This window comes from Sceloporus occidentalis, unplaced genomic scaffold (assembly GCF_023333645.1).
Source record: "Sceloporus occidentalis isolate IW3139 unplaced genomic scaffold, rSceOcc1.0.p SCAF_190, whole genome shotgun sequence".
NCBI lineage: Eukaryota > Metazoa > Chordata > Lepidosauria > Squamata > Phrynosomatidae > Sceloporus > Sceloporus occidentalis.
This window is the reverse complement of record NW_028317170.1, coordinates 1010839-1155017: the sequence shown is the minus strand read 5'-3', so window position 1 is coordinate 1155017 and position 144179 is coordinate 1010839. Positions and strand designations below refer to the sequence as shown.

Genomic DNA, 144179 nt, shown 5'->3' with positions numbered 1-144179 from the left:
ACTAATCCCGTCCTTATAACCCGTTATATCCCCTTATTTCCTCATATTATATATTATATACTCTCCGGCCGTATAACTAATCCCGTCCTTATAACCCGTTATATCCTGTATATTCCTCATATTATATATTATATACTCTCCCCCGTATAACTAATCCCGTCCTTATAACCCGTTATATCCCTGTATATTCCCCATATTATATACTCTCCCCCCCGTATAACTAATCCCGTCCTTATAACCCTTTATATCCTGTATATTCCTCATATTATATATTATATACTCTCCGGCCCGTATAACTAATCCCGTCCTTATAACCCGTTATATCCCTGTATATTCCTCATATTATATATTATATACTCTCCAGCCGTATAACTAATCCCGTCCTTATAACCCTTTATATCCTGTATATTCCTCATATTATATATTATATACTCTCCGGCCCGTATAACTAATCCCGTCCTTATAACCCGTTATATCCTGTATATTCCTCATATTATATATTATATACTCTCCGGCCCATATAACTAATCCCGTCCTTATAACCCGTTATATCCCTGTATATTCCTCATATTATATATTATATATTATGTACTCTCCGGCCGTATAACTAATCCCGTCCTTATAACCCGTTATATCCCTGTATATTCCTCATATTATATATTATATACTCTCCGGCTGTATAACTAATCTCTTATAACCCGTTATATCCTGTATATTCCTCATATTATATATTATATACTCTCCGCAAAGGCATCTGTTGGATCTGATAGCGCAGTCTCTGTGGGGAGCGGATTCCACATATTTACTGTTCTTTCTGTATGCACCTTTCTTCAAGTTTTTGTCAGTGGTTCCCATTATTAAGTGGGCGCCATTTTCTGCCCAGACCGTCTCAGGATAATTTCTGAGAAGAAATAGGGGAGAAACCCAGAAAAAGCAATAATAATAAACATTGTTCTTTTTAAAGAAATAAGATTTGAATAATCTCCCAAACATAAAATTGTATATAAAATAAAAAAAATCAGTGATCCGTTACTTTGTTTCCTGTAATAAGTATCCCTGTGAAAACTTTTTTTCGAAGTAGTTGTTTAAGTTCTGCTTTCAGATGTCTTATGATGGAGAATTTAAGGGAAAGAGGAGGTTCCTCTGTTCCCTTAATGCCCCCCCCCCGGATAGGACCTTCTATGGCAGGCGGGTTGACTTTTACCAAGAACGGCTGAGTTACTGGAAATTTTATTTCTTTCTAAAATGAACAAAGTTTTCTTGGACAACCCTTATGTGTTTTTCTCTCTTTCTGCCCCACGGGGCTCTAACCCAACGTTCAAAACAAAAATTGGTAAACTTGTGTCAGGTGGCACAGTTTATAATATTTTCTGCCTGCTGCTTTTTTTTCTTATCCTGCAGCTTTCTGGAAATTGCTTGCTTAAGTATTTGCTTACAGCTGCCTTCAAAAATGGCAAACATTCAGATAACAAAAAACGAGTGTTTGTTCTTTTTTACCCCAGTTGTAGTTTTTGCCCCATAATATAAAGTTTTCAGGCAGCTGCATATCAGCCGTTTGTATGATTCTCGCTCTGTTATCCGATCCCCGATCTACTAAACACCCCGACTCCTTATCATATAATATTTCAATTTAAAATTAAAATAAAAAAAAGAAACGTATATATATATATACTACACTTCTAGGGAGAAAGAGAGAAAATTGTGTTCAGTTAAAATAAAATTGATGTACATTTGGCTGCTATAGTGGTATCCGGGATTCACTATCACCCACTGGCTTGTTGTTTTGGGCCAAGTCCCTCTTTCTAAGTGAGAAAACAAACGCCTATCAAAGAGCTCTTGCCCTATACATGCCTGAGAGGGAGAGACAGATGTCTGATGAAATCATTTACATCTCATTACCCAGCATCCCTGGCAGCGGAGGAAGTCCTTCACGCTGAGTGATTCTAGAACTGGGCTCATTTTAGACTTTTGAGAGAGCTCATGGTCTACATTTTAGTTTTTTCTTTATTTAGTTTGTTTTTACTGCCTTTCGGGGGAAAAACATATTTTTCTGAATTTTGGTTTTCAGTGTTTATGTTTAACAATGTATCAGCTCCTTACTGCGTGTATTATTATTATTATTATTATTACTAATATTATTACTAATATTATTATTATTATCATTATTACTATTATTATTATTACTAATATTATTATTATCATTATGATTATTATTATTATTACTAATATTATTATTATTATCATTATTACTATTATTATTAATAATATTATTATTATCATTATGATTATTATTACTAATATTATTATTATTATCATTATTACTATTATTATTATTACTAATATTATTATTATCATTATTATTATTATTATTATTATTATTACTAATATTATTATTATTATTATTACTATTATTATTAATAATATTATTATTATCATTATGATTATTATTATTACTAATATTATTATTATTATCATTATTATTATTATTACTACTACCATTATTACTATTATTATTAATAATATTATTATTATCATTATGATTATTATTATTATTACTAATATTATAATTATAATTTTTATAATTATTATTATTCATTGCTTTATATAGCGCCATCAGATTCTGTAGTGCTGTACAGAGGGTAGACAGTAGATAACAAGTATTTTATAACATAACCAGGTGACTTACGGAAACAGGCAAGGAGGGCTCTGCTCAAATGAGCTTACAATCTAAGACACGGAGATGGATGCTAAGACTCACGAGTCGTGTAACAAGCAGGAGACACAAAAGAGGAGCCACGGTTATGACTTAGAAGAAGAGCAATCAAAGAAATTATCTGAATAAACGTCTTTCCAGGTAACTTCAAAACAACCAAAGAAAGTTTAACTCTCCTGAGAGGGTAATGGACACGTTGAATGGCCTTCCAGTAGAAGTGGCAGAACCTAATCCAATAACTAATAATTCTTTCCTTCTCTCAGTTAAATTTTATCCTTAAAGTCTGACGAAACCTGAGAATTGTTAACATCAGACCCCATCTATCGTCTAAAGAGTAGTAAGTAAGGGTAACAGCTTAACAGCAGAAGTGGTAGAGGGTAATACAGCGAGGGGATTAAACATGCATGGGATAGACATACGGCTCCTGAATCTAAGACGAGACCAACGACTGATTAAGGTTTGAGTCTTTACAGCAGGAGAAACGGGCGACTAGACGGGGGCCGAATGGGGCCAATCTGCCGACAGGTTCTAGGCTTCTATGATATTTGCTGGTTAACAAACACAGATAAGTACCGGCCGTGCTCCGTGTGATAAATCTGTAGAACATTCCGATGGCAGACAGTTGACTTCATTCCGTGAAGAGGGTGAGTAATTTAATTAACCTCGGTTTTCGCGGACCTGCCAGCTGTACTTGTGCCCGGTTAACGCATCTCTGTACCGCAGATATCACAATATACGCTCTCCTCCCGCTCCATATCCCCGGTCATTACTCTGCGCTGTGAGGCAGGAGTTTCAGTTTTTGTGACCTTAGACGCCAATGCCAGACGCCCCGCCGCCGTCCAAAAAGATGCCTAAAAACTCTAAGTTAGAAAAAATTATATCCGAGGCAAAGACATGGTGGCGAGATACGGATATGACGTGGATTCGCAGAACTTCTGACAATGGACCCCGAAAACACTGCAATGCGTAAACTGCTCCCCCACCTGTCGATCCGGGCCGGACTGGCGAGGAAGCTCTGGCCCTTTAAAGCCAGCGGCCCCTTGATGGAGTGGGGACCGATCAGGTAAATACGTGGCGCCAACGGCCAGCTGCCCCCTCCTGTCAATCATAAAATTTTGCATTCATTGGACTTTATCGCTCGTTTCCTAATTTTCAAGTAATTTTTGATAAAAGAAATTTTAACTACAACTTTCATGTTTTTCATTTAATTTACCCCAAAAAATTACACATTATGAAATATATATATATATATATATATACGCCAATGGATTAATTACAATATAAATAATGGGAGATATTTATTGTTTTTTATTTAGATTTTTACCATGATTTTTAATCAACTTTGCAGGTAACCCCCCAATCCTCCAACTAAACTCACAACATAACCTGCAAAAACTCCCTAATAAAAAAGTCTAAAAAAAACTGTAACTAAATTTAACGTTTTGTTGCTTTTTTTTTTTTTTTTTTAACCATTTTCTTTTTTCCCCCCTAAAATTTAATTCTGTTTTCAACAACATTTCTCTCACTGTAATCCGCCCGGAAAACACATATTAAAAAATGAAATGTTAAAAAAAAAAAAAATGAAATAAAAAAAAAAAAAATGAAATATAAAAAAATTCAAATGTAAAAAACATGAACTGTAAAAAAAATTCACAAGTAAAAAAAAATGTAAATGTAAAAAAAAAAAACTACATAAAAAAAAATCAAACGTGGAAAAAAAAACATTATATATATACGCATTATATAAGGCAGCATTATTTCGTCTGGATGCGCGCTGCGGCCCGATCTTTATTCAGAAGGAAAATCCGCACACAATGTATCATTTTTATAATTAGTATTACTTCCTTATAATTAGAAGTTGCTATAAAATTTTAATAACTGAAATAACTTTATCTGCTTTTTTTTGTTAACTGCTTTCCTCCAGATGAAGGAAATTTGAATAAAAAATGATCCACGGTGTATATTCCATAACGCAAGAATCATAAAAGCGATGCTAACGGCCTCTCCGCAAAATAAATAAACCGTAAAGCGAGTATTATGTGAAATTACATGGAAGGGATGGTTCGGGCGCCAGGCCATCGAGTGAGCAGCTCTAAGGGAAGGATTAAACCGTAACACAATGCATTCCAAAGTGTTACTCACCCCCTGGCACTCAAAGAGTTAACGATGCCCTCATATCCTGATAAGTACGTAATCCTAGGATTGTGTTTATGGATTAAAATGAGCAATGTGCAAAATATATATATATATATACGGTATATATGTATTAGAAACCCCTCCCCCTTATGTGTGTCCCGAGGGAGCAGTCGTATTAACCCCTAAACCCATTGAAAACAATGCATTTTGGGCCCGTACATGTACGGGCTTTGACATTAAGGGGTTAACCTCCTGTTCTCAGGATCTGCAGGATTATTCCTCCCCATTAGGTTATCTCTCTAGCTGATCGTTGCTGATCGTTTCTGATTGGCCCAGACAGCCTTTGGAAAAGGAAGGAGAAGAGAGAGAACTTCAGGAGAGGAAATTGATCAGCTAAGGCTGGCTCTGCCACAGGCTGCCATCAATCTCGAAAAACCCTGAGGTTTCAAAACGTTATGTAATTTTACATCTTTTTTTATGTTGGTCCAACGAAAGGTATGAGCTTCAACTAAGAGGGTGGTGGATAAGTGGAACAGTCTCCCGGTAGAAGTGGTAGAGGGTAATACAGTGAGGGGATTCAACATGCATGGGAAAACTGGCCAGCTAGATGGGCCGCAAGGGGTTAATCTGCATCCAGATTCTATGTCTCTATACAGTCTGTAGACATTATTTTTGACCTCATATTCACAGAGCAAAGCAGAGGAGGGATCTATAAAAATAATAATAATAACCTATTTATATATTATATATATTATATAATATTATTATTATTATATATTTTCCATTTATGAGCCTCCCACTGAGAAAGTGTTCAATAGTTGGATTGGCCTTCCAGCAGAGGTGGTGGAGGGTTAAAACAATGATCTTTAATGTGATAACGAAATTTAATTTTGATACATTTTCATTACAATCACTTTTTTTTCTCCTTAAATGTCATATAGCAGGGTTTACAGCTGGATTTAATATGTCTAAATTAATTTTAAATAAATACAGGTTTTCATTATATTATTCCCCCTTCTGTCAAATGTGCTTATTTTTTTTTAATTTATTTTTCTTCAAATCTAAAAGGAGCTTTGGCTCCCACACAGCAATTTATTGTCTCACATCCATTTGGTATTTACCAGTCTGAAGGTGGAGGATGTAACAGTGATATTTTATTTAGTTTGTTCCCGAGGTAAATTAACATTATTTGATTTTATGCCTATGAGCTAATCCCTGATTTTAAAAAAAAGGCACAAATCAGACTAAGGATTTATTTTTATTTAATTCCCAAATCCAGATACATATTAGATTCTCGTTACATGCTGCAAGAGATTATTTAAAGAACAAAAAAAAATAATAATTAAAAAATTATAAATTTCTGGCTACAAATTTACATTTCAAAAAATTTATTAAAAGTTCATTTAAATCCTAAAATTCCTTGGTTGGTAATAGATGAACCTAAAAGAAAAAAAAACCCAATTATTTTTAATTGTATTTTAAATACTGTCGGAGATTTTTAAAAAAAAGAAATTTTTACCTTTGTAACCAGCCTTCTGTGTAACGGTGAAAAAGAGAATTATAAAAATTCTCAAAAAGAAAAAAAAAAACAGAGAGAAATTATTTATGAAAGGTCAAGAGGTCAAGAGGTGTAGTTTGTATTACGGAAAAGCATAAAAAAAAATAAATAGGGAAAAGTTTCCAAATTCTAAATGTTATTATTATTATACTGTAAAATAAATCAATTTATCTATTTGTGCTTAGAAAATAAAATAAGAAAACTCCCCTTCCCATATGCAGCCGTCTTTACCTCCTGTTCTCAGGATCTCTCCCCTGTTGTTAAGTTGCTGCTTTTTGCTGATTGGTTCAGGCAGCCCTTTGTTAACGGGGGGGGGGACGGGGGGCGGTGAGAACTTTAATAGAAATAATGCTGGTTCTGCCACCGATCTCAGCTTCCTGAACAGGCCATGGTGATAAAAGAACCCTAAAATGTGCTATAAAAGCCTCATTAATGAGGGAATCGATCGGACCCCGTCCTGCTCAGTCGCTGATAGAAGCCCTGGTGTGAAGGAATAGGACCCCAGTGTGAAGAGGGGGGTAATTAAAGAACAGGAGGACCCCAGTGTGAATGGGGTGGGTAGGAAGGAGGAACACTCTGGGGTCAACAACGAGCTGGTAGGAAGGAGAACCTCGGGGTAAAAGGGTATTTGGAGCAGTTCTGGTTCTGGTTCTCTGTACAAGGTGGGTCACCACCAGCCCAGTCCGACCAGTTATGGAAGCTGACCCAGACCCGCCACCGAACACACCGGGAAAACTGCGCCAGTGCCTCCCACCTTTATTACCCCTCCTGGGGCAAATCCATCACTAGTGTGTGGCTGCCTGCTGGATACACGGCTGCCAAAGAGTAGAGCATCTTCCCGCTGGCCGATAATCATCCGCGGTCCGGTCCCACACGGAAGGGAAGATTGCAAGAGATTAAATCCATAGATTTGCAAAGTACTTAAAATAATTATATTTTCCTTATCAAATATTATTTATTTTGTATTATTTATTATTATGATTATTATGATTATTATTTATTATTATTATTATTATTTAGCTCAGTTTCTTATAAATTGCCAATTTTAAGAGTTTTGACATGAAATTAGTAACTCGGAGCTCAGGTTGGCAGATCTTTCTGAAACTTTGTAACCCGCGGGCTTCTGACAGGTAGACCATGCGCGGTCCCCGCCGCCAAATTCGCCCGACAGCTTTGAAATGTATGTGATATGTTGCGTTCGCCGCTCATGCTGAACTGAATACTCCAAAGGTAGGAGAGGCGGCTGCTTCCAGCGCACGCACGGAGCTCAGGTTTCCATGGTAACCATTTTTCTTCTCTCAATATGCTCGCAGAGGCTTATATAATTTAAGCAGAATTACTGTTATTGATCAAATGCTGATTTATAAAATGATTTGGACTTAAAGCAGGAATATCGGGTTACGCTTCGTACGGCTGGCTTCCTCTTGATACATTTTCTCTATTTTTTTTTTATTTCGGTGAAGCGTATTGTAATTTCTACGTATTTATTGTAAAAATGTTACTATTGTTTAATGTAAAAGGCTGAGTTACCGCCCCGTCTCTAGGAGGAAGTCCATTACTGGAAGAGAAAATTCCTTTCATTTTGTAACTTGCTAAAATTCAATTTTTATCGTCTTTATCACCACTGAGCTCTAAGGGCATTACTCGCTAAATAGTGCACTTGTAGGTGAGTTGAATCATTGCATCTACATTAACTTGCATTAAGGAGCGTTGGCTCTTGGGGGAAGCTTCTCCAGCAGGAACAACTAAGTCAACCCCTGTATAATGTAAAAATCAGTGAGATGCCCTGTATAATGTATAGTTAAATCAGTGAGCCGGCCCCCTGTATAATGTGTCGTTAGATCAGCGAGCCGGCCATGTATAACGTATAGTTAAATCAGTGAGGTGCCCTGTATAATGTATAGTTAAATCAGTGAGCCGGCCCCCTGTATAATGTATAGATAAATCAGTGACCGGTCCCCTGTATAATGTATAGATAAATCAGTGACCGTCCCCCTGTATAATGTATAGTTAAATCAGTGAGCTGGCCCTGTATAATGCATAGTTAAATCAGTGAGCCGGCCCCTGTATAATGTATAGATAAATCAGTGACCAGCCCCTGTATAATGTATAGATAAATCAGTGACCGTCCCCCTGTATAATGTATAGTTAAATCAGTGAGCTGGCCCTGTATAATGCATAGTTAAATCAGTGAGCCGGCCCCTGTATATGTATAGATAAATCACTGGACAGGGCTAAAAACTCACCTGAAAACTCCCAGTTTTAGGAAAAGACCTTTTCTTTCAAATTGTTCGGCTGTATTAAGCCTTCTATGTGCAAGACATATCATGGGGCAAATGGGGCAATTGCCCCAGTGTCCCTGATGCTTACATACTGTAGTGCAATTTCTGTATTAGCCTGCGCTGCACAGCATGCATACAGTGCTTGTTGCGCTGGGGGTCAGGTGGGGGCACTTGGTGCAGAGGACGCCGGAAGACTCCATTATGGCCCTCAGTGATGGCAAAGTCGGCAGGGAAAAAAAGGGAGCTGAACGGCTGTTGGCTTGTAAGGAAAAGGTAAGGGTTAATGTGAAAGAACCCCCCCACCCAGCAGCCTGCAGCCTGCAGCTACAGGAAGGGATACTCTGCAGGTAGGAGCTGGTATTTGTGTTAGTGGCAGCCGGTGTGTGTATACAGGTGTGTGTGTGTGTGTATACAGGTGTGTGTGTGTATACAGGTGTGTGTGTGTGTATACAGGTGTGTGTGTGTATACAGGTGTGTGTGCGTGTATACAGGTGTGTGTGCGTGTATACAGGTGTGTGTGCGTGTATACAGGTGTGTGTGCGTGCGTAGGTGCGCAGTATGCCTTTGTCTGTGTAACTCAGTGCAGCACAAGCACACAGATGTAGAGATATATTTTGATGGATAATCGGTTATCTGCGGACATTCAATTAGTTAAGTGAACTTTATGAAGTTTTGCCAGAAGTCTGGGGGTTAAAAAAGGCACCATGTTTGTAGAAGGGAAAATCAGTAATCCTGTTCAGCAGCCAATGGTTTGGTGATGCATATATTTACATAAATTTACATAAATAAAGTAAATAAATATCATATAATATAATATATAAATATAATAAATATAAAAAAAATATATATATAATGCATGAAATAACGCAAATACTTAAATATAATAAATATAATATAGTACATAAATATAATAAATATATTTAATACCGTAAATAAATATAATATAATATAGTAACTAAATATAATAAATATAATATAGTACATAAATATAATAAATATATTTAATACCATAAATAAATATAATATAATATAGTAACTAAATATAATAAATATAATATAGTACATAAATATAATAAATACATTAAATACAGCAAATAAATATAATAAATATAATATAGTACATAAATATAATAAATACATATAATACAGTAAATAAATATAATATAGTACATAAATATAACAAAGTAAATAAATATATTATAGTACATAAATATAATAAATAAAATAAACATCTTTATATTCAGCCGGGTAACACATTAACTTGTTATATCTGTTTATATACTCAGGACGCGGCACCTGGATACAGACACATCAGACGCATCTCTGCCAACAGCTTAGTCAACCAGCAAAGAATTCATTGGACTGAACATTGAAAACATGTCTGAATGATTGACTCCTCGCTCTGTTTGTGGCAGAATGGAGTCGACGTCCCGTAGTGTGCCATTTGCTTATTTACCTGTGACGTCCGGAGCGATTTGCTTTTCAGGCTGAAACACACAGATTCGGGCTCCCGGAATCGGCTCCTTTCATAACAAGTCGATGTGATCAATGGCTTCCGCTTATTATCTTTGTCTCTTTTGTATCGACGATTATTGAGCAGTTTCTTTGCTTAGATGGAACTGTCACTCGAGAAAAAACTTCCTGCTAATTAATAAAGCATTTTTTTGAAGGATCTCAGGTTTTTAAAAATATTTAATAGATTTAATTTCTCGTGTGCGTAGAACATCCCGGGCGCTCCTGCCCTTCAGTTCTCAATTAATTTCTTATTTTTTTAATAAAATAGGAAATAGTAAGACAAACACACGAGCATGGAGCAGTATTATCGCTTTAAAGGCACTGTTCCATTTAGACATAGAAAGATAGAATCTGCCGGCAGATCGGCCCCATCCGGCCCCCGTCTAGTCGCCCGTTTCTCCTGCTGTAAAGACTCAAACCTTAATCAGTCGTCGGTCTCGTCTTAGATTCAGGAGCCGTATGTCTATCCCATGCATGTTTAATACCCTCACTGTATTACCCTCTACCACTTCTGCTGGGAGGCTGTTCCACGTATCTACCACTCTAAAAGAACTCTTCAGTATGTTAAAGAAATTATCTAGGCCACATAAATCCCCATAGTTCCGTGGTAGATCAGGAGTTCTCAGTAGCCCTCCAGTTTAAGCCAATGGGAGCTAAGCAAGCTGTGGCAGCAACCAATCACATGTACTCAGCACAACATCCGCGTTCACATAGCATACCTATGATTGGAGGAGAAGCTTTTTTTCCAGTTTCCAGTTTCCAGGGCAACAACCTATCAGTGATTGCTTTACTGACACTCGACACACGATTTGTTATAGAGAGGGAACTAACGTTTCATTGGCCAGAGCATTCTTGAAATGATTAGAATATGGTGATGTAAAGGTTTATGGGCATGCACAGAAGAGGAGGAGCTACTGCTAGCCACTCCCATTTGCCTTATTTGGCTCTCTTGGATTTAGGTGTACTGTCACTTTAAATCACTACCTATCCGACAGTTTATTCGATACAAATGTATCTATTTTAACAAAACAGCTCCCACTTCTTTGCTTCCTACCCTTTAGCTTCCGTATTAATTATGTATTCTCTCCCCATCGGGTGCCTATCTTCCAATGATTTATTCCTCCCCTCATCCTGCGAGATACCCCGATATCTACGGAATTAATGCGGGGCTCGGTGAGAATTCTTTGCCACCGGCTTCCGCTATTACGTTTTTTTTTTCTTATTTCTGAAATGTCAGTAGATCAAGTGAGATGCAAATTGTACTTGACATAAAAGATGTGTTTCCTTGTAATATGCAATAAAAATGCAATGCCCGGCAACAGATGTAAATCACAGAAATAAGTTTTTCAAATAAGTATATCTGTGAAAGGCGGAATCAGTAAAGCTATAATATAATTCAGCCTTATAGTGATGAACCCTTATGAAAAATAATAAAAGGCGCTCATTCAAATTCCGGATAAATAACACCAAACAGATTGCGAGCGGCTTTATGGCTTCGCCCCGGTATTGTATCCCTGCCTGCCCAACGTTCGCCATTTTAATGATATTAGAATAAAGTTCATTACTTTATTCATCTGCTGAAAAAAAAATATATAAATATACGCTTTTCATTGGCCGCTAAAAGAAATCTCCCGTTAAGAAGCAAAACGGGGTCATCCCTGCGGCTTTAATAATAGAATAACCGGAATAAAGTTTTAGAATCTCCTGAGCGTTACGGGTGAAAAACGTGAATATTTTATAATCGTAAAAAAATCGTTTCTTTTGTATTTTCCCGATTTAAAAAAAATGGACGTTTAAAGATCATTAAGCGACTCTTTAAAAAACATAGACTATTTGTAAGAAATATATATATAATTTTTAAAATAATAAACATGGTATGGGGCCAACGACTGATTAAGGTTTTAGTCTTTCCTGCAGGAGAAACGGCGACTAGACGGGGGCCGGATGGGGGCCGATCTGCTGGCGGGTTCTATGTTTTTATGATACTCTTTTACAGTTGATCGCCACCATTGTTGGTACCGTTATTTCTTTTGGACCCTCACATTTTACGGACGAGTCCAGATTGATTCTTCTTTCTTCTCTGTTCCTGGAATCATAACTCGGCCATGCGATTAACGGAGGAACACGGAACGTGTTCTATGTTTTTGACACGTGACGTGCGCATAACACGGTGCCAGCCTAGCGTTGCCCGATCCTTTGGTCTCCATAGAATATGATAAATATAAATCATAAACCAATCACTTATCCAAAAAAAGCCCCGGTACCAATGGCAACTTGGACTACTATGCAGGAGGAATCAAGGTCCAATTAAAACTCATTAATTAAGACTTGATATATATATATATATTTTAACGGGAAACATCAAGTCTTCACATCAAGACCTCTAATCGTGGGTCATCAACTGATGCCTGAGTTGACGACGATGATGATGATGATGATGGTTGATTTATTTGTAACAGGTTACTTTCTCACCAACTCAAAATGGTTTAACCCCCCGGAGACTGGAAGATGAAACGTATTTGGTTTGCGCGGAAAACCCAGGACCTTCCTCGAGAGATTTATAAAGCCGTGCCCTTCCGTTATTATGAAGAAGCGTTAAAGTTCTCGCACTTCGAGCGAATCGAGGCCGACAACCCCAGCTTCTTGAGTTGCGGTCAACGTCTAAACTCCCGACAGCTTCCGTCCTGCCCGCCAGCTTGTCTAATCATCGCAAGACGCGGGCCTTTCTCCCGGTGAGTTATTTCAAGCTCCGAAGCAGCGAGAGCGGAGAGAAGGGAATGAAAAGTACTTGTAAAGCGTTTGAAAGAATTTATTGCCGAGAAGGTCTCCCGGAATATCGTGGCATTTAAGGTTTTTATCGAAGACATAGTTTACCGCCCCTTGTTTATAGAAAGTTCAGCGAAGACGTTGCTGCCTCTAAGTACTGAAAGAATACTTTTATCAGACATTTCTCTTGCAGCCGATCCCCACACATCTCTTTTAAAGTATTCGGCTTTCGGAAAAGCCAGCTTCCTTTATTGCTTTGCAGAAGAATTTCTGAGCGGTTTTTAATGGCGTTGGAGTGCGGATCGATACGCTTCTATCTGACGTCCATCTATCACTTTTAAATGACCGCTTCCCTTCGCTGCGCCTTGTTTGCAAAAAATAAAAATAAAATAATAATAATAATAATATGTTCTGGGAATGATTAGTAACTTTTTTGAAAAAAAAAATGCGTTTTCGTTTTTGCCAAAATAATAAAATAGGAAGAAGTCATCTTGTTTTAAAAGCAAATTCCTAACTCTTCATTTAATTTGAAGGAGCCTCGGTAGAACTGCATAAAAATAAATATTACACTAACGTTCCATTTACTTCCTATTTTTTTGTTACCTATGGTTGAATTTAACACTTAGTCCTTGATTTTAAACAAAGTGGTCGGCAGAGAAGGTAGGGGAATGTTTACAGAGTGTGTGAGAGAGTGAATGAGAGTCCAAGAGAGTGAGTGTGTGAGAGAGTGAATGAGAGTCCAAGAGAGTGAGTGTGTGAGAGAGAGTGAATGAGAGTCCGAGAGCGTGAGTGTGTGAGAGAGAGTGAATGAGAGTCCGAGAGAGTGAGTGTGAGAGAGAGTGAATGAGAGTCCGAGAGCGTGAGTGTGTGAGAGAGTGTGAATGGATGTGGACCAACACATTTCAGATGAAGAGTTTTTTTGCTTCATTTTCATCCAATTAGTGGGGGTCTGGTCTTGTTTTCAAGGCTTCGTATGAAACGACTAATTTACCAAAATTTGGTAAATTTATAATTCATACGAATCTGAAAAAATATAGAAAACAGTTGGAAAGTTTGATTCCCAGAAGTTGGACATCGGTCGAGATGCTTCTGGGAATTGTACAAAGGTGATTAGTTGGTAACGTGGATATAATACATATAAAAAAGTCCGCCTGGGATATAGAATCGATTCTCTGATGCTCTGGATAGAAAAGGAATATAAAATTCAGCATTTCTAAACTGCTACACTGAGTTATTCTAATACCCCTCTCCCCGCGCGCACGATTACAGAACTTAAATATTTTATGTTTTTATCAATGTGAAGCAGATTGGATGCTTATTTTGAGCCCAAATCTGATGAATAAATCAAATCATTTTTTGACTTTTTGTAAAGTTTGTGCTGAATACAAGATGATCTAAATCTGACATTTTGGTTTTTTCTAGGAAAATAAATAAATACCGGGATAATTATACATGTGAGAGCACGGCTGGGATGTCTGTCTGATATTATAGGGAGCTCATCAGCTTGTGAAGGAAGCTTCATAAAATAACTCTTTCTAATCGATTAAAAATTAAATAAGTAACATGTATTCCAAGTTGGATTGGAATTCGAAATTCCATCTGAAGAAGGGAGCTCTAGAGTCCCCAAAACTCAAGCGATTCAAGTATTTTTCAATGATGGCCCAATAAAGTATATGACACTAGAGGGTCAGAGGCTTAGATGGAATGGAAGGAAGTTTTACTTTATTGGGAGGGTGGTGGATAAGTTGAACAGCCTCCCAGCAGAGGTGGTAGAGGGTAATACAGCAAGGGGATTGAAACATGCATGGGATAAGAACCGAGTGATTAAGGTTTGAGTCTTTACAGCAGTTGTTGTGTAGGTTAATCTTTTTTACATTTCTCCAATCAAACCTCCGATGAATACGTTCTATGTGCCATAATGATGTCACTCTAAGTCTTATGAAGTATATAAGAAATCTGTGATGTCATACAGTGACAGAGTCTTTCAGCCAGGATGGTTGTTTTTTTTCTACGTTCTAGCCATTTTTGGAGCTTCCAGCTGGACATCATTAATTGTTGTAATTTTGTAGCACGTGTTTAGATGAAATCTGTTCTAGATGTTTGTGTAAATTGAAAATTCTCACCCCACGCCAAACGGGGCTTTCTACGCAGCCAAATAAAAATATTAATGCAAATATTTTCGCGAGCATTACCATAGTTAAGGATTTTCTTTTCTTCCAATCTCATTTCAATCTGTTCGGATTCATTCCCTTTTAATTTGATCGGCTGCGGGGGATTCTATCCGTTTTTAATGGATCGTTTTGTTATAATTAGCCATAACGCAGATTCCCGCAAACATTTCAAATTCTGTGAGTTATAGCTGGGTCTGGCCTCAATATGTATCAGATTCTACCAAATCACCTGACAATCGGTAATGCGAATGGTTCTGTAGCCCTGTCTACCCTAAATCTGTATATATTAATGGAGTTTTATTTAAAGCATGACTCCGACAATCCTCAGCCAGCCTTAGGTTTGTAGTATAATAATAGCCGGAAATATTTTTTCCACCCCTGTGATCTCCTGGGTAGGATAATAAAATATAAAAATCTGATTAACCTAAATTACCTACTTAAAAAAATGCAAATCTAATGAACCAATCAGAAGCAATGTTAAATCGGTTGCTATGAGGATTGGGCTACTTTTACCATTTTGGACCAAAATCTCTTTTCACATACAATCCTCTTAGGTGCAAAGTTGCACAATAACCATAGCAACCAATGTAATGTTTCCAATGTCACTCCATTAATCATTAGAATTGCCATTTATACATACTTCTCAAACTGATCAAAAAAATACGTAATAATTAACTCCTGTATCCAATTACATATTCATTTCTTTGTTTCATTAGGTTTGTAGTTAAGACAGATTTCTTAATAAGACTTAACCATCTGTAAGATCATTCAGCATTCGTTTTCTCTAATACTTCGTGGAACGTTATCCAACCTCATTCTATTCTCTCAAAATGTGACTTTTATGTTGAGGACGTCTCTCCGTCCAAGGCTTTTGGGGCTTGAGCTCTCTTTTAAGGGTTAATTGGGATATACGATGTATCCTTTCCTTATCATAGAGATTCTCTAGATATTTTATGTTGAACAAGTCATCGAACAATTGCAAAAGTCGAGACGCTTTGCCACGTATCGAGGGTCTTTCGAAAGAGATCTAATCGAGCCGATCACGTGTAATAATATAATAATAGTATCATTCGATATTCTATTAAAGAGCTTAAAGAAAGAATAAAGGGGAGATTTTGGGAGGTTATTCTGTAACATTATCCGGTATTCATCTCATCTGAGAGACCATCTGTTAGATGCAATAATGTAACTATAGGAATCTCCGTAAAAAGGGTCCTTCCGGAAACATTAAAAGAACAGAATATGTTTTCCTACTTTGATGGAAATGGAATTATGTGATGAATATTATCCTTTTATATCTTATAGGACAGGGAGCGCCGTTCGTTAATGGAGAGTCGTCTGATAACGAGAGATAACGAGACTGAATTACTCGGAACCAACAGTACTTGAATCGTTCAAGTCAAACCAGAAGTCGTGTCGCAAAAATCCAAGTTACTGACGAGTTGATGTCAAAAGGGAACCTAGTACCTGCTGGCAGATTGGCCCCATTCGGCCCCCGTCTAGTCGCCCGTTTCTCCTGCTGTAAAGACTCAAACCTTAATCAGTCGTTGGTCTCATCTTAGATTTAGGAGCCGTATGTCTATCCCATGCATGTTTAATACCCTCGCTGTATTACCCTCTACCACATCTGCTGGGAAGCTGCTCTACTTTTCCCCCCCAGTTTTATCGCTCACCAGTGACACCGGTTCTCCTTGTGCCATGAAATCATTTTTTCGTTTTCTTCTTTGTGATGTTGTTGCCAGCTCGTTCTGCAGGAGATCGCCGGCGGACGGAGGTGACGTTTATATCTGTGCCAGTTTATCCCAGGTGCAGGGCCTCCCATTAAACCTACTGGATGTAAAGGAAACAAATGTAGCAATTACACGAGTAAAAAGAAACAAAGGCCTGTGTCTAGTTGGCCCGCCACAGGTCTGTCTAACGACGATGCTGGGATTGGGGTAAAAACTTTGAGAATCTCCCCATTTACCCCAAAGAAAGAAAAAAAAACTCCTGGGCACGTCATGACAGTTTAGAATATTAATCGTGAAGCTTTCACGCGGATCTCTTTGATCAAATACTCATATTCTTGTGATTAAAATCTGAATTGTATCTATAGCTGTCTCCGGGATAACATTGCACTTGGTCTTTATAATTTGATGACTGTTAACCCTTCCTCTAAATATTAGAATTTTTTTTAGAAATTTGACCCTCAAGGGTCTTAATGCAGAGGATTTTACTCCATCATGCGTTGTCTGGGTCACCTCTACACATCTATTCCGTCAATCAATAGTGATATCATCTCATTTTCAGGGTTTGGCTAGATTCTGAGATGCAAGAACCCATCACCGTGACTCTAGGCTACTGTTTCTCCACATTAATCAGGAAATTCTCCAACGTACACATGAAGGATCCTCATAGACGGGAGGGAGCTGCCCATCAACATAAGCCCCAAGATCTCCCATCCTCGATGGAAACTCCAACTGTACGTGACAATATCATATATCAATATATATATATATATATATATATATATATATATATTTATATGAGACTTGTGCATTCGGATTGGTACAAATTGCAAATTTGCCAAATTTTAGCAAATTCCGCGATTCGTATGAAGCCAGGAAAATGAGGCCAGACCTCTCCCCCAACGTATCGGACGTAAATGAAGCGAACAGCTCAAAATTTTGGTCTGGAATACGTGGGCCCACAGTCACTCACATTCACTCACACTCTCATTCACGCTCACACTCTCTAAATGTTTCCCTATCTTCTCTGCTGACCACTTCAGCTTCCCCGACTGGAGGATCAGGGTGAGGACATCACCGCAAGAAAGAGAGAGAGAGAGAGAGAGAGAACAAAAATACGAGTGTAAGAGAATGACTGTTAGAGAGGGAGTGAATGTGGGCCCCCGGCAATGAATTAGTTCACACATTGAAAATTGTATCGCTATTCATTTTTATGTCAAGAATAAATGGTGTCCCGTGCCATTTGCCCATTGATGATGCTGTCTTGGGAGCAGCAAAGGTCTCAAACCTTGATATCCATGTTTAGTTAAAGTAACAGAATGCTACTTAGTATCTTTGCTTTTTCCCCTTCCTTTTTATTCAATACCCCTGAGCCGCTCTTCCTTTTCCATTTATATCCAAATGATTGCCTTTTTTCATTTAAAAATTAAAATTCATTGCAGGACGTTAATTACAGGACTTGTTTTTATACAAAATAGACGTTTACGGGCATGGCTTGGAAAGCTTGTCATTCATTATTTTGGCAATCTAGTGCCGCATATGTTCCTCTGCTGAAATATTTTAGAATAGATTTCTAAAACGTAATTATTCCTTTAGGCTCAATATCATTTAAAATAAAACTATTAGTTCCTCTTTCATCGTTTAAAATTATTCAGCTGCCAGGATTTGGAACGTTTGATGAAATAAATGAATTTGACGTTGCGGGGTTGTTGTACAAAAGACCAGTTTGGTGAAAAGGCATAGAATTCAGAAGTCGCCTATGGAATTCTATCCTCCATTTTTACCTCTTGGCACCGGCTGCATCTAAGACTTGGCCAGGGGGTGAAAGAAATTGGCACTATGGCAAATCGGAAGAATATTTAAAGAACAGAAACATTACACATTAATGAGACGATCAATGGCCAACAGGGAGGACAAGAAGTCTCTTAGGATTTATCTATCCCACCCTGTGGTTGAGTCCCAGCTGCTGTGTGAACGGTAGAAAGTTCTTCGTCAAAAACATGTAGGCAACATGACACGTGGGTCGCTGGCAGATAATAAGGTGACAAGAGTCGGTCAGAATCCAGTATTAAGTCCAGAGGCAGGAGATTGTGACTAGGACCAAGTCAAGAAAATGGAACCAGGAAACAATCCAACAGAATCCCAAGTGTATCCAAATATAAATGGTATCAAAACCACCATCATGTGGCAATTAAGTATCAGTTACAACAAGAAGTGTCAATTGCTACTCAAAGAGCGGCAAGTTCGGCTATTCGGAGGAAAGGAGGTAAGGTGGTGGGTTTTAAAAACACAAGGTGGAAGGAGAAGTAGGTTAAGTCATGTAAAGGGTTACACCATTCCATGATGGATCAAAGAATTGAGCAACATTAAAGGTTAAAGTTTTTAATCGAGTTCTCACAAGACGTTGATGAGTTTGTGGAATCGGCTCAGGAGCTCAAGTCAAGGAAACATCTTCCACAAGACGTTGAGGCTGACTTTGCTTCCACCTCTGCTGGATCTCACACACCGGTAGTCATCTGTAGGCATGGATTGAGTTCAACTTGCATATTGACTTTCTTTTGCTTGTTTTCTTTTCATTTGTTTTTATTCTTGTATGTTTTCTTACTTTTTGGCTTTTTTTTTATAGATGAGATCACAATTTTTTAAGACAGTGAGATCTCCCATGGTGACATTCTGTAGATGGTCCATGAGAGGTCACCTTAGAATGAAAATAAAGGCTACATCCTCACCAGACGTTCTCCTAACTAGGCATGAAGACTCTATCGAAAGGAATGATTTTAGACTATGACAGACGTATAAAACCTGAGTATAAAATGCCCTTCTGCCCCTTGAGCCTGGGGATCGACCGGTTCTGGTTTCTCTGTGACCTCCGGACTTGTAGGTGTCTGAATGTGTTGTTCCTGCAGGCGTCCCCTGGATCACACCTGAAGCAAAGATAATTTCACCTGCGCTGGTTCGCTCATTTATTTTACTGAAAACCAAGACATTGTTGCTGTATTTAGAGGCTGGTTAACTAGGTTATTTATTTAACCGTTCAAAGACCAGACCTGAAATATAAAATATTCACATGTAGGTACCATAACATGGACCGGGGCCACACTATATTGTTTCTTGGTGGAGCACGTTGGCCTCAGAGGATCCACATGATCCGGGTTTAGAGGAGGTCATGGTATAAGCCCAATTCCCAATACCGAACATACGAAGGAAGGGCAGACCCAATGCCCCGGATAATGGCATAAAGCTACAGGGCAAAATAACCTAAACATCTTAACAACATAAACATTTACTGAAATAAAAGGATTTTTATGTAATGGATTCATGTTAATATTAGAAACTTAACGCCGGGTGATCAACACGAACCTTCATTTGGTTTCCATGGGGATTATTCCTTTGTACTAGAATAGTAAATATAACATTGTCTTAACGTGTTACGCCCTAATGAAAATCTGTAGCGCAATCAATTCATGTAATTATAGAGTTATTAATTATAAACCATATTTTGATTTTAACACATTAACTAAATAGCAACACCTAATGTTTCAATCAATACACAAAAGCCTGCGATTCGACGAACCCCGAGTATAGCATGCATAATGGCAACTAATACTACAGTTAACTCATTCATTGCCAGCGGGCAAAAAGCACACAGGATCCGAAGGATACACGGGATACATCTATACAATATATTTATAGTATATATATATATATATATATATATATATATATATAATATATATTAAATTTAACAAAATTCATTAAAATTTGCATAAATTCCAAATGCACAAATCTAGATAAAGCGATTTACTAGATATTTACATGCAAAAGTGTCCACTAGATCCATATGTTACCGATAATCGCCGGCTATTGTCATTTCACATCCTGCCAAAACACCTCCATTCCCCCGCAGCTGTGATATTCCAAGCAGGTCTCATCTTGATAATTTAATGAAATTAGCTCAACACAACAGTAAATCCAATTTCGAATGAGACGGATGAATTATACACTGCAAGGAGATAAGATATCTAATCAATAAACATCAGTACTTTAGCCAAGGATCCTCAATGCTCATATTCTGATTACTGCTGGTATTGATTATCTCTAGTTTTTTTTTTTTAAAGTCCATTTTTAAGAAATATGTAATAATGAAACATTTGTCACCCTAATTAATCAAACATTAATCTCCTCCAGCCTAATTACCACCTCGACCTACGGCGCACAGGGCAGGGGAAAAATAGTAGTCATTCCTCCTTGGTTAATAGGCGGCTTGAGAACCCCCGTTTCATTTATCTAAAATGTATTCATTTATTTTATTCTTTTTTACTTAATATAGCGAGCGGCATTTCATTTTCCAATTTATAGGCGATGGCATGCAAGTTCATCCACAACTTGCATGTCCTCGTCTGTAACTACCAAAATTTAATGAGTGAATCTGCAACGGGAGTAGAGTCTGGAGAGTAAACCTTTAACTCAACAGACCACTCAACTTCTCCGTGAATAGGTCAAAAAAGTTGCTAAGAGTAGCATTCACTTGACAGCAACTTTAATGAATTTAATATCAGCTTGATTTAGAGTGCATGTATGGTTTAACTTGAGTTTCATCAGTCGAATTAACCCTTTAATGTGACTGACGGCTTCATGGGTTTGAATTAACGCACACTCTCTTTAACACACTTAGTCCCCCGCATTCTCATTCTCGTTCACCCTCTCTCACGCTTTCTCTTCCGCTTTTGCCAACCACTTCCACTCCTGCATCTACTTCATCTTCTATCTTCAACCTGATATCTTCTATCTTCGTTCGCATTTCCGTGGACATAACCCGGCGTGAAACTGTTTGTGGCGACGTCCTCTCCCCATTCCTTTAAGAGCGAGAAAGTGAGTGAATGTGGGCACCAATCAACAAATTTCATTCACGAATAATAAAATGCCCCCAAATTTCAAGCCAAACCAAACGGGGGGGGGGAATGAAATTTGTTGTCCAAAAATGAATGGGCCAAGAAATGTGAATAGTTTTTGGCCCATTTGCGCGTCTAATTTATATACATATATATATATAATATAGGATTAGGATCCGCCCTCCTCCTTCTATTGAGTCCCACTCCAGTTCTAATTTCTTTTTAATAAACAATGTGCTTTTGTCATCTTTTGTTGCATGCCTACTACTGTATTATGTGAGAATTTATTCCTAGCTCCTAGCATTTTGGGTTTAATTGGAAAAGCTGTAGTCATATTACATATTTCAGCATTTAACACAGATTAACAAAAAAATGAAAATGTTGATTTTTCCTCATGCATGTGATTAGAGTGAACTTCTGCCTCTATAATGTGCTCAGTAATTATAGGTTTGTGAAAATGTGGCTCTTGACTCTTTATGGAAAACACTTTCAAATTCTAGTACGGTTAGATGAATTAAAATAAAAAAATAATGCATCTTACTTTAGTTTATGGATTTTGATTTTTAGTCTAGCATTGACGAATTTTGCAAGTTTCATTATAATTAAGTTAAAATGCATTTCTTAAAATACTTGTAGTGCTTTCATTGTATTAATTCTAGGGCTCCTAACAGTTTAGAGAAATTACTTTATGGTACAAAAAAACGCTACGCTGTTTATATAAAATGTCTTGTAATAGTAATAATAAAACTATAACGGCTTCCAGTTTACTACTGGGAATTGGTGTACTATATGTAATTTCTGCAATGTCTAAAAAAAAAAAAAAGCTGAGTTTTCATGCTATGTTTTTTATAAGTTACGGTAACATTTTTGAAATTGTGTTATATTCAAAATATTTTATTTGAATGTATCTTTCTGGTGCGATTGGTTTCTAAGCATCTTCTGTCTGGCCCTTTAGGCAACAATTACTTTTTATCTAAAAGAAATTAGAAAAAAAATATTATTTCCTTAATATGCATTTAATTTTAAATTTATAGGCGATGACATACGAGTTCACCTTCAACTTGCATGTCCTCACCTGTTACTTGCAAAAGTCGCAGGCTCTAGCATGTCCTGGCAAACAAGTTACAGATCATGTATCTTTTCATGATTAAATGTATCTTTTCAGTGCATGCCATATGTATTGCACTTTTAAAGTGACACAATGTATCCCACAATAAAACACACAAAAGTAAAAGAAACCAACAACAGCTTAAGACAAATGTTCCGCTGCTACGGCATATGGGGGAAAAAAGGAGCAGGGAAACTCCATGCAGGTTTTCTAGAAGAGAAACTATGTGAGCTGCGTCCCAAGAAAGAGATTATTCAGATTGTGTTATTATAACCTCTTTTACTTTAAATGTAATTGCTATCATTTACAGTATCTCATCTACTAATATAGGTTTGGGGACTTATCTAGAATTCCACCAATTTCTGAGCCCTGCATCTGATGACAAGTTATAAAGATTAAGATGTTTCTTGGAGTAAAGTAACTATTTATATTGTCCGTCACATTCTTTGTCCTCTGTGAGGCTATCGCTAATAAAATCTAGCAATTTCATCATAACTGTCTCTATTTATACCGAGATTTAATGATCTGGAGCTCGCAGGCTACAAGTCCATTAAAGGTAAAAATCCCCCCTCCGCATGAGGCTCATTTTTAAATCATTTATCCCCAAAAAGATATAAACTTTTTTTTTTTCTTTTCTTGATGAAAAACGCCAGGAAAAACGCCAAGAAAACTCCCACTGCATTCTCCTGCGTTTTTTCTGGAGTTTTTTTCTGGCGTTTTAGCCTTTCCGTGGAAATTGCTTTTTTTGACCTTAGGCAGTTTTTCCAGCCTTTACACGTTGGAATTGTCACCCAGCTAAAAGGGATTTGGGTAAGTGGCGAGTATCTGCCCCCTCCTGATGTCATTTCCTTGGTAGAGTTCTACGCCCCGGCGGACCCTTTTGTCTCTTTTCTCTGGTTTGTAAGGCCTGCTTTATTCCGAATGTCTGCTCCTCGAGGAAGATTGGCCCCAAATGATGGCGCAAATTGTTGTTGCTTGTGGCAGGCAGGATCCAGTTGGTTTGTTTGTAATGGATGTTTGTTCTAAATGGGGTAAAATTCAATATGAACTTTGTTTTGTGTGAAACTGTTTGTTTCCCGCCTATTTCTCGTAGGACTCACAGATACCGGGTCCATCCTCTGCATTGTAACTGTGGAAAAAAAAGGCAAGATTTCCTTGCAAAAAACGCCAGAGCGTCAGCATGCTGCGATTCTGAAAAACTGCCACAGAGCCCAAAAAAGCAGAAAAACGCCACAGAGGACAGAAAAAAACGCCAAACAGAAAAATGCCGAGTGGATCTGGCATTGTGCGATTTCCTATTGAAGAACAGCTAACATCTGGCCGCAGCTGAATTGGCGTTTTTATGGGCGTTTTTAGCAAAAAAACCCAAGTGGAAACCTAGCCTAATTCTACTTTTTAGTGAATAGAATTCTATGGAATTTATTGACATACATTTTTTTATACTTTCTACATTTTTAAATATTTGCTTTGAATCAGTAGACCCTAGAATGCTTAATGTCTTAGTGCAAATTTCATTTTTGTTTTTAAAATAAATTATTAAAATTTTGCCTGGTCGCGTGGATTTTATTTGGCAGGAGAACCTTTAACACTTCAGCAAACGCATCCGCCAGCCGAGCAATTCTGCAAACACTATGGAGGCAATTCAGGTGTTTCTGGTCTTACTTAACATACCGAGCAGGTGTGAGAATTCTGATCCCTGGGTGAATTAGGCAGCCTTTCAGTACTACTGCAGTTTGTAATTGTTCAGGCTCTTTGTATGCTGGGTTGTGTGATGTTTTTTGTAAAGGTTTTTAAACGGTGGTTCGGTTATTTTTTAAAAACAAAACATAAAAAAGAGCAATTTTATGATATGGGGTCCCCGGTGGTCATATGAGGAATTACAAGAATAAAAAAATAAGTGTTCCAAATAATCAGCCTCTGTCGCTCACCAGGACACGTTGAGCTAAAAGCAGCTGAGTGTTCTGAGAGTTATAGTCCATCAGAGCTGGAACTTCATCTATAATCTGAATTAGAGAACACTATTTTTATGACTCAAAGAAACCCAGAACCTGTCGGCAGATCGGCCCCCATTCGGCCCCCGTCTAGTCGCCGTTTCTCCTGCTGCAAAGACTCAAACCTTAATCAGTCGTTGGTCTCGTTTTAGATTCAGGAGCCGTATGTCTATCCCATGCATGTTTAATCCCCTCACTGTATTACCCTCTACCACTTCTGCTGGGAGGCTGTTCCACTTATCTACCACCCTCTTAGCAAAGTAAAACTCCCTTCGATTCCACCTGAGCCTCGGACCCTGTAGTTTTAGATTGCGGCCTCTTGTTCTGTGGCGTTCCATGAGACTCCGCTCGGTGGAAAATCTTTATTCTTATTTTTTACATCACTCCCGATATCCGTCATTAACGTCTCATATGGTCCAATTCATGCACTCAGAGCACAATAATGTTTTATAAAAGTTTGGCTATCCTCAATAATTGATGCTTAATCGGTTCCTTATTCCTCGTCAGAGGCCGTATTGCGATGAATGGTTTTTAATTAGAAAATGAAATCCGTGACATGCGCGATGTCATAAACCACCGCTATCGCGTCCTCCGATTACTGTAAACGTTTGGAATAAAATACGCGTTGGTCTATTAGAATAACATCACAGGGTTTAATAGGTTGACCCAAACTACTTGGTATCTCATTGTAACCACAACACAATTATATCGTTTCGTCGGAAATTACCGCTGACATCTTATTAAAAATGTCGCAGGCGATGCCAACGGATCGAGTGGAGTTTGTATCATCAGCTTGATATGTGAGTTAATTTTTAATTTGTTGCGGAATCGAGCGCTCTGCTTGTTTTAATGGCTTGTCAGCTCGTACAACGATTCCGATAAAGAATTGTGATGGGGGGTCGGCGATTGGCGAAGACGCATGTTCCCACGGAATGATGTAAGGATTAGCGTGAGTGATCAGACGTTGTGTCGCCTGCAGACGAGCCATAAAGTCATTTTTTTAATTATTATTATTATTGTTGTGGCGAAATGCGAAACAAATCATACCTGTAATTTATTGGTTAATTAACTGTGTTTCTGGGGTGCGTTTAATATTCGGAATAATTATATTGGGAATTATTACCTTCTTCAAGGAGCCACCAATCAGCTCAGCAACGCAACCTTTAATGAGCACCAAAAAAAATCACCGAATCACCGGCAGGTTGGAGTCCCATGGAAGAAAATATCGCTTTATTCCTTGAGCAAAAACCCCAGCGCTGTATACAGTAATATACCCCCCCCAGCGCTGTATACAGTAATATAACCCCCAGCGCTGTATACAGTAATATAACCCCCAGCGCTGTATACAGTAATATAACCCCCCAGCGCTGTATACAGTAATATAACCCCCAGCGCTGTATACAGTAATATAACCCCCAGCGCTGTATACAGTAATATAACCCCCAGCGCTGTATACAGTAATATAACCCCCCAGCGCTGTATACAGTAATATAACCCCCCAGCGCTGTATACAGTAATATAACCCCCAGCGCTGTATACAGTAATAACCCCCAGCGCTGTATACAGTAACAACCCCGAGCGCTGTATACAGTAATATAACCCCCCAGCGCTGTATACAGTAATATAACCCCCAGCGCTGTATACAGTAATATAACCCCCCAGCTCTGTATACAGTAATATAACCCCCAGCGCTGTATACAGTAATATAACCCCCAGCGCTGTATACAGTAATATAACCCCCCAGCTCTGTATACAGTAATATAACCCCCAGCGCTGTATACAGTAATATAACCCCCAGTGCTGTATACAGTAATATAACCCCCAGCGCTGTATACAATAATAACCCCCAGCGCTGTATACAGTAATATAACCCCAGGCACTGTATACAGTAATATAACCCCCAGCGCTGTATACAGTAATATAACCCCCAGCGCTGTATACAGTAATATAACCCCCAGCTCTGTATACAGTAATATAACCCCCCAGCGCTGTATACAGTAATATAACCCCCAGCGCTGTATACAGTAATATAACCCCCCAGAGCTGTATACAGTAATATAACCCCCAGCACTGTATACAGTAATATAACCCCCAGTGCTGTATACAGTAATATAACCCCCAGTGCTGTATACAGTAATATAACCCCCAGCTCTGTATACAGTAATATAACCCCCCAGCGCTGTATACAGTAATATAACCCCCAGCGCTGTATACAGTAATATAACCCCCAGCTCTGTATACAGTAATATAACCCCCCAGCGCTGTATACAATAATATAACCCCCCAGCACTGTATACAGTAATATAACCCCCAGCGCTGTATACAGTAATATAACCCCCAGCGCTGTATACAGTAATAACCCCCAGCGCTGTATACAGTAATATAACCCCCAGCTCTGTATACAGTAATATAACCCCCCAGCGCTGTATACAGTAATATAACCCCCAGCGCTGTATACAGTAATATAACCCCCAGCTCTGTATACAGTAATATAACCCCCCAGCGCTGTATACAATAATATAACCCCCCAGCACTGTATACAGTAATATAACCCCCCAGCACTGTATACAGTAATATAACCCCCAGCGCTGTATACAGTAATATAACCCCCCAGCGCTGTATACAGTAATATAACCCCCCAGCACTGTATACAGTAATATAACCCCCAGCGCTGTATACAGTAATATAACCCCCAGCACTGTATACAGTAATATAACCTCCCAGCACTGTATACAGTAATATAACCTCCCAGCACTGTATACAGTAATATAACCCCCCAGCACTGTATACAGTAATATAACCCCCCAGCACTGTATACAGTAATATAACCCCCAGTGCTGTATACAGTAATATAACCCCCAGCACTGTATGCGGTAATATAACCCCCAGCGCTGTATACAGTAATATAACCCCCCAGCACTGTATACAGTAATATAACCCCCAGCGCTGTATACAGTAATATAACCCCCAGCACTGTATACAGTAATATAACCCCCCAGAGCTGTATACAGTAATATAACCCCCCAGCTCTGTATACAGTAATATAACCCCCAGTGCTGTATACAGTAATATAACCCCCAGTGCTGTATACAGTAATATAACCCCCAGCTCTGTATACAGTAATATAACCCCAGGCACTGTATACAGTAATATAACCCCCAGTGCTGTATACAGTAATATAACCCCCAGCTCTGTATACAGTAATATAACCCCAGGCACTGTATACAGTAATATAACCCCCAGTGCTGTATACAGTAATATAACCCCCAGCGCTGTATACAGTAATATAACCCCCCAGCGCTGTATACAGTAATACATGATTGTACATAACCTTGACTCTCACATCTGAAGGACATTTTTGAAATGACTTTGATAAACATAGAAACCGTTGGCTCCGTCTAAACTTTCTTTTTTTTCTTGTTGTATCAAACGAGTCGTCTTAGATTCGGGATTGTTTTTCAGAACTGGTGCGGGGGGGAGGGGGGGGATCAGAGATTTATTAAAGACCAGTGTTTGGAGGAAGTGAATGAGATCCAAACTTTGTATGAGAATATACATTTTTGTAGCAGTTATCAGGATAATCTGACTAAGCCCCCCCCCCCAATGTGCTTTCGGATCAATAAAGTCTCGTGAAACGCTCGAGCCGGGTTTTTTAAATAATCGCACAACTGGTGAAGAAAATCTATTTTTCAATTTCTTCATCTTCCATGTAGGAGCCGCCAGAACGCCCCCCCCCCCCCCCACACACACAAAGAGACCCGATCAGCTATCACAGTGGGCACATTCACCGCCGGAGTGTTGTTTTTTCGTCTATCATTTCGGACGACTGAAAGCTTCCGGTCGAGCTTGTAACCATACAAGTCAACGATATCACCGCGGCGCAAGTTATTTATTTTGGGGGAGGGGGATTTTATTCTGCTTTTCCGCTCGGAATTCTGAGACTTGAATTTCAGAAACCAAAAATGTATATTAACCAAAAATTAACCGTGTAAAATGTTTTAATTTTTTGTTTGTTTGTTTGTTTGTCCTTTTTTTCTTTTTTTTTTTTGTTCTTCGCCAAACAAAAGCAGAAGGCAAACTCCGGCGTTAAGCGATTCGAAGGCTGCAGCCGAGCGTATATGAACATGTTATACTTACATGATAAGAATCTTATTAGCTATACATGAACATCTGCTGTAAGGTTACGGGAACCTTTAAAACAGACGGACATGAAAGCAGAAGTTGCTATTAAGAAATCTATATGTTGATTAAGCCAGCATGTGGCTAATGGTTCTCATCGTCTCCATTCTTTTCTTTTGTACGAATTTTAAAAATAAGATCAGCGTCGGCATCTCAGTCGGAGAGAACGAAATAAATGATAGATATATATTTATTTATATATTATTTATTCATTTATATATTTATTTATTTATATATTTATTTATATATTTATTTATATATATTTATTTATATATTTATATATATATTTATTTATTTATATATTTTTATATTTATTTATTTATTTTGTTTACCGAGGCTGCTGCGAACCCGATGTTCAAAAATCCCGATTATTCCCAGCTATTGAAATTTCGCGTTCGAGTAGTTTTTTTTTTTAATGCGTGAATGGGTATGAATGGCGGAAAGAAATGAAATTCCCTAATAACAAACTCATTGCGAAGATGCTGTATGGCGGGGGGGGGGGGCTGCGTTTGCAAATGAATCCCAAAGCTCCTCGAGACCGACGCGTTTTGCATTTTTATTTTTAAGCGCCCTCTGGCGACCTGCGCAGAGCTTTTTGCAAGGTTTTCGGAGCGCAAAGTTGGTAGGAAATTCGCCTGGGTTCTAAAACGGGGAAAATTTCTACAAAGAGGGAACTTTTGCTAAAATTCCGTTTCAACCTAAAGCTTCCGGAGACATCTATGTGATGCGCATCGAGGCGATTGAGTCATGGAGGATGTAGAAGTGCGCGATGACATCATTGAGATGATAAATGAAGTTTTTCCTGTTCGGTTGGAGGAACACGAGGTTCCGAGAATCAACTATACAGGAAGTGACATCATATTCTCAACTACGTCCCGTGATGTTGACATCAGTGAGTGGTACAGCCAACATCGACATGTTATTGACCACAATGCATCAAGAAAAAGGTCACTCGGGAGATGTCATAACCCGGGGAGGTACGACAAGGCGGGGGTTAACCATTTAGATTCCTAACTCTGCTTCAATATAGATTTTGAAACAATTTAAAATAATATACTGTGAGAGGGTGGTTGATTAGTGGAACAGCCTCCCAGCAGAGGTGGTAGAGGGTAATACAGTGAGGGGATTAAACATGCATGGGATAGACATACAGCTCCTGAATCTAAGACGAGACCAACGACTGATTAAGGTTTGAGTCGTTACAGCAGGAGAAACGGGCGACTAGACGGGGGCCGGATGGGGCCGATCTGCTGTCATGTTCCAGGTTACTATCATAAAAGTTCCTTTTTCTCCTAAAAACAGAAGCTGTTTTTAACATGGAAAGATGACACATGAACTAAGAATCTGATGCCCCCCCCATTACTTAGGATTTTACCTCCCATCACACTCAGCCTGCCATACAGAGGTGCATCCAGCTGCAATGTCTTTCCTAAGTAGTAAAAATGCATAAAAAGAAACAAACAACTAAAACGCGCAGCACCAAGTACAGGTTACTGACGGGCGCTACCCGCTACACTCTAAGTATTTTGGGAAATTTCATGTAATTCTCCTATGTTCAGTTGCTTAGCAACCACAACAGAAACCGATACATAAAGCACAGAGATACACTTGTCCTAATTGGCTTAATATTAGTAGAATATACTTCAACTAAAGTAAAATCACCTGGATGATAAAGAGATAGACAGATAGATAGATAGATAGATAGATAGATAGATAGATAGATAGATGGATGGATGGATGGATGGATGGATGGATGGATAGATAGATAGATGGATGGATGGATGGATGGATGGATGGATGGATGGATAGATAGATAGATAGATAGATAGATAGATAGATAGATAGATAGATAGATAGATAGATAGATGGATGGATGGATGGATGGATGGATGGATGGATGGATGGATGGATGGATGGATAGATAGATAGATAGATAGATAGATAGATAGATAGATAGATAAATAGATGGATGGATGGATAGATAGATAGATAGATAGATAGATAGATAGATAGATAGATGGATGGATAGATAGATAGATAGATAGATAGATAGATAGATAGATAGATAGATAGATAGATAGATAGATAGAGAGAATAGATAGATAGATAGATAGATAGATAGATAGATAGATGGATAGATAGATGGATAGATAGATAGATAATGATAGATAGATAGATAGATAGATAGATAGATAGATAGATAGATAGATAGATGGATGGATAGATGGATAGATAGATAGATAGATAGATAGATATAGTCAGTTAAGGTATAACAGTAAAGCATTTGCAGGATACCTCCCAGATGTTTGCCCAGTCCCTTTCCCAAATCTCTGTTCCATTCTTTCCTCCCTAATGCCCCTCTTTGCTCTCCTGTTCCCCTCTTCCCTCCCCTGATGCCACTCCCCCCCCTTACACCCCTCTCTCCTCCCATGGCAATCTTTCCTCCCCTGATGCCACTCTGTCCCCTTTTCCAATGTCCCGCCTCTCCTCTCCTGATGCCCCCCTTTACCCCCCTGATGCCCCTCTCTAATCCCCTGGTGCCCCTCTCTCCTCCAGAATGTTTACTGGGTATGAGGGGATCGCAGGGTTCTACAGCCCTAAAAGCCCCGATAATGTGTATAGAAACAGCAGGAAACGGCTTTATACATTAAACGGGGTAAACGAAACCCTTTATTTATCTTCTAAATGCCCCACTGAGTGACACAAATACCCTTCAATAGGACACAAAGTCACATAAAAAGCCTGGCTAAAGATCCGCCCCATTGGAAGTTATGGGAGGTAATAAAACTTCTCGTCTTTCAGATTGGTTCCTTTGACAGAGGAGCAGAGAATGTCCCACCCAGGAAGATCCTCTGACTTCCTTGAAGGACCGTACTGCGTGTTTCTTCTATAATGAACATAAAATTATTTTTAGCTTGTAATTAGTTTACCCCCACCCCCCAAACAAATATATTTTTTGGGGGGGTTATTGCCCTCTCGCCGTTTAGCTGCAGTCTCTTTGCATATTGACCTAAGGTCAGATTGTCTCAAGGATGAGAAACAGTCTCTTTTTTATCTTTATGTTAACATCCAAGTTCACAGAGAGTATCGCGGCACTTAGTCGGCTGAGGGTTGGCGTAAACTGTATATTTTTAGAAAGAACTGATTTTTCATTAATTAAAAAGATAAATCATCAGTTCTGATTAAACAGAACCGTTTGTAAAGGTCTGGAGAGGGCGTCGAAATCCCCAGATGTTTCCACGACCGGCTCGTCAGCTAAACTGACGCTTAATAAAAGATTAATAATAATAAAATGAAGATATATGAACAGGGCAATTATGGGCAATATAAACCCCCCAGATGTGTAGGATATTATTTATATTTACCACCCCCCGGTGCATTTAAATGTACTGTAGGAATGATTTATATGCATTACTGTTATGTAACCTGATAAATCTCACGGAGTGCTCATTATCAGCAGGATCGGCGCATGCTTTCAGGACCACCTGGCAAGGGTTGCAGTTGAAGGGCATCATTGTCTGCCCCTCTTAGAGATCTCTAGAGACAGCCTGCATTAGACCGTATTACACACAGATCATAAGCAGCGACGGGTACCCCAAAATCAGAGGTTTTCGAAACCCTGCTGTGGTTAAAATTGTTTCAAAAATAAAATTTCGAGTAAATTGGGCTACCTGCATTTCTCCATTTCTTAATCTAGATGAATCGATTGAGTTAAAATTACGAGGAAGGATGAAGACTCCGCTGTTTCCTGATTTCATCTCCTGTTTAATGAAGTTGTTTAGTAAAATCATTAGGTTGTGGATTCCACATTTTTACTGCTCTTACTGTAAAGAACCCGTTTTTGCTGCAAGAATCGTCAGACCACAAGTTTTTTATTATTTTCTTATAAATTTGAAACAATAGATTCTAAACTAGTTTTAAAGTACTTTAAGACGCATTCTTCTTCTTTGGCGAGGCTGTCAAAGACAGTAAAGCGTCCCTTTCATAAAAAGAAACGAAAATATTTATTTTAAAATCTACAAAAATGGGTTAATGACAAAAAAAGGACCTGACGTAACTTCGACTCAAACCCTTTGACACCCCGACTGCCCTGGCGCAGGCACTTATTTCACGCGATAACACTTTTTTTTTTTCTTTCTTTCTATAGATTTATATTTTTTTAGTGCAAACAGATCAAACTTTTATATAACGGTTAATGAAACAATTAGCGCAGAGAGTAACGCGGGAACAGTAAGCACTCAATTAAAAGGCATTCATTCTCGGGAACAAAAGAAAGCAATTATCAGCCAAAAAAGAGAAGCAGCTCGTTGAGCGCCATCCGCAGATCTGTGAACTCCGACCTCTGCCCCCGCGGTCTGCCTCTCCGTATAATTAATCCTCGGAAGCCTCATTATTTATTTATCTAAAATGTTATAGTTTTATAACAAAACCGTACAATTAATCTGTCTGATACGGAGCGTGTTTTTGATAATTATATGGCGATAAACGGAGACTGCGCCGGGGAGACTGATTATACAAACAGAATACTTGTATCGCCGAGACTGTTCTGCCTGATTGTCTGACAGTCGGACTCTATTGTGATTATTATGCGGAGTAAAGGAAAGAACTAGATGGAGGACAGTAAGTGTCTTATCTGCTAAATGACTTTGGGTCTCTTTTTACTATATTGTTTCAAATGAGAAATGGAAGAACAAGAGGCCATAGATGAAATGGAAGGACGTTTTACTTTACCGAGAGGGTGGTGGATAAGTGGAACAGCCTCCCAGCAGAAGTGGTAGAGGGTAATACAGTGAGGGTATTAAACATGTATGGGATAGACATCCCATAGACGGCTCCTGAATCTAAGACGAGAACAATGACTGATTAAGGTTTGAGTCTTTACAGCAGGAGAAACCGCCATATTGCCCTAAATTCAAGTTAGGGCAAAATGACGTCTCTTTCGGTGATGTCCTCTCCCGCGATTTGGGGGAATTGGGATTTATGTTGGTGCTGCCCAGTCCTCACCCAGTACAGCAACCCCGGCCTTCCCCGGACAGTCCCTCCGTGCCACTGTCCTTATTGCCATGTCATGTCCTGAGGCTCGGTGTTAGCTACCGGCTGCTATGGAGGCTCTGCCGGTTTGGCACCTGCCAGGCTCTCCCTTGTAAACAGTCCATTGAGCAGCAGAGAATAGGGGAGCTTGATCACCCAGTAAGGCTACCTGCCCCAGCTTTTGAGGAAGAGGGCCTACAACCCCCCCACCCCCGATGGACCTTCTGCCCAGAATATGCTGCTGCAGGTTTCGCCGCTGGATACAATGTTTCGGTTCATGACCTCCGGTGTTTGTATCCATTCAATTATTTTAATTAGATGGTTTATTTGTTCCTATGCTTCTCCTGCCAAAGATGGCGTCACAAACACACGGACAGAGCTAATCATTCTTAAGCCTGTTTACCCTCGCAGTTGTGACTTAGATACATGGTCCTGCTTTCTGATAGAATTCCGTATTGATGTGCTCGATGTTTCATTTACTGTCTCATTGGTGCAAATATTTAAATACGTTGCTTTAGAATGCATTATGATGTCTTTAGAATTCCCCTGGATCTAGACTTCTCCCCGAGACCGACAGCGTTTGGACAAGAAGCATTTGCGAGCTGCCGTTCAGGATAATCACCCGAGCCGCTGATGTCAAAATGTCAGAATGCCGTATTTGCATCTCCCGACGGATCCCGGCGTTTAAAGAGAATGGCAACCCATTCCTCATCCCTTCAAACAGTTTAAAGTATGAAATCTCACATTTCACTTGTTTTAATCATTATAGGAGAAATAATGACTCCTGGAGGACACATAGTGCTCGCTGTTCAAACACGCAAGTCTTTGGATTTAGTTCACATTTCCCCGATAACGCCGCGCATGCCAGACAAGCGATCTCTGAATGTAAAGGGTTTAACCGTCTGGAAACCTACCGGTCCAAGAAAAATTAGATTCAAATAACTGCTGAAACAGAAAATAGAATAACTGTTAAATTTGTTAGCGATTTATGAAACTGCTGACAGTCGCTTAACAATTTTAAACTTCACGTGTTTTGATTTCAAATAACATATATTTTGGAACCGGCGCATTATGCCAAAGAATTTTCTTTTGGGAAATATGAAGACGTTTGACCTTGTCTTAAAGTGCCAGTAAAGTTTAAAAGAACTTTGAAGAAGCTGAAGTTATTCCGAGAAAGCAGCTTGCACTTTAGAAGTTACCAGCTGCTTTCTTAGGGTAACCGGCACAGTTACGGAAAACAAAGAAGGCTAGATATTACCGGCGGATCAGACCCATTCGGCCCATCTAGTCAGAGGTTTACTGAAGTGGAAATAGAATGTCCATAGGGGGTCCACGGAAATATTTCCATGGACACAAAAGCAAAGACAAGTGGTTTGTACTAGACATGTGCAAACGGGCCAAAAACAACTCAAATTTTCAGCTTGTTTTATGGGCCATTCAATTTCGGGCAAAAAAAAAAATACATTCCCTGCTCATTCAGCCGAAAATTCAGGTAAATTTTTTATTCAGGAGCGAAATGCGTTGCCCGGTTCACATTCACTCTCGCTCATTCCCGCGCCGCCTGACAGTGCTTTCGATAATGCCCCCCTATTGGAGGATCAGGTGACGTCACCAGAAGTTATGTCCACCCCAAGGACGTATTTGGGACAAAAAATTCTGAGATTTTTGCTTCGTTTTCATCTGATTCATGGGGGATCTGGCCTCGTTTTTGTGGCTTTGCACGAATCGATGAATTAACCAAAATTTGGTGAATATACGATTCGTACAAATCCAAATTCCCAAGTCTAGTTTAAACACCGGATGCAATATTCAATGTTAATGAGGCAATGTGTACGAGATGTGAGATGCATTGATCATTAAATATACAAAGTTGCATTTTAAGAGAATGGGATAGGAATTATCTTGTTTTTAAGTAACGTTTTCTATATTTTTATTATCAATTGGAAAAAAAAAATCATTTTCTTCTGCAGGGCTGTACAGTACAATCCGAGCTCTAACATTGTAATATATATGAATGTTATAGAAAATAAAATGTGATTACTTAGGTCCTTGCGACTCAGGGTTAACATGAAAAATCTGCCCTTGCATCCAAGGGGATTTCAATTGTGCCGAGATAATAATTATGCTTCATACCGCATCTGACATTTGCACGGCCCAAGCTTGGCTCTCGGCAGTGGCGTCGCCAGGGGGGGGCCAGAGGGGGCCATGGCCCCACCTACATTATGCTGTGCCCCCCAGTGTGCCCCAATTGAAACGCTATACCATTACACCATTACCATTACACTAAGCTCCAATTGCAGCCGAATCAGCTGACAGTTTCAAAGCGGCTGTAAAACCGCCTCCACTGGCCGCTTAATGGCTTGCCGGCATGCCGATCACTGACGTGTGTATATATATGTATATATATATATATATATATATATATATATATATATATACCATTTTATAATTGGCCCCCCTACTTTGGTCCCTGGCCCCCCATGTGCCCCCCCTAAATATGAAAGCTGGAGACGCCACTGGCTCTCGGGGACTGGTGACTCACTATTTCTCTACTAAAAAGCCTTTTACAAACAGAATTTAGAGATTGCAAGCTTCTAGGACCATTTAATTTTAAAGTGTTACTTCTGTATGGATTTTGTTGATGGGATCTCCGCAAACAGAAGGGTAACACACAATGCCCCAATCAGCTGTTTTGGGGGCCCTCGCTCTCTATGTATCCGACACGTCTCGGATCTATATAACTGTCAAAAGGACCAGTTGTGCGAAATACTTCTTAAGACCCCCCGGAGAGCTTTTACACATTGTTTGTACTTTGTAAACACAAGAACAGCAATAAATATTCTTAACAGTGTCGATTTTCTGCGTGCGTCCCTTTAAGTAAAGAGAATAAATGTATCTATTCTGATGTTTTGATTTCTTTGATAGAAACAAATGCAACATTCTATTGTATCTAATGGCCTAAAGCGGGAAACATTTCTTCGAACGATCCATTTGGGGGGGTTTTATTGACTGTTGTCCGAAGCATAGCTGTAACAAGTAGCAAGATTAGTAAAAAAAAAATAAAAAAAAAAATAAATACATTAAAAAAAACGCTCCAGGGTCGAAAAATAAGCCGGACCGAAAAATTCCTTAATTGGGTTGTCATAGGCTGCTTCTAGTGCGATGATTACACGAATAGCAAAGGTCAAGCTTATAGATTTTAATGATCAACAGAAAGCATCCACTCAGCTTTTCAACCTTGTTTGTGACACGGGAAACGTTCCGCTATGTTCCGTGATATATTAGGGGCTATTTGCACAGCTCGCTGGCTTTTAATGGGGTCCCATTGGTCTTAACAGATGATTTGTAGATTTAAAATAGGAAGGGTCTGGATTTACAGCCACAGTTTACAAGCTACTATAATGATTTGTCGAGGACACGCACAAAATGCAAATAGCCTTGGCAGGAAAAACAAATATAAAACGCATTTCGAGTGCATTATTTAATATCATATCTGACCTTGTTCACGGAAACATCTCTCTGCGGGAAGCGACATTTCATGTTCTTTTTGAATCCGGGTATTTTTTTTCCTGAATCATTTTTTTCTCCTTGAAAAGAAAAAAAAAGTTTTTATTTTTTTAATTTTTTTGGTTATATTTAGTAACGCGTATAAGGTGAGGTTTTTACAAGCCAACTTTGGAATGTGAAAGAAAATGAATACATTATAACGATTATACGGTTCTGTTTTATTGGACGCAATGAATACACCCCAGGGGCTGCCAAAAAAACCCTCTATTTATAAAGGGGCGATAAACTCACAATAAATCTCTTCTTATATTGCTAATAACTGTAAATAAGGGGATTCGCGTGGTTGTTTTTAGAAATAAAGTCAAATTAAAGTTTGTAGGTGGCTGAGATGTATGTTAAGACTTACGTTTTAATATTAATTTGGATCCATTCAATCTATTCTTCACAGTAAATGGTTCATTATTAGTAATTTTCTTATAATTGTAATAATTATCAAGAAGTGTGTCTGGCTACAAAGTAGGGGATCTTGAGAGCTTTTAGAGTCTGTCCCTCATCCATTCTTCTACCACAATCATTGGGGGTAATAGGAGTTCTTTTGAAACTTTACCCCAGAATCATTTTTATTCATAATATTCACTGAACCTAAGAGGGCTTAATTCATTCATGGATACAATCCCTGGTATCTCTGATTCATAACCTCATCCTTTCCCGTCTTGATCATTGCAGCTCTTGCGGAATGTCCAGCGTTTCTCACCTCGATCGTCCTCTGGTCATACTAAAGTCCGGTGGATAAATAACCAATTTTCCTACACATGGTAAGAGGTGGGCAGAAATTAAAAATGTCGCGAAAACCTCGTAACGTTTCTACTTTTCACAAAACAGAAACGTCACACCTGCAGAAGTGGTTGAAAATCCCGTTTCTGAGTTTTGCCCACCTCTACTCGAGACTCGAGGACCCCACGGTTGATTTTTTTCAACGTATCCAAGTAACTTCTGGGATTCAACTGAAAATACTTTTCTATCTCTACAGATTTCATTGGGGTCTGTCTCTGCTGGTCACCCCTCTCTTGGTGCTATAACTATGGCTTCTTCTTCTAACATGTTTCCTCCTTTGAAATCAACTCCCCCCCCTGTCATTTTTTAAATCTCTTTTATGTATGAGATCTCCCATCCCTTCTCTCTCTCTCTCTACTTTCCCCCAAGCCGGACATATTGAGATCCTTTAGTCTTTCTGTGACAGGGCCAGGCTAGCTGGCTCATATGTCATATGAAGTTTAGCCGGGTCACGGAGCGCTTTTGTGTCCGGTTCTGTATACCGTGACCCGGTAATATATTATATTGTGTTTATTGTGTAACCGGCCCAGAGACTGATGTGGCTTCAGCTCCAGCCTTCAAAGAGACGATCCTATAATCTGGCTGGGGCTCGTAATCAGCCAACACAGCCCTGTCTGCCCAGACGGCACCCGCACTACAGGGGGGATAACACAGGTGGGGGAACCCATTGTATTCTGTAATCCCCTCACCTGATACATCCCCTGTATACTGATGGGATTTGTGATGGGATGTGGCTGATGGGATTGGGGGTTGGGTACACATTGCATTGAGATTATATATAAATTCTGTGTGTTTGTAATAAAGAGAGTTCTTCTTGGTTTACTACGAATGGTGGTCTGGATGATCCGTGGATAGCTGAGTGCGATCCGTATGAGGGACTGACTGGTGATTCCTCAGCCCTCAAACAGGGGGACCCGGCCTTGGGTACGGTGACCCTGTAACACTTTCCTGATCATTTTCAAACAGGAAAATATAGGTTTGGTGGCTCCAGACCAACAAAACATCTACACTAATCATGTGTGGTCTAATAACATAAAAGTAGTGACTTGGGACAGAAATGTCTTTAATTAAACAATATATTGATTTGGTTATTATGTAGGAGGTGGAAAAATGTGGATATGCATATAAGCAAACCTAGTTCCTGAGCAGAATTGTCTAAAACAACATTTAACCCCTTATTGACAAAGCCTGTACATGTACGGGCTCCAAATGCATTGTTTTCAATGGGTTTAGGGACTGCCCATTGTCCTTAAGGGGTTAATATAGAGTTATCCCAATTCTATTCCCTGTTCCTCATTAGAAACATCAAAGGGGTCCATGTATCATGTTTAAATTAAAACACAAACCTATGGCATATGGCCAACATGGAAGCGGGTCTGATCGGGGGGGACATTTTCACGTTCGCCTGGCACTTAAAGTGTAAGCCCTGTCACTTTGTATCTCTTCCGACACAAGGTTAACACTCAATAACGTTATTTATGATAGATTCACGTTAAATAACATCAGTGATAACAAGGAGATACAATACGCCTTCACAATGCCGTGGGCTTTCATTATTTAGTATTCATTTATAACCCGAAAAGGTGAAAGTGCTAGAAAACACAATTTAATCTGTTGATATTTTTACATATATTTTTAGAAACCTTTACGTTATTAAAGTATCTGCGGGCATTTAATAAAAATAAAAATCTAATAGGATACGTCATAAGAAGACCGGTCGATGCTTGGCTCTGGATCTGGTCCTTCAGTCTGAAGACATCGGGGAAGAGGGGCAATCGCTCGCTACGAGACCCGATCTCCTTTGGCTTCTTTTATGAGGATCTTTCGATTGACACCCACAGTCTGTAGGTAGGTTTACTAATGAGAGTTTACTAATGCCAGAAACTTTGAAGGTGACCTTTCATTTCAGATACAAAATAACTAGAGCAAAAAACAAAGACAAAATATACCGGTATATATATATATATTTTTTTTTTAAGTTTAAAAAGCCAAAAATGGGTTAGCGGAAAGATCCCTGAAGAACGGCAGATGAATCAGCAGAGACTGGTATTGTGAGCCGTGACGATTAAAAATAAAAATACTAAATTAAAGGAAATGCAGACGGGAATTTATTTAAGTGAGCTGAGTGCCCAATGTCAAGAGTTCTTAATAACGTGGAGCTAAGACTTTTCTTCTTCGGATGACGTCCTTGTTTCTGCTTTTTATTTTTAGTTTATTTAAGAAACATCATTTGCAAAATAAATAAATCGAAAAAAAAATAAAATGTTGTCCTTGGGATAAAAAAAGAAAGCCGAGAAAAATATTGTTTAGAAAATGCATTTAAAGGAATTGCGGCAAAAAAATATATTAAAAAAAAAATAAATCCATGCTCTAAAAGTCAGTCAGTCAAGTGAAAAGGGGCACTTTGGGTTTAAATGATTACCCTAAACCAGGGGTGGACTTGGGGTGATGGGGCAGCCCTGCCACTTTAAGGCCAGAGGCCACATGATGACATAAGCATGGCTGACGGCCCTATTAAATAAATAAAGAAATAAATACATTTCCTTTTTATTATTATTAAATATGTAATAAAACAGCTAATATCTACTTTTTTTTATACCTTATTATACCAGTTACTATTTCCAAAAGTATCAGCAATTTAGCAAGGGGAGAAAAACAGTTGATAATTTAACCCATTTTTTTTACAAGAGTAAACTAAAAAATTTATTATTTAGTCTAAATTATTTACATGGTCATGCAAAAAAATGCAGTTTTTATTTTTTTGATTTCAAGAAATAAGAATTGCGCACACAGACAAACTCATTAGTATACATTAGCCGGAGGCGTAAGAACATTGATTAAATTACTCATTCACTGGCGGCAGAAAATTATTATTAAAAAAAAAAAAGAAGTTCATTTTGCAAATATATGCTGATCCATTAATAATAAAACCGTTAATTATACAGCCCTATACATTTGTTTCATTATTCCCTGTTGTCTTGTAGATGTTATGAGAATCGGTCCTGATTTCGATGTTTCCGACACTTGGAATGTGTAATTACTGGAACGTTCCAATATGGGAGGCCAATCACACGTTGACTTCCCGCTTATATTTTTAAATACGAAAAACATGTAATTTCTACATTTTTGGGTCTTTTGCTGCATTTGTGGTCTTGGCCTCCCTGGGCCGGTGAGGGAGGTCGGAGGGTCTTCACAACCCGTGCCTGCGAAAGCGAGACAATGCTCAAAAATCATGACTTGAAAACCGGGACTGTCGGGAGATATGATCTACGATGCCTCAGATTAACAGGTTGGCCGTGAAACATTTTCTCCTCTCAGAGGGATCCAAAGGGTTAATAACATCCATCTCCATCACATCCATCCATACAAAGAGCCTTTTATGAATATAATCTGTAATTTTATGTAAATAACGCTGAACGTTTGGGGGTTTAACCCTTTTGATATCACTGCCATCGTCAATTTTAAATCTGCTTTTTTTTAATTTCCGGTCAGAAAAATAATTTTCATATTTTTTAAAAATATATATAAAGTGTCGGGTGATGAACCTATTGTGAAAAATGTGGAAAAAAGTAATAAAAGCAATGGGGGGGAGGGGCGCCATTGGGGCAAATTGAAGGAGAAAAGTTAGACTTTACCCAGAAGAGCCCTGAGACCTGACAAGGATCTCGATTTATCGGCTGCTGTCAGCAAGAATTCTGAAGCAAAGTGAAAAAAAAAGATGGCAGAAGGTAATTGGCAATTAACTGTATAAACATAATTCAAGATAATTAAACTAGCTGAGGGGGACAGTAATTCTTATCATAAATAGTAAGCGCTTTGTAATTGTTTGGGTTTTTTACGGGGAACGTTATTCTTGATTGATGAATTGTGTCAGAGTTGAGCTTAAATTTGGCAATAAATTTCATTTTTGTTCAGAAGAAAGTTGTGTTCCATCTATTATCCCTTTTAACGCCACAACAGGATGGAGTGACTGCTTCTATGCATCTGACATCCACCAAAGGCCCCGCCGGGCAATTTCATGCAAATTCCCCTCCGTTTCCCATGATCCCTCAGTGCAGGCAGCGTCGGGATTCTCCCGTCAGCCCAAGCAGGAAGTTGGAAGCTGCTTCCTGTTCTCTCCCTCTCGTCAGCCCGGCAGGAAGTTAGAAGCCGCTTCCTGTTCTCTCCCTCCTGTCAGCCCGGCAGGAAGTTTGAAGCCGCTTCCTGTTCTCTCCCCGCGTTGTTTTAGCGGACGGCGCATGAGCCTCCAGCGCTACAGATTGTTTCCGGCCATGCAGGTCCCTCCGTAATGCTATTATCACAGATATCTCAGGGCGACGGGGAGATTTATACCCTGGGAGGGGGCAACAAGATGGCGGCTCCCGCATACAGCGCACAAAGCAGCATTTAAGAAGATTATATGATTTAATTATTGTATATATACATGAGGATTATCACCAGGAACATGCGCCGCTTCCCTTTTAAGTCACCTATAGAATGATGACATCTGGGGAAAAATATCAAGCGATGTTATTTAGGAAATACTGCCGATATATGTTATATGTTACGCTACGCGGATGCCAAAGGCAGGAATGTGGTCACCAAAGACCAAATAACACTATACACATTTATCGGGAGCCCCAAAGCTTTTGGGTTGCGACTCTCCTGTCCCTCCCCGTCGCCCTCCGAACCCAAAGGTGCGATGATTTACGGGACGAGACACCGAGCTGATACTGTATCATATTATCATTAACATAAAGAAACTTCTCCAAGCTACTCCTACACACATAAACTAACACAATCACACACATACTCACACACAATAACATATTAACACACATTGTACATACATACTCACACACACACTGTATAATACCTACACACTCATACTCACTCACACAGCCACATACACACACATACTCACACATACAATAACATACTTACACATACTCACACGCAGTAACATATTAACACGCATTATACATACAAACACACACACGCTGTATAATACTTACACACTCATACTCACTCACAAAGCCACATACACACATACTCACACACAAAAACATACTTACACATACTCACACGCAGTAACATATTAACACGCATTGCACATACATACTCACACACGCTGCATAATGCTTACACACTCATACTCACACACACACGCATACTCACACATACAATAACATACTCACATGCAGTAACATATTAACACGCATTGCACATACATACTCACACACACACACAATAACATACTTACACGCAGTAACATATTAACACGCTCAGTAACAGACTTACACACACTGAGTATGCTACAAGCCCTCACAACCTGCAATACCCATCTTCATGTTCCCCACAATCAACGGAAGCCCAAGCAAACCTCTAAAAACCCACTTCTTCAGAGAAGCCGCACCATCTTAGCTGCTAGAACTTCCACACCACCTCTCACCCTCTATCTACGCCTTATACCCCCCACACCACCTCTCACCCTTTCTCTACGCCTTACACCCCCCACACTACCTCTCACCCTTTCTCTCTCTATGCCTTATACCCCCCACACCACCTCTCACCCTTTCTCTATGCCTTATACCCCCCACACTACCTCTCACCCTTTCTCTCTCTATGCCTTATACCCCCCACACCACCTCTTACCCTTTCTCTACGCCTTATACCCCCCACACCACCTCTCACCCTTTCTCTATGCCTTATACCCCCCACACCACCTCTTACCCTTTTTCTACGCCTTATACCCCCCACACCACCTCTCACTCTTTCTCTACGCCTTATGTTTGTCACCCCATTTCCCTCTAGGTCCCATTCGGCCCCCGTCTAGTCGCCCGTTTGTCCTCCTGTAACGACTCAAACCTTAATCAGTCGTTGGTCTCGTCTTAGATTCAGGAGCCGTATGTCTATCACATGCATGTTTAAAACCCTCACTGTATTACCCTCTACCACTTCTGCTGGGAGGCTGCTCCACTTATCTACCACCCTCTCAGTAAAGTAAAATCGTTGTCCTGACTGTTCTTTTCAAGGAAATATGCAGATGTAGAATTAAAAATATATTTCGTTGGCTTTAACGCTCATCTCAATGAATGCAAATCCAATGCATTTTCTTTTAATTCTTAAATTAGACCCTAAAAGAGTTATTATCCCTAACAAAACATCCTAATGTACCCTGGAACTAATTCTACACTAAACGATAAACTTCCAAGATGTCTATATCAAATTATATTGGTAGCAGTAACATAAAGTAGTTTCATTAAGTGCAAAACTATCTGAAAAACACAGAGTTACGGCACCCGCTTCTCTTTGTGTTGCGCATGTACATAATTCAGGATAATTTCAGCAGCAAATAGAACAATATGTATCGTCGGCGCGGAATTAACCGATGTTTGTACGCGATACATTGTATCGGGAATCCTGAAAACGCAGGGAGATGAGATGTTTTTCACCAATCTGTGAAATATAGTTTACAAAATGAAATAAAATCACATTCAGAATCAAAGAGAAACACTTTTTTTTTTTGTTAGAATTTGGCATAATGAAATATTTCACATTAGATCCGCATCTGGAGGCTTTCATGAGCTAATTTACTATATATATATATAAAAAGCAAAAAGTGGAAAAAAAGTGGAAAATGATCATTTATTGTAGAAGACTGACTAAGATGTGATAAAGTAACACGATGTTGGATTAAAACATCCAAGAAAAAAACAAATTGAATGAAAATCCTTAAAAACATTATGTATTTTTATTTAAAGGGACACCAATAATTATATGAAATTTAATCCCATTTTAATGATCACTGTCTCCCCCTCCGCGCACGTGCAGCTCCAGATTTGGCCTGTGAAGGGGTTCCAGACCTCGCACTGATTTCAAAGGGAGCGCTTTCCTGCCACTAATTGCTTGCTGCAAGCAGCCAAAAGTGAAGTGGAAAAAGGACAACTAGTAATAAATATTGTGTGTTGATGGGCTGCGTCGGAGCATTAAGTTACACGCAGGGGGCTTGGGGTGTTACAGGAAAGTTACAAGAGGAGAAAGAAAGCATCAGCTCAGTGTGGGGTTTAAACAGGAAAATCATAGAAAATATCACATGACTGACAGCAACAGCGGCTCCAGGTCTGCAGAAAAAAGGAGTTTTTTAGGGCAAAATCAGAGAAAACCAGGTTTTCATCACCAATCGGCGTTACTGTATACAGCGCTGGGGGTTATATTACTGTATACAGCGCTGGGGGTTATATTACTGTATACAGCGCTGGGGGTTATATTACTGTATACAGCGCTGGGGGTTATATTACTGTATACAGCGCTGGGGGTTATTACTGTATACAGCGCTGGGGGTTATATTACTGTATACAGCGCTGGGGGTTATATTACTGTATACAGCGCTGGGGGTTATATTACTGTATACAGCGCTGGGGGGTTATATTACTGTATACAGCGCTGGGGGTTATTACTGTATACAGCGCTGAGGGTTATATTACTGTATACAGCGCTGGGGGGGTTATATTACTGTATACAGCGCTGGGGGGTTATATTACTGTATACAGCGCTGGGGGTTATATTACTGTATACAGCACTGGGGGGTTATATTACTGTATACAGCGCTGGGGGTTATATTACTGTATACAGTGCTGGGGGGGTTATATTACTGTATACAGCGCTGGGGGTTATATTACTGTATACAGCGCTGGGGGTTATATTACTGTATACAGCGCTGGGGGGGTTATATTACTGTATACAGCGCTGGGGGTTATATTACTGTATACAGTGCTGGGGGGTTATATTACTGTATAAAGCGCTGGGGGGTTATATTACTGTATACAGCGCTGGGGGGTTATATTACTGTATACAGCACTGGGGGGTTATATTACTGTATACAGTGCTGGGGGTTATATTACTGTATACAGCGCTGGGGGTTATATTACTGTTTACAGCGCTGGGGGTTATATTACTGTATACAGCGCTGGGGGTTATATTACTGTATACAGCGCTGGGGGTTATATTACTGTATACAGTGCTGGGGGGTTATATTACTGTATAAAGCGCTGGGGGGTTATATTACTGTATACAGCGCTGGGGGGTTATATTACTGTATACAGCACTGGGGGGTTATATTACTGTATACAGTGCTGGGGGTTATATTACTGTATACAGCGCTGGGGGTTATATTACTGTTTACAGCGCTGGGGGTTATATTACTGTATACAGCACTGGGGGGTTATATTACTGTATACAGTACATTGGTTTCAATCAGTCGTCTTATATTACACAAAACGTATGTATATAGTAGATATTATCCCTATATACAATACACTAAAATAGATACATTAGCCCATAATTGTCTCTAATGTTGCAATTAATTAACAAATACTAATTAAGCCTCATTGAGTCCTGATGGTGTCCAGGAGATTTCAGATTTGTCGTTTCTTTATTTACGTTTCTTAAGACGATTAATTTTTATTTAGTCTCCCTGGTACTTTTTAACCACATCCTCCAGCTATTTGATAAACGCTGATCTATAATTAATTCCTAATGTTTATTCATCTCGACAATTAGTGGACAGTAGGCTCCCCTGATTATATTGGCCATTTTTGATTAATCATACATCCTACCTTTCATGTTCCTCCTCCCAGGGGCTGTTATTTTGCATTTATTGGCTTTATAAGGAGAGTATTGTTCACATTTAAATTAACCTATTTAATTTTTACATGCGTCTCAACACAAACATTTGATTTCATGAAATAAAAGTTATTATTATACAGAATATTAGAATTTAGATTTATTTAACTGTTTTCAACCTGGGAAAACATAACAAATTGTGTTTTTTATTACCAAGATTTGGGAAAAAAAGGAGAGAATCATAGAATACTTTGTAAAACATCTGACGTAGCAGAGCCATAAGAACAGACTTGGCTGTAGGGTTTGGCAGGGGATAGACCGGCACAAGTCTTATTATTAGCTGAGCTTGTTTCTTGTTTCTTTCATATTGTTTTCTTTCCTATTTTTCCCCCAAAACACGTGCACTTTCCAAGGGGGGCAGTCTCTCTTGGGTCCCAAATCTCTGTGCCCCTCTTTCCTCCCCTAATGCCTCTCTTTCCCGGCCAGGTCCCCTCTTTTCCTCTTTATGCCTCTCTCTCCTTCCCTGATGCCCCTCCCTCTCCTTCTCTGATGCCCCTCTCTCTCCTTTCCTGATGCCTCTCTTTCTTCACCTGTGCCCCCTTTCCTCCCCTGATGCCCCTCTCTCCTTCCCTGATGCCTCTCTTTCCTCACCTGTACCCCCTTTTCTCCCCTGATGCCCCTCCTTCCTCTCTCTGATTCCTTGATGCCTTTCTGCTTCTTTGGTTCCTCTCTTTCCTTACCTGTGCCCCCTTTCCTTCCCTGATGCCCCTCTTTCTTCTCCTAATACCCATCTCTCCTCCCCTGATTGACATACATTAGTGGTTTGGATTTAATGTTTTATTTTTACTTCTTAAATAAAATATTTTGTTGTACTTCATATATATATTGGGTCAGATAATAATTATACTTGATGTCTGCATCTCCCCCTTCTCTAAAATCTTAGGGTTTTTTCACACCAGCCTCAGATCAAATAGTGCTTTATTTTGTGGCTTTTCACATAAAACTGACGATTTTTGTATTTTTACAGTTGCTATGGAAACGTGAAATGCTTTAGCCTGTTAACCCAGTTGTTTTTTTTTGTTGGCTTCAGCGGCTTTTCCTTTTGATAAAATTATCCTGATATTTCTAACCACCTACGACCCTTTATAAAATCTCACCTGGGTTCCAACTACCCTTGATTTCGTGCACCGCCTCGCAGGACAAAGCCAATAAAATCCAGCCTTTTGTGGCTTTCAATTATTTTGATTTTTGTGTAGACTCAATAAACTAAAAATAAATCGTCAAAAACAGGATACATAATGGGAGCGTTTTATTATTTCTTTTATTCGTTTGGATAAACACTTTTTAGAAAAATAAAGAAAATAATAATAAAAATAATAAAACAAATAAAAATAATAATACAAATAAAAATAATAAAACAAATAAAAATATTATTATTAATATTACCATTATTATTAATTTAAAAGTGAAACCTTTCATAAGATGAAAGGTTTCTGAAGTCAATATATTACCTTATTATTTTATATATAATTTACATATATTTTAATATATAGCATTAAACTTTATTTTCAATTGGTAGATAAACATAAAAAGGCTTTATCCTACTGCATTATGGTGCACAAAAGAACGCTCAGATCTTTGGTTTATTAAGACAGTCGAATCTGAGGGATCCCAACTGCCTTCATATTTTCAGATTATTCTACCATAAATATTTCTTCAATAATAAAGCAAAAACAGTTATTGTAATCCATGTATTATGAGATGATTAGTATTAAAATATTTCAAACGCTTATGACTCCCATCTACAGACATTTTTTCCGAGGCGGCGCATTTATATTCCAGTCTCGATTCTGAGAGGGTGCTGAGATCCCAAAAGAAACATCTGCTGATTTTGTTTCTCATCCAGCTGAATTTACTGTAAAAAAAACCTGCCATTAAATCTGAAATTTCTGAAACATTTAATCCGCCAGCCGAGTCATTAAAGTTATTTTTCTATTGATTTTCAACTATTATCCATAGAAAACAGCAGGATATATATATATATATATATATATATATATATAATGGCAGAAATAGTTACATTTTATACTAGAATACTTTAAAAACAAACTTTTTTTAACCTGCCAAAAAAAATGTAATTTTTTTTTTTTTTTTTTTTACTCAGATCTAATGTGAGTTTTAAATTTTGTATTTTATACGGCTTGGGATGAACCCCAATAAAATAAATCTGAGATGCTCACCAAGACCGGTCAGCCGCTTCACGGCCCGTCCTTGGGAGCGTCTCACGTTTTAGCTCTTTTGTGTCGTTACAGAGAAAAAAATCTCCATAAACAAATGAGTCTGATTCCACCCCAAGGGCAGCCCAGAACAAAACGTGCCAACAAACCTCGGACATACATTTTGGTCTTCAAGGGCCTCGTCGGTGGGGTCCATTTGGTTATCACTCCAGACACCAGAGAGCCAGGGGGTCTCAAATGTATTCTGTATGGTATTTCAGGGGAAAAAAACCCTCCAAACGAATAGGAAGTCTCTTACCCGTGTAGAGACAATAACCTTGTGGGACCCCAATTACATCGGCCATGTTTTCCAGGACACATAGAATTTTTTCATATTGCTGACCAGCCCGGATAAAATGCTGCCCTGCAGTATGGAGGATGTATAACCGAGTACTTGGTTCCCTTAGGGGGCCGCCATTTTGGTGGATGTTTATGCCAGGTTATATCCAATCCTCCAATCGGGTGAGTGGACGTTAACCAAAACCGCTGCAATTTTGCCCTAAGGTGAACTTCTGCCAAACTGGCGGTGCATTCGGTAATTTCCTTCCAACTGATCGGAGGATTTGGAGAGAGGACATCATTGGAAGCACCGCCATTTTGGCGGAGGTTCGCACCAGGCTATCTCCATGGTAATGCAGACGAAGAGACAAGATGAAGAAAAAGAAGGGGTAGGCGGAAGCGATCAGCAGAGAAGGTAGGGAAACCTTAAGAAAGTGTGAGAGAGAATGAACGAGAATGAGAGTGAGTAAGAGTGTAAGAGTGAGTGAGTAAATGGGGGTGCCAAATTTCTGTCCCCCCAAAATGCACCCCTACTTTGGCCAAAACGAACGGACAAGGAATTTAATTTGTTCACAGATCTAAAACAAAGATTGAATAATAATAATAATAATAATAATATAATAAAAGAATAATAATAATATTCTAAGATTACAGTATATAGATTAAAATTCCACCAAAGGCATGCGCGATAATTGATGTTTTTTGTATAGCTGGAATAAAAGTTCCGCAAATATCAGGATCCTTCAAAAGGGAAGAGGAAAACTTTTCTGCTGACGGAATGTTTTTAAATATTTTTTTGGGGGGGGATATTCTTACAAAGAATAGAAGAGGAAAGAAGTTGCTTTCATTGACAAACAGCTAAGTTTGTAAAGACTTGAAACGGATTTTATTTTTTATTTTATTTTTTTTCCCCCATAAATAATTTCAACCAGCTACACGTTCCGACTCGTGTTTTTTCGATAAGGAAACTCATTTCCAAGTGCGCTCGCGGTTCGCTTGTAGGATATTGCCGATGATTTAATCGATTATGATACAAGGAACGAGATGACACAGCGGAAGCGGGGCCCGGCGTCGTCTGCAGCTTACAAACAGAGACGGCCGAGGCTTTAAAGCCGCATTTCAGGGGAAAACGTTCACAAAGAGAGATGGTTTATAAGACAGCGGGAACCGTCTTCAAAACGCAGCAAAAAAAGGGAAAAAAAAGAAGCCGAGGAACGTCAAGGTTTTTCAAAATCCTCCTTCCAGACAAGAAGCGGCGGCGGTTATTCGCTGGGATCTTGGAAATACAGATACGGCTGATTTTAAAAGCAGAAACTCATTGAATTTAAAAAAAATTACGTGTTTCTAGCAGATTCTGGGCTAGAAAACCAGGAATTAAACACTTTGCGTTTTTATAAAAACCCGGTGGGACTGTTATTTCTGCTTCGGAGATGTTGTCCATATAGTGCGATGGAATCCCATCCGATCTTTATTGGAGGAGTCAGTGAACCCGGGGGGGGGGGGGGGGGGGGGAGACGGGGGTATAATATCCTCCTCAATCGCTCTACGTTCAGCCTCAGAGAGTTGACATCGAGGGTATGATGTCATATTCAAGCCCCAGAAGGTGGTGCAGCGGGGAGTTCCTCAGTCCCGCGCCACGTACAATTAAGATGCCAATTAAAATGCTCCCTGATTCCTTAGGCCGCCTGATGAGGAGTTGGCGGATGTTTCAGGAGTGAGTGATTTTTAGTTGACTTCGCTCCGCGGCGAGGCGGCCTCCACAGGAAGAGATAAATCTCCCCAGATGTTTATGGGCTACGAGGGTCATCAGCATAATATTTAAAGCGCCGGCGACGTGTCGGATACCTGCGTGCGGAGACTGATGTCTCACTGCCAGAAATAAATACTTCTCCCAGATCCTGTCCACAAAATACCGTATTTTCCCGATTATAAGACGAGGTTTTTTTCAGAAAAATACCCCTCGTCTTATAATCAGGGTCGTCTTATAATCAGACCTCAAATAGGTCTGACTATGAGACGACTAAGATCCAGATCCCCCGCAGCGATGCAGGGGACCTGGATCCTCCTATGTTCTGAGTCCCCGGTGCTTAGTCCAGGCAGCGCTTAGAGCTCTACGCGATTCACGTAGACAACTTCCGCTCAAGCGCGTAGAGCTCTACACGCTGCCCGGACTAAGCACCGGGGACTCAGAAGCACCGGTAAATTTGGAGGAGGGAGAGGGAGGGAGTGTTAAATGGGGGGGTGGGGGGCATAAGGCATTTCTGGAGGCAGAGTGCTCTGTGAAATGCCTTTTAACCCCCTTAATGCCACTCTGCCTCCAGAAATGCCTTTTAACCCTTTATGCTCCACTCTGCCTCCTGAAATGCCTTATACCTCCCTATATGCCACTCTGCCCCATAATATGCCTTTTAACCCCCTAAATTCCAGAGTGGCATATAGGGGTATAAGGCAATTCTGGAGGCAGAGTGGCACATAGGGGGGTCAAAAGGCATATCATGGGGCACAGTGGCATATAGGGGGTATAAGGCATTTCTGGGGCAGAGTGGCAAGCCTGGGGGCAGATGTGCATAACTGGGGGGGCAGGTTAAAAAAAAGAAAATAAAAACAAAAACAACATATTTTTCTCAATCATAGCTTTTATTAACAAACAATTGTTCACATAGTTTACAGGAATTAACATTTACCGGTAAAACGTTTTTCCTATAGGGTCGTCTTATATTCAGGCTTTTTCTTTTTTTCATTAATATTCAGATTTTGGGGGGGGGTCGTCTTATAATCAGGGTCGTCTTATAATCGAGCAAATACGGTAAATCCACAGATTAAAAAAAGTCACATATATATATAAGAACCCCCACCCCCTTCCGTGTACACCATGGAAGTGGCCATCTTAACTTCCTGTTTTCAGGATCTGTATTATTATTATTATTATTATTATTATCCCTCCCCATTATTGCTAAGTTGCTGATTGGTTCATTGTTATGGTGGGAGGAAGGAGAACTTTAGGACAGATTGTGCTGGTGTGGTGGTTGTGCCTGCAGGGGGCTCGTTGGGGTCACACCTTGACCCTGGGACCCCCATTTCTATAAGCAAACGGGCCCCCATTTTTTTTACTGCCAATATCTGCCCGCTCCTCTTTATTGCTGCCACACTCAGGGTATTTCCACCTAAAGCCACACCTGGGAACTTTCTAGACAAGCGGCCCCTGGGGGCCTTGAAATATTAACCCTTTAATAACCCATAGTGAAGGTTCTATGTTGTGTCTCTCAGAATGTGTCACTAAAATGCCTCTGATACCGGCCCTCATGGATACCTTGACACACTCAATTGATACACTTAATTGAGTCACCTGCATTCAAGCAGGGATATCAACTATAACTATATATGTTTTCACTCCACACAGAGGGTTAAATCTTCTAAGCCTCGCTAACTAGCCGTTCACTGAAATGAGAAGCTCCGGAGCCAAATTTCCAACGAGATCCGAAGCTTCTGTGTCGCTCAGACCCTTAAGAGCCATCCGCCCGCTCGGCTCAGTCCCCGCGACATTGTAATCATCTCTATAGATTCTTATTCTCAGGTTTTTACTTCCTTTGACGGGTCGGATCTGAAAGTCACCGAAGCAGAGAGAGAACGGAGAGAGGGTCTGAGACGCGTTTCGGTGTAACCTGGGAGACAAATCCTTTCCCTCCATTAGGAGACGCCAATGCCACATTCGCGCATGCAGTTATACTAACACCGGGTCGGCAGCTTCCGATGCTGAAGGGATTCCGCGGACGGAACTTTGCGAAACCTCTTATTATGCGGAGAGCAGCTGCAATGTTTTAGGGACCCCCCCCCCAAAAAAAACCACGACTTAGAGGGGCCCCATCATTAAACAATAATTTATGTAAACTCGCTATAAAGACTCATACCTTAATCAGTCGTTGGAATAGCCTCCCGGCAGAGGTGGTAGAGGGTAATACAGTGAGGGAATGTAAACATGCATGGGATAGACATACGGCTCCTGAATCTAAGACGAGACCAACGACTGATTAAGGTTTCAGTCTTTACAGCAGGAGAAATGGGCGACTAGACGGGGGCCGGATGGGGGCCGATGTGCCAGCGGATTCTATGTTTCTAACCTCAGACAAATAAGCAGACAAATAACTAACGTAACACCTGCTGAGTTTAAAATAAGCCGGAATCCCAATCTACTCCTCGGCTTAATGCGCCCCAAATACACATAACTGACAAGCCTGGAATGATGAATACGAGCAAGAAATACAAGCCGGGCTCACATCGGCCATAATGCCCCTCCGTGGGTCCTGAGCCTGCGCAGACCGCCTCTCCCCGCGTTACACCGACGTGGGTCTCGTTATTACTACAGCACTGAAGCCTCCAGGCCATCTGCACGTTGAGCAGTTTACATAAAATGCCCTTTGAAAATAATCTGAACAACTTAAAAGCTCCCAGGCATCCACTTATGTTTTTGTAAAATTATAAAGACCCAAAAACTGTAAAATTGTATGAAAATGATCAGAAAAGATTGATCAAAAACTCAAGTTTCTCTGCCGCCTTCCTAATAGATGTTACAAACACTTGTTACATAACATTAACATCTTCAGGGCTCTGCATCCACACTGAGCGTAATATGTATTAAATATATTCATATCTGTATAAATATGTATTAAATACCTGAAGAAGAGACCTCCGAGGTTCAGGAAGCTTCAACTTGACTTTTTAAGGCAACACTTAACCAAGTTTGGGGCTAAAAGAGGACAATATGGGGTTATACAGTAGATACATTTTTGAAAAGTTTATTGCTAAATATGCAAAACAATGATAATAGCACTTTTGCTTTAACAGGCTAAGTGAAAAAAATGCAATTTTTTTTCTTTTTATAATTTTTTTTGTGCTTTCTTGCTTTGCTAAATTCAAAATATTTAGACAATTTGAGCACAATTTAGCCGCTCAACTTCCGAGCCGAGAAACTCTCTAAATACGAGCCACGGAAACCTGAATCTAAGCCGCTACAAAAAGAACAAAAAAAAAACCAATCCAATATTTATTTCCAGCCATTGTTCCATTTATAAAATAAATAAACAAATAAATAAACAAATAAATAAAACCCTTCGCTGGTTTATCTGTCGGTCCTGAGAAACTCTTCTAATGTAACAATCAAAAAGCTCATCATGAAAAAACCAAGCCGGCACTAAAGCAGCGGCGGGAATCGGGGCCCCCGACGTACGAGCGGCCCCCGTAACGGCCTGCGCTTATAGCAACGCTCTGCGATTTACGGGGGGAAGACAATCAGCTCATCTTCTCCGTACCATAAACCAATATAACAAAATAAACATGATGGATACAAAGAGACAATACTTTTTATGTTCAGATATATTAGATGGAAGACAATAAAGCGGAGAGAGCGCGGCGCTCGATTGCCATCCATCTCCGCTAATGCGAATCGTTATTACTTGTAAAAATGCCTTTTTTTTTTCCATATTATTCTCCTTTCGTGACCCCAAAGTTTGAGCTTTCGCAGGGATACTCAGAATTTTATCCTTAGAGTTACTAGAACAGCCGCTTTGAGATCTCCGTCCCGCGCCGCGCGTGAGATCGGTAATTTATATATTATAATTACGGGGAATATGGCTGCCGGGGCGAGCGAAGGAATTTCGGCAGTAATAGAAGAACGACTATTTCCCACTTAACCGTATCCCCAGCTGGTCAATATTATTAAAGTTTATGGGGCAATTCGCTAATAATTTCAAGCGGAGGAGGAAAAAAACATCCCCGAACGCCAAATGACCTTTTGACTTGCTTAAAAAAACATAACGTTCGTTGGCGTCTTATTGGTTTGCGGGAGAATTTCAATTTATTATTCTGTTTTTTTGTTGTTGTGGGTTTTTTTTACGGCGTGAAGAAAATAATTAAAGCCATTCAACGGATACAAATAATCTACATTTTTATTTTCTTTCTTTCAAAAGATTTAACCCTTCAATAAATTGATTTTTTATTATTTTTTTTATTTTTTTGGGCTATGCAGTATTTCTGGGTTCCAAAAAAAATTGCATGTTATAAAGAGTGGAGAATTTACGGAAATTTGGAACATTTGAGGATTCAGGACAGTTTTTCGATAGGTAGGAAATGGTTAATTTGTACGGGTATAAAAATATTATACCATGCGCCAAACCATTGTAAACAAACTTAATTTAAAAAAAAATGAATTTTATATGGTTGCTGGGGTAACTGATCTCATCAAAAGTGTTTGTTTTTTGCGCATGCACAGAGTGGTTTGTGCTACTATTTAGCCACTTTCCTTTATTTAAAGGGTGGAAGATAAGTGGAACAGCCTCCCAGCAGAAGTGGTAGAGGGTGATACAGTGAGGGGATTTAAACATGCATGTGGTAGGCATATGGCTCCTGAATCTAGATAAGTGGAACAGCCTCCCAGCAGAAGTGGTAGAGGGTAATACAGCGAGATTTAATCATGCATGGGATAGGCATACGGCTCCTGAATCTAAGACGAGACCAACGGCTGATTAAGGGTTAAATGAGTCTGATCTGCCAGCAGGTTCCCCTTGTAGCCTCCAAAAAACACTATTTATCACGCATCTCCCAAAATGTGCCCCCATATCTTCCTTGAAACCACCCCTGTAGGGGAGCCGCTCATCTGTCCCCCAATATTCCCCATGAACTTCAGAGTTAGAGGTCAGCTGATCGTTCTGATGCTGAATTGCTGGATTTTACTTTTTATTTCTCTTTCTTTTTTTGATAAATGTGTTTTTGAGGATTAAATGATTTCATGGCTCGTAAATTGAACGCCAACTGGCAGAAGTCAAAAGAAATTAACTTTTTTTTGCCATTGTGTCGGAGTTTAGAACATAATTGTTCGCAAATTACTTCGCATTACAGACTCCGTAACTTAGTTGGACATTCAGCAGCATTAGAGGAGTTCAGGGCGAGGACAATAAAAGGGTTTGTTTCAAAGGATCTGTTTAATTTAAAAGGAAACATCACCCCGCTACTTTATCTTAACACTAAAAAGGTCATTTATTGCAGAAAAAAAACAAAGCTTTTCATGGTGTAACCACTCACACAATAAAATCTATGTTACAATCTATACCGAAAATTTATAAAATTAACAAAATATTCTGAGAAATTACTTTTTTTCTAGCAATAGCAACAAAGGTTTTCAACCTATCAGCGTTCTTCCCTACAGGATATAATTAAACCATCCCTGAATAAACGCAAAAAAAACCTCTGGCCATAATCCTATCCCAAACCCTAAATTTAACCCTATCCCTAACATCACTAACCCTATCCCTCTCACTAACCCTAATCCCTAAATTTATCCCTATCACTAACCCTTTTCCTTCTCACTAACCTTAATTCAAACCCTAACCCTACCCTTATCCGTAATTCTAAATTTAACCCGATCCCTGTCCTTAACCATAATCCTATCCCTATCCAATAACTTTAACCCTATCCTTATACCTATCATTTACCATATCGCTAACCCTATCCCCAACTCCAACCCTATCCCCAACTCCAACCCTATCCCTGTCCTTAACCCTCATCCTATCCCTATCCAGTAACCCTATCCCTAATCCTATACCTAACCCTAACCCTATCCCTACCCCTTAGCCTAACCCTATCCCCAACTCTAAGCCTATAACTAAGCCTAGTCCTGTGCCTAACTCAAACCCTATCCCTATCATTTACCCTATTCCTACCTCTATCCTTATCCCTATCCAATAACCCTATCCCTAATTCTAACCCTATCCCCAACTTTAAGCCTGTACCTATCCCTGTGCCTTACCTTATCCTTATCCTATACCCAATCTACACCTCTATCCCTAACCCTATCCGCACCTCTATCCCTAAACCTATCCAACATTTTTTTCCATACATATAAAATGTCCTAAAATTCTGCAATTGCAAGTTATGATATTGGCCAATACAAGTAGCAAGTTAATTTTGATAATAATTTTGATAATTGGAAATTAATTCGGGTTAACCCATCGGAAATGACAATTAGAAAATATGAATTTTGGAATTTAGCCTTAATCTGTCAAAATCCTTTATTAATCAGCAGCAGTTGAGCTCGGCGTGATGGGTGCACTTGCTGAAATGAATATTTTCTATTTAATCGTTTTTGTTGCGATTTGCACCTAATTTCTATTGTTTTGTTTGCTACAAACGTTACTAGGATACAGCGAGTAATAATAATGTAACAATGTGTCTGAATGTAGCCGCTTTAGCATTATCTGATCAATTTCCCGTCCTTAACGTCTTTCTCCCCCATCCAATTTTGCTAAAAGTGCCTGAACCAATCGGCATCTTAACAATAGGGATTAGATAACTCAATGGGGAGGAATAATCCTGCAGAATTTAAGATAGCTGTTCCCATGGTGTACACAGAAACTTGGGTTCTTGCATATATATATATATATATATATATATATATATATATATATATATATATACTCTAGAGTGTAAGCTCTTTTGAGCAGGGCCGTCCTCTTTTTACTTGTTACATCCTGTCTACCCATTGTACAGCGCTATGGAATATGATGGCGCTATATAAAACAATAATTAATAATATATTTATTTTACACTGTAAATATTTGCCATAGTGCTTTATATGTAAAACACCAGGAAAAACGCCAAGAAAACTCCCACTGCATTCTCCTGCGTTTTGGCGTTTTTTTCTGGAGTTTTTTCTGGCGTTTCAGCCTTTCTGTGGAAATTGCTTTTTTTGACCTTAGGCAGTTTTTCCAGCCTTTACACGTTGGAATTGTCACCCAGCTAAAAGGGATTCGGATAAATGGCGAGTATCTGCCCCCTCCTGATGTCATTTCCTTAGTAGAGTTCTACGCCCCGGCGGACCCTTTTGTCTCTTTTCTGTGGTTTGTAAGGCCTGCTTTATTCCGAATGTCTGCTCCTCTGGGAAGATTGGCCCCAAATGATGGCGCAAATTGTTCGCTGTTGCTTTTGGCAGGCAGGATCCCGTTGGTTTGTTTGTAATGGGGTAAAATTCAATATGAACTTTGTTTTGTGTGAAACTGTTTGTTTCCCGCCTATTTCTCGTAGGACACACAGATACCGGGTCCATCCTCTGCATTGTAACTGTGGAAAAAAACGCCATAAAAAACGCCAAGGCAATAAACCCACATGGCTTTTTCATGGCGTTTTTTCTCTCCCATAGACTTCTATTGGAGAAAAACGCCAAGATTTCCTCGCAAAAAATGCCAGAGTGTGAACATGCTGCGATTCTGAAAAACTGCCACAGAGCCCAAAAAAGCAGAAAAATGCCACAGAGGACAGAAAAAACCCCAAACAGAAAAACGCCAAGTGGATCTGGCATTCTGCGATTTCCTATCGAAGAACAGCTAACATCTGGCTGCAGCGTTTTTTCACTAAAAAAACGCCGTGTGGCTGAATTGGCGTTTTTATGGGCGTTTTTAGCAAAAAAAAACCAAGTGGAAACCTAGCCTTACCATCATACCAGTTTGCAGCCAGCTGCCACTGATGGGAGTTACTCTATTAATGGCAATAAAAGGTATGTAGGAGGCGTAATTAGGGGCCTCCAGCCAGTTGTCCGGTTTGCCCCATGATGAGTCCGGCCCCAGGGTGGACAGCCTAGTGGCAGATTTTCCAGGATCCCAGTAAGCAGGTCCAGCCGTGGCTGCTTCCCAGGGACTTCAGGTACTCCAATGATGCAATGGTTCTTCCCCCTTCCGCCCAGGTTCCGCCCACTGCCCACCTACTACCACATACACCACACCCATTCTACGTCTACTAAAGTCTAAGAGCCCCTGCCTCTGCATGAAGCCACACCCCCAGAAGATGGACGCTCTGGGTTGCTCTGGGTTGCAAACCCCAGGAAGTTTCCAGATATATGTCATTTTTTTTTAATGTTTTTTTTTTTTGCTGCAAATGCATTTTTTTTTTTATTCCGCCAGCTCTGGCTGCAGCTTCTTCTGTATCCTCCAGCAGATACCGTGAAAAAAAAAAGCCACTGATTCACGCCTAAGACATGTGAACATGTGAAATGAGCTCACGTTCCACCATCTGTCTCTCCTGTATCAGCCATTTCCATCACAGCACACGGACCAAGAGTCCAAAAAAAACGTATTTAATCCACACGAAGCCCCTACATCTGCATAAAAAAAAATTGTATTTAGTATTTAAAAAAAAAAACTTTTTCTGATTATTTAGCCTTGTGGGTACTGGACATTTTACTTTACTGAGTGGGTGGTAGACAAGTGGAACAGCCTCCCAGCAGAAGTGGTAGAGGGTAATACAGTGAGGGAATTAAACATGCATGGGATAGACATACGGCTCCTGAATCTAAGACGAGACCAACGACTGATTAAGGTTTCAGCAGTAGAAACGGGCGACTAGGCGGGGGCCGAATGGGGCCGGGTTCTATGTTTCTTTGTTAGCCAGCTGGAACACACAGGGTTAAGCGAATACTTTTTACTTCTCAATAGCAGGTGAGATTCTTGAATGTCTGCCAGGCGTGAGCCTCCGCGTGCGAGAAAAGATCGTGCCAACATCTTCACAACGCTCTGAAAAAAAAAGTGCATCGCAGTCTGGATGACTCCATGCGACAAAACCTTAAAAAACAGCATTTACCCATTCATGGGGTTAATAAATAGATCCCCGCCTTTTGAAGAGCCGTTACATATAGATTAGGAATTACTCGGGAGAAGCACTCGAGTTTTTGTTATCAGGTCGTCTTTAATATTTATTAAGCGCCGCAGTCTTTGAAGTTCCGATGTTGTTATTCTGACTTTGGAACGGTTTAAAGGGACAATAATATCAGCAGAATGGGCCGGAGCCACGACTCGGCTAAACCTGAAATGTTGTTAAAGGAGACTAAAAATGCAGGGTTTGTGATTTAACTCCAATTGAGTGAGTGTGGACAGGGCCGGCCCGATAATGGAGGCGAGTGGGGCAACCGCTCCAGGCGGCACTTTTGAAGGGGCGGCACTTTGCAGCCCCAAGCCCTTTTTTTTTTTTTTTAAAGCGAAAGAGAGAGAAAGGGGTGCCGAGTGGTTTTCGCTTACCAAGCTGTCGGTACCCGCTCGGCGCCCCTCTCTCTCTCCTCTGCGGCGAGTCTCCCTGTTCGGTCTTGGTGCCAGCTTGTAATGCTGAGTGCCAGAAGATTACCTAATTTCCGGCGCTCAGCATTACAAGCCGGCACCGAGACCAAACAGGGAGACTCGCCGCAGGACTGCTAAAAAGTAAGTACAAGGGGGGGGGGAGGAAGGGTAGAAAATGGGGGGGGCGGCATTTTAAAATTCGCCCCAGGCGGCATTTTGCCTTGGGCCGGCCCTGAGTGTGGATGTTTATGTGTGTCAGCATTAATGTATGTTTGCATGAATGTGTATGTATGTTAGTATGACTGTGTATTTGTGTTAGCATGAATGTGTATGTGTGTTAGCATGAATGTGTATATGTAAGTGTGTAAGTTTGTGTAAGAGAGGTGCCGACCCTCCCATCTATATCAGTGACAATTTAATAGACTCCGGCATTCAGATTCTGGGAGTTTCCTGAGGGAGAGCTGTGTGGGGAGCGTGGTGTTTAAGGAAAAAAATGCCTCTCTTCCCATCTTCCCGACTTCTGTGTCTCTTTCTTCTTCTTTCCTCTTCAGCGCTCTTCAGAGCCTTTCCCCAACACGACGGCGCCTCTTCAAACACCACAGGGACAACCTCTTCCCCCATTCCTCCAATCACATAGGAGGGAGAGAAAAAATATTCTGCAATGTGGGAACGGATTGGAGCAATACTGTAACAGACAGCGGTTGGACGGAACAATAGGGGAGGAGGGATGGAGAGAGGGGACTGGATTCCTCCCTCCCAACTCAATGCAGGAAGTCGTTATATAAACTTCCATTTATTAAATATGCTATAAATCAGAGAGGAGCTGAAGACGAGACCACGTGTTCTACACCATTATGTCAGACTCACTAGACCGTAGTTACCAGACCGTGTTTTTCCACGTTACTTTTTTTTGGACGTTTTCTGACAATTCAGAGTATTATCTGTTGGATATTTAAAAAAAGATATTTTATCGAGATGGAAGCAGAAACCTTGAGTCCTCCATTACCATAGAGAGGATTACCATACAGAGGATTACCATAGAGAAACTTTCCAGATACCTAAAAATATGATAAACTTCAGCGAGTACCTGCCACACATTCAATAAAAATAAGAAAAAAGTATTACAACTGACAGAACCGCAGTTCTAGAGCATAAAACACTTTCTCATGAAAATACATGAATACGGAATTCTCAAAGGATCCTTCAGGACCGGGAGAGGAGAAGACGACGTCGTGGGATTCAGAGCAAAATCTGTCACATAAAAAAAAAAGCTGTCTCTGTTTGGGCTTCGATTCACGTCTCGGTATAAAACGTGCAAAAAAACCCCCATTTTTTATGGTGTTTTTTTATTATTATTATTTCATGGTCCGACCGGTTTCAGTCCTAATAATTCTGTTTAATGTATCGCATGTCTACAATAATTTATTAAAAAGCAGCAAATATAAAAAAATAATAATAAAAAAAGAAAGGCGAGGGCTTCACCTAAACGCAAATTTTTTCTTTTTAAAAAAAAAAAATTTTTAAAACAAAAAAAACCCAACCAAGATGCCTCGTGCAGCTCCAAGTCCTCTTGGTGATGTAGAGATTTTGTGAAATAAAGAGCTACAGGCAACCCATCATTTATCTCCGTTTCTCCGCTTCCGTTCTTGTGAAACCCGCAGGAGTTAAACGCGCCGCGGTTTTCCCAGCTGCTTTTCTGGGTTGCAAAAAAAAACCAAACAAAAAAAAATCACTAACATAAAAAATAACACGCTGCGTCGTCCTTTGGTACAACGTCTTCAAGGGTGAGAGGACGCGGGCGTCCAGCCAACGCCGTCAAGGTCTGACTGACACCTTTCCGCGCCCCGCCGAAGGCTCCCATCCCAAAACGGATTTCTTTTTCATGTTGAATCTTGTATCAAAAAAATAAGAACAGGATTTTATTTTCAAAACTTTATTAGGAGCAGCGCACGCGAACATGTTCGGATTTTATTGTTTTTAAAGTTCCGCCATAGAAAGGATGATTAATTATTTATCGGTTCATTAATATGCGGGACCTTTAACCACGCGGGACTTTGGGAATTATCAAAAGGGAAATGTGTGACATTTTCTGAAATTTACATTTTTTATTTAAAGCCTAAAAGTTCTATAAGAGGCCGGTTCTAGATCCGGGTGAAAACTGCCCCCCCCCCCCATATCTGAGAAATGGTGGCGAGTGGGACTTCCCACCCTGTGATGATTCCTGTCGCAGATAGAAAATATTCGCTGCCCCCCACTACTATGTTCTGCATATATCTATACATTATACAGGGCATCTCACTGATTATCTATACATTATACAGGGCCCAGCTCGAGCTCGCTGATTTAACTTTATATTATACAAGGGGCCGGTCACTGATATAACTATACATTATACAGGGGCCGGTCACTGATATAACTATACATTATACAGGGGCCAGTCACTGATTAAACTATACATTATACAGGGGCCGGTCACTGATTTAACTATACATTATACAAGGGGCCGGTCACTGATATAACTATACATTATACAAGGGCCGGTCACTGATTTAACTATACATTATACAGGGGCCGGCTTGCTGATTTATCTATACATTATACAGGGGGCCGGTCACTGATTTATCTATACATTATTCAGGGGGCAGGCTCACTGATTTAAATATATATTATACAGGGGGCGGCTCACTGATTTAACTATACATTATACAGGGGGCCGGTCACTGATTTATCTATACATTATACAGGGGGCCAGCTCGCTGATTTAAATATACATTATACAGGGCCCTTTAGCTCTTCCTGCGGGAGATCCTTTCTGGGATCAGCCATTTAAGTGAAGCTGGAAAAAACTTTGAGATATTGGAGGTTTCAAAGATAAAAAAAAAGACATTATAATGTTTCATTTTTATTATTTTGGGTTGAAATATACAATATCTATACGTTCAAAATGAATCTTAATAAAAACCTCGTCTCCTCCAGTGTGGGGAAGAGATCGTCTGCTTTGCTCGGCTTCCCATACTGTGGAGAGCAGCGATTTCCCATCTGCTTCTCATATGAAAGAAGCTAATTGTAGCCTTTTTTGTTGTTTTTTTTGCTTTTTTTTATTTGAAAGCAACCAAAACAGGTTGTTTTTGTTGGGTTTTTTTGCTACTTCTCATCTGCAACAAAAGTAACAAATATAGAAAAAATGATAACTTACAAATGTTCTAAATGTGTTTATAGCTTATTAGTAGTAGTGGTAGTAGTACTATTATTGTTGTTGTTGTTGTTGTTATGTATATATATATATATAGCGCCATCATATTCCACAGCGTTGCACAAAGGGCTATTCTCAATAAAATCGGAGTCTTTTTGGAAAAGTCACTTTATAGCATTTTTTCCATCCTTTGACTGTCGGGAAACAATGTATCATTCCATATGCTGGTAAAATCAACTCCCGGCTTATAGCTGGCTGAGTGTGATGGGAGTTAATTTCATTTGTCATTAAGTGTCATTTAAAGCGCACAATTTGTCTCTGATTGGGGCCGTTTTCTGTCGTGAAAAATCATCAGCTTCCCTGCGCCGGGTTTCAGACAATTAATCTCAGTATAAATGATAAAAGAATTCGGAGGAACGTCGATTTAGCAGAAAGGTCTGACACCTCTTTGTGGTTTTTAGACTAAATTTCCTTAATAATAAAATATGGATCTCTGCGCATAATATATTTAATGATTATTTTCCATTATCAACTGCTGGGCGGAGGCGGTAATCAGCCAAAAAATATACGTTAAAATAAGACTTTTGTACTCAGAGATACCACACGGCGTAGGTTGGTACATTGAATCTACACTGCCACCTACTGGGAGACTGTATAACTTTACCCCCAACACTGGGACCAGGATCCAGTGCTTTCACACACATAGAACCCGCTGGCAGATCGGACCCATTCGGCCCCCGTCTAGTCTGCCCATGTCTTCTGCTATAGAGACTTAAACCTTAATCAGTCGTTGGTCTCGTCTTAGATTCAGGAGCCGTATGTCTATCCCATGCATGTTTAATCCCCTCACTGTATTACCCTCTACCACCTCTGCAGGGAGGCTGTTCCACTTATCTACCTCCCTCTCAGTAAAGTAAAATTTCCATCCATTACATCTTAAAATTAAGAGGTAAAATATTTAAAGAGGATCTGGTATCAATTTTGGGCATTCTTCAAAAACGACTACTTATTTCCTTTTTCTTTCTTTCTTTTTACAAAAGATGTTTGTTTTAAGAGCCAATCAGGGAGAGGGAGGCCCGGTGCATGCTGGGAGTGGATCATCATCTCAACACGTAGGAAAGTGTGAGACTTTTATGCCACATTTTACAATCAGTCATTCTGAATGGTTATAAAACACAAAGGTCATTTATCTGATTCGATGTCTACAAAACCATCAACGGCGAGATAAGGGTTAATTCTCATAAAAAATCAGATATCTTTCTGTAGAATTAATTACATTTTATAACCCCCAGCACTGTATACAGTAATATAACCCCCAGCGCTGTATACAGTAATATAACCCCCAGCACTGTATACAGTAATATAACCCCCAGCGCTGTATACAGTAATATAACCCCCAGCGCTGTATACGGTAACATACCCCCCCAGCGCTGTATACAGTAATATAACCCCCAGCACTGTATACAGTAATATAACCCCCAGCGCTGTATACGGTAACATACCCCCCCAGCGCTGTATACAGTAATATAACCCCCAGCGCTGTATACAGTAATATAACCTCCCCAGTGCTGTATACAGTAATATAACCCCCAGGGCTGTATACAGTAATAACCCCCAGCGCTGTATACAGTAATATACCCCCAGCGCTGTATACAGTAATATGACCCCCAGCACTGTATACAGTAATATAACCCCCAGCGCTGTATACAGTAATATAACCCCAGCGCTGTATACAGTAATAACCCCCAGTGCTGTATATAGTAATATAACCCCCCAGCGCTGTATACAGCAATATAACCCCCAGGGCTGTATACAGTAATAACCCCCAGCGCTGTATACAGTAATATAACCCCCCAGCGCTGTATACAGTAATATAACCCCAGCGCTGTATACAGTAATAACCCCCAGCGCTGTATACAGTAATATAACCCCCTGCGCTGTATACAGTAATATAACCCCCCAGCACTGTATACAGTAATAGAACCCCAGCGCTGTATACAGTAATAACCCCCAGCGCTGTATACAGTAATATAACCCCCAGCGCTGTATACAGTAATATAACCCCCAGCGCTGTATACAGTAATATAACCCCCAGCGCTGTATACAGTATTCTATTTTAATCTATTAGTAATTAAAATGTTTAACAATATATCAGTCTTAGAGGTTTTGTATTTCTATGGTTTATTAGCAGCACATTCCATGCACGAATCTATTCACAAAGCTTTATGTTCATTTGTTAATTTTCACCTCGATGCCATAAAATCGGAATAAAAGGCTTTTTCACCATGAAAATACAGATAAGTGTAAATCGCTGCTTATTAGGTGTCCAGATATATTTATTTACAGGAAGATTGAAAATGACAGAGAAAGAGGCATTACTTGAGGCAAAAGATGTAAATTTAATTAGTGACCTCCATGATTAGTTTATAATTGCTATATAAATTATTTGTGCAGTTTCTGGGAATCTCATTAGAACTCCCATTAAAACCTTTTAACATCTTATTTAAAGATATATCTTCATTTACACAAACGTCTCCTTTTATGTTTCATATTCACAAAGTATATTTACGTCTATTATAATTCCCTCTATCCTAAATAAATAGAATTTTAATAATTGCACGCAGCATTATAACACGGGACTGTTCCATTTAAAGGGATAGAAAGTCTTTAAGGGGAACTCCCATCAAAAATTTCTTTTTATTTAGTTTTCCCCCCATAATATAAAGTTTTCAGGCAGCTGCATATCAGCCATTTGTATGATTCTTACTCCTTATCATACTGCCTGTGGAGAATAATAGAATGACTCAGTCTTAATCACCAAGTTGGACTCTCTGACTAATAAAAGACTATAAATGAAAGATTTCATTAGCATTGCCATAAAGCATCAGCTCAGTATGGTGTTTGAACCAAGGAAAGTCACCCAAAATGTCATATATTATTGTATACAGCGCTGGGGGGGTTATATTACTGTATACAGCGCTGGGGGGGTTATATTACTGTATACAGCGCTGGGGGTTATATTACTGTATACAGCGCTGGGGGGGTTATATTACTGTATACAGCGCTGGGGGGGTATATTACTGTATACAGCGCTGGGGGTTATTACTGTATACAGCGCTGGGGGTTATATTACTGTATACAGAGCTGGGGGTTATATTATTGTATACAGCGCTGGGGGTTATATTACTGTATACAGCGCTGGGGGGGTTATATTACTGTATACAGCGCTGGGGGGGTTATATTACTGTATACAGCGCTGGGGGGTATATTACTGTATACAGCGCTGGGGGTTATTACTGTATACAGCGCTGGGGGGGTTATATTACTGTATACAGCGCTGGGGGGTATATTACTGTATACAGCGCTGGGGGTTATTACTGTATACAGCGCTGGGGGTGATATTATTGTATACAGCGCTGGGGGTTATATTATTGTATACAGCGCTGGGGGTTATATTATTGTATACAGCGCTGGGGGTTATTACTGCAGCTCTGCAGCTGCCCTCCACCTCAATGATCAGACAATCCTTGCCACTGATTGGCCGCTTGAAGCAGCCATTCAGTGGCAGGAAAGTGCTCTCATTAAAATCAATGGGAGCATTCTTAACAGACCGAGCACCGGACGAGAGTCCCTCATGTGACGGGAGATGCGATTGGCTGGACTCCTCTCCTGCAGGGCATTTAGATTGAAAGTGGGTAAAGGGGTAAATATATATGGGGGGATTCTGCAGATTCACTCCCCAAGCATTTTCAAGGAGGACGCTGTGTAACTTAATGGGTCATTATATGCATTAAAGTGCCCATGATGGCTGCCGCGTCCCTTTAAGTCGCTCCCGTATGCAGTAGAGTCATGAAGAAGGATATCGTGAACCTGCCCATTTGGTGTTGTGATTAAGAGTAAATATGATTATAAAACCTTAAAGCGCGTTTAACCGTGTGATGAGCGCACATCGCATCATAAACATCGCCCGATTATAGCTTGTTGCATAAAACCACAAATGACTGTTCTGTTCCTTGATACAATAGAACGATACAAAGGAACGCGCAGAAAATTAATATAGGAGAGCGAAAAACACGACGCTTTCTAAAACAGTAAACCGAAATTAAAAAGCCTTTGGAATTTACAAGGAGAGTTAATTAAACGCGGCTCCACACGTATTATTATTTAAAGCAATGAGGAAATTAGCCGGCAAACTAAAATAATATTGAGCCAGGATTCGCTAAATAAATAAACAGCTATCGGAATATAGATTTGGATTCAATTAAAGAGCTGGGAATTTACGGCAGAAATAACACTAATTTTGTGAAGTATTTCATTCTGTTCTCTGGATTTCTAAGTATATCCTCCCAATACCAGTAATTCCGATAAATAAGGCGAAAACATACAATTTACAGTAACAGATACAAAATAAAGCAGGCTTAATATTGTTTGGAAGTAAATTGCTATAATGTACTCTTTAGCTGATTATTTTCCTAGCAACCCGACCGACGCGGTTTAACTAACAAATTATGGCGTAGCAAGGTAATGGTAGATGTGCCCCATACCTCCCAAGTGTCCTTCTTTAGGAGGGACAGTCCCAAAATCCCAGATGCCCCCTTTTTCCTCCCCTATGAGGGTATCGCAGGGTTCTACAGCCCTAACAGCCCTGGTAATGTGTATAGAAACAGCAGGGAACGGCTTTATAAATTAAACGGGGCAAATAAACCCCATTATTCTTCTTCTAAATGCCCCACTCAGTTACACTTATAGCAGCAATATTCATTCATATATATTGTACATAGCTGCGGAACATGATGGTGCTATATCAAAGAATTAATAATAATATGTACTGTTTAGGGGTTGAATGAAGGGCTTTTTACTAACTTACTTTACTGAGAGGGTAGTAGATAAGTAGAATAGCCTCCCAGCAGAAGTGGTAGAGGGTAATACAGTGAGGGTATTAAACATGCATGGGATAGACATACGGCTCCTGAATCTAAGACGAGACCAACGACTGATTAAGGTTTGAGTCTTTACAGCAGGAGAAACGGGGACTAGACGGGGGCCGGATGGGGGCCGATCTGCCGGCAGGTTTTGGGTTACCTTCTAGTTGCGGCAGGCGACTCAAAGGGATACAACCAACACCAAGTAGTATTATATATTATTTTATTACTACCTAGGGGTTAATGTATAAAATAACCAACATGTTTACATCCTCTAGACGAGCTGCCGTGGAAACAACTGATTGACAGGTACTTTAAACATCGGCTCCGCGGCGACACGCTGGCCCTTCGCGCCTGTGACCCGGGTCCGGGCGTCACGCAATCTGTCCTGCGCTTTCCGACGGGCGTCCGAGGCCAGAGATGCCTTTTCAGAAGCGTTTTCAATCTGCAGAACCAGCTGCCTGAAAATCGGATCAAAAAGGGAAGACGGCGTTAATTGCGGGTAATCGTTTGTCTTGATGCCGCACTTTGCCGGTCGCTCGCTGTACCCTTGAAACAACAGAGTGTTAATTGTTTGACAGAAGCCGCCGGTTTCCTTTAATTTCTCGTCTCTGCCTCTTTTTGTACGGAGAGAAAACTCCGCCGATTCCTACGGAGATCTTTATTCCCCAGAATTAAGCTGCAATTTGCTACATATTTTCCATCTGGTTTTGTATTTTCACGGCCAACCTTTATGTAACATCACGAGAGGTGATTCTCCCCGCAGAACCCCGGAGAGAAGCGGCTGGGATCTGTAAGAATGGATACATTACGGATACGATTGCCATAACATTATGAGAAACCAATAGTCATTCTTCTAAACTTATAGTGGATCTAACACTTTTACAGAATTCTACGTTTTGTAAAGAAGGAGAAGGAAACTAGGAAAGATTGGCGAGGGAGGGGATGAATGTGTGTTATTGTATGGTGTTAGAGCGAGTGTGTGTGTGAATGTGTTAGAGAGAAAGTATATGTGGTGTTAGAGCGAGTGTGTGAACGTATCTTGTTAGAGAGGGAGAGCGTATTGGGTGTTAGAGTGAGTGTGTGGTGTTAGAGTGAGTATGTGAACATTTGGTGTCAGTGTTTGTGCGTGAGTGTATGGTGTTTATCTGTGTGAGCATTTTGCGTTAGCGTGTTTCAGCGTATGATGATAGCGCGTGTGTTAGTGTATGATGTAAAGTGTGAGTGTAAGTGTATGATGCAGTGGTGAGCCTAGAGTTAGTGGCCCTAGGAGAAGGGAGAGTGTGTGCATGCATAAGTGTATAGTATTAGAGTGACTGTGTGTTAGTGTGTGGTGTTAGAGCGAGCTTGTGTGTTAGTATGTGTCAGGCAGCCTATTTAAACTAAAACATCTCAAATCAGTTACATGTATCGAGTCTTGGTAGATTTATCTAATGGATGTTGTTGTCATGGTAACAGCTCCCCTTTAGAATCTGGAGAGTATTTTATTCAATATATTTTCACAGAGACTAGAATATGTATTCATGCTCCCCGTAACATTCTAGAATTCATGAGGAAAAGTTCATTAAATGGCATTTCATGGCTGAGCACAAGGTTTTTCTTATTTTTATTTTATTTTTTTTACTCTCCTACCTGTGTTCCTTGAGGCATTTTGCAAATTCCTTTTGTTTTTCCTCATTCTCCTTCAAACTTCTCAGGCATCTGATCTTTTCTTGTGTCTCCGCGCTTTTCCGTGTCATTCTTTCATGCTTCAAAAGGGTTTTTGCCACAGACGTGTGCTGCGCGTTAAATTCCCTGACAAACGAACATTCAGACGCTCGGCGCTGCTTCTCCTGGGAAAGCCTTTCCTGTCTCTGTTTGACTTTGTCGATAAAGTTTTGTTGCGCGAGTCGATTGCGCCGAGTGATCTCCTGGAGGCTGACACAATGTTTCTCGTTCTCTTCCAAGGCATTCTTTTTCTTTTCCTCCAGAAACCCTTGGATGTTGCATTTGGCCTGCGTTTCGTGGGATTGCACCCGCATAACCAAGTCCTTTTTCCTCTCTTGGAGACTGCGTTGTTTGCGGATCTCATAAGCTTTGTCAACGTCGTACAAGTGCTTGAGTGACGTGACTTGGCCAACCGTGTCCTCTTTCTGAGCGCCGTTCCTTGAGTGCGTTGTTTGCGATTTGGTTTGCGTAATCGCGTGGAAATGTTGTATCGATTGTCGAATCGCTCTTGCGGACTCTTCGTGGGACGCCCCCAAATCTTTTCTAGGGTCGGACTCGTAGACTCGGGCGCTTAACCCCAGGAGTGTAATGTCGGGTTCGTCTTTTTCTTCGAGGCTTGGCTCCATTTGATCTGAAATAACATAAAATGCAGGGAAAAAACATATGCTTATATCGGTATCGTTAAGTCTCTTTACTGAGAGGGTGGTAGATAAGTGGAACAGCCTGCCAGCAGAAGTGGTAGAGGGTAATACAGTGAGGGTAATAAACATGCATGGGATAGACATACGGCTCCTGAATCTAAGATGAGACCAACGACTGATTAAGGTTTGAGTCTTTACAGCAGGAGAAACGGGCAGACTAGACGGGGGCCGGATGGGGCCGCTCTGCCGGCAGGTTCTAGGTCTCTAAATAAAGTTAGATTAAAGTAGAAAAAGTTTCTGGACACACAAACTAGAAAAAAAAAAACACAAAGCGCTCATCCTCTCCTGTAGACACTTCTAAAAGTTGGAATCCCACAAATAAAACCCAAAAAGGTTTTTAGGCAGAGAATATTTATGACAAAGAAGAGCTGGATGCTGGACTACAACCATCATGACTCTCAGCCAAGGAACTGTGAGCCGGAGATGGCTGTGAGTCAGTATATCGTTATTGTGTGCGCTCTTATGTCGGGTCACCGGAGGATTACATCTATCTTTATTAATGGGAGCCGCGCTTGTAACGCGAGCCGCTGCCGACAGAGAAATGTTCCTGATCGAGCCTTTATTCCAGAATGTCAAACATTGTAACGTTCTTGTCGTTTAATCCTCAGGAAACCTTTGCTTTCTCTTCCATCTTCGCTTCTCTTTCATTCCTCTGACAATGGGCTGCACTTTGCTTTTACATATTATTTATATATATATATATATATATATATATATATATATATACACACACACATATTTACCGCCTCACATGCTAGGAAGCCGACGCTTTATTTTTTTTCAGTTCATGCTAACAGAATGTTGTGTCATACGATGATGAAACGGGATATTTTAGACCATTCTTCCCGTTCGGCTCCGGGTCTCCCAGGCGAGATTCAATTTACACCATGAGGTGATGAGTATAAAACCCATCCTCATAGTGCTCTCTCACCTCTTCCCTCTCCCCATCTCCCCTGTCTCTCTCTCTCCCCCCTTTTCTCGCTCTCTCTACCCCTTCTCTATTTCCCCTTTCTCTCTCTCGACCCCTTCTCTATTCCTCCTTTCTCTCTCTCTTGCCCTTCTATCTTCCCCCTTTCTCTCTCTCTCTCTCTCTCTATCCATTTTCTCCTTCCTCTCTCACTATCCCTTCTCTATCCCCCCTTTCGCTCTCTTAACCCCTTCTCTCTTTCCCCTTTCTGTCTCTCAACTCCTCTATTGCCCATTTCTCTCTATCTCTCTCTCTATCCGTTCTCTCCTCCCTCTCTCTTTTCCCCCTTTCCTTTCTTGACCCCTTCTCTATTCCCATTTCTCTTTTTCTACTCCTTCACCCCCCCCTCTCTCTTTATACCCCTTCTCTCTTCCCCCTTTCTCTCTACCCCTGCTCTCTCTCCTCCTTTTTGGAGACTTGGTCCTCCTCATCCAACAATGGTGCCTCTGTCTCTTAGACCAGCCAAACCGTCTGATATCTTCCTAAATATTATTTCCCATCAAAATATTGAGGGCAGATCCAAGGATATGATGCATGATTTAAGTTGTTAACATAAAATAAAAAAAATTGAGAATTGTTAAAATGCCTGTGATCCTGTATTTTATTATATTAGCAACATTTGTTGCTAGTTTTTCTTAATTTAATTTGAAGTTGCTATGGCTACCAACAAGAGAAACCTATTCAATAATCATTTTCTCCTTTAATCATAAAAATATTTATGGTTATTTTTTTTTTATAACCCGAATGCAAAGACCTAAATTATTTTACATTCATTATTTAATTAGAAGTAAACTTTCATTAACTGTAAATTGAACCTGAAATTATTTCGTAATATTTTAATGTTGTATATTTGTTGGGTAATTATGTTTGTTTTAAAATTTTAATAAAAGGTAATTTAAAAAAAATATTAGACGACACATTCATTTACCCCGAGATTATGTAAATGCAATAAAGGAAAAAAAATGTCTAATCAATATCGTGAAGCACAAAAATCACGACGTTTGAAGACGTGTTTGTGCTGCAAATTTTTGAACATAATAAATCAAAATGCTGAAAGACCACCAAGAGAGAAATTGTATCAAATAACAAGTTATCTGCCAATTCCCTTTTGTTTTGCGGACAGAGTCCCGCTGGCATCAAGGACGGTACAAACCTTTTTGCAGGAAAAGCTTTGATTTGACTTCTTTTGTCTTTTTCTCTTTTTTTAATGTTTCCGTACTCTGAACCGGTGACTGTTTCTGATTCTGATTACAATCCGTCTCCGAATCTGGTAACACCTGATCAAGAAAAGCAAATTTGTCTTCAGTTTGAAAATTTATTACCCTAAGCGACATCTCCTCATAAGCACGGCTTCCCGCTTTTCGCGTGTCAAAATGAATGTTTGACTTTACTGCGAGGGTGGTGGATAAATGGAACAGCCTCCCAGCGGAAGTGGTAAAAGTAAAGGAATTTAAACATGCATGGGATAGGCAGTTGGCTCCTGAATCTAAGACGACTAATACATTTACGAGCAGAGAAAAACAATCAATTGCCAAAATCCCAATTAGCCAATGGCATCCAAATATACGAAATCCACGCTCATTTATTTTACTGATTCTTGGAAAATTGAGTCTTTTTTTTTTGACTCATATGCTCAATATTCAGAATTTTACCCGCTTACAGAAAGTTGAGGTTTGTTTAATATACTCCGGCTCGGCTGTCGTGTTAGAGAGGCTGACCTATCGCAGTGATTGGGCAGCTTTATGAACCGGTTCCTCCGACCTCGCGGAGGTGGTCGGTAACAAACTTACTACAAGAGGGCTCAGAAAAATAACAAAGCAGAACACCCCCAATTCTTCAGGTATCCAAACCGGGGCAGATTCGATAGCGTGGTAGGAAGCATGGTGGTGATGGGGCAGGAGCTGAGCCCCCCGCCTACGTTACCCATCCTGCCACCTTGCAGCGATCAGCTTCGTGGCCTAGCGTTCTCAACCGGTGTCACATATTGCTTGGCCGGTCAGGGGTGATCAGAAGATCCCACGATCTCCCCCCAAAAAAGGCAGTGGGGGTCCGTGGTGGGACATCACCTGAAAATCAGCCATGTCCCGTGAAAAACGTGACAGTTGGAAGGTATGAGGTAGGGATTACTTTAGCTATACAGCCGACGGTTTTGTAAATTACACTGGCGGAAACTTTCTGTTAGAAGTTACTGTATCTGATAAAGCATTTGGGGGAAACGTATGGAAGAGCAGGTTAAACACCAGCGATACGCAAAGATATTCTCATCTCTATGTCAGGGGCCAGAAACCGGACATCCACTTACATGTCAAATGGGCTTTTGGGGTGAATAGGCAGATTCTCTGGGTTCTCATCACAGGGTCTCGGGGTAAATGGGTAGATTCTCAGGGTCCGATTTAATTATTAATTATTTTTTTTATTATTATTATTTAATATTATCTGAGCAACCCAATTGATGCTTTCCTGCCATATCGCAGCTGGGATCCCTGCTTGAATACAGGTGGCTTTATTCAGAGTATCATTACCTCCTGACAAGTTATGGTTTGCATGACTTAGAGCCATTCGGCTGCCAATCTAATGGACTAATAAATGCTTAATATTTGGGGAGTCTCGTGGTCGGGGGGATTTGAGAAGTTCCTGGATATGCCAATTCTCCGACATACTCCCAGAAACACACAAATACCAGAGAAAGCCCACAAAACAGCAACAATAACCAAAAAAATTAATCAAAACGTACAATGTAAAGCTATGAAAAAATAAATAATAATAATAATTAAAAAAAAATCAAGCACAAATAACAAAAATAAGAATGTTTAATATACACAATCACAAAAACATACTTTTTGGAGGAGGGGATTTTTTATTTTATTTAGGCTTAAATACTCATTATATCTGATCTGACGTTGAGATGAAACATTGTATGGGGGCCGAGGGGGGCTCTCGTTAACGGTTTATTTTTTAACACACGTCGTGTGATTCCAAGTTAACCTTATTGTTTATAAATCGGAACCGGATTCTGCGTCACTAACCAGAAAAAGGTATCTGAATTTAAGCTTTTAATGGATTCTAGGGATTGTTTTCCTGTAATAAATGGCCTTTTGCTGCAACAATAACCAGCGGAAACGGAGTGGGTTCTATTAATGACGATACGAGGATTCTATTTATAAACAATGTTATAATATGTATCTCCTCGACGGATACAATGAAGCGGAGAAGCAAATAAATCCACGAGACGCAGGGGCAGAATACAGACGGCATCTCGGGACAACGTATCTGATATTACCGGATTTGCTCGATTATAAGAAAATTTGAAGATTCATTTAGGAAAAAAAGAAAAAGCCTGAATATAAGACTACCCTATAGAAAAAAAAAAGTTTTTATTAAAAATTAATTCATGTAAACTGTTTTCTCATATTTAATAAAAACTATGACTGAGAAAAATGCATTTCTTGTTTTTATTTTCGTTTATTTGCCAACCTGCCCCCCATCTGACTCCAGGCTTGCCACTCTGCCCCCCCCCCCCCGACTTACCAATGCATCCCCAGACTTGTCCCCATGCTCCAGACTCACAGGTGTCTAGCGGGGGCAGGCGGTCGACGTCTGCCTGATGCACATAGACAACCTCTGCTGCTGCCCGGCACTTCCGCCGGAGATTCTATGATGGAGCGCTGGAAGGTCAAGTGCCGGGCAGCAGGGGAGGACATTCACCGGCTGCCAGACAGGAGGATCCAGGTCCCCTGCAGCACAGCGCTGTCTTATAGCTAGACCTCTATTTGGGGTCCGAATATATTCTCTTATATTCGAGCAATTACGGTAAGCGATGTGAATCTCATCTCTCTCTCTTAAAGCTGCTGTCCCACTTGTACAATATATCTATCAGGCTCTCTAGAACATTAAGTAAATATCATTTTTCCAATAATATTTATTGTGCACAATTTATAGAAATATTTTTCCATACTGTACCATACCTGTAGTACGTGTCTTTGTAACTTTCTTAGATCTACGGTGATATGCTTCACGGCGTCCGCTGGCGAGTTGTTCACGCATTTCGTGGTCTGTTTAAATATTTAAAATGATTTTTAAAATGCGTTATAACACTGGAAATAAACAACGACTACATTGAGGAGGAATTTGCACGGTGGGCTGAATAACGGCTCTTATTAAACTTACATGATTCCCCCGGTACCCCGATATAGATCATGAATGTATCGCGTTTATTCCCTTCTGTTTAGGGGTCCGTAGCACCCATCCCATAAGCCAGCTTTATATATATCTGTCTGATGATTGCTCTGGCTGACTTTATGAAAGAAGATGATTTAACACAATGGTCGGCTTTAAGCGGAAAATATTTTTTAATATTAATCAAAGTCTAGAATATCAACCCATTTCGGCCCCCGTCTAGTCGCCCGTTTCTCCTGCTGTAACGACTCAAACCTTAATCAGTCGTTGGTCTCGTCTTAGATTCAGGAGCCGTATGTCTATCCCATGCATGTATAATACCCTCACTGTATTACCCTCTACCACTTCTGCTGGGAGGCTGTTCCACTTATCTACTCAGTAAAGCAAACGACCTTACATAGCTCAGCCAAACTACACAGTTCAGAATTCCACATTCTGTAGGACCTCATGCACACTTTTTTGGTGGCACAAAATACTGTATTTAGCGCAGTCTGGTATAGGATTCTTTTTTTATGTTTCTTTTCTCGTTAAAAAAATGTTTAAGTAAATTAACTACAATAATGGTCTGATTGAAAAAATGTAAATATAAATGCATGCATCATGACATTATAATAGAGGGTATTTATTTGTATCAAATATATATGAATTATTCAATATATCTATATAGATATATATATATACATAAATATATATATATACATAAATATATATATATATACATACACATATACACACATAAATATATATATATATATATATACATACACATATACACACATAAATATATATATATATATACATACACATATACACACATAAATATATATATATATAAATACACATATATATATATATACACATAAATATATATATTATGTATAATTTCTGTTTACGCACACTTTCTGTTGCTCTCTAGGGAAGATATTCATGACTTTGGAAGAAAAATGATCTTCGTCGTCCGTTGTTATCCCTCACGATCTTAATTTTACTTTAATGCAATGTCCTTGTGGTTAATATGTATTAAATACATCATTTCTGCCAAGTCAGCGGTGAGGATTTTATGTGCCTTTGGATAACGTTACCTGGTTAACAGCCGGGAGATTTTTGCTGCCTGCGCTATATGGAAATGCGGGAAGATCGCGTATCGATATCCTCACGACGTGACGGCCATTAATATCCTCTCCCGGGCCATTCGCGTTGTGGATTTTTTCCTTCTGCATTTTCGGTGGCGAAATAAGACTGCGGAAATATATAAAACAAATTATTTTTAGTATTCTGTACCAAATATTCTCAGCCTCGGGTAATACAGAGAGGATAGAATGTCTCGCTGTGACCCTATACATTAATAATGGGGAGCTGCGCTGCAGCCATATCCGAGTATGGATCGTCTGTATCTTATTTTTATTTTATTTTTTTGTATATGGTTGCTTCATTTTTTTCTTTTATGTTGGCATCATTTTTTTTCCTCCGGTCTCTGAGTTCTCTTTAGCTCGGAGTTATCTCTCTGACGCCGTTACGCCTGTCGGCCCCAAACAACTTCGCCAACGCAACTTCTTTTTTTTTTCTCAGCGGGGAGACTCGAATTGGTCTGAATTAGTCACTCTGTAAGCAAAAATGACACCGCGGCATATGCCCGGCCCGCCGACGATTCCAGAAAAGCGGCAAAATCATCAACAAATACATAATGAATGGGATATATTAGACATTGTTTCCTTAAGTGAATCCCTTGATGGCTCTTTAATGAGATAATGAAGAATATTCGGGCTGTTACGGCAATCAGCTTCGTGCCGAGGGCGGTGATAGCATATGGGTAACTTAAGGAATTTCTTAGGGCTCCCGTTGGCGTATGGAGCAATTTTAGGGGTAGATCGACCACGTATGATGTGATTTTAATATAACGTTTCATCACCAGCAACATAAAAAAAAAGAGCTCTCCGGTGACCTGTTTGCTAACAGAAATGTACAAAGAACACAAGGTCGTCTTCTGAGACTGGAAGAGCGGAGAATTCATAGACGACAAAGGAAGGGATTCTTTACAGTGAGGGCAGTAAAGGTACGGAATCCACTGCCGAGAGAGGGGGTTCTACCAGATACACCGGATGCCTCCAAAAGGGGTAAAAAGCAGAACCTACATGGGCATAAATGATGGAGAAATCCAATCGCCTTTTGGAGTCAAGAAGGACCCCCCCCCCTAAGTGGCAAAATTCGAAAAATAGCTTAATTGGAGTTCTTTGCCTCCCTTTGGATCAAAAGCAGGAAGGATCGGGGGAACATGATGGACTTAGGACCGGTTACAAGGAAAAACTTCGCCTACATAGACTTGGAGGCATTGGACCCCAATCACCCCACTACCATTTCTTATCCAATTATCCCTGTTTAGTTTGGGCAGTCCCTATTTGGACTTGATGCACCCTTTCTTCCCCTGATGCCCCCCCCCGATATCCCTCTTTCCTTCACCTTTGCCCCTCTTTTCTCCCTCGATGCCACTTGTTTCCCCTTTGTGCCCCTCTCTACCCCCCTTATGCCAGAATGTTTGCTGGGTATGAGGGGATCGCAGGGTTCTACAGCCCTAAAAGCCCCGATAATGTGTATAGAAACAGCTCTATAAATTAAACGGGGTAAATAAACCCCATTATTCTTCTTCTAAATGCCCCGCCCAGTTACACAAATACCCCGCGAGAGGGCACAAACTCACATAAAAAGCTAAATCTTGCACACTTTCTATGCATATTAAATGACAGCCCCAAGCCCCAGATTTAACTCTTTCCTACCCCTGCTTTACCCTACTTCCTTGTAAATACACCAGACTCTGTATAACGGTAATTCCAGATTTTTTTATCGTATCTCTGTATTATCTCGATTGGCCGCAACCCCGTAAAGAACAAACATTCACGGTCCCCTCCGGACTCGGTTACTTTAGAGTTCATTTCGCCCGACAGTACGCGGCTTCGGGGGCTCTGGACACTTTACAGGCGACTGTAACTGTTACCGTGCGGCGTTTTCACAATACACAGAGGAGACAATGTTTTATTGGAATATAAACTTGTATTTTTTTTTTTATTCCTGCTGTAACACGAATTTTCCTTAAATAAACAGAGATCGGTGCAAACAGGAGTCTTACCCCAGCCTCTTCCTCGCTAAAAACCCCCGGATCCATCTCTGGATGATTAAGACGGGCGAGTAATGGGAATGGACGTGGTTGATGTTGGAGATGATGCTTGTAATTAATTTCATTTCGTTCTGGTAGCCGATATCCTGAGTTAAAAAGTAAACCAAAAAAAAGTATCAGTTTTTGTCATTGTTACATTGTTACTAAGGCTGGAAACGTTCTATCCGGTTCCTCCAGGATACCTCTAGACGAAGGCAAAATAAAACAGACCCTCTAAGCCGACGCGGGCCACAGACCACCTTCCGAGGTGAGGTCTTACCGTGCCGGAGGCTGGCGACATATTTACGCGTAAATTAGGATTTAGCGCTTGGAATCTTTCCGGGACGGACCAATCTTCGATGATTTCCCCGTCAGATATCACGTAGTCATCCAGGGCTTTCAGCGACCATATGCTGTTGACCACGATGTGTCTGTAACGTTTCTGCAGGCTGAACGGCGTATCAAAAAGGGTCAGGCCGGTGAGTTTCGGGCAGAACGACAGCGATTCGACGTCCTTCGCGTTGCGAAATTGATTGTCGTGCAGGTAGAGCAGATTCAGCTCCTTTAATTCTCTCCAGAATTGATGATCTGGGAGCGTCTGTATCTGGAATAATCGTAAGGGTCCACGTTACAAACTGCTGAAAATAAAAAATGTGCCATGATGCGAGGTGTACAGTCCGGCATGGCCAGGTAACCAAAACCTTGTTACTCCTGATCCCAAACTCCACTTCTGTAGGCCTCCTAAGAGCTTGCCTTATGAGGTCAGTCCAGGTCACAACTGGTCATCTTTTGGGCAGGTGTGATGGACCCAACTGGGCTCATGCTCCATATCCAGTATGCTCACCAACCTCTAGGTAGGTGTGATGGACCCAGCTTGGCTCGCACCAAATAACCAGTCGACCTACCAACCTCTAGGCAGATGTGATGGCCATGGCTTGGGACATGGCACATAACCAGTTGGCCCACCAACCTTTAGGCAGGTGTGATGGCCCCAGCTTGGCTCACGCCACAAAACCGGTCAATCCGCTGGACTCTAGGCTGGTGTGATGGCCCCAGCTTGGCTCATGCCACATAACTGGTTGGCTCACCAACTTCTAGGCAGCTGTGAGTTGCTTTATCACAGTTAGAGAAACCTCTCCAGTCCCTAATTTTTTTTTGGAAAAAGGGCATTTTTTTTCAGGCAAAAATTTATTAAAATTATTTTATTTTAAGGACACATCTGTCTCTTCTTGGTCTTATTTCTGCTTTTTACCAACATATTTTTTATAAATTGACATTTTTAACTACCTTTAGCCTTGTAACTGTCTAAATGTTGGCTCAGTCCTGCCTTCTATTAAGTTGAGCAACTTAAGCTGCTGTTCCACCTACTCTGCTGAATTACAAACACCATCCCCAGCCCTGCTGAATGCCCCAAACCATCCTAAAAACATTTATTTTTTTACCTGTAATATGTCTCATTAGCCATTTTTGCCGGGAACACCTTATTGTCATGTGACACAAAAAAGAGGCACTGTGGTTTTATTGGCATAACACAAGAGTGTAATTAATGTTTTAAGGTCTAAGTGGAACAGCCTCTTAAAATGTGTATCTACGGCTCAGTCGGTGCCGGCACATTACGTTTAGAATTCCAGGAAAATTTCTTATTTTGTACAACAAAATATATATATTTTTTAGTAAATTTTAAGAACTTCGGTCTTCATTTGATTTTTCATTAATGAGGCAGCGGTTGCCGTTATCACGCGACTGCACGTTTAGATCGGAAGAAACGCACGTTTGAAATTAAACTGGTGAGAAATTAAACTCTGCTTTTGCAATTAAAATCTTCGTATTAAACGTCGCAGGAAAAGCTCCCGAAAAAATAAATTAGACGCTGAGAAATCTTTCATCATGTGGCTAAAAGTAATGAAATGGTTGGAATTTCTTAATATTTGATTCAAGTTTCAAAAGGCCGTATTTCAAGTCCTATTTTTGTTGATTAGAATGTTTTTTACAATTTAATATTAAAAGAAGTGCACTATTATAGTTTTTGCTGCAGAATCTTGGTAAATTAAGTATAATACTATCTGTGGGAAACAATAGAATGGCTCGGTCTCTCTGGACTCTCTGACTAATGAAAGTCTATGGAGGAGCGGACTTCATTAGCATCGCCATAAAGCATCAGCTCAGTGCGGTGTTTGAGCCGGGAAAGCCAACCAAAATATCACATGACTGACAGCACCGGCGGCTCCAGGTCTGCAGATAACATTACTGTATACAGCGCTGGGGCGTTATTACTGTATACAGCGCTGGGGCGTTATTACTGTATACAGCGCTGGGGGTTATATTACTGTATACAGCGCTGGGGGTTATATTACTGTATACAGCGCTGGGGGTTATATTACTGTATACAGCACTGGGGGGGTTATATTACTGTATACAGCGCGGGGGTTATATTACTGTATACAGCACTGGGGGGGTTATATTACTGTATACAGCACTGGGGGGGTTATATTACTGTATACAGCGCTGGGGGGTTATATTACTGTATACAGCACTGGGGGTTATATTACTGTATACAGCACTGGGGGGTTATATTACTGTATACAGCACTGGGGGGGTTATATTACTGTATACAGCGCTGGGGGGTTATATTACTGTATACAGCGCTGGGGGTTATATTACTGTATACAGTGCTGGGGGTTATATTACTGTATACAGCGCTGGGGGGTTATATTACTGTATACAGCGCTGGGGGGGTTATATTACTGTATACAGCGCTGGGGGGGTTATATTACTGTATACAGCGCTGGGGGGGTTATATTACTGTATACAGCGCTGGGGGGGTTATATTACTGTATACAGTGCTGGGGGTTATTACTGTATACAGAGCTGGGGGTTATATTACTGTATACAGCGCTGGGGGTTATATTACTGTATACAGCGCTGGGGGTTATATTACTGTATACAGTGCTGGGGGGTTATATTACTGTATACAGCGCTGGGGGGTTATATTACTGTATACAGCGCTGGGGGTTATATTACTGTATACAGCGCTGGGGGGTTATATTACTGTATACAGCGCTGGGGGGTTATATTACTGTATACAGTGTTGGGGGTTATATTACTGTATACAGCGCTGGGGGTTATATTACTGTATACAGCACTGGGGGGTTATATTACTGTATACAGCGCTGGGGGGTTATATTACTGTATACAGCGCTGGGGGGTTATATTACTGTATACAGTGCTGGGGGTTATTACTGTATACAGCGCTGGGGGGTTATATTACTGTATACAGCGCTGGGGGGTTATATTACTGTATACAGCGCTGGGGGTTATATTACTGTATACAGTGCTGGGGGTTATTACTGTATACAGCGCTGGGGGGTTATATTACTGTATACAGCGCTGGGGGGTTATATTACTGTATACAGCGCTGGGGGTTATATTACTGTATACAGTGCTGGGGGTTATATTACTGTATACAGTGCTGGGGGTTATATTACTGTATACAGTGCTGGGGGTTATTACTGTATCAGGAGCGTTTGTTCGCCGTCTCCATAAATAAGGTGAAAGCGATATTTTCAGCACCTGGTTTCCGTGGAGATCCAGCTTCACGAGGCGGCGGCAGGACCGCAGAGCGCTGATATCCGTCAGGTAATTGTTGGATAAAGTGCAGACTGTCAGGGAAACGCAGGACTGGATGAGATTCACGTCTTTTAAGAGTAATTTATTTAAACGTAAGAGAAGAAGATCCTCGAGATCCTCCGCTTGGCGGTTATTCAGCGAAACTCCACGCTCCAGAAACAGACCCTCCGAGGCCGATATGAGATAATTCGACTCCATGTGTCCCGGGGTGGAATAATTAACCCATGCAGACCTAAAGAAAAGGTTAGATATATTTATAAACATCTATCAGTGATATAAATACCAAAAAACTAAACGTATAAACAAAACCCAGAACCTGCGGGAGATCGGCCCCATCCGGCCCCCGTCTAGTCGCCCGTTACTCCTGCTGTAAAGACTCAAACCTTAATCAGTCGTTGGTCTCGTCTTAGATTTAGGAGCCGTATGTCTATCCCATGCGTGTTTAATCCCCTCGCTGTATTACCCTCTACCACTTCCGCTGGGAGGCTGTTCCAGGGTGGCCCCGTTGGCCATTCATGGCGCATGTAAAATGTTAAAATCGGAAGTCTGCAGCCAGACTATGGGTTGCTATGGTGATAAGACCACTTTTCAAACTTTTCACCAGGACCTCTAGATTGTAAACTCTTTTGATCAGTTTCCCTGTTTCTGTCAGTCGAATTGTTATTTTGTGTACTTCTTGTACTGCGCTATAGAATATGACGGCGCTCTATAAAACAATAAATAATAATAACCCCTGTCTGATTGCTGCATTAATGGTGGTAGCGGACTCTGTGCATTCAGTGAGACTGATGAGCTTGATGGGAGTTGTAGTCCCCCAGCAGCCCCCTTGAATGTACGAGTAAAGAGGAAATACAATTTATCGCTGTGGCTGTTCCGTTACCTGCTCTCCGGCCCCTGTGGCTTCTGCTCTCCCCGGAGCGGAGGGGAGCGGCTCTGTTACTTTTGGCTTCTATGGAAACCAGACAAGCGAGCCTCCAGCCTTAAAGGGACAGAGCACTGAGAACGCAGACCTCCGCACTGCCCCGTGAGATCCCAGCCAGTCCTGCCAAGGATGTTAGAGCACAATCTTAACTCTTCAAATGCCATATGTGCATTCATACGTGTTAACATGTGAAAATGAGCAGAAGGCGAAAGGGTCATAAACGCGACATACATTATTTCATGATCGTCTTAATGGGGCTTCAGCCCTGCGGCTCAGATGAAATAGAAGGAAGTTTTAATTCAATGAGAGAGTGGTGGATAAGTGGGGCAGCCTCCCAACAGAAGTGGTAGAGGCTAATACAGTAAGGGAATAGGGAAATGGATTAGGCATATGGCTACTGAATCTAAGATGAGACCAAAGACCAAGGTTAAAATTGCTATGTGATGCGCTGCTTGTTATTATGTCCCTTTTACTCCTTTGTACATCGCTGCGGAATATGATGGCGCTATATAAATAAATCGTTTTTATAACCATAGAATTGAGCTCAGTACCCGTCAGCGCCACCTGCTGGCCGATACTCAGGTACTGCATGCCAGCAACCGATCAGGTATCTGTCATGATGGCCTGGGGGGGGGTTCCGCATGGGCTATAGTGGGCCCTGACTGTTATGCGGAGGAGGGGCAGGCTTTTTGGCGGGAAATTAGTGGGTGGAGTTCCTGAGGTTAGTTTACCTGGTTGTGTGTTCCTCCCTCCCTCCCTTTATATTTGTATTTTGGGTTTGTGTCGTTTGTCACAGTCTGTGGGGTGGCAGCTTGCCAGGCATCGAGGGGGTTAATGTGGTGGTAAGTGAATGGTTGGTACCCGGTGGTGCATGTTTAATCCCCTCCCTGTATTACCCTCTACCACTTTTTTAAGCTTTTATTAACCCCTTGCGTTTGTTGCTTCTTCATATTATCGGGGGGGGGGTCGGACGTGACCCCCGGGGAACGTCTTCACGGCCGCTGACAGACAACAAGCGTTTCCTTATCAGCCGCCGATAGCCAGAAAACTCCCGGGTAAAAAAAGCTTCCCCTCGGGGTTCATTATCTTTTTTTTTTTCCAGATCCGACTAAAAATAGATTCTCTCCGTGGCTGTTTTTGTAATTGGCCGCCGTCTGCCGCGGCAGGAATCCAACGGCTGGCGCGGAGCTCGCCAATTAACAAGAGATCCCGGCTTATTAATATCCGCGAAGCGCTGACCGTTATAGTCCGATAAAACCAGACAACACCCCCCCCACCGTAACCTGACCCTGCGTGCCCCCCGCACACCGCCTCTACCCCTCTTGACAATAAAAGCATCTTATTGTGAATGGATCTAATCCAACACGTCCTTAGAATGTAACGTTCAACCTTGGTTTTAAATGTATTTCTTATAATTACCGGTAACAATGTTTATTACAATAATTATTTGGAATATTTTCGGCACGTCGGCCTCCGGCAGGTTATTTCACGTGTTTAAAGAGACGGTTTACTCTTCCTCAAAAAAAAAAAAGAAAGCGAAAAAGCTGGGGGGATGGGCATAAGGGGCAAATGTATGTGGGGCAATTCTGCAGAATCCCCCCTATGCATTGGTAAGGGGGACACGACAAAAAATTTAAAGGGACCTCTCAGCCATCATATGCATTAAAGAGGCTGCAGCGTCCCTTTAAACTGAGAAGTTCCAGACTTTTTTCTTTCATTTTGCGTAAGAACGGCTCTATAAATAATCACTTTTGGGTATTTTTTGCCGTTCTGCTAATCTGTGTCTCTCCGTATCGGTTTTTAAAATAATCCAAACATTTGTCGGAAGATCTTCGGGTCAAATGAATGTCCTTGTCAGGAATCGATTAGCAACGATAGAATACTGTGTTTGTATCAATAGATAATCCCCAAAGATCTTGTTTTCACTAATTAACCATAATCAATGAGCTTTAACGTAAACTGGTCTGGCAACGATTTTTAATTATCTGCTCTGTTTTTAAGGCCGGCCGCAGGAAGCGCTTTCTTTATCGCGCTTTTCATTCCTTCGCATGCGCCTGCCGTGTATGTATTTGATCTATACATTCTTTATGCGTAACTGAAACATATATTTAATATTTCTTATTCCTGTATGTAAATAATATAAAACGTACGCGGCCCTCGTGCAAGGAGAGCCTTCCTGTCCTTATGGGTGAGCAGGAGGGTGGAGAGATGGTGATGTAGGGAGAGAGAACGAGGGTGAGGAGTGGGTAAAGTGAGATGAGGACAAAGTGGGCAGAGAGGAGGAGATGCACAGAAAAGTTTCTGTCTGCGGATAAAGCGCCGCGATCTCGCCGTGAAAAGCTTTAAAAACAGTTTGTTTTTACAGAAAAACCCTAAAGATGCGATTCTTACTGAAAGCTCTGGAACCGCTCCGCACCCTCCTAACACCCTTACACCCGGTTTTATTTCACCGCAAGCAGATCTTTCAAACCAAAAAAATAAAACTAAATCCCCCCCCCAGGTTAACACAAAAGAACATTTTCCTCTAATAACTCCACTTTTTTTTTTTTTTTTTTTGTTACGCTCGGGTTCTCACATCTGATTCCTTCCTTAAGGCAAAACTTGGATTACAGTCGAAAGTTTTTAGTATCTTTCCCAGATCAAGATGAAAATTTTAATGAAAGCGCGAGTGTCACTCAAAAGCGTATCCGACGCGGATGCTGCCGGCTCCCCTCGCTTGGGTCCGGCCCTGATGTGTCTGCCGGGGAAATCCAGCCTTATTAGTAACGCGTTCATAAATATTGGATCAGAAGCCCCAAATCTTTTGTGAGTTCGTTAAGTCTGATGGCCGAGGGACCAGAAATACGTCAACCGTCCTATTTGGTGTAGAAGACGAAGAAGAAGGGGATTGATTGGTTGTCAACATCGAGTCGTCTTCAGAAATCGGGAAGACTTCTTCTTTGGAATGTCGGAGTCTCCGGGGCTTCAGACTTTCAGAGAACTTCTGTTTCTAAAAGCGGAAAGAGACTTCTATATATTTTTTTATATTCTTTGCCAGTTGAAGTCTTTTTAGACAAAAAAAGCTCTTTTTGCTTGAACGCCTTGGAATTCGATGAAAATGAGATATTTGAAGGTCGGGCAGATCCTTCATGATTCAAAGACAAAACGTAATTCTTCTAACGGAGGCTGGAACCTTCTTACTTATTTAACAAAGATGGCACCTCCCATATGGGATCTGAGCGCATCTGCTTTTAATATAGTGTTTTAAATAAATCATTGTGTTTTTGAGTCGTTTTTTTTGGTCATTAGAAAACGAGGTGTATGAAATATTTTTCACGTGGCTCCCCGGAGGCTTGGGTTCCTCCAGAAGCTCGGCGTTGACCCCTCACTTGACTCGTCTCCTGGTCCAGCTTTTTTCTTCGTCTTACTCCGCTCTCGGCAGCTTCCCTGCGCCCAGCTCCCGGCTACTTTTTGTTCTTATCGGGGCTTGGAGGTCTGCAATGACAAAAAGTAAAATTTTTATAATACAAATTGAATTGGAAATTTTTTACACTAAAAGTATATTATTGGGTAAAGTTGGGGATGGGGGATTTCCTGGGAAGAAACAATTTGCACATAAATTAATTTTATTTCAAGGAAATTTCTGGCTGTAACATAATCACAAAAGGGTTTCTAACGATCAACTAGCCTTTTAAACTTGGATCAGCGAACACAGTAGTGATGGGAGTGATAAAGGGCCATTGGAACCCGGGAGTGATAAAGGGCCATTGGAACACAGGAGTGATGGGAGTGATAAAGGGCCATTGGAACACAGGAGTGATGGGAGTGATAAAGGGCCGTTGGAACCCAGGAGTGATGGGAGTGATAAAGGGCCTTTGGAACCCAGGAGTGATGGGAGTAATAAAGGGCCATTGGAACCCAGGAGTGATGGGAGTGATAAAAGGCCATTGTAACCCAGGAGTGATGGGAGTGATAAAGGGCCGTTGGAACACAGGAGTGATGGGAGTGAAAAAAGGGCCATTGGAACCCAGGAGTGATGGGAGTGATAAAGGGCCATTGGAACCCAGGAGTGATGGGAGTGATAAAGGGCCATTGGAACCCAGGAGTGATGGGAGTGATAAAGGGCCATTGGAACACAGGAGTGATAAAGGGCCATTGGAACACAGGAGTGATGGGAGTGATAAAGGGCCATTGGAACCCAGGAGTGATGGGAGTGATAAAGGGCCATTGGAACCCAGGAGTGATGGGAGTGATAAAGGGCCTCTGTACGCCTATGAAGAGATTCTGTTAAAAATCTGCCGTTTCCAGCTACAATAGTCATTTATAGCATTAACTCTGCCTGTGCTGGATTTCTCATCCATTTCATGTTATTTTAATGGACAAAATGTGTTTTTCTTTCAAAAACAAGGACATTTCTAAGTGACCCCAAACGTTTGATCAGTAGTGTGTGTGTATATATATATATATATACGGTGTTATATATGTGTGTGTGTGTGTGTGTGTGTGTGTGTGTGTGTGTGTGTATATATATATATATATATATATATATATATATATGTGTGTGTGTGTGTATATATATGTGTGTATATATAGTCGTTTTCTTGCGTATTACATTTTAAACTACAAGATTCCACATTGTTTTCATGATTTAACGAAACTATCTGCATACAGAGAATTCTTGATATTCCATCCGGTACTCTGATACGTGAAACATGGAATATTATTTTCGAATGAATGGTATAGATTTTGTAACGACAGGGGCAGCTCTAATCTTCAATCCACTCGTAACTTCCATAGAAACCCAGACCCTGTCGGCAGATCGGCCCCCATCCGGCCCCCGTCTAGTCTGTTTCTCCTGCTGTAAAGGCTCCAGCCTTTATCAGTCCTTGGAAGAGCCGGCCCTTACAGGGGATCCGGTGGGTCCGTGGGACCCTGGAGGCAGTTTGCTGCCCCTAGACATCTTCTTTCTGGCGCCTGTATTATTATATTACATATATTATTAATATAAGGAGGAGGCAGGGTTATGTCACTCCGCGGCAGTAGCGCAGTAGCTCGCACAGCTGGGTTAGTGTGTGCATCTGTGTTTGAGTATGTTAGTGTGTGTCTAGGTATGTTAGTGTGTGTGTCTGCTTATGTATGTGTGTGATTGAGGATGTTACTGTGTGTGTGGGTATGTTAGTGTCTGTGTGTTAATGTCTGAGTGTGTGTGTGTGAGTGTATGTGTGACTGAGTGTGTGTGTTAGTGCATGTGTCCAGTCCAGTGTGTGTTACTTTGTCTGGTTGTAGTTTGAGTGTCTTGCTGAGCATGTGTTAACACGAGTGTCCGTGTGTCTGAGTATGTTAGTGTCTGGCTGTGGCTGTAAGTGGGTGTGTTAGTGTGAGTCTCTGGATGAGTGTGTTAGTGAGTGTCTAGGTACGAGCGCTAGTGTGAGTGTCACATAATGGATGTGCGCATGGTTTTGGTGTGGGGGGGCGCACTTCATTCTTGGCGCAGCCTTGGTCCTTGGTCTGGTCTTAGCTTCAGGAGCCATATTTCAATCCCATGCATGTTCCTGGTGACGTCGCGAGACACTCCGCTGTTTAAGGGGGAGATGGGCAGGGAGTGGGGCGCGACCCGGAGTGTTTTGGTGGCGACCCGGAGACCTGAAGATACGGTTCCCAGGTGTGTATAGGACGTATAAAATTTGACATGAATAGAAACCCCAGGACCCTGGAATGTGTATAAATCACGCTGCATTGCTGCAGAACGTCGAGATATGATGTCATCGTTCACCTTCAATACTTCGCGAGGAGGTCATTTATCGATATCGTGTGTTGTGGGCTTGACGGGGCAGATCTTCTGGGCTCCCCAACCGGCCCATCATCCTACTGCCCTCAAAAACAGGACAGTGCCTAAAAACTGGGACTGTCCAATAGAAAAACGGATAGTTTGGAGTAAATATTCCCTGAGTGATTTGAGTCACATTTTTTTGTTTGAAGGATTGCGAGCGGCTTTAAAAATCTTCTAATCGGAGTGAAAACTTCTGCCTGCGCCGCGTCGCTGTAATATTCTTCTGACGGATTAGCGGCGTCCGCGCTTCCATTTAGAAGGCGTTTGCGCAGATTAGCGACTTGAAAAACCGCGATAACGGGAAATATCCGGTCAGCAGGTAATTATTTTTTTATAATCAGCCTAATAGCTGAAAAGCAAAGAAAAAAAAACACGATACAGATTTACTTAGAAACCTGTGAAATGTGCATTAAATGATTAAACTTAATTCCTGGTGAGAGAAAGGGTTAACTTTAAATCCGTAAAAAGTTATTTTATTATAAGGCAGATCGGCCCCCATTCGGCCCCCGTCTAGTCGCCCGTTTCTCCTGCTGTAAAGACTCAAACCTTAATCAGTCGTTGGTCTCGACTTAGATTCAGGAGCCGTATGTCTATCCCATGCATGTTTATTACCCTCTACCACCTCTGCTGGGAGGCTGTTCCACGTATCTACCACCCTCTCAGTAAAGCACAACTTTCTTACATCACAAACTTACTAAGGACATGCTGGTTTTCTTCTTCTTTTCCCTTAGATTTCTCTCTAATTTTACCAAATCTATATTTTTTTTATATCTCATCATCTCATTGGGTTGTAGAACCCACTTTTTCTCTCGTTCGCTGCACGTCGACCAATCACGGATCACCCGTACAGATTTTATTTCTGATTTCACCTCCTTAGCGATCATCACAGTTTTGGTTTTTTTAGTAACTTCTTCTCGTTTTCCGCCGTTTTATTTTTGCAGCCGCCTCTCGTCCCCGCAGGACATGTGACTTTCCCGCCGCATGCAAATCAGAAATTAATCAGGTACCTTTTATGCAAATGTAATTCCCGAAACGTTCCGAGTCAACATTTTGGGGGCAATCATAACATTTCGGAAGCTCTAATAATCAAGCTTCTCTGTGGACAGTCGCTCGGCGCCCCGCGGAGGAAAGAACCGGAACGTTCTGAGATAATTCTGGATACATCTGTTATTCTCCTTAATCAAAACAATTTCATTATTTATCCTCATCGTTACAGAGTCGGCTAATTACCGGGAAACACGATATTTAACAAGTCTGTGGAATTTAACAGTCTACGCCTTGGGTTATCGTCTATAGAAAGTGGGACATCCTGTTGGTTTCCATGGTGATTGCTCCATATTGGGGATGTTGCACCAGAGCCTGTTTTTATGCTGACGGCTTATTGGCTGTTATGACCCAGCAGTCGCTGCTCATTCTCGATGTTGCCGTTTGTGTGGAGAGCCGATCCGCCCATGACCCCAAAACCGGGAGCCCCCGAAGGTGTCTCCGAAAGGGGACTGGAGACCAAAGATTTGTAAAACGTTATTAGTTTTTAATAAGTATTAATATTTTCACACAGCTGGCCACGTCATCAAAACGAGATGTGATGGTGACTGGTGACATCACGCCTAGACAGTGACGTCACATGTAGGGAGTGGGGGTTCACCTCGCGTCCCCAAAATCCTGCATTGGGTGCATCAACTTAAGCCCTGGCCTCCTAGTCCGCACTGCGCATGTTTAAGTGAAAGACGGCCATTGAGCAAGCCCAGTTGGTGCAACGCTTTCCTGACGGGACAACCGGCAAGTAGGGTCAAAACAGGGCGTTTGGCAAAAAAAAAATAACAATTTTTGGGGCACTTTGTTATCCAAAACCCAATATATTCCTGTAGAAACCCAGAACCCGCAAGCAGATCGGCCCCCGTCTACTCTGCCTGTTTCTCCCGCTGTAAAGACTCAAACCTTAATCAGTCGTTTGTCTCGTCTTAGATTCAGGATGTCTGTCCCATGCATGTTTAATACCCTCACTGTATTACCCTCTACCACCTATGCTGGGAGGCTGTTCCACCTATCTACTACCCTTACAGTAAAGTAGACAGTTATTTGATAGCTTACAAAACAGGGCAGCTATTCCATCTGGCTCATTCATAACACACGCACTATCCATGTTAATATTCTCGGCGTGTTATATGATAACTTACAACGCCTTCTATTTATTGAAACATGCGCGGCGTCCTCTTGTTTACCTGTATTTCGCATTAGAATGTCATTAAACCAGAGGAAAACGAGGCCGCTCATTACAGCGAGTGATCAATGGATTAATCGCGGGAGCCGATGGAAAGCCTTGTTCGGCGGGATCTGAAGTGACATCCGCGGGATATTTATTATTTAAAATAAAATTTCTGACGCGATCCCAGCTGAATATTAATCATTTTTTTTCCCTTCGGCGAAATCAAATAATGAGCAATTGAATGAATTTTAAGTTGTCCTTCTCCGTGCCATCGCTTGCGTGACATTCCACTTACTTCCCGGTTTATTTTTAGCGAGGGGCTATCAAAGAAAAAAAATGTTGGCAGTTGGTGACGGCGTCGGAATCACATTACTGAGCGAACTCGGAGGAAACAAACGAGACGTTTCCAACAGATGGGGAATTATAAATCGAGACCGACCCAAACCTGCACCGGTAACGTAGTCTGATTTATATACAAACTGTAGGAATTTCAGATATTGGTCCTGGAAACATGTTAACTTTACCAAGAAGGTGGTAGATAAGTGGAACAGCCTCCCGGCAGAGGTGGTAGAGGGTAATACAGTGAGGGTATTAAACATGCATGGGATAGACATACGGCTCCTGAATCTAAGAACGAGACCGACAACTGATTAAGGAGAAATGACCAGTCTAGACGGGGGCCGAAGGGGGCCGATCTGATGGCAGGTTCTGGGTTTCTATGTTATCTTTGCAATTTTAGAAAGAAAACCTGATAAAGAAAACAAATTAATTAGTCGAATAAAATCAAGAGTTTTTTTTATTTAAGAATTTTATCATTAAATTAGGTTTCTTTATTATTTAACTTAATCCACTGGAATATCTCACATTTTTAGATGACTTATTTTGACTGATACTTGCCTTTTCTAGGGTTATCCTAAAAAAAAAAAAAAAAAGCTGCATGTATGTTTTTAGATTAGTTTTCTATCCTAAAATTACAAGGAAAATTTAAAAAAATATATGTTTTTGTTAAAAAAAATACCTTCGTTTGTACATCCGCCATTATAAGAAATCTGTTTTTTATATAATATATATATATATTTTCTCTTCCGAAATAACATTGGAATCAATGAAATTGGGATTGGATTGAAATTCTGTAAAAAAATAAGCAAAACATTTTCAACAAATTATAAAAAGTATCTGTGATGTCTAAAAACACAAAAACAGAAAGAAATGTTGCAAATGTGTTTAAAGGTCAGGTTTACTCCCTAAAAACAGGAAAAATAAGTTAAAAAAAATATATACGCTATATACCGGTATATAAAACTTCTTCTGTATATTCACCATTGTATCAAAACTTTAAAACAGATTCATTCGGGATAAAGTACAAAAAGTTTTCCGAGAGACTGTTTTTCTCCCAAAAAACATTACAATCAAGAAAATTGTTACTGGATTTAAATTCTTTAGAAATAACTGAAAATTTTTTCCCACGTTCAAAAAAAAAAACGGTGGGAAGTAGCACTTTGTGCCGAGAGAAAAAGCTGAAAATGCTTTCTTTTTTTTTTTTTTTAAGCGGCTTTTCTGGCCCTTTAAATGGAATCATCACAAAGGATTATCTGAAAAATACTAATTTTGGCTGCTTGTATTCAAGCAATTTTGCTGATTTTTAGTTTTTTTTGGTTTTTTTTGTTAGATGAGTGGAAGAAAAAGGTTAGCGAGGCTTACGCCGCTATTACAGAGAGATTGGAAGATGATCTGCAGATTAAAGAGGTGGAAAAAGCTAAATTCGACTTGGTTTTCAGGTAACGCCGTCCTCTCGGGGTCAGCGGGATCTTCACGCCTCGTTATTAATGACTGAAGGACCCTCGATCTCCGGGCCGGACCCCCCACCCAATTTCCCATTAACCCTGTAACGACAGACGCCGGGAACTTGGGTTGAAAAGGCCGCAGCCAGTTTTATTTATTAACCAAGTCGTTGCCGCGCAGCCTTAGGCCGGACCACTCGCTGCGTTACCAGAGCAAAGACCCCCAAACCAAACACATAAATATAATAAATAACATCAATAAACGTAAATAATTAACAAAAAACTAAAAGCCTGCGAGGCAAACGCGGAACCGCCACACCGGGACGATCACGATGCCCAAACCTGAGGCTCCCTGCACCACCTACCGGGACCCCCCGCCAAACCCTGGCCCCCAGAGCATTCACATCCCCTACATGCCTGTTATCTACCCCCCAGCTGTGACAGCAGAAACACCCCAACATAACACAACAAACAGGGAGGGAGGAACGACACCGGGTAAGGGGGCTACAAAATGCCCCTCAGCCTCGTGTCACAACCCCTTAAATAACTACCCCCCTAAACCCCTCCCCCAACCTATCCAAACCAGCGCCAAAGCCTGGCCCTACTCAGGATCCCAGTCAGGGAGCAGCCTGTCCATGCTGGCCCCCGCGGGCCTCCGTAAGTAGCCACCTTTTGATAAAGATGTTTTTTCTCCGGAGAGTTCCGTACCTAGAATTTAGAGTTTCGCGGAGCGTCTGTGACAAGGAAGACGAGGGGGAATTCACTGGACGTGAAGCTCGGAAATCGATCCCTTCGCAGTCTCGAGGCTTTTTGGGTGAAACGCAGGTTAATGCAAAGGTTTAGAACTGATAAAGAAAAATCAGAAATCTAGCAAATTTACAAAATAATCTTTTTTTCTACTTCTTTAAATATTAAAGCACAACATTTGTAGGGAAAAAAATGAAAGATTAAGTGGAATACCAGAGGTTTGGTGGAAGCTCCCTGGCTTGCTGGATAATTTGGGGGGTAAAATGGAGGAAATGGTATTTGAGATTAAAAAAAAATGGGTTTCTATAGAGAATTCCCACGGCCAGTTACATGACGACACGTGACGTATATTTACAACACCACCATACAATGTAAATACAACTAAATACTTCCATTTAGTGTCGGTTTTCCCGCGGCGGGAACTAAAAGGTTGCAAAATTGTGCGATTTTTGGGGGTAAATAATAATAATAATTAATATAATTAAGTAATATGAACATATTAAAATATTTATAATATATATATTTTAGTATTAAATTATTAAAAGGTTTTTATTCCTGCTTAAAATGTTATAATTTTGTATGATTCTGATTAATATTCACAAACATTTCTAAAAATCGATTTTGTAGCTCAGATGAAGCCTTCGGAAAAGTCAATTTAAACTATCGAACGGAAAACGGACTCTCCCTACTTCATTTATGCTGCATCTGCAACGGTAAGTATCTGATTTTGAAAAGAAAAAGAAAAAAAAAAACATTTTGTATTTTAAAGAAAGGAAGGAATATCAAAAAAACACATTTAATGGTAGAATAAACACCCCAATCGTTTTATTCAAATGAATTTGGAGGAACTCATTCTTTTTGGGAACTTTTCCATTCCTCTGCAATTCACAGCTTATTTTTATTATCATATCTTCTTTCTCGCTGTGTCCCAAATTATTTAATATCTTAAAGGGGAGCTTTCACTATTTTTTTTTTTTTATTCCTAGCATCAGATTAAAAACATCTGATTAAAAATGTCTCTGTTTTCTTTTTTTACCCCAGTTGTAGTTTTTGCCCCATAATATAAAGTTTTCAGGCAGCTGCATATCAGCCATTTGTATGATTCTCGCTCTGTTATCTGATCCCCGATCTACTAAACACCCCGACTACTTATCATACTGCCTGTGGGGAACAATAGAATGGCTCAGTCTTAATAACCCAGCCGGACTCTCTGACTAATGAAAGTCTATGAAGGAACGGACTTCATTAGCATCGCCATAAAGCATCAGCTCAGTGTGGTGTTTGAGCCGGGAAAGTCACCCAAAATATCACATGACTGCCAGCAACGGCGGCCCCAGGCCTGCAGATAAAGGGAGTTTATTGGGACAAAATCAGATAAAACCAAGTTTTTTTGGTTATTACTGTACATAGTTTTGGGCAAAGAGCAGGAAGTGAGATCACAATTTTTAGTGTAATATTTGCCGTGGAAACTTCCTTAAAATAAAAATGATGCGAAAAATAAATAGAATACAAAATAAAAAAACTAATTTTTCAAACATTCTGTTAAAAAATATACACATTTCTTTTGCCTGCGCAGGTAATAAAGCTCATATACGGACCCTCATGCTGAAAGGCTTACGTCCTTCCAGACTCACAAAAAATGGGTTTACGGCTCTTCACATGGCGGCATATATGGCAAGTCAAAAATGATGATATTTTGCAATAATTATAATTTATAATATTATCTGTAAAGAAGCTGACTTAGAATGCAAGTAGAAAAGTGGAACAGCCTCCCAGAAGAGGTGGTAAAGGGTAATACAGTGAGGGTATTAAACATGCATGGGATAGACATACGGCTCCTGAATCTAAGACGAGACCAACGACTGATTAAGGTTTGAGTCTTTACAGCAGGAGAAACGGGCGACTAGACGGGGGCCGGATGGGGCCGATCTGCCGGCGAGTTCTGGGTTTCTGTAAATTCTCTGCTTCTTTCTCCCTTTTTTTTGGAATTGAATCATCTCTTTTTCACATTAATTTTAACTTGACTCAGAAATCATACAAATCATATAAAAGAGATAATTTAGATATTCTGTGGGATCATCATTTTTTTTTCTAATTAAAGACACCGCAGATGGAGGCAAAAATTAAATAAATAAATAAAATTCTGCAGAAAAATGAAACAGGTTCTCATTGGCAGTTGCATCATGAGCATTGTGATATTTATGTAATGCGACCAATTGTGATGTCAGAAAAGGATGTCAGAAAATATTATGACATCAGCGAGGCGGAGAAAACGTACGTTTTAGCATTTAAAGAAACTGGTGAGCTTTTTTTATGCTTTTTTAGGATAACGCGGAGCTGTTGACCGCCCTGTTGCACGGCGGGGCGGACATCCAGCAGGTGGGGTACGGAGCCCTTACTGCCCTCCATGTAGCCGCCATCGCTGGACATCACGAGGTGCACATTTTTATACTAAATCCCCACATTTCTCGTATTCTAGCGACTTACAAATATCTGCTTCATCAGGGGTTAAAAAGCCAGAAACACTTATTATTATTTAATGTTTTATATAGCGCCATCATATTCTGTAGCGCTGCACAATGGCTGTCATCCTTTTATCTCTAACTCCTAGATGCATTAAGCTTGTTTTCCCTTCCTTGCAGGCCGTTGATATTTTGTTGCAGCACGGAGCCTACGTCGATGTTCAAGACGCCGTATTTTTCACCCCGTTGCACATCGCGGTCTACAACGGACACGAGCAGGTGAGGAACCGAACCTCGAAATACCGATCGGAAGCCTGGAACGCTCGCGGGTGACACACGGAACGGCGGCTATCAGACTACGCCATGCCGCGGCCCCTTCTGATTTTATTTCTCAATCAGTCCAGGGATACCATTGAAATTCCTGACCTCAGAAAGGTTCATGGAATCTGGTGAAACAGCGGCAAAAAGATTTAGCCCCCTTTTATATTTATTTATATATTTTAAAACACATTTTGCCTTGAATTATAAAGAAAAGTGTATTATTATTATGCACAATTTTTCTTATAAAATAAAAAAATTTTGATTGGTTATTACTAAAAACTGACAGCACTAATTAAAAAAATGATGTAAAACAATGTCAATAATGTTACACAATGTGTTATAATAATATTATTATTTTATTTTATTATTTTATATTGTTTGTGGTACAAATATATAACTTATTAAAATATATAGTAAATAAAAAAATATAATGAAAAAAATTATAGTCAATTCACTGTTACAATTGATGCTATTCAAATAAAACCAAGTTTACAAAAATTTTAAAATTCATCATTTCATGCAAAACTTTACTGTTTTGAAATCGGGATTTTGAGATCTGCGGCATTGTTACCTTTTTCTAGTCTTTTCTGAGTAATAAAAGCTACCGTTAATTTGAGCCGCGGTGGGAAAGGTCATCGTCGTCTCACCTTGGACCAACTCTTTTTTTTTATTTTAGGTCACGCGCCTGCTTCTGAAATTCGGGGCAGATGTTAACGTGAGCGGGGAGGTGGGCGACCGACCTCTCCACCTGGCATCTGCCAAGGGCTACCTGGCTATCACCAAACTGCTGCTGGAGGACGAGAGCAAAGCCGACGGTACGTTTTACGATTCGGTTTTAGCCCAACCAGACCTCCCGCTTCCTTCTCGGGTTCTGTTAGTAGTTTTTCTCTATTTTTATAACAAAAAATTATGGTGAAACAAAGAAAAACTAGCCACGTCTTAAACTAACAGAAGAGGTTTGCAATCTGCATCATTACCACGGAAGCTGATTTTTGGGTAAAAACTTAACAATGTAGAGATTAAATTTTTATGTATTTTTTGCCGTTTTTTTTTTATAAACATGATTTAAAGTGTGACAGTAATTCTAAATCGTGTCTTTTTCATTCAAATTATTTATATTACGCAATAAACTTGAATTAAATAGAGTAGAAATGTTCCGTGTTCCACTCAAGTCGTCATATTAATATATTTTTATAGTAAATGCCCGAGATAACGAAGATCACGTTCCTCTCCATTTCTGCGCACGTTTTGGCCACCACGACATTGTGAAGCATCTTCTGCAAAATAACCCAGATGTCCAACCTCATGTGGTGAACATCTACGGAGATACGTCTTTACACCTGTAAGTCCTCAGAGTTCCAGACACCTTTTGGGGTTTTTATCTGTTAAATATGCCGGTATATCAATCTATATATATTTTTTTTTTTTAATTTTTTTTTATATATATTTTTTATTATTTTCAATTTTATATGAATATTTTTTATTTAAATTTTATATATTTTTTATTATTATTTTAGTTATTTTATATATGTATGTATTTGTATTATTATTTTTTATTTTTAATTTTATATAAATATATATATATATTTTTTTTTTAAATTTTTTTTTTAATTTTTTTTTTACCAACAGCGCCTGTTACAATGGAAAATTCGAGGTGGTCAAAGAACTTATTCAATTATCCGGCACGGAAAGTTTGACCAAGGAAAATATCTTCAGTGAAACAGCTTTCCACAGGTAAAAATCACCATCTTGGCCAACCGATAATTCCTACGGGGTTCCTTATACATTTATGGGGTTCTCGAAGACCACCGTGTATGAACATGCCACCAAGAGCCCCAAGCAGGTACGGCCAACGCCAAAGAACTGGTTAATTCCAGTCATTGGGACTTCCAGACGTCTTCTCCTCGGTCTTCCCGGACTTCTGTGTTGGAAACATTTTGGAATTTGGTTTCTTCTTTGTTTTCAGCGCCTGCACTTACGGCAAGAATATAGACCTCGTCAAGTTCCTTCTCGACCAAAACGTGTTAAGTGTCAATCACCAAGGACGGGACGGTCACACAGGTGAGACAAACGTCACCTGCTTGCGCTGATTGGGAATAGAGCCGCGTGAGAACTGCTACTTTCCACCATTTTTAGAACACGGAACAAACATTTTTTGCCAAATCCTACTCGCTAAGCACCCAGATCCCACCTAGGGGTACAGAGGGGGCAACAGCTGTTACTGATTATAATAAGAAAGGCTTTAGATACAAAGTAACATAGAAACCCAGAACCCACCAGCAGGTCGGCCCCATCCGGCCCCCGTCTAGTCGGCCGTTTCTCCTGCTGCAAAGACTCAAACCTTCATCAGTCGTTGGTCTCGTCTTAGATTCAGGAGCCGTATGTCTATCCCATGCATGTTTAATCCCCTCACTGTATTACCCTCTACCACTTCTGCTGGGAGGCTGTTCCACTTGTGTACCACCCTCTCTGTAAAGTAAAATCTCCTTACATTCCATCTTAAAGTCTGACCTTCTAGTTTTAGATTCTGGTCTCTTGTTAAAGAAGTCCTAGAATTATCTCCTTTTTATTTCTTCTCGAACGTTTCAGTTGTTTCCTTGTCTTGTATACTAAATCATTTATTATTATTATTATTATTAATTATTATTTGTATAGCGCCATCATATTCCGTGGCGCTGTACAGATTTTTCTGCTGGCAGTATAATAGTTTTAAAGTAAAATCGAATGTTTTTTCCACCACATTGTAATTTTCTGCGTGTTTCCCCAGGAAGGCTTTATGGTGCGGCTCCGTAATCCTTGCCTAATCCGAAGTTACCTTTACTTCCTTTCCCCGCTTTGTTTTTAGGGCTGCACTGCGCCTGCTATCACGGCCACATCCGCCTGGTGCAGTTTCTACTCGACCGAGGAGCTGACATGAACCTCGTCGCCTGCGATCCCAGCAGATCCAGCGGAGAGAAAGACGAGCAGACGTGTCTCATGTGGGCGTACGAGAAAGGTACCGACGACTTCCTCATCCTGTACGGTGGAGTCTCCGGGGTCTTGGAAAATGATGTCACTGAATCGTCTCACACGCTTCTTTTGGACTCCAGAGCTGCTGCCGACTACAATTCCCATCATGCACAGCCAGCTGTAGTCCAACGCAGTAGGGGATTATTTCACAAACCTTAATCAGTCGTTGGTCTCGTCTTAGATTCAGGAGCCGTATGTCTATCCCGTGCATGTTTAATCCCCTCATGTATTACCCTCTACCACTTCTGCTGGGAGGCTGTTCTACTTAACTACAACCCTCTTAGTAAATTAATTGCTAAATTGTAGAAAATATTACTCTTTTTTTTTGTTTTAAACGATATTTGAAAGCGATCGGTCCCTGGTGCTAAAAACTGCGTGGGGACAAACTTGCGCAACACCCAGAAGAATCCGAAAAAATAAGATAAATTATAAGCGTTACGGGATAAACAGAAATATCTGCTGCGCAAAATGAAACCTTTGCCCTTTTTTACTCTTTCGTCTCTCATTGTCTGCGGGTGACCGCCGTATATTGGCGAACCCCGGAGTTCTTGTGTTAGCCTTTGATGTCGCTGACAGAAGCCGCCCGCGGGGGCCGGAAAGAAGCGTTGAAAGCTCATAGAGACTTCTTTTTTTTCAGGTCATGATGGAATCGTAACGCTGCTGAAACATTATAAGAGACCTCAGGACGAATCTCCGTGTAACGAGTACTCGCAGCCCGGCGGAGGTACTTAACTTCAGTCTATTCTATTTTAAGTTCTCGGAGCCGTCCAAGAAGTAGAGAAACGGCCGAAGGCGTCTGCTCGGTGCGGCCGTGAAAGCGACGGAATGATCTGTTCGGATCGGATGCCGCTAATCACCGGAGAAGCAGCTAGAGAACCTCTTTAACCCTTTCAGTGCTACAGGCGGACGCGAGGCATCGCTGTGCATTACAAACACCTTTATTGCCACGTGCCAAATATCCTGGTTACGTTTAGCGAGTCCCTCTTCTGTTCCCAAATCCCTGTGCCCCTCTTTTCCCCCATTGACCACCCTCTATCTTCACTGATGATGATGAGTATTAGTAGTATTGGTAGTATTTATATGGGTATATTAATAGTAGTAGTAGTAGTAGTTGTATGAGTTTTAGTATTATTAGTGATAATAGTATTAGTAGTAGTATTTGTATTATTATTATTAGTTGTATGAGTATAATATTATTATTAGTTATATTAGTATTATTATTATTTTTAGTAGTAGTAGTAGTAGTAGTAGTAGTTGTATGAGTATATTAGTACTATTCATTATATTAGTATTAGTTATATAAGAATTATTATTTTAAGTAGTAGTAGTAGTAGTTTTATGAGTATATTAGTATTATTAGTGATATTGGTATTTTTAGTGATATTAGTATTATTATTTTTTGTAGTAGTATTAGTATTCGTATTTGTATGAGTATACTACTATTATTATTAATATTTGTATTAGTAGTATTAGTATAATTATTAGTATGGTTGTTATTATTAGTAGTAGTAGTATGATTATTAGTTGTATGAGTATATTAGTATTATTAGTGATATAAGTGTTATTAGTGATATTAGTATCTTTAGTTGTATTATTATTATTAGTAGTAGTAGTAGTAGTAGTTGTATGAGTATATTAGTATTATTAGTGATATTAGCAGTAGTGTTAGTAGTATTTTTATTATTAGTACTAGTAGTATTTTTATTAGTAGTTTTTAGTATTAGTTATAGTATGTCAGTATTATTAATGTTATTTGTAGTATTATTAGTATTATTATTATTAGTTGTATGAGTATATTAGTATTATTAGTGATATTAGTATTATTATTTTGAGTAGTATTAGTAGGAGTAGTAGTTGTATGAGTATATTAGTATTATTAGTGATATTAGTAGTAGTATTAGTAGTATTTTTATTAGTAGTATATTAGTATTATTAGTAGTAGTGATAGTAGTAGTATTTTATTAGTAGTATTTTAGTATTATTAGTTGTAGTATATCAGTATTAGTATTGTTAATGTTATTAGTAGTATTAGTAGTAGTAGTAGTTGTATGAGTATATTAGTATTATTAGTGATATTAGTATTATTGTTAATATTTGTATTATTAGTAGTATTATTATAATTCTCAGTAGAGGTGAAAAGGTTATACTCAGAAATCTATTAAAATAACAAAAAGTTTAATTCAGACATTCCACAAACTGTATATTTTTGCTAATGCTGCATTAAGGGTGATGATTATTTTTGCAGCGTTTAATCTTCTTGGCTTCTTTCAGACGGCTCGTACGTATCGGTTCCTTCACCTCTCGGAAAAATCAAGAGCATGACTAAAGGTAATGGACATTCAGCAAAACCAGCGAGATGGGCAAAGATAAAAATAAGCGGTGGCCGTAAGATTTCCCTTAAAATAAATCCCGGGAACCTGGGAAAGTTAATTAAATAATAAATAGCATTAAAAAGGGGCAAATTTTCCAAAGCCCAAAGAGAAGGGTATTGGACACATTCCTAATGCCCCCTCTGTCAATACAAGGACTGATAAAAACCAGTTTGCACTCCCCTAGTGGCACTTTGTGATACTACATGGAAAAATTAGCTAATATTCCAGACACTTTGTGGAACATACTATATTGGCAATAATTTTACCTTTTTGATAGAAGAATGTTTTTGGATTATTTATTTATTACCATTTTATTCATTTTACTAGAAAATGAATATAATGGTAATAAATAAATAATCCAAAAACATTCTTCTATCAAAAAGGTAAAATTATTGCATTTAATCAGAAAAAAATATTTGACATTTTTATTTAAAAAAATACTGCCTGTTTAAATAAAAAATACGTAAGTATTTAAAAAATTGTCTTCAAAAAATTATTTTTTAACAAAAACGTATTTTAAAAATGCTCCCTTTATAATAATAATAATAATTGAATTTAATAATTTTTTTTACACAAAAGTATTTTTAGAAAAAAATCCACTTGCAAGCCTCTCTTCTAAAACTCAAACATTTTATTTTGTTCCTTTGGAGCACCTAAGAAAACCCCTTTTAACATTTTTAGAATCGATTTGGGTTAACTGAGGACAGAGATTGTATCGTTAGTAGGTGTCAAAAAAAATCTGCTGCTTTTAAAAACTGAAAGTTTTCCTGAAACTATATTAAACATAGTTTGGCATAAATACTCCATTAGTTTATCCCAAGCAGATTGTCATTAGGATCTGACTGCACCATCGACAGATGCACTAAATAGCCCAAAAAAACACATCTGAATGTTTAATGTGGGCGCAGCGCCAATCACAAACTGGTTGGAAATGACCACATTTAACCCTTTGCGCATTTTGTATCGTAAAATCTTTCCAGGAGCTCTAAGGGTTCAAAGGCCGTTGGATTTTCCAATTAAGGTCACGTTTAAAAAAAAAAAAAAAAAATCTGTTTAATTTTTATCTATTTTTTGCAGAGAAGGCCGACGTGCTCCTGTTACGTGCCAGCCTGCCCTCCCACTTTCACCTTCAGATGTCCGAAATTGAATTTCATGAAATAATTGGATCAGGTAAAAAAAAAAAAAATTACACTGTATTTACTTTTTTTTTTGTTTTAAAGAATCCATGTTTTTTTTTTTTTGTTTTTTTTTTTAAATTGTAGGCTCGTTTGGGAAAGTTTATAAAGGGAGATGCAGAAACAAAATTGTGGCCGTCAAAAGGTAAATCTGAAAAATAAAATTATTCACAAAGAAAAGCTATAAATTCTTACTATTTACTTTTCCAACAACTTCAGAAGTTCTATTAAAAAAAAAAAAAAAAAAAAATTCACCCTCCTTCCTCCACACAGCCGACTACTTATCAGAACCAAATCTAAAAAAGATGAGAAAACAATAATAAATCCAAACAAATTTAATACTTTTAAATCTGCCTGCAGATTGGCCCATCCGGCCCCCGTCTAGTCTCCTGTTTCTCCTGCTGTAACGACTTAAACCTTAATCAGTCGTTGGTCTCGTCTTAGATTCAGGAGCCGTATGTCTATCCCATGCATGTTTAATACCCTCACTGTATTACCCTCTACCACTTCTGCTGGGAGGCTGTTTCACTTATCTACCACCCTCTCAGTAAAGTAAAACTTCCTTACATTAAACCTTGCTTTTCGTTGATTTAAAAAAAGTGATACAATGTTCTCTCTGTGGTTTTGTAGAATAAAATGTTGCAGTTTGGACAAGTTTTATATTAAAGATTCGGCAGATTTTAACCCCTTCTTCTCATTAACACAGTAGAAAAACTCCATATCCAATAATCTCGGCTGCTAGTGTTTGTATAAAGGATTTTGCTCCTTGCAGATAACACCGTTTCAGGATCACAAGATCAAACCGATGTTTCATGGTTACACACGAGGGTTAAATGTTCCGCTCCAACCTTCCTAGGATCAGGACGCTGTCTCTCAAGAAAGGAGAGATTCACATAAAAATGACATTTACAAATATCATTAGTCTGACCCACTTACTGGGACATTTTCCAAGATATCTTTATAGTTTGATATTCGCATGATTTATTAGAGGAAAAAAAAGAAGTCAATTCATTCTGGGAAGAGACGGGGATGATGTTACCATGGAAACGGCAGTACCAGTAAGACAAGACTACAGACTGATGTTAAAAACCACATCTCCCAAAAGACAACAATATATGAAGTGTAACAAGGAGACAAAAGCAAAAAATGTATCCAGTAGAAGAGAAGAAGAAGAAGGGACAAAATTAACCCTTCGGCTCCTATAGGATTGTGTAAAGCGGCATAAAACATCGTTTTAGGTGCCGAAATTCTACATATTTCGCAGTTTCGCAAATTATATTTGGTGATTGGAAAATATTATCTGGATGTACAACCATGTTTCTATTATTACTATTATTATAGATGTTTTTTGTTTTTATTATTATATTATTATTGTTGTTGTTTTTATTTTTTTCATATATTATTTTTTGTTTTATCAGATACAGAGCCAACACATATTGCTCCAAGTCTGACGTGGACATGTTCTGTCGAGAGGTGTCCATCCTTTGTCGACTTAACCACCCGTGCGTCATTCAGTTCGTCGGTGCGTGTCTCGACGACCCCAGCCAGTTCGCTATAGTAACTCAGTATATTTCAGGAGGATCGCTCTTCTCCCTCCTGCATGAACAAAAAAGGTAATTCTCTCTGAAACCAAGAACCCACCAGCAGATCGGCCCCATCCGGCCCCCGTCTAGTCGCCCGTTTCTCCTGCTGTAACGACTCAAACCTTAATCAGTCGTTGGTCTCGTCTTAGATTCAGGAGCCGTATGTCTATCCCATGCATGTTTAATACCCTCACTGTATTACCCTCTACCACTTCTGCTGGGAGGCTGTTACCCTTTATAATGTAACCTTTGTGCTTTCTCAACTACAAAAACTTTTCTAGTCCACAAAACCTGAACTTTGTGATATTCTGGGGATATAAAACAATTTACAGCCGTAAAGAAAAAAAGCTGATTATAGCATAAAGTTCGTATGAAATATCTGGAAATCAATAATATGACAAATGTATTAAAAACATAACAATATCGGATACACTTAGATATATTTATTAATTTATTTATCATTTTACAGGCAAATTAATATTCTTAAATATGAAAATGTGTATATCTTAAAGGAATAAGAATCTCCACTACCAGAATAAAGTAAAAAGAAGTCTTCCTCGGTCCTTCTCTCTTTAACGTCTTGGCTTTTATTATAGAAATCTTGATCTGCAATCAAAACTAATCATCGCCGTGGATGTCGCCAAAGGAATGAAATATCTCCATAATCTGACCTACCCCATCATTCACCGCGATTTGAACAGGTAAAGCTGGATTTTTTTTTGCATTAGTGTTTGTGCTTCATTTTTCTATTTTTACGTAAGATTCTGATCCGTTCTGCTTTAGTGCTGAGAATCTCCTTCTAGTCGCAGCACTGGGGGTCTTGCTGGAACGTATTTTGTATCCTCTGGTGGGATTTGTACATTTTAATAAATAGAAGAACTTTCACCCATATTCTAAAATTAATTTTTTTTTAAAAAAAAGCACTTTCCACCGCGTGGAAACATCCACAAAAGAACCTGCATCTCCACCGTCATTATTATTATTTTTTTGTTTTATATAGCGCCATCATATTCCGTAGCGGTGTACAATGGGTAGATAATGGACTTGTGTTGGATTTGTACTAATTGCAAATTCACACAATTTTGGTAAAATAGGTGATTTTTACAAAGCCGCGAAAACGAGGCAAAAAAGATCCAAATTTTTGTCTGAAATGCGTGGGCCATTTCACTCACACTCATACTCACTCTCTCACATTCTCATTCACTCTCTCACACTCTCATTCACTCACGTTCTCTAAATGTTTCCCTACCTTCTCTGCCCACCGATAAAAGATAGAGGAAGAAAAAGCGGAAGCGGTAGCGGTCAGCAGAGAAGGTAGGGAAAGAGAGAGAGTGAATGTGGGCAACAGGCAACAAATTTCATTCCCGAATTAAAAACGCCACCGAATTTTCTGCTGAACCTGATAGGCAGGGAAAGCGTTATTTTGGGAGACAAATAATGTTGTCAAGGTTTCCCCAAAAGGTATACTTTATGCCCACCTTTATTATTGAGTATGCAGGTTCCTATGTGACATCACACCCCGGGATATTCCTTGGGTGCCAATGAACCAGTAGAATGATGTCTGAGACAAATTGGGGTTTATTTACTAAAGAAAGAGCAGGAAAGACCGTTTCATGTAAAGTACGAGTCGATAACGTGTAACACGTGTCAATTGATTGATGGATGACATCATAGAAAATGTGCAGATTCCAAGGGATTAAGATAAAGAGATGAAAGGCGAGGAGAAAAAAAAAACGGATGAACGAATATATAATGAATATTTTCTCATTTGTGTCATTTGGGGTCCGCCCTCGTTTTTGGAAATTTGTAAGAATGCACCAAATAAGCAAAACCCATAAAAAAACCATTTATAGTATTCCATAATATCCGTGGCAACGTTCTGTTTTTGACTTTGAGGATGATTTCATTGTAAAAGTTTCCAGAACATGTACATTCTCTCCTTTTTTATATAGTTTTTATTTGTTCTGGAGGGGGGTTTTTTGGCTTCTTTCACGTTTATTAAGCACCCAATAATCCTGTCTCTCATCGCGTGAAGCACTCAAACGTTAGCCTTGAGATATATATTCTGGCCGACATCGCAGTAAGAACGTTTCCGTGGAGTCTGCGCTTTGTTTTATGATGAATAGCGGAACAATGATCCTTATTTCTGAGACCAAATCCCGACTTTTAGAACACTCTGTAAGACTATTACTTATTTTACGAACACGTCCATTACCTCGAGTCTTCCAATCCCGAGGACGTTGATTTGAGGTTCTGGGTGACAGAGTTTAAATCCTCTTCATCCTGGAAAATATTATTTCAAGGATACTTTGTCTTTTCCAATTTTTAATAAAAAAAACATTACCAGTACCCCGCGCCTGGTCGCCGATAAACATAATTTATCATTCCCAATTTTTTTATATTTTTATTTTATTTCTTATAATTCTTCACGGATCAGTTGGGTTTTTTCACAAACAATTAGACTTTTTCCATATGTACCTGCTTTCTTTTTTCTTTTTTTTTGTGGTTTTCTCGCGTTTTATTGTTTCCGAGCTGCAGAGACTCATCTTTTTTATCTCGCGCCGTGGATTATGTATAAGCTGCACTGTAACAGTCACGCAGGGACGCTCTCGCAGTGATAAGCGTCTCCAGATGAATTATTCCAAAACCTGAACGCATTTTATTGGTAATATTTTACAATCCTGCGATAACAATATTTCTTTATGTACAATACGAGATAAACCTTACAGTTTCACAGTAATTATGCAAAAATTGGGGACGTCACAGTGTGTAGTAATGTCAATTTTTACATAAAGAGGTTCTAGTTCTTTACTTGATTCACAAAACCAGAAGGTCTAAAAGATTTTATCTCATGGCTACAAGCTGTCCATTTCTCCATCTTCTGAGCTAAAATGTGTGTGTGTGTGTGTGTATATATATATATATATATATATATACCGTTTATAATAAGACGTTACTGTCCCTTTAATAGGAGGCCATGTCGAAATGCGGGCCCCATACAAAGCAGAGACAGTGGCAAGCTCTTGGGTGATCATTATATAGTAAATATATCTAGATCCAGTAAGTGTAGATTATTAAATACATAACAGGCAGCTTAAAACCTGTCATAAAGAATAATTGATCCTCGGGGGCGGGGCTACACTGTCTGTACATGCAGGTTAGGAAGGTGCTTATTGACCCCAAAAACTAAGATGTGGGGACTGCAGTAACCTGGGTATCTAGGGATACAAGGGAAGGTTGGGTCTCTGGTAGTGAAAGTGCCGGTCTCATTGTTCATGATCAAGGAACCCAGTCAGATAGGAGCCTGACCATGGCTGACTTTTAAGTAAATCCCACGAGGTTCCTGGTTGCATGTAAGCTTTAAAGACCTATATAGAGTCAAGCAGCTCTGGTTACAAAGCGAATGAGGGGTTTGATGGCTTCTTGGGACAGGCGTATGGCTCCCGAATCAAAGACGAGACCAACGACTGATTAAGGTTTGAGTCTTTTAGAAATGGGCGACTAGACGGGGGCCGGATGGGGCCGATCTGCCGGCAGACTCTGTTTCTATGTTTATTTTACGTGTAGATCTCTCCTTCATCCGTTATACTCCTCCCCAGCCTCTATTATGACGCGAGCTCCATGTTACCCGGCTACAGTAATAAATATTCATGTTATGTGGCTATTCATGTATTCATAGCGACGGGAATACACAATCACGTTTCTAAGGTAATTTCCAGCAAAATAAAACGTTACATATTTAGTACTAAATAAAAAGCAATTTTACTGCGCTGTTTAAATATTTGCTGTAAAATATTATGTTTTCCACGTTTTCACTGCTGGCTACAGCCACGGTATTGAGTTCCTGTCTGCGAATCGGCGTCGCGGCATTAAAACATATTTGTGAATTCACATAATAACGGCATTTTTTAATTTTACATATATATTTTTTTTACATGCACCTCTCTGCGTTTATTCTAGAGGCTTTGAACTCGGGTATTAAGCGTCCGGCTATTTCATCTTTGATTGGCAGGGCATCAATTTTATCTAAAGAACCAGAGAAGAAGGGTTTACTGAAAAAAGGACTACAACGGAAAATTGGTTTTACTAATCTCTTCACGGGAAAATTCTAAAAGTCAGATAAAAGTGGAACAGCCTCCCAGCAGAGGTGGTAGAGGGTAATACAGTGAGGGGATTAAACATGCATGGGATAGACATACGGCTCCTGAATCTAAGACGAGACCAGTTTGAGTCTTTACAGCAGGAGAAACGGGCGACTAGACGGGGGCCGGATGGGGGCCGATCTGCCTGCGGGTTCTGGGTTTGTTTTGATGAACTTGGTGTCTCAGATTTTCTCCATTTATTAAGATTTCTGTTTCCATGACTTCAAAGGCTTGTAATAAAATGAATCATTTTACATATCACGGGGCTGGAAATGTTCTTGCGTTCGCCGATTCCGACGAAATTTGCATAATCTGATTTCAGATAAGACATTTATGTTTAAACCAAGAGTTTTTCTCCATGTAGGAAATCACATTTTTCACCCCAGTTATTTGAATAATTTAACCCCTAGAGCGCCATTTCCCCACCGGCTGTAAATCAAAGGCTTCCATCCGATCGGCGGTGACGTCCTTTCAAAGCAAACGCAGAACTATAAGGATCTGGGAAAAGCTGATTCCAATGGGGGGGAGTTCTTTATCAGTTTAACCCTTTCAATTCTATCCAGTGAACTCTTTGGTTTTTGTAGATGGGTCAATGACTTGGGGGTTGATTCACTAAATTGTGGTTTGCCCCACTTACGTTCTTATCACAGAAGATGGGCAATGGGTTTTCTAAAAGGGGCATCGTCGCCTTCGGCCTGATAAGAGTGATGTGAGTGGTAGTCCAGAATAGCCAGTTTTTATACTATATTTATTGATTTCATTATGGTACCCATGCCTCTAAACGTCTACCCTGGGTGGATTGAGCAGAGCTAGAGTGTCACTCAAAATGGTAGTACTACTGCGCATGCTCACAATGTTGCACATGCGCGGTGTGTATTTTTCGGTGTCGCACAGAAAGAATCCCGCTGAGCTCTTCCTCTGTCCTGGAAAGCGGGATAAAGTGGCAAAATCAGGACGGTCCTGTGCAAAGCGGGACAGTTGGAAGGCATGGGCACCTGGTCTGTCTTGTTTGATGCCCCCGTAGCCGTTCAAAGATCTGCCAAACTCCTCCAAATAATGTCCCGACTTCCTGTTAAAATGTAACAGTTTTTGGTTTCTTGGTCGTTATTTAATATTTGATGATTTATCGCGTTTCGTATTTGATTATCGACCTCATTACTCAAACTGTCCCTTTTCCATTCTCCAGTCCTGCTGTCGTAACAGTCGGTATAATCGTTCTAATGCTTATTAAAATTCTTTTTCTTAACATTCTAACGAAGTCCAGAGAGCTTTGAGATAAATAACAAGTGACCCGATTTATTGCTTTTCAGCCACAATATCCTGCTTTATGAGGACGGCCACGCGGTCGTTGCAGATTTCGGAGGTGAGCGTCCCGACAATTAATACGATTCTTCTTTTCGTATACATTTCATGTTTTACTAAGAGACGACAAAACTCGCGCGAGGAGCAGAAACCGATCCACGGGGGAATTCGTTTAAAAAGGGGAACCGCGTCCCGTGTATAGGAAGGAAGTAACGGACGTTGAGCGCTTGAACCTCTGGAAAGTAAATAACCAATAAAGAAGAAATGTTTTAACTGAAGCAGATAGAACCCCCTGACAGAGGGACGATCCACCCCTCTGGTATTTCTCTATGATAGATCTCCTGTCTTGAGGTCTCCGTACATCAAGGAAAAGCAAAGAAGGGGATTTAGTTGCTAATTTATAGCAGGAAAGAATTTTCTAACTGAAGCTGAATAGAACACTTTGACCGAGAAGTAGAGCAACTCTCTATGACACCCCTCTATGGCGCCTCTCTATGGTACCTCCTTATGGTGCCTCTCTATGGTACATCTTTTTAAGACACTCTGTGGCACCTCTCTATGGTGCCTCTCTATGACACCCCTCTATGGCGCCTCTCTATGGTACCTCCTTATCGTACCTCCTTATGGCGCCTCTCTATGGCGCCTCTCTATGGTACATCTTTTTAAGACATTCTGCGGTACCTCTCTATGGTGGCTCTTCTGTCTCTAGGCCTCAATGCAGTAGGGAAAAGAAGCAGAGAAGAGGATTTAGCTGTTAATCGATAGAAGGAAGAAGTACCAGAGTTTAACATTCAGATTGAAATGAATGTATTTCACAAAGAAAAATGCTAATCCCTCTAGAAGCATTTACCCACCTTTGCTAATGTTGGCGACATTACAAGAAAAAAAAACATAATTAGATTCCGGGGCTTGTTAGGAGAGAGACAGACGGCAGACGGAGATGGATGGACGGTCACTCAGCTGTAGACACACAATGCTTGGTGTGACTTTCGTCTTTCATGACCAACAGCCATGGAGACCCCCAAAAACACCATCACTGTGTCTCACGGTTCCTCAGAGGACTGTCAAGTCATGGAAAAAAAATCATGTGGGACACTTAGAGTGTCAGCTCAATGTACCAATAAAACGAATTGCCTGGGTGAAAATACCAACATAAAGGAGCTTCCGTATTACTATGCTAAATGAATTTTAGAGAATATTATATACAATGACATAACGTATTTTTATATCGGACTGTATTTGAACTCGGTGACATCATATTTTACATAATAACTTGTTGTTCTGGAAAATACCTTTAAATCGGCTCTTTTCGGATCTAGTTTAGAAAGAGAATTTCAATAATTTTATTTATTTTCTATATATACCTCCGGTTCACCAGCTGAAGAATGCATATTATTTGTTTTTACCAGAATCAAGATTCCTGCAGTCACTGGACGAGGACAACATGACCAAACAGCCTGGGGTTTGGAAATTATTATTATTTTTGTTTGTTTAATAATTTTCCACCTGCTCATAAATCCTTACCGGGCCGATGCGGCTCTCGATTTCCGGGACATCGGGGGAGGGGATTTCGAGTCCAAATGGAGAAACTTGTGTGAGATTTGCTAATTGAGTGTAAAAGGAGCGACGGGCCCCGGCTTCCCTGGGAACTGCCCCGCTTTCCCCCATCTGTATCTCATACCCTGATAATTTTATCATTCCATGAAGAGGGAGTGCCTGGGAGTGCGGTCTCACTGGTGACTCCTAAAATATTTGGTAGAATGGAGAGGGAGAAAGAAAGAAAGAAAGAAAGAAAGAAAGAAAGAAAGGAGAGAAGAACAAATAAAAAAGGGAGAAGAGAAAGAGAGGAGAGAGACAAGAGGGGAAAGAGAAGAATCAGTAAGGAGAGGGAAAAAGATAGAAAGGACAGGAGACAAAAGGGAAGAGAGTGGAGAGAAAATGAAGAGAAGACAGAGAAAGGAGATGGAAGTGAAGAAAGAAAGAGAAAGAAAGGAGTAAAAAGAAACGTAAAGGCAAACGTCTGGTGGATTTGTGGCCGACGGCTCTATATAATAATTACCCCTTAACGCCGCTCCAGATTGGGTCCCGCAGCGTGTGGCCCCGGACTCATCGCTAATCCCCTCATCCTCCCCCTTTAACAGAACCAAAAATAATAAAAATAAATGCGCTTTCCCCGTGTAGTATCAAGACTTCGATTAAACTGGATTTAAAAAGTAAAAAACATGTCAACGTCCCGTTCCTCACATACAGAAATACACCGTCCGCCTGTTGCTATAGCAGCGGCGAGTGCAGAAAGTTCTAATTAACAGCCGCACTTAATGACAAAAACATGAATAACGATAAGGAGAAGGATTTTTAATAACGCGGCCTTGCTTTGGGATGCGGATCCATTCAATGGCCAAGAATCGCCCCGCTTCTCCTGCTGCAACGACTCGAACCTTAATCAGTCTCGTCTTAGATTCAGGAGCCGTATGTCTATCCCACGCATGTTTAATGCCCTCACTGTATTACCCTCTACCACCTCTGCTGGGAGGCTGCTCCACTTATCTACCCCCCTCTCAGTAAAGTGAAACTTCCTTCCATTCCACCTCAGCCCCTGACCGTCGAGTTTTAGATCATGGCCTCTTGTTCTTCACCTTCAGCTCACCTGTGCTCAAGGACCAAAATGTTCCCCGTCCCGTGTAGCTCCATTAGAGCCAGCAGGTAATTCCGTAATAAAAATGGCTGCTCCTGTTTACTCAACACGATGGTAAATCGCCCATTAACGGACCTTCCGATGTGTTCATAACAATTGGACGGAATCTCTTAGTTATAATGCACGGTAACAGCGCCTTCCCGTGGGAAAATTAAAAAAAAAATTAAAAAAACATGCAAATAATCTAAAACAGTTAAAAAAAACCACTATACCGAAATGACTGTCTCAGTGTGCATATAATTATTTGCGTATAATTATTTCGACTCCCGGTACAACTATAAAGTGCTGAACTTTACATGAACTCACAATGCAGTTTGCTTATCCAGTCTGCCTTCTGCATCGCGCATGAAAACTCAGGAAGAAGGAGATTTCCCAAATATTTATTGTATATTTTTTTTCTCATTTAAATTCTCGCCATTATGTAACAGCTCTGGTAAAACACGATATTAAACAAATATAACGGGGGGGAATAAAAATGGAATAAAAATAAATAAAATTTGTTACAACAAAGAAATTTCGTCCGCCGTTTTTTTAGTCACACTAAACATTTTCTAATTTCCCGAACGTTTAAGGCCATTTCTTATTTTGTAAATGGAAATGACATCATTTTTGTAGAAATGCGGCCATATTCTTGTAATTCCATATTTTCTAAATACCAATATTTTTTCCCCCTTGTGTTTCTAGAAATTAGGGTAAGAATTTAAGGATGGGGAGGTCGTTAAATTTTGGACAGCGATATTCTTTCTTATGTTTACCCCTTAATGACAAAGCCCTTACATGTACGGGCTCAAAATGCATTGTTTTCAATGGGTTTTGGGACCGCCCATTGTCCTTAAGGGGTTAAATTGCATCTGACTACAGATCCTCTTGACTCGGCTGCCATCGTAACGCAAGTGGCTCTATTCAGAAAAGCTTGAGGTTGACCGTTAACTCAATACCGATGACAGAGACGCCAAACAACCCTACGGCCAATATGGCCGCCAATGTCCATGGTAGACTCGCATGACAAATGTGGCCAACTCAACTGACGGCCTCACCAAAACCCAATAGCAGTTCAGGTCAACTCACCAGCTGTTGAGTGCTCCTCGATGTCTAGGACGTTCACCTTGATATCAACAGGACAACAACTCAATGTCCAACTCAACGAACTCGACTTCGGAGGACAGGCCTGCCCCGCGCGCCCACCATGACAATAACACAGCTGCAACATATTAACCATGCATCGTTTGTTCTTCCGTTACAGAACCTTCGGTGGATGGCTCCTGAGGTCTTCAGTCAGTCCACACGCTACACGATTAAGGCTGATGTATTTAGTTACGCTTTGTGTCTCTGGGAATTACTGACTGGAGAAGTTCCGTTTGCTCATCTGAAACCAGGTACTTTTTGTGGGTTTTTAATTGGTTTCAATGACTAAATCTGCGGTTGTCAACTCAGAATTCCGTTGATGGAATCCAGGAAAATTGTTCCCATTTTTGGCTGTTAAGGTAACTCGCAGTATCTCGGCGTTCCATGGAAGCCTGCAGGGTTCCGCTGGATCCAGTAGAACCTCTGTCCACCAAGTCAGCTGCCGGATTCCAAATAAATTTACTAAGAACTGGGTTCCCATCAGTCCCGGGGGGGGGGGGCAATAGATTAACGGGGTAAAGCGGTCAACTTTTAGGTGAAATGTATTCACAACAATCTACACGTGAAACGAGACATCGTCGTGAAAACATTGAAGGGCGCTCTCTGCGTAAATTAAAGAGCTCCACAAATATATTTATTTATAAATATATCTATATATATCCATGCATATTTATAACCATGTGATTGGAACCCAGCTATAAATATATGCTTATTACATTTTACTGACAATTTACATATTTAATTACATGTAACCACGCAGCCATTTACATATTTAATATCTACATGGGGATTGCGGAAGATTATTTAGGGTCTCGCGTACTTTTAGCCTTAAACAAGAAAAAAAATCTGTGTAATTGAACAGAATTTGACTTTAAATCTCCTGTGTCCAGTATTTAGTTGTTTTTGGCATTATTATATATATATATATGATATCATCCATAAAGCAGTAAAAAATAATGAGCATTAAAAAGTGCCTTTATGTTTAAACATATAATACATTTTGGGGCAGTTTTTAAGATATATAATAAATATAAAGCTCTGGGATGGGAACTATATTGGGTTATATTCTGGGTAAAAATAACCCCTTTTCCCCATAATCACCCGGAATACAGACCTCCCGCTACATCATTTATTTTCTTACTAAATATTATTTCCACAATTAGCTAAAATCAAGATTTTTGTGCCCAGTCTGATAAATCGAGATCTCAGACGCTGCCTCCTTTCTGGCCGTCATCCCGTCCTCCATAATCGTTATCTCGGCCGCTGGTTGGATTCACCGGTAACATCGTAACCTCTCCTGTGACCTTCCCTGCCGATATATCTACTGAAAAATCCCCCATATCCGGATATTTGATGAGATTTTCTCTCCCGTGAACACATTACGGATTTCATTCATTTCTGCCGACTAACGTTTCTATAAGAGGAGGAAAAACTATTATTTTTATTCAAAATACAGTAGTCCGTGCATGCAACAGATTAGATTCATTTAGGAACGTTCGGACGCCAACATTCCGGGATCTTTTAAACCCAAAACGGAAAAGGAATGTTTTCGGGGGGGGGGGGGGGGGGGTTGTTCGCTTGGAGAAAATATTACACTATATTGACAAATTTCCATAATAAAATACGGATGATTTACCCGGAAATTGTTTGGGGGGGGGGTTTAATACAGCGAGTTGTTTGGTTGTCTCAATCAGCGCGTAGAATATAGAGTGCGAGAGATGAGAAGGGATGCGAGTCGAGCGTTAGGAGGGTTAGAGATTTGGAGAATATAACGATCAAAGGCCTGGGCCGCACGCCGCGTTCCCTCACTCGGATAAAAGCGCGGCATCAATTAGTAAATGAACTCACGGAACCGAGTTCCAGAGCAATATTATCTGATCATAGAACGTTGTCGTTCGCTCCTCTTGCTATAAAAATCTATCGACCCAGAAGAAAAAAGAGATAAAAGTCACAACAAAATGATTAAAGAGCCCGGGCCGTACGCCGCGCATGTTTAAATCCCACCAATGAGAATGAGTGTAATGTATGTTACGGTGCAAAGAACGACATTAAACATGGCGCCTGCAAACTGCTAGGGTTCACCCTCCAGAGACTCAGGGGTTTTAGTACCCAAATCCCGTGATTTTAGGATTAGTAGACCAGTTGTTAGGGTCTGGGGCTGAATGGGTTAGGGTTTTTACCCCAGACTCGGGGTAAATGGGCAGATTCTATGGGTTTTTACTAAACATGTGCAAATGGTGCCAAAAACTATTCAGACTCATTTTTTGGTTCGTTTTTAGCCCATTCATTTTTGGGCAACGGTGCCCACATTCATTCTCACTCAATCTTGTTCACTCACTCTCGTTCATTCCCTCTCTTGCTCTCTAAATGTTTCCCTACCTTCTCTGCTGACCACATCCTCCTCTGCTTCCACATTTTCTTGTTCTTCATCTTTCATCTTTTTTATCTTCTATCTTCGTCTGCATTTCTGTGAGTATAAGCTGGCGTGAACTTCCGGCAAAGTGATCGGGGGAGAGGTGAACTTCTGCCAAAATGCCGGCGCTTTGGGTGACGTCACCCAAAGTGCTATCATTTCGGCTGAAGTTTGTGCCAAGCGATGCAGCTAAAGATGCAGATGAAGATAGAAGCTAAAAGATAAAAGAGAGAAGATGAAGAACAAAAAGATGTAGAAGCAGAAGTGGTTGGCAGAGAAGGAAGGGAAACATTAAGAGAGTGAACGAGAATGAGAGAGTGAGTGTGCGTGCGTGAAAGGGCCTGCAAATTTTGCAAAGCTTTTTGCTTCGTTTTTGTCTGCTTTGTGAGGGTCTGACCTCGTTTTCGTGGCTTCGTACAAATTTGCCAAAATTCGGTAATTTTGCAATTTGTACGAATCCGAATGAACAAGTCTAGTTTTTACCCCAATCCCAGGGTCTTGGGGTGAATTGGGCAGATTCTCAGGTTAACGCAGTCTAGAACCGACTCCTTCATATTCCCTTCTGATTTAATGATATCTGAACGTCCTGATTGGTGCTTTTCTACCAGATAGAATCCCTGCTTGAATACAGGTGACTTGGTTCAGAATATCTTCATCTCCTGATAAGTCATGGTTTCCCTAAGGATCCATGTGTGGGCCGTGTGGGGGCCGTCATTCGTGAGATTTTGTTACATTGTCAAATTAGTTATTTCTAATAATAACTTAATTTTCTGTTTTTAATATACTAAAAAATCATATTTTCCTGCTCTGAAGTGTTAATATCTCGTTAGACCAGATCTTTTAGAAATCATTGCACTGAATCTCTTTTTTGCCCGGGGTAATTAAGTTACCCAAAATTTAATGTTTTCTTTCCATATTTACGTTGCTGTTGTTGAAAAACATATAGAAGAAATAAAACGTTTTATAAACAAAGAAGCCCAGAGCCTTTTCTTAAAATCCCAGAGCTTTCGATGGTCAAGGAGCTTAGTAGATCAGCGACAAATCCGCAACAAACCTATTCTGCTTCTAATTAATGTTCCGATCCGATGGCGGCCGCTGATGGAGGCGATCCGGTTATATGACGGTAATTTAGTGGCGGTAATCGAAGGTTCTCGGCGAGATATTTGCATGTAGAGATCGGGAGGTTTGACGGAAGATTAATAAATCCCTGCTTTATAAAGACAGACAGATGGATTTTAGGTTGAAGGGCAGCCTGGTCCCTGCCTCGTCTCCCGCAGAGCCCGGCTCCCCGATTACTCGGCGTCCTAATGTGCAGCCACGTGACGAACGTTCACCACCTTCAGCAGACAGGTCCCGAAATGACATCAAGAATATTAGAGAGAAAAGGCATTCAAGGGAAGCCTCGGAATGGCGGAGTATAATTTATAAAGGTTTGTGTTTGACCATCACAAAAAACCCTGCCGGCAGATCGGCCCCCATCCGGCCCCCGTCTAGTCGCCCGTTTCTCCTGCTGTAAAGACTCAAACCTTAATCAGTCATCGGTCTCGTCTTAGATTCAGGAGCCGTATGTCTATCCCATGCATGTTTAATACCCTCACTGTATTACCCTCTACCACTTCTGCTGGGAGTCTGGGATAGACATAGCTCCTGAATCTAGATAAATGGAACAGCCTCCCAGCAGAAGTGGTAGAGGGTAATACAGTGAGGGTATTAAACATGCATGGGATAGACATCCGGCTCCTGAATCTAAGACGAGACCAACGACTGATTAGGGCTGCATGAAGCGGACTTTTAATCCAGACTAACGTTCTGAAAGCCGTTGTGTTTCTTCCAGCCGCAGCCGCTGCTGACATGGCGTATCATCACGTCAGACCGCCGATCGGATATTCCATCCCGAAGCCGATATCTTCTTTATTAATGAGAGGCTGGAACGCCTGCCCCGAAGTAAGTAAAAAGCATTAATATCAATGGAATTGGGCTTAATGTTCACATTGCTGGCTTTTCCTGCTCAATGTACTCCTTTTTTATTAGATGGAAAGGCTGATGATGTCATCGATATTGTTTGAAAAACATTCTACATCGTAATGGAGAACCAATAAAAATAAAGTCTGCCTTCCCATTTAGAAACCCAGAACCTGCCGGCAGATCGGCCCCATCCGGCCCCCGTCTAGTCGCCCGTTTCTCCTGCTGTAACGACTCAAACCTTAATCAGTCGTTGGTCTCGTCTTAGATTCAGGAGCCGTATGTCTATCCCATGCATGTTTAATACCCTCACTGTATTACCCTTTGATTTGGTCTCGTCTTAGATTCAGGAGTCGTATGTCTATGCCATGCATGTTTAATCCCCTCTACCACCTCTGCTGGGAGGCTGTTCCACTTATCCACCACCACATTATGTAACAGAAATACAGACCCATGCATATGTTCTAATGTTCATAAAAACAGATGATTCACACGGACACATTTTCGTCATATAGTTACCTTGGAAACCAATATGTTGGTCTCACCCAAGACGTTACAAATCTTCCTCCTACTCTCCTAGTCACATAGATAATGGACTGATACTTTTTTTACAAACAACTGCTTATTAAAATATTTATTTAACTCTTAACATTTTGAGGCAATTTGAAGATACTTTACGATGTAACCCGCGATGTAAATAATAAAATCCGCGCCTGCGATTCCAATTCACCTGAATCCATTGATTCAGAGGCTTCCATAGAACTGAATGTCCGTAAAATGATCGAGAATCGCAGAGGAGACAAAAAAACAAAAAAGAAAGATTGTATCCTTACATGAGTAACACAATTTAATTAGCCTGTTTGCTGCGTGTGATAACAGTCATAGCCGTACGCGCAATCACTTGCATTAAAGCTGGAGATATAGATTGATTTGACCGACGGAACGCCTAAAGAGTCCTTTAAAAAATGTCTTTTACAATCTGAGATTAGATAGCGCCACCTTGTGGTCACATGAAGTCATTGCGCCCTCGTTAAATGTTTTTGAGTTTTCATGAAATTTAACGTGTTTGCTGCCGGACGTGTTTGCAAAACAAAGGCTGATTGTATCTGACACTAAAAAAAAAAAGCGTTCAGCCTGCATCAAAGAAACTTTTTCTGTTTGTTACTTAATTTTCTTGTTGGCTCGTTTGGTCTCCCTGCCGTTGGGTTTCTCCGGGAGGATGAGGCAGATTTTTTTTCTCTGGTTGTCACTCGATGCGCCGTCGGGTTCGTTACGCGAGGAATTTGTATCCTGCCAAATCGGGTGCTTTGAGCTTCTCTCGCTCAGATACTTTTGAATGTCTATTTTCTCGCTTCGGCTTTCCACCACGATGATGACTTTGGAGTTCTCCGACAGGCTGAGACGCTTCTTTCTCGTTTTCCCAGAAGCCTCGGCCGAGCTGTGGTTGTTATTTGAGTTGCTCTGCTCGTTCCGCTGTGTGTGCGAAGGGGAATCGTTAGCGCATGTCGTTAATGGCTGTCTAGATCTTGACCCATTGTCTTCTTGACTTTTAAGACCTCCTGGGTTCTCAGTTCCTGTCTGGATTTCGTTCTCCTTGTGAGACTCATGAGACTCGTCGCCTTCTTTAACCAGCGTCCCCCCATCTCGCTGAGCAGCCTTAGCGCCATCGAGTAGATAACCCTTCTGCACGTGTTCATTACTTCTAACTTCAAGGTCAAGCCCAACCAATGCTTCCTCGTTTCCCAAAGATCCACTGGACCTTTGCTCTGCGGAAAGAGTATCCCCATACAATGTATCCTCTATATAGTCTCTATTTACGTGATGTTCTATTTGTGGAACTCTGTGTTCACCTCTTCCATCAGCATCCCTCATGGTTTTCTCTGTAAGAGAATCAGTACACGGACCGGCGGGTAACGGATCCTGATTATCCGTTCCTTTATCGACGGCTGCATCGATTGTGTTTTGTGCCACGGAATCATCAGTTCTGTACGGACGATCCAGCTCGTTAACTTTACCCTCGCTGTTGGCTTGTAAATAAGCAGCCATCTTATTATCACCCATCGATGGCGGCTGGCCCTCGGTATTCGTGTCACTGCCAGCGTTATTTTCGGGTGATATATTGTCTTTTTCTGCTGAAACGCCACTAGCCTTTAACGAGCTCGCACCCCGCTCTCTTCCTCCGAGGGACGGAGCGTTATCTTTGCTAGAAGATGTTTTTTTCTCCCCGAGCTCCTCAGCCGCGCTCTGTATCTCCGGATCTCTGTACTCAGCATGTTTTTCTCTTCGCTCCGTTGATATCTCTCCTTTATGATTGACTTCGGATATCAGACTCTGTTGTTCGCTGAGCGCGTTTGAACGTTGCGTTTCTGACGGGTTTGCGGAGGCTTCCTCCAAAACATTTTGTAAATCACGGCCCCGAGCACAAGAGACGTTCCCTGTCTCCTCTTTAAATTTGGCCATTTGCGATACAACGTATGGAGTCTCCTCGCTCTCCGGGGCACACGGATCCTTTTCTTCACTGTTACTTTCTGGTTTCTCCATCTTTTCGCCGTTATCGGCCAGAAGCGGACCACCATTTATTATGCCCCCCATGGCGCGTGCTGTTACTGTTGTCGTTTGTATAACGGCATCTTTAAACGCTCTCATTTTGCTTTTCTTTGTAGGTTGACATTTTTCTCCGGAGCTACGAACCGTTTTTGGAGGTTCCGAACCAGTCGGGGTAGCTGAGCTCGGATGACCGTTCGTTTGGCGAAACGGCTGTAAATTAACTTTGACCGTTAAGTAATCGTTAAGTTCTCTTCTTTGGTGATTTCTGTTTCGTAAACGGCAAACGTTCTCCAGGGGATCCAGATGGTGCCCCGGCTGTTTTACGAGCCCTCGCCCGTTGTGAATGCGGATTAGGTACCTGCTTCTCGGGTGGGTCCTGCAGAAGTGGTCTCTGCGGGATCCGGGCGCCATGACCGCCGTGTCCGTCTCATCCCCAACATTCGGTATATAAAACCCAACGCTCTTCGGCATTTGCCTTCTTTGTATTTTAGGAGAAGACAGAATGCTGTCATCCTTCAAAAAGCAATTTCTTTCTGTGTCATCAGTTTGAATTTTGTGTTCCTCAAACTTTACATTTTCTGCCTGTTCATGAGTAATTTGTCTCTTGCGGTCCTTTAATTTATCACAGTCCATGTCTATGTATTTACAGATAAGGTCGCTGTCTGGCTGTAAAGAAATATTTCTCCTCTCATCCAAAAGAAACACGCGATCCCCCCTCCGTGATTGATTCCCGTAGTTTGGCGGTTTTACCGAATGTATCTTCATTTTCACGCGACTCTGCTTATCCGGAGGAGTCTTGTCATGAAGAATGTGCCCGTACCTGACGCGGTTCGCTTCTGGTTTTGGCAGCCGCTGGTAGGAGTCTGTTTGGTGGAGTTTCTCTTGTTCGGCCATGAATGACTTGGGTTTGTTGTATCTCCTTTGGTGCGTCACCCGCTCGAGACCTAAAATACAAGTCACAAACGTTATAAGTGTCTGATACGGCTGGGAAATATTCAGATAGCATGAAAGTATTGGGGGATTTGTGGTGGTACTTGTTTGATGGAGACTTTTTTTTTTGTCATGGGGAGCCCTTTAGCAACTAGATGGAGGGTCATTCGGTTGACGTTTAATTAACGTGACCTTTCATGATGTCGCAATGTCCAATGTTTTAGGACACGTTACGTGCATCGTAATATCTTGGTATAAAATGTTGACGTTTCTGCCAAAGCAGGCAAAGATTTTAGGGTTCTTTTCCAGCTTTTGACCCAACTCTGTCTATCAGAGTCTGGGTGCTTTCTAGGTCCGTACTGGGGATGGAGAGGCTGCCCCATTCTTTAATCCCAGTTGCCCCCAACGGATATAAGTGCAGCCGACGGCTGGATATGTACAGATTGAGTGAGTATGGGGCATTGTCAGCTAGCAGCCCACCTGGCCCGTGCCCGGAATGCCCTATGGCAAGTCTGGGCCTGGTGAAGTGCTGCTGTTTTTTGGGAAGACCAGAGTAGGCTGTAGCTGTGGGCGCCTTCCATGGGGTAAATAAATTGCTGTTGTGTTTTATTATAGGAATTGCGCTTATTCCCAGACAAAAGGTACCCTGGAATAATGATTCCGGCATAATAATCACTTTTTATACAATTTTGTGGTTTAACCTAATAAGACTCCTGTACCCCAAATATTAAACCGCCCACTTCCAACATAATGATATTATAACTACATACGGAACTAGTTTTTATTTAACTCTACAATGTAAAAAAAAAATGGAAATGTAAACTTTTATTAAAAGTTATGTTTCGGTAATTGTGAGACATTTGCATATCCCTAACTATACAATGTAGCAAACATCTTGTAGACTGCAAAAAATACCTAATTATTTACTACGACGCAAGCAAGTCAAAGAAAGTCAAAGCCGTCTGATCCGGCGGATCTTCATTTTTTTTATCATTCGCAGCTGGCGGAAAGAATTAGCCGGATAGCAGATATTGGAGGATTAGAGAGGTTTCTATCAGACTCTTACCTTTGTTACATTGTGACAGTTTGTGTAAATCGGTGGAACGTTCACCTTTCCAGCTGCCGCTCGGATTAAAGTCTCTGGAATCTCTACCTATACCTCGGAAACTGTTTGAAAGGGAATCCATCTCGTTAGTTTGCCGCGTGTGTCCCGAGGCAGAGGGCCGGCAGAGCGGCGGCAGCTGGATCAGCCGACATTTTAGGCAAATAAAATAGCTTTGCTGGTAACACAACTCATCTCCCGACAGACGGCAGTGGGATTTTGCCATCCTTGAAATGCGGTCTTCCATGGGTCAGGGAAGCCGGGACGTTGGGTTGGATATCCCTTAAAAAAATAGATTTGGGGATGTTGACAGAGAAAGGGATCTTTGGGATCTTCCGGGAATTCCTGAATCATAAGACAGGGATGGTTTCATTCATCGTTATTATCTTTCCTGATTTATACTTCGGAGTAACGACTCCTGTAAAAATACATAAAAATATATAGTAATTATTTAGTCTCCTGTTTTGGAAACTATTTTGACATGAAGGAAACTATAAAAATAATATTTCTAAATAGTATAATTTATAAGTACATTGATACGTAAAATATTAAGTAAAGCTGTCATGTTGACCCCTTTCTTTGACCATTAACCCCTTAAGGACAATGGGCGGCCCCTAAACCCATTGAAAACAATGCTTTTTGAGCCCGTACATGTACGGGCTTTGTCATTAAGGGGTTAAAGTGATAAAAAGTAAGTATACTTACTATAATTACACGAGTGGACACATGCACGCTCAATTAAGTGTTTTCACCAAAATGTTGAGTGGTCAGGTTAAGGGTTTACTTGACTGATCGGATGTGAATAAGTCCGCTGTCCACTCCTACGTTATGAGTTGTTCTCAAGTGCGTACAAGCACATTTGGGTTAAGCAAGAACATGCCCTCGCCTGAAACTTACAAAATGTAAACCAAAAGAAAAATGCTCCCTACAATCTATATATAATTATAAATATTTTTTAAAAAGAACAGAGGGAACTCCTTTTTTAATCAAAGGGAACCAACAATTACCCTTTGGAGAGACAAAGACCCCCGTATGTCTCTTCCTCCATCCCTGCCCTATTGGATGGAGGTTTTGAAAAAAAATTTTTTAAAAAAAAGCCCTAGTTATAACTACTGGCAATGAGGTCTGCCCAAGCACCCTTTGAGTACCAGGAGATTGAACAATGAGAAATCACTGCCCCCCACCTTGGCATCCCAAAGGTGCAGACTGTGGAAGAAAACTCAACCTTGTCAAGTGATGCCCTCAAGTCCTGAAAAGAACGTTTAAAAAGAGCCAAACACTTAACAAAAAAAAAATGCGTAATTTCATAAAAAGAAAAGTGTATAGAAGTGCCCTGAATATATCATATTCAACAAACTATCATTCATTTGTGCACTAAATAATTACTAGTGCATCTGTGTGAACCAACAAGCTGAAGACGCAGAACGAAATTCCCCCTTTCCAGCTCCCACTCTCATTACTCTCGTCAAGCCACCCAGTATCTGAGATCAGGGGCCGTGCATCACTCTGCCACCCTCTTCTTTTTCCCTGTACATGCGCCGGTCAAGTTCTGCGACTCCCCTAATTGTCCCGTCTGTCTCTTTGCTCTGAGAGTATGTTATATATGATCACATACAATCGGAGTAAACAGGGGGGCGCTCTAGTGACGTCCTGTAGGAATCTTTTTTTTTAAATGAATCAGGATTAAAAAACAAATCCAATTTCAATGCAGTTTTGATCATAATTTAGAAAAAAAGGATCTTTTGGGCTTTTCCAGTCAACGTCTTTGAGAAATATCGTTCCTTCAGCCGGTGCGGATCTTGGAAAGCATCTTGGTGGATGCCGTTAATGGAGTTTCTCCATAAATCTAAACTCTTAAGGCTTTTCGAGAGCCGCGGCTTGGAAACCGCCGCGCGTTAACCTAACAGTCTGATTCTCTCTTAATTCAAATTTGATGAGATTTTTGTGTACCGTTAAACCAAAATCCGTAAACACAGCTGGAAACGGTATTATTTAGCTGCTAGAACCCGAGGCCGTCAAGTGGAAGGAACGCTTTATCATTGATGGAGGCTGACGATATTTGGGTGAAATGCAGACATAAAGTCTTCAGTATTTAGTGAGGTTCTTGAAAGCTCTTTTTTTTCTTTTTCTTTGTAAATTTAAATAACTCGTAGATAATATTGATGGATATTGACATTATATCACCAGCCGTGATAATTAAGGTTTGGCTATTGTTAACGTCTTTGTAGGTTCTACTAATGACACCAAAAAGCTAATCTGATAAGAGAAGCACCTTATGAGACGACGACTTTCCGTTTGGAATTCTGCTTCATGATAACTCTCTGTAACACTTCTTGTGTCTCGGTGTACGGTCTACACGTTGGGTTTGTGCCGTTATCAATCTTTATTGCACTTAACAATTATTCCCTAACAAACAATTAAGTGACAACGACCCATAGCTTTATGTTCTAGAAAAAAATAAAACGAACTAAAATCACAAGAACAAAGCTGTCTCGTTACATGAAGCCGTCCCTCGCGGGAAGCCGTCACATACGAGCTGCCGTGCTGTAAACTCAGGGTCATGTTAGGTGACCACTGATGGCTCTGAGAGCCTCGGATACTTGGACATCAGGGTGCTGAGTAACTGTCAGGTCACCTCTGCCGTCGATACTATTCCTCACTCCTGGCAATAACTACACTATAATTATATTATTATCGTTAGAATTGAAACTGTGTTCCCAGAGCCTTTTTTATGATGAGTATTAAGTGATTCCCCAAAGACCTAAAGACATCCCTCATCCTCCACCATAGTTGGTACACAGTTGGCGTGCACAATACCCAAGATCCTCCACTTGACTCCATCGGAATCTTGAGGTTGTATCAGTTCTTAATGTCCATTGTTTAACCGATTCCTTTCTCTGGTCCCATGGTACTGGGGCAGGTAACTTTTATCTCATGGTCAGTCAGAAGGTCCCACATCCTGGAGCTGGAGAGACGAAAGATGCCCGTCCTCCACTAGGTGGTCAATCAACTTACTTCAGGGGTCATGATAGAAAATATGGCGCCATGTTAATTACTTCGGCTAAAGTGCCACCACTATACACAGAGCTTTTGTATCTAGTTCCATGGAATTTGACTGCTTATAACCTTTATACCATATCCAGGAGATGACTGACCTGAAAGCCGGTCCTAACCGTCCACTAAAACCATCGCCTTCACACCAATTTTATTACTTATTTTTTAATAAAGGTTCTCTGGTCCCCATCCATAAAACTTCATTGAAAGATAAAAGTGTTCTGAGGCCACCTGAGCCTCAGCCGGAATTCCGATGACAACCGAACAATCGCAGAAGAAACCTTGTTGCTATTTCCACACAATTTTCTTTCCCCCGTTTCTCTTTGCTCTTTATATTTTTCGTTCCGGACAGATCGCTCTGCGCTTTCCTATTTGACGGCTGATGATGAGAAACTTTGTATGGACTGGAATAACATAAAAAACCGCAGCCTCTGATTGTCTTTCAGTGTTAATAAAGAGAACACAAGGTCAGGACCTACTAGCGGAAAGGCATAATTCCTGTGCTATTTTCCATTTTGACTAGAGGGTCAGAGACTGAGATGGAATGTAAGGAAGCTTTACTTTAGTGAGTGGGTGATAGATAAGTGGAACAGCCTCCCAGCAGAGGTGGTAGAGGGCAATAGAGTGAGGGTATTAAACATGCATGGGATAGACATACGGCCAGGGGAGGGCTGGCAGCCCAAGGCCTGGGGGGCAATTCTAGTCAACTGGCCCATTGCGCCACCAAAGCGGCTGCGAGCAACATTGAAAGCGGCTGTCGTGCGGCAGTCACTCCACCGGCGCCTAGTGAAATCAAAGCGGCCTGCGTGCACGCACCGCACCGCCCAATGGCTGTGCCTCAGCTCTTCATCCCGCCCCTTTTAAGATGTGGGACAAAGAGCTGAGGCACAGCCATTGGGTCTGACTGCCGCATGATGCAGGGGCGTACCGAGAGTATTTGGCACCTGTGGCAGATCCTGTATGTGGCACCCCCCCCACACACACACACTTTAAAACTGCAGAGTTTCTATGGTTAGGCAAACATTGACAGGGGTACAGCATAACTATTACATACTGAGGCACACATTGACAGGGGTACAGCATAACTATTATATACTGAGGCAAACATTGACAGGGGTACAGCATAACTATTATATACTGAGGCACACATTGACAGGGGTACAGCATAACTATTATATACTGAGGCACACATTGACGTCAATGCGTGCCTATCACTATACATTGAGCCAGACACTGACAATACTGCACTACAACCCCTATCACTATATACTAAGCCAAACATTGATGTGGTGTAGGCCTACCACGTCAGTGACTGGCTTAGTATATAGTAGGGATGCACCGAAATGAAAATTCTGGACCTAAACTGAAAATTCAGCATTCACTTGGCCAAAACCAAAAAAAAAAACCCCAAAAACTTTAAAATACTTTATTAAAAGTAACTCACCAAAATTAAAAAAAAAATCAACAACAATATTAATTAATTTATATATATATATATATATATATATATATATATATATATATATATATATATATATATAATTAACAGCAATCACAATCCTATCATGCCCAGGTTCTAGCATGTGCTGGCTGACTTAGCATGATAAGAGTGTGATTGCTGTTTGAAATATAATATATATATATAATTATTCTGTCCAATAAAAGTGTTGTTTACACACCAAAGTTGGACCAAAAAAAAAATTGATAACAGCAATCACACTCCTATCATGCCTAGGCAGCCAGTATATGCTGGAATCTGGGCATGAAAGGAATGTGATTACAGCCTCCCTATGCCATGCTTACACATCCATGCTATCTGAAACCCTCATTCACAAACATTCAGCATAACACCCATCACTCTCACACACTATCCACTCTTCCTGAATCTTGTCCTACCTTTCTTCTGTCACTGTCACTTTTCCTCCTCCTCTTCGTTCTTCCTCTTCTTCTGTGTCCTGTCCTTCCGGTGCGGAAGATGGTGGGCGTGACTTCAGTGTTTTTCTCAAATCCTGGCGCACAAGTCCTGACGCACAGCCACAGTTGCCACGCCGGCACCCCTCAGATGAGCGGCAGCCGGGGCGGGCCGCCCCCCGCCAGGTACGCTACCGGCATGACGGCCGCATTCAATCCAGCCGCAAACTAAGCGGCTGCGTTGAATATCCGTCTGCCGCCCATCCGGCTGGCCCACCAGCCCGGATTCAGGGCGGCCTGGGGGGCAATTGCCCCCTGGCCCAGCCCGCCCCTGCATACAGCTCCTGGATCTAAGACGAGACCAACGACTGATTAAGGTTTGAGTCGTTACAGTGGGAAAAATAGGTAGACTACATGGGCCGAATGGGGCTATGTTTTCTCCCTTGGGAGTTACCAAGGAGGTTTCCATGACATCTACCGCAAAAAAAAAAAAAAATCAACTTTCCGTCCAACTGCATTTACTTTCTATAGTCCACGGCATAATAAAAATACTGTAATGGAATATAGATTATTTTTGGTCTGTTTATATCTCAGACCAAACAACTTTATTTCTGATGGATACTATGGATACATGTCTTTTAACATTTTAACAATCTAGTTGTGTTAATATTCCTCAATTTGGAAATGAGACAGCGTGATATTGTTGCATGCTCGTTGCGCAATAAATAATAGAGTAATATTGGGGATATAATGTATTCACTAAGAATGTTCTGAATTTCCAGGGGAGGCCGGAATTCTCCGAAGTCGTGACGAATCTCGAGGCATGTCTCTGCAACATCGAGGTATCTAAATATAACCAGTTTTACTGTCTACTCAATATTCACAAGACCATATGTCAGGGGGTGTGGTTAGAGGCGTGGTTGGGGGCGGGGAGTCAGATAAATACATATAATGTAGACAATTCATCATTATTTATAATAGATTAATTAGTTCCATTATATGAATGAATGACATAAAACACAGTTATGTACAGGAAACTCAGAAAAAAAGAGGGTTCAATATTATCAAATTTTATTGTCACTATAGCTTTTTATTCTTTCTTTTTTTTAAATTCTCACTTAATGTTTAATGCCGAGTGAAAGGAATATGTCATTTCAAATTGTCCTTCTAGGTACAGGAAGCATGTGATTTCCTGCTGGGTACAGGAAGTATGTGATGTCTGGCTGGGTACAGGAAGTATGTGATTTCCTGCTGGGTACAGGAAGTATGTGATGTCTGGCTGGGTACAGGAAGTATGTGATGTCCGGCTGGGTACAGGAAGTATGTGATGTCTGGCTGGGTACAGGAAGTATGTGATGTCCGGCTGGGTACAGGAAGTATGTGATGTCTGGCTGGGTACAGGAAGTATGGGATGTCTGGCTGGGTACAGGAAGTATGTGATGTCCGACTGGGTACAGGAAGTATGTGATGTCTGGCTGGGTACAGAAAGTATGTGATGTCAGGCTGGGTACAGGAAGTATGTGATGTCAGGCTGGGTACAGGAAGTATGTGATGTCAGGCTGGGTACAGGAAGTATGTGATGTCCGGCTGGGTACAGGAAGTATGTGATGTCCGGCTGGGTGCAGGAAGTATGTGATGTCCGGCTGGGTACAGGAAGTATGTGATGTCCGACTGGGTACAGGAAGTATGTGATGTCAGGCTGGGTACAGGAAGTATGTGATGTTCGGCTGGGTACAGGAAGTATGTGATGTCTGGCTGGGTGCAGGAAGTATGAGATGTCAGGCTGGGTACAGGAAGTATGTGATGTCCTGCCGGGTACAGGAAGTATGTGATGTCTGGCTGGGTACAGGAAGTATGTGATGTCCGACTGGGTACAGGAAGTATGTGATGTCTGGCTGGGTACAGGAAGTATGTGATGTCTGGCTGGGTACAGGAAGTATGTGATGTCAGGCTGGGTACAGGAAGTATGTGATGTCCTGCCGGGTACCGGAAGTATGTGATGTCAGGCTGGGTACAGGAAGTATGTGATGTCAGGCTGGGTACAGGAAGTATGTGATGTCCGGCTGGGTACAGGAAGTATGTGATGTCCGGCTGGGTACAGGAAGTATGTGATGTCCTGCCGGGTACAGGAAGTATGTGATGTCCAACTGGGTACAGGAAGTATGTGATGTCCGGCTGGGTACAGGAAGTATGTAATGTCCGGCTGGGTACAGGAAGTATGTGATGTCCGGCTGGGTACAGGAAGTGTGTGATGTGAGGCTGGGTACAGGAAGTATGTGATGTCTACCTCCCCCGGGTTAGCCCCCCCATAATAAATTTTTTTACAAAAGATCATGGCATTTGTTAGATCTTTGTTAGATCAGGTTTGATCAACTGTTTTTTTCGTTAGATCTACTCTAAAATAAGCAATATTAACTATCTTTTTCAGGGGGGGCTAACCCGTAGCCAGCCCCCCCTCAACAAAAATTTCAACAAAATGTTACTGATTATGATAGCTCTACGTTAGATCAGGTTTGATCAGACAAAATTTTTGTTAGATCTAGTCTAATTACTGAGATATTGCATATTTAATGAGGGGGGGCTGGCCCCCCCTCAACTGAAATTTGGATTTTTTTTTATGGATCTTGGTAGATATTCGTTAGATCAGGTTAGATCAACTGTTTTTTTCGTTAGATCTACCACGCAGGAGGCGGTATTCACAATCCTATTTTGTGTGCGGGGGATGGGTACACATAGGGTCTGGCCCCCCCTCAACTGAAATTTTTATTTTTTTTAATGGATCTTGGTAGATATTCGTTAGATCAGGTTAGATCAACAGTTTTTCTCGTTAGATCTACCAGGCAGGAGGCGGTATTCACAATCCTATTTTGTGTGCGGGTAATGGGTATACATAGGGTCTGGCCCCCCCTCAACTGAAATTTTTATTTTTTTTAATGGATCTTGGTAGATATTCGTTAGATCAGGTTAGATCAACAGTTTTTTTTGTTAGATCTACCACGCAGGAGGCGGTATTCACAATCCTATTTTGTGTGAGGGGGATGGGTACACATAGGGGCTGGCCCCCCCTCAACTGAAATTTGGATTTTTTTTAGACATTGTTGTAAAAGCACTGCACATTTTTTTCTTCAGTATTTACTTAGTTGTGTTTTAGACCATGCAAATAACTTTAATATTTAGTTTTATTATACTAATTAAACTGTTTATTAAAAAAAAAACAGAAAACTGATCCTTTTTGTTTAGGTCTGTGTACATGCATTTTTTCAGCCCCTATGTATACCCATTACCCGCACACAAAATAGGATTGTGAATACCGCCCCCTGCGTGGTAGATCTAACGAGAAAAACTGTTGATCTAACCTGATCTAACGAATATCTACCAAGATCCATAAAAAAAAATCCAAATTTCAGTTGAGGGGGGCCAGACCCTATGTGTACCCATCCCCCGCACACAAAATAGGATTGTGAATACCGCCTCCTGCGTGGTAGATCTAACGAAAAAAACAGTTGATCTAACCTGATCTAACGAATCTCTACCAAGATCCATAAAAAAAAATCCAAATTTCAGTTGAGCGGGGGCCAGACCCTATGTGTACCCATCCCCCGCACACAAAATAGGATTGTGAATACCGCCTCCTGCGTGGTAGATCTAACGAAAAAAAACAGTTGATCTAACGAATATCTACCAAGATCCATAAAAAAAAATCCAAATTTCAGTTGAGGGGGGACCAGACCCTATGTGTACCCATCCCCCGCACACAAAATAGGATTGTGAATACCGCCTCCTGCGTGGTAGATCTAACGAAAAAAACAGTTGATCTAACGAATATCTACCAAGATCCATAAAAAAAAATCCAAATTTCAGTTGAGGGGGGGCCAGCCCCCCCTCATTAAATATGCAATATCTCAGTAATTAGACTAGATCTAAAAAAAATTTTGTCTGATCAAACCTGATCTAACGTAGAGCTATCATAATCAGTAACATTTTGTTGAAATTTTTGTTGAGGGGGGGCTGGCTACGGGTTAGCCCCCCCTGAAAAAGATTGTTAATATTGCCTATTTTAGAGTAGATCTAACGAAAAAAACAGTTGATCAAACCTGATCTAACAAAGATCTAACAAATGCCATGATCTTTTGTAAAAAAATTTAATATGGGGGGGCTAACCCGGGGGAGGTGTGATGTCTGGCTGGGTACAGGAAGTATGTGATGTCTGGCTGGGTACAGGAAGTATGTGATGTGAGGCTGGGTACAGGAAGTGTGTGATGTGAGGCTGGGTACAGGAAGTGTGTGATGTGAGGCTGGGTACAGGAAGTGTGTGATGTGAGGCTGGGTACAGGAAGTGTGTGATGTGAGGCTGGGTACAGGAAGTGTGTGATGTGAGGCTGGGTACAGGAAGTGTGTGATGTGAGGCTGGGTACAGGATGTATATGGCGTCCACACCTTGTGTGAGATGTTATGATGTATAACAGTTCTTGGTGCTAATCCTGCATATGTCTTTCTCTCCTTGTAGTTGATGTCTCCAGCCTCTAGTAATAGCAGTGGTTCTCTATCACCTTCAGCCTCCTCGGATTGCCTGGTGGGCCGCGGGGGGCCCGGTCGCAGTCACGTTGCCGCGCTGCGCACTCGATTTGAGCTAGAATATGCCTTAAACGCCAGGTCATACTCAGTTTGGTCACAGAGGTAAGTGGATGGCATGAAGCAAATGGCAAACTTCATAACACAAAAGATCACAAAATATCCCCACCTCTCGCAAAAAGAGGGACAGTGCCTGAAAATTGGACTGTCCCACAAAGACCGAGACTGTTGGGAGCTATGCCAACAAAGTGTAACTTTACTCTGACTCTATGAATGTATGGGCATAGCGTCTCTTTACCATTATCCCTGTTCCAACTTTGGGACTTATTTCACCCCATTATCTATTACCGTAACCAAATGGGGAGTCATGAAATGACCCCAAATTCTCTGGTTTTGCATTAATAATGAACTTCTGTAACATTCTCAGGTTTTTATTGCTAATCATTTTCTGCGCTCAATGCGAGACAAACACGTCCGTTTTATAATTCTCAGGAACGCTTATAATCGCCGTATATGTTTATTTAAAAGAGCTTTTTTTAAAAAAAATCATTTACCGCTTGACTACCCCAAAACCGCCAAAAACCTAAATAAATAAATATATAAATAAAACCGCCCGCAGCGGCCATCGGAGCGGAGTGTGTTTGTTATAAAAAAACAAAACACGGGGTTATTTGGAGGGAACGTCTCTGGGGTCGGACAATTTCCTGTGAAATTATCTGGTTATTAATTTCTACCTGCGGTGTTCGGAATGCTCACATAATCAATTATTCAGCGTTCGCTCCTGTTTATTCTCTCCACATAATTAAATCTGAAATTCCCCAGACGGCTCGTGTTTTGATCTTAAAAGAATGAATAAGTTTAGAATCCGGTTGTGACGAACGCCTCTGAAATATCAATTTTATTAAAAAAAACAAAAAAAAAAACGACCCGTCTTATTAAAATGGAACGAAGTGAGATCTGAGTCTAGAACCTCCAGCCCGGATCCCCCTCGGTTCCCCCCCGGCCTGTCTATAACCCCGCGGCGTCTTTGCTTTACTGCTCTCCCCAGTGTTTTCATGCTGTCTCTCGGTATTAACCCCTAAAGTTCTCTGCGCTGCATTTATTCCCTTATTAGTCATCCGTTTCGCATTTTATTTGCCTCTCTGCGCCTTCGTCGCGCCGCCTCTTAATATTCAATCTTTTTTAAATCCATGTCTCTCTTTTATTGTCTTTTATTTGACTGTCTCTTCTTTTTATGTCTCTGCTGCTGTTTACACTTCCTTTTATCCTTATTTCTGTGTCTCTCGGTTTCTCTCTTTCTTTTTCTGTTTTTCTCTCTGTCCCTCTTTTCTGAATCCCCCTTTTTCCCCATCCCCCCTTTTCCCCATCTTCCTTTTCCTTCACCTCTCCCTCCCTCTCTCTCTCTCTCTCTCTTTCTTTCTCACTCTCTCTCTTTCTTTCTCTCTCTCTCTCTCTTTCTCTCTCTCTTTTTCTCTTTATCTTTCTCTCGCCCCCTCTCTCTTTTTCTCTTTTCTCTCTCTCTCTGTTTATCTCTCTCTCTACCTCTCTCTATCTCACTCTTCCTTTCTATTGCTCTCTTCCCCCCTCTGTGTTTCTCTTTCTTTCTCTCAATCTTTCTCTCCCTTTCAAGCTCTCTCCATCCTTCTCTCTCTCTCTCTCTCCCTCTCTTTCTATCTCTCTCTCTCTCTCTCTCTCTCTCTCTCTCTCTCTCTCTCTGTGTTTCTCTTTCTTTCTCTCAATCTTACTCTTCCTTTCGCACTCTCTCCATCCTTCTCTCTCTCTCTCTCTCTCTCTCTCTCTCTCTCTCTCTATCTATCTCTCTTTGAAAAAGGTGGAATTAAGGTGTAGCATAGTTACAAATGTTATTTATTTATTTCCTAGTGAATTTATATAACTTCCTATATTTAAAATGAAAAAAAAAACAAAAAAAAATAAAAGAATGAATCGATTAAAAACAATGCCATAAAAGGTAGGCGTCTTTAACCTAAAAAAAAAAAAAACATTTTATCCAAGTAAAAGCCGGATCGGTCCAAACTCTTTCTGGATATTTAATGAGTTTCTTTTTTGCCCTTCAAAGTCGGTGAAAGGACTTCAAAAATATGACAATTTTGTATTTTTTTCAGGGTGAAACTTTTTTAAAACAACTAAGAAAAAAATACATAAAGCCGACACTATATACAAGAAACATTGAAATCAGAAATCTCTCATAAATCCCTCTCTTATAATAAGTGAACAAGAAGCAGGAGGTTCTTTTTTTGTTAGTCTAGCAGATTATGCAAATCACGTGACTTTTGATTTCAACAAAATATAAAACAGAAACTCGCTCCTGAATGTTGTGACGAGAAGATATTTGATGTATAATAATCTTAAATAATATTTTACCCCGACTCGCTGGAACTCACTGCAGAGATATTTGCATGGTAATACAATCAATAGGGCCATAACACCTTACTTTGCTTTCATTGCTTTCCTTTTTAAAATAAATCATTAAAAATAACTCTAATGGATTTTTTCCCTCAAATTTTTAAGGTTTTAGAAAAATGGATGAGGCACACAAAGTTCTAACGTGTTTTTCATCAGGGTACAAAACTTATTCTGCCGTTTTGGGGCTGCCAAGGTTATAACTATTATGCTGCCAGGTTTTAGAATGATGTCACCTGTATTCAAGCAGGGATCTGAGCTGTGATCAGGCCTGGACTGGCCATCTGGCACAGCCTATTATATTATGATTATTATTATTATACATTATTAGTAGTAGTGTTAGCATTACTGACAGTAGTAGTATTAGTATCATTGTTAGTAGTAGTAGTATTACATTGATATTATATATCATTATTATACATTATTAGAAGTACTACTAGTAGTATCATTATTATTAGTAGTAGTTGTAGCAGTAGTAGTAGTATTATACATTATTAGTAGTACCATTAGAAGTAATAGTAGTACCATTAGTAGTAGTATTAGTATTATTATATTGATATTAGTAGTAGTAGTAGTAGTATATTGATATTATATACTATTATTATTATGCATTATTGATATTATTATTATACATTAGTAGTAGTAGTAGTAATAGTAGTAGTAGTAGTATTATATTGATATATATTATTATTATTATAATTATTAGTAGTAGTAGTATTATATTATTATTATGATTATTATGCATTATTGCTATTATTCTATATTATTATTATTAGTAGTAGTAGTAGTATATTGATAGTATATTGCCTTTAGCTCTCAAGTGATATATATATATGTATTATGATTATTAGTAGTAATATTATATTATTATTATGATTATTATTATACATTGATTATATTATTATACATTAGTAGTAGTAGTAGTATATTGATAATATATATATTATTATTATTAGTAGTAGTATAGTGATATTATATATATTAATATTATGATTATTAGTATTATATTACTATGCATTATTGATATTATTATACATTATTAGTAGTAGTAGTAATATATTGATATTATATATATTATTTTTATTTTTAGTAGTAGTAGTAGTATAGTCATATTATATAGATTATTATGATTATTAGTATTATTAGTATTATATTACTATGCATTATTGATATTATTATACATTATTAGTAGCAGTAGTAGTAGTATGTTGATATTACATATGATTATTATTATGATTATTATTATGCAGTACATTGTGATGCTCGCTGTGATATTGTGTTACCGCGTGACATTAATATACGATATGTTGCAGACGGTAAAATTTGGTCTTCTACACTTTCAAATACTATGTTTATTAACCACTTAATGACAAAGCCCGTACATGTACGGCCTCAAAATACATTGTTTTCAATGGGTTTAGGGACCGCCCATTGTCCTTAAGGGGTTAAAGCGTTTTTATTATTGAAATGAATATTAACGCCGCGGCTGATGCCGTTTCATCCCACAAGGTCACTGTCGGCATTATCGGCAGACGCAGGCGGAGCAGGAGCCGCATTAGCCCAATGGGCACATCAGGTTTTATGGAGCATTTAAACTCAATAGCCCTTGGTGTCTCCCAACAAAGAGCATCAAATTCTCTGAATGGACCCCGGAATACATTTCTGTCGCCGCTCGGTATTTTCTAACAAAATCAACTTTCCAATGTTTTTTTTTTCCTTATGCTTTTGACATTGAGAAAACATTACTTTGGGGAAGAAGTTACAATAACCACCGAAGCGTCGCCTGCCTTGACTTTTCAATCTTTTCATGAAACGCGAGGCTGCGCTTATCCTAAAGAGCATTAAAAATATATATGGGTCACTTCTCCAAATCTAATCATTGCAGCCCGGAAATCCAGACAATCATTTTATTCCTTTATAAGAGTTGAATATTTTTCCAACGTCGTTATGCATTATGAAGGGCTGAGCCTTGGGAGCTAAAGGCATAGATTAAATATGAAAACAGTGGTGGGTAAATGGAACAGCTTCCCAGTAGTGGTAGAGGGTAATACAGTGAGGGTATTAAACATGCATGGGATAGACATAAGGCTGAATACACAGTAAGAAACATAGAAACCTAGAACCTGCCGGCAGATCGGCCCCCATTCCGGCCCCCGTCTAGTTGCCCGTTTCTCCTGCTGTAAAGACTCAAACCTTAATCAGTCGTTGGTCTCGTCTTAGATTCAGGAGCCGTACGTCTATCCCATGCATGTTTGATACCCTCACTGTATTACCCTCTACCACTTCTGCTGGGAGGCTGTTCCACTTATCTACCAACCTCAGATATAATCTAAATGTACGATCTACTTCTAGTAGCTGGTTGTCGCTAAAAAGCTTGTGACGCTGCATGTTTTTCCCTAGAAAATGTTCTTACCTGTCATGTATGAGACCCCATCAAACGCCCTATTCCCTGAGTGCCGTAATGTACTAGGAGCCATTATCTGCACGCGGTATGCCGTCTCACACTCCGCCTGGGCTCTCGGGGCGTCACAATTTCATATATCCCCCCCCCCACCCCCGGCACTCTAGAGGCTTGAGTGAGATTGAGATAAATCTTCGTCTTACCTGCAAACTACCCCGGAGAAAACATCCAGCACCGCCGGCCATCCTACCATCACCGGGAAGAAGACCTCGAACGCCATCGCCGATAAAATATTCACGCAGCCCGGACAACAGGCAGCGGCGTAGAATGACTGCTACATATTTAATGGGGGCTTTGTGCTGATAACAACGTACAAGCAATGTGTTTCTTTGAATACGGTCTAAAGAAGCTAATGATACCTTTTACCGGCCTGCGCTCATATGCGAGATCACACAAGACCTCAGAAGTCTCCCAATAACTCTATGAACCTCGTGGTGTAATAGTTCTGCGGGCCAAGAATATCATTCTCCGCAGTAATATTTTACCTCCTCTCACCAAACATTTTATTTCCCGAATTCTGTATGATTTTTTCCACTTTTATGTCTTCAGTCTGTAGCTCAGGAGACGTTATCATGAAAATGTCCTCGTTCCGGACTCTCCGGTTATCGCCAGAGGCCCCGCTTCACGTTTCAGTGACATGTCGCGCAAATTTGGGGACAAAGACATTGGAAACATTGTCTCAAATATCACTCTGACAACGAAAAGAGAGATTTTTATTATTTTTTTTTACTGATATTTTAAATTTACGATGAACCTGACTTTATTATTCATGGCGTTCCGGGGCATAGAAATAATAATAAAAATAATGTTTTTTTTAATATCTTGTAGCTCCGATCAAACTTCGGCACATGGTCTGTCTTTAGAAGAAATGAAGAAATCTTTCCAGTACCCTTCAATCGACAAAAATGGTACGTTGCGGACAAAATGGGCCAAAATAACGGGGAATCGGCTTTCGTATCCATAATTTCAATACAGCAGAAAAAGTCATTTTTTTAAAGGGCATTAAAGATTAAAAAAACCTTTCTACATAGAAACAAAGTTCCCTTTCGAGGATAAAAGTAACCAGATTTTTTAATATATATTTTTAATTTCCATCTATGTAATGAGTTAAAGAGCTAATAAACTCCAGTGATCTCCTATCGATACGGAGCTTTGGCTTCTGAAGGACACTTAATTCGAGGGACTCCAGATCAATAGAAGGGATCGAATTCTCTTTATTGATCGTAGTAACGAGGGGGTGAGCGGCTGTCTACACCTGATGAGTGTCTGGAAGCAGGCGAGACAGTCCCGGCCACTCAGAGCAAACAGCTTGTAACGTCTAAGTTATCCACTCCTTTCATGAACTTTGGTGACTTCCAGCAATAGAGATGAAGTCTACCTGTTGGGGGCACAGTCGGCCGGCAGTAATGTTTGGGGATTTGGACATTTGCACCCACGGCTTTGCTGATGGATTCCAAAGGATTCACAGAATTAACCCGTCGGCCGCTGCTCACACATAGAACCCCAGAAACAAAGTTTCAAGGCTTTTAATCCCAATGCCCATATCTATTGTATCGAGGAATCTCCCACGGTGCGGCTAGAATGTGCCGACAGCTTGTAGTTAGTTTGGACGTTATTTTTCAGGCTGCCACATAGAAACCCAGAACCTGCTGGCAGATCGGCCCCCATCTAGTCATATAGCCATATGTCTATCCCATGCATGTTAAAATCCGCTCAATGTATTAGCCTCTACCACTTCTGCTTGGAGGCTGTTTAGCTTATCTACTACCCTCTTGGGTAAAACTTCCTTCCATTCTATCTTAGTATCTGATCCTCTAGTGTTAGATTCTGGTCTCTTGTTGTAACTTTTCTCCTCCTTTGTTAAATACCTTTATGATTTAAATGTTTCCATCATACACCCCACTCTCTCCTTCTCTCTCTCCTTCCTCCCCTCTCTCCCTCCTCCTCTCTCTCTTTCTCTCTCCCCCCCCTTTTTATTATAGTTTGCAGGCCCCTCACATCAGTTCATTTCCCCCTCTCTGTATTTTTACAGGTTACGTGTCTGATCCCATGAGCTCGATGCGGTTTCATTCTTGCTGTCAGAGCAGCAGCTTCGAAGACGGTAACTGACAGACGGATCAGCAGCTGTGATCAGTTCACGGCGTCACGGTGCGGCCGGGCGATCCAGGGACTTGGCGGAAAGCCGTTAAACAAGATCTTCTCATAACTTTATTAAAATCTCATAATGTGGAATTTCAAAAATAACAAATATTTTTCACTTTTTTTGCAAATGGAATCAATAAATGAATATTTCCTGCGATTCTCTCTTTTTCTTTGTCTGTTGGTCACCTTTTGTGGTTTTGTGTATATACCTGGAGACCACCATTGTTGTCAGTCATGTGACTGAGTTGATGCTTTATGGCGATGCTAATGAAGTCCATTCCTCCATAGAGTTTGATTAGTGAAAGTGTGCGACTTGGTGATTAAGACTGAGCAATTCTATTGCTCCCCACAGGCAATAGCGATATTTTTGAAAAAATATTTTTAATCTGATGCTAGGAATTAAAAATAGACGGGAGATCCCCTTTAAAGTCTATAACACTATAGCCGTGACTAACTTTCCGAATTTTGCTACATTTTGTATACAGTCTGTTTATTACTCCATAAACCTCATTAATAGAATCCGCTTCATCACAGATAACAGAACGAAACAATCTAAAACACGACAAATAAAGAAATCACTTTGCGTTTTCCTGTATCAAAACAAAAATCAGACGACAAAATGGTAAAGGATCCGACAAAGCCGCGCCGCGTATTCGCTCCGTTAGTAAAAATAATTAAACAGCCAGAAAAGGGCAAATTCTAAAAAAAAAGGACACAAAAGAAAAGTTTTCGACAGCCTTTGTGACGTTTAACAATGTAGCCGTTTCATTAATTTCTGTATCATTTTTTGAAGAACAATGCATGAAATCTCCACGGAACAGTGATTTGCGTGATTTCCAAAAACAGATGTGATTTCTTTAGATTTCTACCGAACGCCACAATATGTCGTCCTGCTCGCCGCCTCCCACATCCATATGGCGGAGTACGCGGGGTAGAAGTAATTAATCATGTACCTCCGAGCTGGCAACGTACCCCGAGCTTCCGGACCCTGAATGTAGCAAAGAAAGTGATGGATCAAAGAAGTCTATATGCATTTCAGGGGATTTCAGCCATTTAATCCCTTCACGACCAAGCTTGTACAACGTACGGGCTCACACTGCATTGTCCTTAAGGGGTTAAAGGACAACTTAAAAGAAGGAAGAAATGGGAAAAAGTTTTATTTATCATATCTAAAATCAGTGGCGTCGCTACAGGGGGGCAAGGGGGGGCAATTGCCCCCCTAGGATCTTCCTTGCCCCCCGCCGAATTTGGAGTCACCCAGGACAGTCCCGCAATGGGACTTTAACCCCTTGACTGCTAACGACGGCATGGTGCCGTCGCTAGCAGTCCCAGTCAGGTGCTAACGACGGCACCATGCCGTCACTAGCACTACCTTACATTGATGGAGGTCTGTGGACCTCCATCACCACCTACCCCGGCGATCTGCCCCTCAAACTAGAAGTAATTACCTTTCCAACGGTATATGTTGGGGGTCTGTAGCTGCTTAGATGCCTGAGATACAGGCATCTAAGCAGCATGCCCCCATACCTCTTTAACTGACAATTGTCAGTTGTTAATAAAGTTGCGCGGTGACGTCATCGCGTCATTGCGCGAGACGTCACCGGGCGGATCGTGTGTCCCCGGTGATGCCCTTCAGTTTGAGGGGCAGATCGCCGGGGTAGGTGGTATATAGATTGTAAAAAAAGAATAACAAATATTAAGTTAAAAAAATAAAATGTTAAAAAAAAGTTTAAACAATTATTTAAACATAAAGTAGTTTAACTTATTCTAAGTTTAAGTATTCTAGCTAAATGATCACTGTGGTAGCCAATGTTACCACAGTGATCATATAGCTATAAAAAGTCACATTCCCTTTTTAAAAATGTCCGATACTAATTTTTAATCCCATGATCCCTTTGATCATGGGGTTAAATGTAGCCAATGGTAGAGGGAGGCAATTTTTGAAATCCTGATGAACTGCAAATATTAATAAAATCAGCCATTTAGCCTGTGCGGTACGTGAGTAACCATCTCATCCCTGGAGCGCCTTGCATTTTTACTGCAAAACTTATTTTTGCTTTAAAAGTGTTTTTTTTCTCCCTTTACCATCATTTCTTTGGGATTGTAAGGGGAAAGAATGGTGTGTGCTTCTGTGAGTGAATGTATCGAAAGTATGGTGTGTGCTTCTGCGAGTGAATGGTTAGGGTTGAAGCCTTGACGTGGCATTACTGCTCACGTAGGAAGTTAAATTATGGTACAAAAAGTACACATTTGCAAGAACTACACCCCTTGGCGCATCAAATGAGGGGCTGCATGTGTTTCTAGTGCAAACCTGGAGTGCGCAAGACACAAATGAACATGTCGTTATGGTTAGAAAAAACATTTTCTAGCCAAAGCGACATATTCCATCATTATTTGTGCACTCAACTTTTGTCCTAGAAATACATGTAGCCCCTCATTTGAAGCTCCAAGGGGTGTAGTTTCTTAAAATGGATGAATTGTCCGAATGAGGGAGAGCATGAGTTAATATGTGGATGAATTGTCTGAATGAGGGAGAGCATGAGTTAATATGTGGATGAGTTGTCTGAATGAGGGAGAGCATGAGTTAATATGTGGATGAATTGTCTGAATGAGGAAGAGCATGAGTTAATATGTGGATGAGTTGTCTGAATGAGGGAGAGCATGAGTTAATATGTGGATGAATTGTCTAAATGAGGGAGAGCATGAGTTAATATGTGGATGAGTTGTCTGAATGAGGGAGAGCATGAGTTAATATGTGGATGAATTGTCTGAATGAGGGAGAGCATGAGTTAATGTGATTGTGTGTATCATAGATGTATAGTTGTGGAAGGGCAAAGATGGCACTAGCAGGATGTTTGAGCCTTGGGGACCAAGATGGCACAGGCAGGGTGTATATGGGACAAAGATGGCAAATCTTATGTGTGTAATCTGGGTGCTGGCCAGGTTCTATGTGGGCAGTGTGGACGCCAGGGCTGACTTTGGGGTGTGCAACCTGTGATCTATGCCTGTAATTTAGGGGGTTTTAAATATACCTTTAATGCCGTGTTTTTATGTGAATTCCAATTGATCTTTACCTGCAAAGCTGGGTTTTTGTGTTATTCTGTAGATCCATATCTGCTATGCTATGTTTCCATACATTATTTATGTATACCTGCAAATACAGGGTTTGTATGTCTTGTTCAGTTGATTAATACCTGCAATGCTGTTTCCATGTATTGATTTGATCTATACCTGCAATGCTACATTTCATATATTATTATTGTATACCTGCAAATACAGGACTTGTATGTCTGATTCTGTTTATTTGATATATACCTTCAGTGCTGAGATCACAAGTGAATTTCAATTGAGCTATACATGCAAAGCTGGGTTTGTGTGTTAATCTATACCTCCTATCAGCAGCAGGATATAATATTTATATATATATATATATATATATATATATATAGACAGCAGGGACTAATATTAATATATATGGGCAGCAGGGGCTAATATATATATATATATATATATATCAGCAGCAGGATCTAATATTAGGCCCTGAAATCATTTAGTGCAAAAGTTAAGATATTGTGTTGTTTAAAGGATTTCAAGGATTAGTCGTACTAAATTGTGGCTTCAGGCTTCCCATGTTGAATGATCAAGTATTGTATTGTCCAATAACAAAAGTATCATTCCATAGCACATTACTTTTGGCTATATATATATATATATATATATATATATATATATATATATCGGTGTGCATATATATATATATATATATATATATATGTTTTTTCAGTGGTATGATTTAATGGTGGAAATTATTAATGCCCCCCCCAGTTTGACTGTGGTATCTTGTGTGCCCCCCTATATATTGTTTCTAGAGTTGCCACTGTCTAAAATACATTCAAGTGTTCTATAATGGGGA

At 40.4% G+C, this 144179-nt stretch overlaps 2 protein-coding genes across 2 annotated transcripts; one reads left to right on the top strand and one right to left on the bottom strand.

The window, feature by feature from the left end:
- Positions 1–69048: 69048 nt before the first annotated feature.
- LOC149278411 (leucine-rich repeat and IQ domain-containing protein 3-like) lies at positions 69049–83298 on the bottom strand. The gene is made up of 7 exons (XM_089502023.1): positions 83044–83298; positions 79754–80077; positions 79447–79580; positions 77408–77564; positions 73303–73426; positions 70407–71112; positions 69049–69235 (listed from the first exon to the last, which is right to left on the bottom strand). Exons 1-7 carry the CDS (start codon positions 83296–83298, stop codon positions 69049–69051), a joined length of 1887 nt encoding a protein of 628 aa, XP_089358149.1.
- Positions 83299–92450: 9152 nt separating this feature from the next.
- LOC149278410 (serine/threonine-protein kinase TNNI3K-like) lies at positions 92451–140233 on the top strand. Its single transcript, XM_089502001.1, has 25 exons — positions 92451–92490; positions 93707–93815; positions 95193–95278; positions 96142–96239; positions 96891–97001; positions 97208–97306; positions 98025–98163; positions 98546–98690; positions 98978–99082; positions 99315–99409; positions 100194–100343; positions 100995–101081; positions 102629–102685; positions 103807–103899; positions 103992–104049; positions 105323–105517; positions 106084–106188; positions 110940–110992; positions 112341–112393; positions 114870–115002; positions 118999–119108; positions 129453–129512; positions 133178–133347; positions 138953–139032; positions 140157–140233. The coding sequence occupies exons 1-25, from the start codon at positions 92451–92453 to the stop codon at positions 140231–140233; spliced, it is 2508 nt and encodes an 835-aa protein (XP_089358127.1).
- Positions 140234–144179: the final 3946 nt, after the last annotated feature.

Coding starts and splice junctions, on each gene's coding strand:
- LOC149278411 (XM_089502023.1), bottom strand. CDS start 83,298: ATGGAGTCGAATTATCTCATATCGGCCTCGGAGGGTCTGTTTCTGGAG. Junction 71,113..73,302: donor AAAGCTTTTCCTGCAAAAAG/GTTTGTACCGTC, acceptor ATGTTATTTCAG/ATCAAATGGAGCCAAGCCTC. Junction 69,236..70,406: donor AAATGCCTCAAGGAACACAG/GTAGGAGAGTAA, acceptor TCCGATTTTCAG/GCAGCTGGTTCTGCAGATTG.
- LOC149278410 (XM_089502001.1), top strand. CDS start 92,451: ATGGGGAATTATAAATCGAGACCGACCCAAACCTGCACCG. Junction 112,394..114,869: donor ACATGACCAAACAGCCTGGG/GTTTGGAAATTA, acceptor CTTCCGTTACAG/AACCTTCGGTGGATGGCTCC. Junction 119,109..129,452: donor GCTGGAACGCCTGCCCCGAA/GTAAGTAAAAAG, acceptor CTGAATTTCCAG/GGGAGGCCGGAATTCTCCGA.